At 37.9% G+C, this 144,179-nt stretch overlaps 1 long non-coding RNA gene and 1 pseudogene across 1 annotated transcript; one reads left to right on the top strand and one right to left on the bottom strand.

Moving 5' to 3' along the window:
* Positions 1–28,616: 28,616 nt before the first annotated feature.
* Positions 28,617–99,956, bottom strand: LOC100355216 (armadillo repeat-containing protein 1 pseudogene; annotated as a pseudogene).
* A 6,898-nt stretch (positions 99,957–106,854) lies between these two features.
* On the top strand, positions 106,855–124,904 carry LOC138849479 (uncharacterized). Its single transcript, XR_011388334.1, has 3 exons — positions 106,855–106,967; positions 123,267–123,346; positions 124,627–124,904. It is a non-coding gene; the product is annotated as an uncharacterized lncRNA (long non-coding RNA).
* Positions 124,905–144,179: the final 19,275 nt, after the last annotated feature.

The following is a 144,179-nucleotide window of genomic DNA, read 5'->3' as shown; positions in this document are numbered from 1 at the left end:
CTGGATTTTTCTGTTATATAGAGAGTTGTATTATTTGTTATTCTACATTTTATATTACTATATTATACATAGTGTATGTAGAAATAGTAGTGTTGGAGTGGTGCCCTGGCATAGCAGGTAAAGCCACTGATTGCGATGCCAGCATCCCATATGGGTGCCAGTTCGAGTCACACCTGCTGCATTTCTGATCCAGCTCCTTGCTAATGCACCTGAGAAAGGAGAAGATGGCTCAAGTTATTGGGTCCTTGCATCCACGTGGGAGAACTGGAGGAAGCTCATGGCTCCTGGTCTGGCCTGGCCCAGTGCCTACTTTTGTGGCCAATTGGAAAGTGAACCAGGGGATAGAAGACCTGTCTCTCTCTGCCACTATCTTTCTCTCTCTGTAATTCTGCCTTTCAAATAAACAAATCAATCTTTGAAAAAAAACATAATTTTTTTTTCAAATATTCAATCCTTTGTAGCAATGATGGCTAATAGGTTTCAGATTTAAGAAAAAATGGGAAACAGAACAATTATACCAAAAATATAGCAAATTAGTATAGATATTTTATAAAAGATTTTAAGAATTAAAAGAATTCAGGGATTGGAATGACCAAAATTCATGCTTACAAAATGAAAATTTTTTCTTGTGTTTCTCCTAGACTTGTGCTATTTAGATTTTATATTATGATTCTGTCATTTGGAGATGTGTCTTAAGTTTTACTTAATTAAAATTCCCAGAAAGTTCCATTTTATTCAGATGAATGGTTGATTTCACCTTAGTTTTTACCACTTATAGCTATTTTTAACTCTCTCTCTGTTGAAGAATCCACATATAGTCTCATCATGCATACATCACTGGGATGGGAAATTTAGAATCCTAATGTTGAATATTCAATTTAGAGAGACATGTGGATACAAACAAAATTACTATATGTGTTTCAAATTATTTTGGTTGTTGGAGCCATTGAGAAAATGTTGCTTCCATGAAAATGTTGACGATGTTTGTGTATTTTAACCTAAATGGAAGTAACACTGTATAAACACCAAATGGTCCCGTAGGTTTTCTGAACACAAAATCTTATCAATGTTTAAAGTCAACGCGACGTTTAACTTTAAGCTCTTTTTCAGAGATTTAAAAAAATAAAATAAAATAAAACAGCAAAGCAAGCATGGAATTCCTTCCTGACTACATGAGACTCTCAGTGTGTGACTCATGACCCTGGCAGGGAAAAGAAGCCTCCTCAGAAGTGTTTTATTGCAAAAATAATTCAGTGACTAAAAAAGATGTGGAGATGAGCTAGGGAAACAAGAAGGAAGGCTGACAGAGCCTATCTTCCTTAGACCTAAACTGGTAAGGGGAGGAGCTGATGCTAGGAGCCTAGTGAGAGCAGAAGTCGCTGAGAAAGGCAACCTATCTGATTGTGTAGTCATAGAAAGAAACAATGATAGTCAATGCCTTGTAACCAAGCAAAGGGAGAAAGGGGAATAAATATCCTGTCTTCTTGTCACCTCCTGTCCTTTGATAGTTGGCAAGAATCTTCATTTGGCTGAAATAACCACAAACCAGATTAGGGGAGCTTGGTATAAAAGCCTGCAAGGCCAAGGCTCTCAGGGTACATGATAGACATGATCCCAATGAAAGAAGTCACACAGAGAAAAAAAATACTTTATTATATGTTCTAGCATATGAGTGTATTTGGAATCTGGAAATGTGAACTCATAGGCGCAGAGTTCAATGATATTTGCCAGGAACGACATAAATGGAGAGATGTTTGTCAAAGAGTACAGACATTCAGACCTAAAATGAATATGACCTGTGAATCTAGATTACAGCAGGATCGCTGAATGTTTAATAATCCTGCATTATCTACTTTACTCCAATAAGAGAGCTGGTTTTAAGTGCTTACACCACACAAACACACAGAGTAACTATAATTGGTGATGAGTTATTGCTCACTTTGACTATAGTAATCATTACACAATGTGCACTGCCATGATTTGAATGCCATCACCAAAACCCAATATGAAATTTCTTCCCCAATCTGCTATATTAAGCAGTGGACCAAGTGAAATACTTATGATGTTAATTCAGTCATGTAGGCTGTACTCTCAAGAGTGAATTATTCCTGAATAAATGAGCTAATAGTTTGTTTCACCAGTAGATCTCTTACATAAAGCCAGTTTGTCTCTGGTTCTTATTTTTTTGAAAGATTTATTTATTTTTATTTGAAAGTCAGAGTTACACAGAGAGAGAAGGAGAGGCCGCGAGAGAGTTCTTCCATCTGCTGGTTCACCCCCTAGTTGGCCACAATGGTCTGAGCTGCGCTAATTGAAGCCAGGAGCCAGGAAATTCTTCTGGGTTTCCCATATGGGTGCAGGGGTCCAAGGATTTGGGCCATCTTGTACTGCTTTCCCAGGACATAGTAGAGAGATGGATTGGAAGTGGGGCAGCCAAGACTCAAACTGACGCCCATATGAGATGGCGGCACTGCACGCAGCGGCTTTACCAGCTACGCCACAGCACTGGCCCTGGCTCTGTCTCTTATCTGCAGCCTCTTTGTCACATGATAACCCTATGTTACCTCAGAACTCTATAGCAGGGCCAGTGCCATGGAATAATGGCTAAAGCCACTGCTTGCAGTGCCAGCATCTCATATGGGTGCCAGTTTGAATCTCAGTTACTCCACTTCCCACCCAGCTCTCTGCTATGACCTGGGAAAGCAGTAGAAGGTGGCCCAAGTCTTTGGGCTCCTGCACCCATGTGGGATACCTGGAAGAAACAATTGTCTCCCAGATTTGGATTGGCCCAACTCCAGCTATTGCAGCCATTTGGGAAGTGAACAAACTGATAGAAGATTCTCTCTCTCGCTCTCGCTCTCTTGCTCTCTCTCTGTCTCTGCCTGTCTGTAACTCTGCCTTCCAAATAATAAATAAATAAATCTTAAAAAAGAAACTTTATAAAATCCCCATCAACAAAAATTGCCCCACTAAATGTAGTCCCTGAATTTTCAAGAACTGAATAAATGATTTTTCTTCACTAATTACCTAGTCTATGATATTCTTTTAGACCAATGGAAAATGGACTAAGATATACTTTGGGCTTTGAAGAAATTAATGAAAAACTTTCTTTCTCTTGAATTCCATTTTCTATGAACTTTTTGAAACACCTTCACATGCATGCATCAAATTATTACACTCTAAAAACAGAAAATGTACATGTTTTATTTGACAATTAAATATTAATTTATTTCATTTTTTAAGAACAGGATTGGGCTTTTAGTGCAGCAGTTAAGATGTTCCTTGGATGTTCCCTTCTCATATTGAAACATCTAGGTTGAATCCTGTCTCTCTCTTGAGGCAACAGTGATGAACCAAGGCCCCTGCCTTCATCCTGGCCCCAGCCTTGCTTTTGTATTTTTGCAGTGAACAAGCACAGGGAGGCTCTCTGTCTGGCTGAATCTTTCTTTTTTTTTTTTTCAAGATTCATTTATTTATTTGAAAGTCAGAATTACACACAGAGAGAGGAGAAGCAGAAAGAGGGAGAGAGAGATCTTCCATCCGATGGTTCACTCCCCAATTGGCCTCAACGGCTGGAGCTGCACCAATCTGAAGCCAGGAGTTTCTTCCAGGTCTCCCACACAGGTGCAGGGGCATAAGGACTCGGGCTATTTTCTACTGCTATCCCAGGCCACAGCAGAGAGCTGGATCAGAAGAGGAGCAGTCGGGACTAGAACCAGTGCCCATATGGGATGCCTGTGCCTCAGGCCAGGGCGTTAATCCAGTGCACCACAGCACCGGCCCCTGGCTGAGTCTTTCTGACTGTCAACTAAAGAAAAGAATAAGCAAAACATTTTTCAAAAGTAATATGTCCATTAGAATGTGTCAAGAATACAGAAATTTATTTAAAAGGAGAGGGGCTGGCATTGTGGAATAGAGCATAAAGCTGCCTCTAAGATGTCAGCATGCCGTATGTGCTCCAGTTTGAGTACTTGCTGTTCCACTCTCGATCTAGCTCCCTGCTAATGCATCTGAGAAAGCAGAAGAGGATGGTTCAGCGCTTGGACCTCTGCACCCACGTGCCTTCTTCTGGGGGGCCCAGAAGAAACTCCTGGCTCCTTGCCCAAACCAGGCCCAACCTCGGCTGTTGTGGCCATTTGGGGAGTGAACTTGAGCAAATGGAAGACCTCTCCCTCTGTCTCCCATTCTCTATCTCTGTATGTATGCCTTTCAAATACATTGTTAAAAAAAAAAAAAAAAAGAAAGAAAGAAAGAAATACAAAAAAAAAAAAAAACAGAGAATGAGATCAGTGTGGGTATATACAAATGCAGAATAATCAACTTTCCTTTTAACAAAATTCTCACTCACAAAATGCCTTGAGCTATATTAAAGCTTATTGATGGTTTTCAGTGTCTCTTTTAGAAATTGCATTTATGTTTCACTCCACTCTTCCAACTGATTCGCACTAACTTTATTAGTAAGACATTTAGATTTTTCTGTTCCTGGTGTGCTCCTCATTTTCTTCATATTCTTCACTATCCAAGACGAGCTAAGAGGTTCTGCTATAAGCCATCATTCCAGGATCTACTCTTTAGCACAAACATTGACTTCAGAATTTCTAACACTTCCCTCTCACATCTGTGTTCTGTTGTGAAAAGGGACAGTGATGTAGCATTTTCTGCCACTGAGAACCATTATGTCATCCTCTACATCCACCCCCCAACAACCACGACCACACCACAACCACATACACAGACATAAGAGCATTTACTGTCAATTTAATGTCAAGTAACATTTCCAACTCTTACTTCCTTCCTTAGAGTCAAGTTTGAAAATGAAATGTGAGAAGGGCTTAAGAGATAAAATCATTCAACAGAAATATAAAAGTAGAGCTATTAGGGTAAAATATAATAAACACTTAACTGTGTAAATAATAAAATAAAATAAAATAGAACACAAATAAAAAATATATGCCTGACATATAAAATTGCTAATCAAAAGGACAACCAATGTTTAGTCTTTACTTTTTCTAAAAATTTTACTATTTGGGATTAAATAAGCAAAGAATCCTTATTGCAGCTTTGAGAACGTGATGGGGAAGGAAATAATTACATCAGATTTTTTTCCCAGGAAGCAAACACCTTCTTTAGTGAAGACAATGAAAAGCAGGAACATATTAACTAGCTAAAATAAGTCCAAAGTCTTATTTGTTCTCCTGATGTAATGTAACTATTGTTTTAGATTGTTAATTTGTATCATGTGAACTTCTAGAACAAAACAGAGTCAACTATTTATAATGCCCAAAGACCATGGAAGTTTACTTCCTAATCTCATATCTGAAAGACACTTTTTTTCTGGTTGAGTGTATATTAATTCCATAATGTATGGAAGAAGGTTATAACTCATCTTGTGGTTTTCTACCCCATAAGGCTCTTTTTCCCCCTCATCTGTGCTTTACAGTAAAGGAATCAGAAATGCTTTGCACAGCAATTCTAAACACATCTGTGATGAATATTCTTCTCTGTTTTTTTATTCTTATTATCATTTGACAGGTAGATTTATAGACAGTGAGAGAGAAGCAGAGAGAAAGGTGTCCCTTACATTGGTTCACCCCCCAAATAGCCCCCATGGCTGGCACGCTGTGCCAATTCAAATCCAGGAGCCAGGAGCCTCCTGCCGGGCCACAGCAGAGAGCTGGACTGGAAGAGGAGCAATTGAGACTACAACCCGGGGCCCATATTGGATGCTGGTGCCGCAGGCGGAGGATTAACCTAGTGAGCCATGGCACCCACCGGCCCCTCTGCTTGTTTTTTAAAAACCTTCCATAACAATACTACAAGTGTATTCATTTAACATTTCATTGTCTAGAATTCAGTTGCATGGCCAAACTTAACTAAAAAGGACACTGGAAATTAGAGACTAGCTATAAGCCCAAGAAATGAAAATGTATTTTTATTCAATAGTCTTTATTAGGATATACAAGGAATTTTTGTTTTTAAGGCTTAAACTTGCTCTAGAGGTAAATTCTCTAATATGGAGGATAAGTTCAGCATTTTTCTGTGTGATTTAAAATGTACATATATAATCAATTTAGACTGGATCAAGACACTTGTCTTGCCTGTAAATTTGAGTAGTCCCAAAGGGCCAAATTTTCTAATTTGTCGTATTTTTAAGATGTAATAATCTAATTGTATGTAATAGGGTTAAGAGCTGTAAGTAAAAAACAAAAAAAAGTTTTTTTCTACCTTTCTAGATTATTTGTTTATTTACTCATTCCTTCTCAAAACTTGAATATAAAGTCACTCTGTGAAAACCATTTAAAGCAAATTAACATCCATTAAAGTTTATTTCTTCTGCTCAGCCATTTTTTTTGGCTAAGTGGTTTCTATTTTCACAAATATTATAGTAATATTGGAAATTCCAATTTGCACAAAGTTATTTGTTTATGTTTTAATTTTATTTTGTAATTGACAAGTTAATACCATATATACTTATGGCATACAACATTATGCGTTATGGAATAATTAAATTAATTTAAGGAACATATCTATTTCCTCTAATATGAGTACTTAAATTGTGGAATGAGAACATTAAAATCTAGGATATCAGCACCATGCAAATACACAATTTGTTGCTATTAAATATTATCATGTTGTATAATATCCAAAATTTATTCTTCCCACCTAGATGAAATCTTGTCTCATTTGATCAACATTTTCCTTTCTGTCAACCTTATCATCTGGTGGCTGCTACTCTCTATTTCTTACCATTTGACTTCTTTAGATTCTATATATATGTGACATTTTGTGGTGTTTGTCTTTCTGGGCATGGCTTATTTCATTTGACAAAGAATGTCTCAGTTTTATCCAAACTGTCATAACTGAAAGGATCTGATTATCCCTTTAGGTTGAACACTGTTCCAGTGTGCATATATGTACCACATTTTCTTTATCCATTCATGTGTTGATGCAAAGGTAGGCGGATTTCATAACTTAGCTATAGTGAATAGTGCTACAATAAACATGACAATAAAGAAGTCTCTTTGACATATTGATTCCATTTCCTTTGGATATATGCTGAGTTAGTGTGATTGCTGAACCATATAATAGCTCCGTTTTTTTTCACTTTATGTTTCTGTGTGGGAGCAAACTGTTGAAATCCATACTTAATGTATACTAAGCTGATCTTCTGTATATTAAGATAATCGAAAATGAATCTTGATGTGAATGGAAGGGGAGAGGGAGTGGGAAAGGGGAGGGTTGTGGGTGGGAGGGACGGTATGAGGGGGAAGCCATTGTAATCCATAAGTCGTACTTTGGAAAATTATATGCATTAAATAAAAGTTAAAAAAAAAATAGCTCCGTTTTAAATTTTTTTGAAAAAAAATCTGAACACTATTCTCCATAAAGACTGTACTAATTTAGACCCTTAACAGTTCACAAGGGTTCCTTTTCCCATGTCCTTATCAGAACTTTTGTCTCATATCTTGCTGTATTTTGTTTTGATAATAGGAATTCTAACAGATGTGAGTTGATATTCAAGTGAGTTTTAATTTTAGTTTCTGATAATTTAATTTTCATTGTCGGATAATTTCTATTTTCTGATTGATTTGCATTTTCAGAAATTTACTGTTGTTGGACTTTTTTCTTCATGTGGCTTCCACACATTTGTATGTCTTCTTTTGGAAGAAATGTCTTTGCCTAATGCTTTTTTTGTTTTCTTGCTGTATATTTTTGTGATATTCTTAAGTATTTTACGTATTAGCACATTGAGTAACAATTTTAAGCTTTTAATAAATGTTAGACGTAGTGGTTTGTGTTAATAATATAGCAATAAAAGAGATTATTTTAATTTCACATTGTTGATATTCTAATAAGATAAAACAATAGCTGTAATTTGAATATTGACTATACATTCACTTAATCATCAAGCAGAATAGATATTACCTTTATTTTTCAAATAGCATCTAGATTAAGAGAGAAGTGATTTGTCCACATTTTTATTATTTGTGTAAATAAATATGGAAGACAAAATAAAGTGTGTTTCGATTCATTTCAATTCCTTTTGCATCTCATGTGTATGTGATCTTTTTCATATTTAATGCCATCCTACAGTGATATGTTCCTACAATTTTCAGTGGGATGTAAGTATATTTTGCTGTTTAGTTCTCCATGTTTAATTTTAAAGTATTATCTTTTCTAGTGTTCAAAGAAATTATATTTCAGGCCCTATAGACTTACCTCCATTTTCTAATAAAACTGCATATTCTAAGCAGGTAGCTTTTGAGAATTTCCTTTTTGTTCTAAGAGATGACCTGAGCTATATGTTTAATATATATGAAGAAACAGTGCCATCTTCTGTCTATGTTTTATTCAACAATTAGGGTTAAAGAAAGATCGGGTTAACATAGATCCTCAAAATGCAAAGAATTTGGAGATTTTACGATCTTGGTATAATGTGTTATATCTTTTAACATTTGCAAAAAGACTTAATTATTGAAAGGTCTCATGGGCCAAAGACATGTTTAAAACAGTTGTGTGTGATTAATTATCTGAAACCTTTTATATTTCCAAACAATGAAGAGCAGAGGAAAGAAGCAGGGAGAGACAAGTGACAGTGACAGAAACAGGTGGTGAGTGTTTGTAACAATTTGCTGTTAACAGTGTTGAAGAAATAAAAATAAGTAATTTTCTCTCTTTTATATAATGAAATAGTTAATTTCTCATTCATTAAAACTTTACAAAGAAAAACAAGCTTGATAATTGAAAATTCTTCAATCACTTATTTATTAGAAGGAAAGGATGAAAAGATGGGGATGAAAAATTGTAGTAAGTGTTTAAGTTTCACAACTATATATCTTTATCTGTAGATAGTTCACAGTTTTATTTATTTATTTATTTACCTGTAGATAAATGTTCACAGGTTTCAAACTTAAAGCAAAAATGTAGCTGAAAAATATAAACTCTTTTTAGATTTATCATTTAGCTATGAAAATATATTTCTTAAAAATCAGAACATTTGGAAATTTACATTTTTCAGATCTAAAATTTATACATTATTGCTTTCTCAAAGGAGAAATCAGAAACATCAAGCAAACAAAATTCTTTCAAAAGTAGTATATACTTTGTGAGAACTGTATGAGGACATTAAAGTCATTTTCAGTGCATTTAGACAACATATAAATTTTATGACTAGTAGAATTTTCCAAAACACTACAGAAATCATGTTTAAAAACCCACATGAGGAGTTTTCTTCTGTTGAACTAGCACATATCAAAGGCAAATCCACGAAGATGAAACACCATAAGTTCAAAAGATAACAAGAATAAAAACATCAATTAGCTTCATTCCCTACTTCAATAATCTTGACTTTGGTGAGGCTGTTTGCCATTTAGTACATAAATGGTGACTGGAGAGGCTTAAGTGATCTGAGATATCTTGTAATAGTGCTGCAAAGATGCACCAAAAAATATCACATCGATAATATCCCATTTAGGAATAAATGTGGGAATGTGCTGTATCTCCTTAATCAATAATTAAGTCGGTTGGCTATTACCGGGAGCTCAATTTTAAATGCTCTTTGATTTTCTGTGTGAATGATAACACACATAGATGTGTGTTGTTTTCAACCTGATTCAATGCATCTACTCACCGTGTAAGAAAAGTAAAAAACCTTTAACCAACATTTTGCTTGCAAAGCAGTCAGTTCAGGCAACTGATCACTTGTTTCTTGGTTTAAATCCTCAGTTTGACTTGCCAAATGAACTTCAACTTTGATTTTCCCAACAGATTCTGATTCTTCCAGTTAACATCATTAATGATCATTTTGCATATTCAGAGACAACAAACTGACAGGAACAGGAAAATATGTGCGGGTGAAATTTAGCTTGAGATTGTCATCAGTCATCTTCATAGGCCTCAAAATGCAAACAACTCCCTGCACGTTAGCTAAGTTATTCACCGTTTACTTGTTTGTAATTCTAGTTCTTTAAGACTTGTTCTAATGATTTAAAATGAGATTTTTACCCATCTTTTTCTGGATTAATTCCCTTTCAAGTGAAGAATCTCCTCTAAGGATTCTTAATTCTTTAAACACATTTCAATTTATTTAAATTGTTGATTTTGTCTGACATCAGCATTGCTGGGCAGAGGCTAGAGTTGCATGAATCTGATACAGCAACTGAGTATCATTATTCCAAGAATGCTGATTATCCAGGTCTGAAAGGTGATAGCTTTTGAAGACAAAATTCTTCTTCCCTCCATTTCTGAGTGCTCTAGGTGAGAATTGTCAACATTCTCCTAAAGTGTGCTGATGTACGTGTTAGATTTTGATTGAAAAATATAAAACTTGGCCGGCACTGTGGCTCAATAGGCTAGTCCTCTGCCTTGTGGCACCGGGTTCTAGTCCCGGTCGGGGTGCCGGATTCTTTCCCGGTTGCCCCTCTTCCAGGAGAGCTCTCTGCTGTGGCCAGGGAGTGCAGTGGAGGATGGCCCAAGTGCTTGGGCCCTGCACCCCATGGGAGACCAGGAGAAGCACCTGGCTCCTGGCTTCGGATCAGCGCAGTGCACCGGCCACAGCGCGCTGGCCGCAGTGGCCATTGGAGGGTGAACCAACGGCAAAGGAAGACCTTTCTCTCTGTCTCTCTCTCACACTATCCACTCTGCCTGTCAAAAAAAAAAAAAAAAAAAAAAAGAAAAAGAAAATATAAAACGTATCATAGAATACCCTAAATTTCATATTTACTTAGTCTATTTAAAGGAAGATTTTATATTAATTAATTTCCTGTTTCCAGATTTATTAGTAGCAGCATGTTGTCTTGCAGATCGTTATTATGAATTATGTGTTTATATGATGTGCAAATGTGTGAAGCAATTAAATTGATGTACAAAGGTATCTGTGCTTAAATGCACATTTGAACACCTATGATTGTAATTACATCTTCTATTTAATTCTTTATTTTTAACTCATATAAATTATTCTAAACAGTTCATCATTTTGATCTCTCATAAAACCCAATACCACTTTCCCAGTGTCAGAATATCAGACTCTGACATAGGAGTCAAGACCAGCTCACACAGACCGCAACCACTATATTCTATCAACTCCAATTAATCAATAAGCTATCATTTGGCCTCCCTAATATTTCTATTTTTGTCCTATATTTCTACAAAATACATCTCTCTGAATCACAGTATTACTTTTTTTAAAGGTGTATTTATTTATTGGGAAGTTAGAGTTACAGAGAGAGAAGGAGAGGAGGAAGATACCAAGATGACAGAATGCAGAAAGGGCATACTACTCTTGGCTAGGGGAAAATAATTAAAAAAAAAAAAAAGTGGAGAAAGTGTATTCTCAGAGGATAGTTATAAAAATGCAGTGGAGATTGCATGAAAGGAAGAGGAACGAAGTGGATCTGTGTAGAAGATGCAGATGCACAGTAACAAGCAGGGACATGAGCCTAGCAGCCGAGAGTCACAGAAAGTGCGTGCTTTGGGGAGGAAGGGGAAATCTCACAACAGTGGCCCGTACTACTGGGGATACAGCCAGCAGGCGATGCTGGAAGACTACACCATCTCTGATTCCCTCCTGGAGCCCTGTCAGGGACAGGTTAGGGAAAATAGGGCCAGGTTATAATCAAAACATCCTGGTACTGGCAAAAATATAGACATGTAGACAATTGACCAGTGTAGAAACTCCAGAAATCAATCCACACATCTGCAGCCAGCATATCTTTGACAAAAGAGCTAAAATCAATCCCTGGAGGAAGGGCAGTCTCTTCAATACATGGTGCTGGGAAAACTGGATCTCTGCACGCTGAAGTATGAAATGAGAACGCTACCTTGCACCTTAAAAAATATCCACTCAAAATGGATCAAGGACCCAAATCTTTATCCAATACCACCAAATTGCTAAATAACATTGGGGAAAATCTGCAAGACATTTTCATTGGTAAAGACATCCTAAGAAAGACCCAGACAAATCTAAGCCAAAATTGACAAATAGGATTATATCAAGCTGAGAAGCTTCTGCACTGCAAAAGAAGCACTCAGCAAAGAGGCAACCAACAGAATGGGAGAAAATAATTGCAAACTATGCAACTATTTGCAAACTATGCAACTATTTGCAAACTATGCAACTATTTGCAAATTATGCAACTGATAAAGAATTAATATCCAAATTCTATATGACCTCAAGAAACTCAACATCAACAAAACAAACAATCCAGTTAAGAAGTAGGAAAGTTCTTTTTTTTTTTTTTTTTTTTTTTTTTTTTTTTTTTTTTTTTGGACAGGCAGAGTTAGACAGTGAGAGAGACAGAGAGAGAGTTATAGACTGAGAGAGAGACAGAGAGAAAGGTCTTCCTTTCGTTGCTTCACTCCCCTAATGGCTACTACGGCCGGTGCTGCGCCAATCTGAAGCCAGGAGCCAGGTGCTTCCTCCTGGTCTCCGATGCGGGTGCAGGAACCCAAACCATTGGGCCATCCTCCTCTGCCCTCCCAAGCCACAGCAGAGAGCTAGACTGGAAGAGGAGCAACTGGGACTAGTACCCAGCACCCCAACCGGGACTAGAACCCCAGAGTGCCTGTGCCACAGGCAGAGGATTAGCCTAGTGAGCTATGGTGCTGGCCAAGTAGGAAAGTTCTTGAAAAGTTATTTTTCGCCAGTGCTGTGGCTCACTTGGCTGATCCTTCACCTGCAGCGCCGGCATCCCATATGAGTGCTGGGTTCTAATTCCGGTTGCTCCTCTCCACTGTTGAGGAACAATGTTTTTTTCTTCATACTATTTGTTGATTATTTATTTAGAGTAGGGTTAATCTTATGAATATAAAATGAACTGAAAATTTGTGAAAATTAAGAATGGGAATAGGAGAGGGCAGAAGAAAAAGCATAGGAATATGGGCAGCAGGGAGGGTAGGGTGGGAAGTATCACTATGTTCATAAATCTATAATTATGTAATATATATAACATAATGTATATATGTATAACTTAGCTAAAATTAAAAAAAAAAAAAACAGAGAAAGGAGAGAGAGAGAGAGAGAGAGAGAGAGAGATCTCCCATCTGTTGGTTCAATGCCCAAATGTCTTCACAGCAGGGGCTGGGCCAGCCTGAAGCCAGGAGCCGTGAGCTTCATCTAGTTCACTCTTGTGGATATAGAAGCTCAAGGACTTGGCCCAAATCTCACTGTTTTTCCAGGCAAATTATCAGGGAGCTGGATCAGAAGTGGAGCTACAACAACTCAAACGGGTGCCTATGGGATGCCAGCAACTGCAGGTTGTGACTTAATCCACTGTGCCACAGCACCAGTGCCAGCCCCCAACACAAGGACTTTTGCCAATCTGCAAAAAATTAATATTTTTTACTTTCCATGCATTCCAAAATACTTCATTACTTATATACACTATACATAAGCAAACAGAAAACAAAACACCCTTTTAATTGATCTGTTCAGAATTTAATTCTTCAGAATGTTTGTATTATGTTTAGTAAGAACATCTCATTTGGCATACTGGGAAGCAATAATCTCCCAGGTTAGTACGTCACCCATCTTGTTTTTAAACAGTGCTCCTCTATGGATAATTTAATAAGTTTTTATAGTTATTCTGGATTATGATCTGATATGTTCGTGGTATAGATCAGCAAATACATATTTCCTTGTAGGGGCACAGAGTTATAGGAGAAGATACTATGGAAACAGCAGTAACTGCTAACAATTCAAGAAATATTTTCAGTTTTAGATGTTCATTTTGATGTTCATATTGATGTAAGATGAAGATCACTTGAGATTTCTTTTTGTAGATTGGGAGTATTGAGTACACAAATAGTAAAAGTGTGTGAAAAGTTTCAGTTCTATAATAATGTACAAAATTTTTGTGAATAAAAAGATTAGACGATATGATTGATGAACAGGCATCTGCCATTATATGCATCAAGAGATCAAACTAAATGTATTATATCCAATTTGATGAAAGAGGACATTTTAGCAATCAAAAATATTCAAACATCAATAATATCTAATGATTCAAGAAGTTTAATGGAAGAAGAAATGACTCTTGTCTTCATCCAAAACGGTTGAATGGATGAGTATAATTAGTAGGTTTCAGAGATATTAGTTATATTAATAAAGCATAATCTAATTAATAGGAACATGAGTAACCATTTTTAAAAGAACATCTGAACTGCATTGAGATACTGGTGTAGGTCAGGGTGGAATATACATCTAGAACACTGAGAGGACATTCTAATCATCTTCTACAAACTGTTCAGATATTTGACATCCAGAAGCCAATGTGGGGGCAAAGTTCATTTAGTCCTATGATGACTTGATACATATATACTGCTAAAAATAACCTCATGTATTAGGGAAGAATTCACAAGACAAGATTGAATAGTTTGGTAATAACCTATCAATAGTAAATTTGGAAATAAATAAAGAAAAGATGTCTCATGCCTTTAAAAATATTACAGTTCATAATTTAATTGAAATATTTGATAGAAAACATTTGATACCAGGTTACTTATTTATTACTGAGAATTTTTCTATTTTTGAAAAAAATTAGGCTTTGGTTCATGAGACTAGTTTTTAGAGCTCCTTCTTTGAATCTCAAGAAGAGTGAAATATAGAAGAATATGTAATGGTTTCTCAACAGGGAGAGAAAGGTTTACCTTGGATGAAAGTTTGAAAGTTCACAGTTCAAGACTGGCAGCCTCATTCTTCTCACAGCTGGTAGAGATTGGCAGTGCCAGAGCATGTGCAGGGGAATGATCATGTGATGAGCCAGAACACAGAGAGAGGCTAGGCCAAACTTTATTTACAAACCCCTAAGCACCTAAAGACCTCCCACTGTACCCACCCCCTTGCCACTTTAATTAGATTAGTTTCTACTCTAATTCACCAAATAATCAGCTTGACAGATAAAGTTAGCTCTGAAATAATGGCAATAATCCAGTGAAGAAATTATGAATACTTACAGTGGTATTTTATTGTCCATGGATGGGAGTAAGAAATCCAAGTAGTATGATAGAATATCCTTTTGACTTGTCCATATGCAGCAGTGAAATGCCAGGTATTAGTGTTCAATGACCATGGTAACAAACTACCACACACTTAGTGTCCTTACACAATTTTTAACTTAAAATTTTAAATTTATAAATCTTCAATATACTGGTTTTACTGGTCTATAAGTAAGATGTCAATGTCCTGGAAGCTATACTGAAAAAGCTATTTCCTTATCAATGTCTGGAGTAGGTACATGTGTTCATTAGCCTGTGACACACATTTTCAAAGCCAGTATGGGAGTTGAAGTCTTTCTCACAATGACATCTCTCCAGTTCTGATAGTTGTATGCCCTACCACCCTATTTAAAGACCCAGTGGTTACACTGAGTTAGCCAGGATAATCCAGGTACAATAAGGTGATTAGCAACCTTAATTCCATTTGAATCTGAATCCCCTATTGTCATATAACTTAATATATTCAGAGGATCTCAGAATGAGCATATGGACATCTTGGGAGTCTATTTTTCTGCCCACTTTGGGCAGGTTATAGCACAGTCAGGAAGAGGTAGCAAAATAAACTTTTAAACCCAATGAGTTAAGATTTTGTCTTATATCTGCATATAAATTTCTAGGACATACTAAGAAATATGTATAAACTAAGTATTAGAAATTGTGCCAAACTCTTTAAATAGTTTCATCCTGTCCATGTACAAACATTACTGTGATAGCAAAAAAGCTTACCTCTGGACGTTGGCCATTTTCACTCTCTTATCTATGTAAATCAGTTTTCTACTGCTGTATATAAATTACCACAAATTTAGCACCACAAAACAGTGTCTAGCTTTAGGTTAGAGTCTAGCACCGTTTTTCTTCATTTTATGGTAAGAATATCTCACGACTGAAATCAAAATGTCAGATGGGATGTATTCTCATTTATAAGCAATGATAGTTTGTGCTTTTAAGATCATAGCTAACTGTTGATACTAGAATATAGTTCCCAGGGGCCATCTGTGATGCTGGCATCCTCTATGGGTGCTGGTTAGAATGCCGGCTCTTCCACTTGAAATTAAGCTACCTGCTAACGTACCTGGAAAGGCAGCATAAAATGGCCCAAGTACTTGGCGCCCTGCACTCACATAGGCAACCCATATGAAACTCTTAGCTCCTGTCTTCAACGTGGCCCAGTTCTGGCCATTGCAACCATTTGAGTTGTGAACCAGTGTATAGAAGATCTCTCTCTCTCTCTCTGTCTCTCGTTTTCCGTGTGTGTGTGTGTGTGTGTGTGTGTGTGTCCCTCTTTCTGTTGTGCAGAGCAGGCTAGGTCGAAACTGAGATGTATGCAAAAAGCCTGAAGAACACTTTGGGGAATGGGGGCAAAAATCACCATGGGTCATGTACTAGTCTGAGAATGTTCATGCTACTTGGCCTGATCCAGCAACCTCCCTTTCTCATGCACGTTATATCTGTCCTTGAAGGCAAATATGTTGGCCACCCTCTTAATATGATTGTTCCTTCAGATTATACAAAGCACGAATATTATCTCCTTTGATAGAAAGCGTATTTCCTTAAACTAATCTTGTACTAATCCCTAGGGTGAAGAAGCATGCTGTGATTGGGCAAGTAAAAAACCCTTGTAAAACTAATAAAATTTGACTATTGCTCTGACAGTCGTCCCTGCCCTTCCTTCAACTCATGGTTCCAATCCTGGTTGAAAAACAGCACACTTTGTAACTCTGCCTTTTAACTAAACAAATCTTTAAAAAAACTCATAGTCTTGTACCTTGAAGTTCCTGGGTGATACTCTTTGTGTTCATGCTCTCTGTTGGGCGAGTGTGGCTCTGAGGTCCTACAGGATGCCCCTTTTTCTTCTCATGTGATCTTTCCCAGCTGCAAGCCAACCATGCAGCAAATAGTTTGCCTTCAATCTTTGACTCCATTTCTTCAACCAGAAGGAGAAAATTATATTGTAAAGGGGCTGAGTGATTAAACCAATCTCACCTACGCAATCTTCCTATCTGTTGATCAAAAATACCATATAGGGTCCGGCACCGTGACTCGCTTGGTTAATCCTCTGCCTGCAGCGCCAGCATCCCATGTGGGCACCAGGTTCTAGTCCCGGCTGCCCCTCTTCCAGTCCAACTCTCTGCTGTGGCCTGGGAAGGCAGTGGAGGATGGCCCAAGTGCTTGGGCCCTGCACCCACATAGGAGACCAGAAGGAAGCACCTAGTTCCTGGCTTCGGATCAGCGCAGTGCCAGCCGTGGCGGCCATTTGGGGAGTGAACCAACGGAAGGAAGACTTTTCTCTCTTTCTCTCTCTCTCACTGCCTATAAATCTACCTGTCAAATAAAAAAATACCATATATTATAAATGTAAATAGATCATTCATGAGAGTAAGATTCATCATATTCAACAGTCCTGTAGCTAACAGGATGTGCAAACTTGGGTTGTAGACATCTAATGGATCATCCTTAACTCTGCCAATCTCATCCATTTAATTTGTATTGAGCCATCTCACTGCCTTATAGTTCTCTATAAATTTTGTTCCTGAAAAGTTATTATTTGCCTCCACCATGACCCATGGCTCTGAGACAGTATTGATAATTTCCCTCAAACTCTACAACCACACCTATGAATGAGACATTTTCTTGCCTGTCATCATGCCCCACAACTGGTCACAGAGGAGCGAATAATAGACTCTTTCTTTTCCATAACATAAGAATATCACACATTAGAGATAATCTTGAATTAAAATGCCTAGTTTTTTTTGTTGTCATGTAGATTTAACAGAACAGGTAGTTAAAAACAAGGGGATGAGGGAAGGAGGAAGAAGATAAATAGGAGGAGGACAAATGAGAAGAAGGATCAGGGGTGGGGGAGGAAGAGGCCAGGGAAGTGTAGGTCATGCCTAAGGAAAGAATGTGGAATAATTCCAACACTCACTGGTCAATAGCTGAAGACAGAATAAAGACATGACAATCTCAAAGTACTTTTGCTAAAAGTAAAACATTTTAGAATATTGCTTACAACATTCTCTGAAACTACAAAACAAAAAATAAGAACTTTTAACAAGTATGTGTGTCCTAACAGCTTCATGGAAAACATGTCCTCTTTCTCTCTGCCTCTCCCCTTCTCTGTAACTCTGCCTTTCAAATAAATAAATCAGTCTTTAAAAAGAAAAGAAAGAAAACACATCATCAAGTACCTGAGTAGACCAACTGGAGGCTTACTCATGGAGACTATCTTAACAGGTGACAATGCAGTCTGATGTTATGGTGTAGCAGGTAAAACCATGTGGCTCTTGGATGTTAGCCTGGCCCAGCCTCAGCCATTTTGCCCATTTTGGAAAGAAAACAGTAAAGGAAGAGCTCTCTATGCTTCTCCTTCTGTAATTCTGCCATTTAAACAAACCTTTAAAAGACAATAAATAATATTGCTTCTCGATTTTTTGGGTAAGATCAGGTATTGAAAATCAATGTATAAATAAATACATAGGCGATGAGGGTGAGGGAAAAGGGGAATAGACATTTGTTCTGTGATAGATGACAAAGCAATTGCAAGCGAATTATTTTGAGTTTTATGGAGAAGCATTCAGCTTAAAGACATACTATGGAAATGGAAATAAATATATGAGTGCCAGAAAGTTGAACAGATGAGTTGGAATTAAGAGTCTGCTCTCCATTTCCATGACAGTAACTTGCCAGAACTTGCGGATACTTTTCGTAGGAATTGACACAACCATTTTCCTTCCTTAATGAGAAGGTTCATCACAGTCAGACTGTGTAGCAGTTTTAATTGGATCGCCAAAAACAACAAAAAACAAAAACAAACAACCACCATCACAAACACCTTGGAGAATACAGTCACCTTTAGATACTCTTAAATGAGAGACTTCCAGCTTTGCCCCATGCTATGCACAGTAGGAATATTTCAGGTCAAAACAAATGATAAGTATGAAAATACATTAACAGATTTTAGTGAGAAAAATACAGATCATAGAAATAATAGTATTCAAAACTTTAATAAATATTGCATATTTTTTCTTTTAAGAATTTAATTACATAAACAGGCAAAATGTGATGAATGATTCAGCTGTCCATTTGGTTATATTTGTGAAAAGGTCATAGTTAATTTTGTGCAATATTTTAAACTAAATACAGTAACAAGAAGGAACTTGGGAAGTTACTCTCCTGTTTAAAGAAAAGGGAAGCTTAATTTGACAGTCCAACATTTTTATGTCACGGATGAATAACTCCATTTGCAGTCTTTTGTTTAATAGAATCGAGGGGTGGAGTGTGCAGGATGGGCTTGGATGACTTCAGCCTGGGATAAACAAATAGAAGATGATAGTGACAAAGAGAGATTTGATTATGTGGGTCACAAACGTATTCGTTACCAACCTCTTACATTGCAGGAAATAAGTCTCAGTTTCCACTGGGACAGCCTGAAATTAAACAGTGCCTCTTTAGAAGCCAGGAGAATTTTATTGCTTAAGCAGAAGCTCCATAATGACTGCCCTGATACCCACCCTGGAACTATTAGGATGGAGCCTTCATCGGGGAAGGCCTGTACTGCCCATTGTAAGGGGCCCGAGGGAACCTGAGAAGACAATTCACTCCTTATAGTATCTCTGAAAGGAAGTGTCCAGAATCCTGGGGAAGAAAATGATCTCGTTTAAACAGCTCTTAATTAACTGTAAGGATTCATGCATCCATTGTGGTTGGAGCCAAAATGGGCTATTGGAGCCGCAAAAGTACTTGGCTGCGGTCAGCCTGTCTCTTGAGAAACTGCTTTGTTATCCAATGAGAAATATTTTCCAAGATGAACGGTCACTTTTGTAGAATCCCCATTGGGGTGTTTTTTTTTTTTTTTTACTCACTGAGAAATAGCATTGGTTAGCATTCTAGGAACTTATTTTCTATTATTTATGTACAGTCAACTCAAAAAATACACTTAGATGCCTTGTGGAGTGCTACTGTGACTTAAAGCTACAGGGGTTTTTATATTTGAGGCAGTATTTAGAATAGAAAAAATAAAAGACAAAGTATGACCAGTTATTTTGTCCTATTATATATTATTTCATCGTCCCCTACCCCTCATTAACTTGCTGTCAACTGTATTGAAGGAAAAGACTGTAACTTCTATTTTCAAAAACCAAAATCACATAAACATTAACAAATCAGATAAAGATGAATACAAACCAGTATATGGGATGGAGCTGTGTTGGATAAAGAAAGTCTGTGACTCTAGCTAATATTGAAATAATTTTTCTTTCATCTTTATTTCAGTCAGGCACTATGTCATCAACCAAAGGACACTGAGGTTTTGCGGCAAACTTTGGCATCAGATTGACCTTCAGTTATTTCTACTGCGGTGAACATGTTGTGTGTCAACAAAGCTATGAACAATTTTTGCTTAGGAAATTGATTTTTCCCTGGTACCAAAACCCATGAGAGCAAGACCAAACAACAACAACAAACAAATGTGCATCTCAGCATCTGAGGAAAATCATCAGAACATTTGATGCCCTTGTCTGGTTTTTAAATCTTATCATTAATATTTTAATATGTCTCTAACAGTAAAATTACAGCCTAAGGAGCAATAGCATGTGCTACAAGTTTAAGAGGAGAAGACCTATTTTTTATTTGTGAACTGTAATATTCTTATATAAATGATGATTAAGTACTATGGGTTTTTAATTTTTAAATTTTATATAAATTGTAAAATCGCATTGCTGGCATATCTATGATAAAATCACATTCTGAAATGCTAGCACTAGGTGTAGATGAAATTTTTGCCAACATGGAAGGTGTTGACATTTCTCTAAAATAAAACACATGCATTTATACAGTTTTTAATAAAAGAAATATGTATCCTGACATTCATATTAATAACAAGATAAATTAACCTTCAGGTATTATAGTATAAAAATAATGTATTTTGTTTCAAAATGAGGCCTGAAACAAGATTTATTAAGAGTATTAGATATTAGTGACCACATCATAAAAATCCGGCACACAAATATTTCAATATTCCCAAACTAAATACATGATGAGTTCAATATCCGCATATTTACATAGGATAAAATGACTTTGTGAAAGTAAATAGGGAAAGACTAGAAGAAAGTTAGGGGAACTATCACAACCCAAAGCAATTCTGACTCTAAATGAAGAATAAAAGAAGAGACAATCAATAGAACCATCTAGGATTGCCATGCAATCTGAGGAATATTCAGCAAATATGGCAAATACTTTTAAGTGACAAAAATCATATAATCAAAATACATATCAAAAAGTATTTCCTCTCTGCCTCAACCTGTATTCAATTTTGAAACCTGCTATGATGTTTACCTTTATGTGTCAAATCAAGTGGATGAAGAGGAACCCAGATGGCTAAGAAAATAATATTTCTGGGTGAGTCTGTGAGGGTGCTTCCAGAAGAGATCAGTGATGGAACAGGCAGAATGAATAAAGATCTGTCCTTACTAATGGAAGAGCCTTATCAAATCATTTGCAGTTTATAATAGAACAGCAAAGCCAAGGAAGGGAAAATTTGCTCTTTGGGATATTCATGTTCTATTGGACTCAGACATTAGTTCTTCTGACTCTTGGGCCTGGAGTTTCACATAGTAACGTATACCGTTGGCTTCCCTGGTTTCCAGGCCTTTGCATTTGTACTTGAACTTCGAAACTAACTTTTCTGAGCCTCTATTTCCACATAGCAAAGTATGAGGCTTCTTAGCCTCCATAAGTGCCTGAACCAATCCCTCGTGTCTACATACATGTATATCATAATGGTTCTATTTCTTTGGGAACCTTGACTATTATACCTGCTCTAATATTTCCCTTTAAAAGTAAAGTAATGAAACCTATATTGACATTTCTTTGCATCCAGTTTCCATCCTTTTCTTTACTTGGCTTTCAACATGTTCATCATGTTCCAATCTTTGATGCCAAGAAATGGATATTCACCTTTGCATTACTGGTTAAAGCAGAATATTCTTTAAATTGTGACATAATTTTTGAATAGTAGGAGAAAGATAGGTCAGTTAGATATTTTAGACTCCATTAATCTTTTTAATTATACACATCTTCTTAAATAAATCTTACTTATTGTTTATAATTGAATTTTCTAAAATTGGTTAAGAAAGGATCCTGAACTTTGTATGTGGGGAAACAGTTTCCTATGAGGACTTGACTCTTTATATAATCTCACTTGTTTCACATTTGTAGGAGATCAGTAAATCCAATGTAAGTGAAACATGCAGGAAGCCTTAAGTTGTCATGTGCTTAGAATTTGTTCATCTGTACTTTCACCGCCCATTCTGTTCATTAACACTTTATACAGTAGGTATAACTTTACGTGCTTTACATATAGAAAGTACCTGTGTTGATTAGTGAGAAGTTGTGAAGAGGGATTGAGAAATGTAACTTTCCAGATAGGCCTTTTCAATATTGCTGCAAATTAACTTTTTTCCCCTACCCAATAAAGAAAACTTCTAGAAACCATGATTCTATATACTTACAACTAATGATCCAAAATACAGTTTCTCCCTCTATTTCCAATAAGAAAATTTACAGAATGAATATCATTAGCCTGTCTTGTTCCTGTGTCCATCTCTGAATTAATCATTCTTCCCATGGGAATGAAGTGTGATCACTCACTGGCCTTAAACACTTAATAGAGAATGAAATAAGATAGATGACCATACTGGAAAGACCACAAGGGAGATATTCCAAAGAACCAATTCACAAATTCCAAGAGAAATTGGTGCCTTAATTTGAATTTTTCAAAACAAGGAAATAATATTTTAAAAATTTTATTTATTTGTTAGAATCAAAAGAAATGCTAAACTGGAAACACATATAAAGAACTAGAAATTTAAGAGAAAGGGAAAGAAATAAAATTGGAAAGAAACTCATGCACAGGAAGACATAACTATAATTTGTACTGAAATTATAATCCATTCAATTTTAGTAGAAATTGATAATTGATATTTTACTAAAAACCTTTGTTTATTATGGATGATATGAAGTCCTACCTAGAGTTTCCAACTTAGGCAGTCCTACCTTCCCAATCAAGTGGTATTTTTAACCAAGTTCCATTGCTCTATGGGTGGAGACAAAGAAGGACATATTAAAAAAAATAAATAAATACAGATGTATGCATGTCAAGTCATTTTATAAGCACTTTCCAAAATATTTTCTTCTAGCTTTTCTATTTATGATATTATTTAAAATAATATAGACTGTTTCAATGTCCAGTAATCTTTTATTTTAAAAGATTTATTTATTTATTTGGAAGTTACAGTGAAAGCGGCAGCGAAAGAAAGTGATAGAGACAGAAAGAGTTCTTTCTTCCTCTGGTCCATTCCCAAAATTGCTGCTATGGTCTAAGCTAGTCCAGATGCAAGCAAGAAGTCACGAATTACATCCTAGTCTATCATGTGGGTGGCAGAGGTCATCTTCAGCTACTTTCCAGGTGCATTAGTAGGAAACTGAAACATAAACAGGAGTTAGGACTCTAGTCAGCACTCCGATAGGAGATGCTTGCATTACAAGGAGCATCTTATCCTACTGTTATAGCAATGGTCCCAATGCCCAGTGTTCTTGAAACATGTATACTAATAAAAATAATAACTTAAAGACATAATTGCCTAAAAAAGAGATCAATTTTTAGTACTTTTAAAAATCTGATGGTAGATGAATCTTCTTTCTTAATTTAAACCTTGACATTCTTCCCCCTTTCTCACTACATAGTTCAGAGTTCATTTCTATGGTTATAAATGTGTTATATACCAGAAGGTCATTTCATGCTAGCCAAAGAAGCAATGATCTTAGCAAGAAATTGCAATAAATCTCAAGTAAAGATTGGTTCTTACAGCCTTCTCACACATCTACTTAGAGAACTGACTACTTATTTTGTTGTTCTCCAAATTTGTTGCCTTTAAAGCAGCTAAATTATAGTAATTTTAGACACTCCCTTTCTATAGTACTCATTACCTTAGCAGGAAGTGAAATACTTATGGGCACTAGTATAACAAGAGTCATACATTTCCCATGGAAGTAATTATCAAAGTTTAAAATAGGAATATTTCACCTACTAACCACTTTATTTACTTAGCAATTACTGCAGATTTTACAGCGTGTCATCCTACAGACAAAAGCTGTAATTGCTAAAACAAGAAAAGTTCTTTTCAATTCTTTTTAACCGGGAAGGAAGATTTTATTTAGGACTATTGATGTAGATGAGAGAGTTTTAATTAAACAAATTGAAAGGCGAGGAGTTTTTAAGCACTATGGTGAACCAGTGGCAAAATAACTGGAGGTGGTAGGAAGGAAGTTAGAGATTAGCCTGTGTATGTGAGAGGGGCCTAAGGAAAGCAAAGCATCTGCAGAAGCTCACCTTGGAAGCAGTCCAGCATTCTACACTTCGAAGTCCTGCCCATACCCCGATAACTTTGCAGGTGGTCTCAGCCTGCTCCCCAAGGAAAGCTCCCCAGGAGAATCCTCTGTCTTCAGCTCCAAATGGGTTACTTGGTCTGATAACAGGGAGCAATAAAGCCTGTACATCCTTCCTCCAAGGCAGGCATCCTAGGGGAGGCTCCTGTGCCTGGGTGCTAGTTGGGCTCCTCAGTCTGCTAGCACTGAGGAGCGAAACCTTAGGGAGAATTTCACCTGATTCACAGGCAGCAATGCCTTTGTCCTGGAGGAGGGAAGGGGGAGGGGAAGGAGAAATGGTTGGAAGAAATTGGACACTTTCTCTTATAAGACCCAGTCTGAAAGCACACTGTACTCTCAGCTCTCAACTCTCTGCTGAGCTACCTCCTGGACTGTCTGGTGTGTTCTCTCCATTCTACCACATAAGGTTGCATTGTCCATTCTGAGTGACTGGCACTGTCTCTCAGATTCTGTCTCATCTTTTCTGACTGATGATGCCCTACCCCATTAAACTTTGCTACCTTGCTGACCACTGCTCTCTGTCTCATATCCGAATTCTTTCTTGTGCAAAGAAAAGAACCTACACCACCCATTCCACTAACATAGGAAGTGACAAGGATTGTAATTAATATGAATAAGCCATCAGTATTTGTTAATTTTGACTTGAGGAAGTTAGGCTCATCTCACACCAAGACTGGTTCACTCTTTCTTACTTGCTTGTTTACCTGCCTTGCTTTCTCTTTTCCTTCCTTCCTTCCTCTCCCTCCCTCCCTCCCTCCTTCCCTCCCCCTCTCTCTCTCTCTTTCCTTCCTTCCTTCCTTCCTTCCTTCCTTCCTTCCTTCCTTCCTTCCTTCCTTTCTCTCTCTCTCTCTCTCTCTCTCTCTTTCTCTCTTTTTCTTTCTTTCTTTCTTTCTTTCTTTCTTTCTTTCTTTCTTTCATTCTTCTTTCTTTTCCTTCCTTCCTTCCTTCCTTCCTTCCTTCCTTCCTTCCTTCCTTCCTTCCTTCCTTTTTCTTCCTCTCTCTCTCTCTCTTTCTCTGTGTTTATTTTCTGACATTGTGGATTTCAACATGAAAATGAAACAGTGCCTAATGTAAAGCTAGAATGACACCAGAGTTATTATTTGAATTTCTTTGCTAAAGACAATCTAAAACATTCACAAAAGGGAAAATTCACTCAATGATTTTAGTGAGGTGTACATGGAAGAATCGATGGGTGAAAAACTTCAGTATGCTAAGAAGTTGAATTTTCTGTCTTGCCCCCTCTAGTCCTTTCAGCAGGCCCACACAATGCTATATTTGCCCTCTTCATTAATGGGGGCCTACAAAGATTTGGTCCTTCCACACATTTTATCTATCGACATCAGCTGTGAGCCTTCTCAATAGGTGAACTATGAACATCTCTCCCTGCCCCATCTCAGGAAAATGCAAAAGATGATTGGGACTTTGTCCATAAGCCCTAGTAACATTTACCTAAGGAAGAAGGATAACCCGTTGTGTCAATGATCATCAGAACAAGCTAGTGAATCCTCGTATTGTTTGATGTAATTTCCACAGTAAGAATATAAATCTCAATTATTAATGTGTATATGACAGATGAATATATGATCTGAACAGAGGATAAAATTAAATTCTGAATGTTTTACCATCAGGTTATTTTCTAGAAAATATACATTTAAAAGTCATTCTAGACTAATTGACCACATAGAATCATTCACTTTGACCAGATTTTTAAGTAAATGAGGAAATTGACCAAACTTTGTGTCACCTAATGAGCACAAAATACTCTTTAGCTGCAATTGAATATTTATTCTACCTTGTCATAGCTAAATTAAGGTAGATAGTTTCAACAATTTTCAATAAAATATTACTATAGGATGTTGGAACAGAATATATGATTGTACATAGACTTTGTATAAAAGCCAATCTTTGCTCTCCAAATAAAAAAAATGTAGTTTCTAAATATGCCTGATGTCAGAAGAAGCTTATTTAAGAATTTACTATGGATGATATATAAAATGACAAGCCTAGTTAAGTTGGGAGCCTATAGCTGTACCCTAGGGATCACATCCTTAGCAGCAGCAGCATCAATACATCCCAGTGATTATGCCCCCACTCACTATATACATTACTATATTCCATTTAATATTACCCATAACTCCTGGATTTAGATTTAGTGAATTATATTTTAAACTAAAAAAAAAAAACAGAATTAGAGAGATTAAATAACTTGTTTCAAGATACACAGAAAATTTTGAGCCGATTTTTGAGTAGTTCTGCAGTTTGAGTTGTTCTGCTGTTCTTGTATCAACCACTATCATACATCCCATAATTTATCTTAGGCATTCCCTTGAGAATTATTCTACTAAAATATATCACACAGCCCAGTTTTTTTTTTTTTTTTCTTGCAATGGTGGTCTCCAGAGAAATTCTCTAATTCCTCATCTCTACAATATCTGATTTTTCTGTTGAAAGTGAAATGTAGCTTCTGAATTTTTCAGTCTGCCTACTTATGGCTAAAATTTACAGCATATTCTTGGCACATAAGTTTTACTTTTCCTAGTTTTTCACAGTGTTATTCTCGCCATATCATAAATGTTTTTATTCCTTACCTAATGCAAATTTCCATAACCCAAATCCAAGATATTGGAAATTTTAGAAATAAAATGCTGCTTAGACTTGGAGACATTACAGTGAGTTAAATTTGTTCTTTGTAGAACTCATTCTCTAGGGACCATATTACTTAGATCCTGTTACTAAAATATATGAATTGAAAGAGAGGACAAATCAGGGAAAAGCTGGTTCAAGTCGTGCAAAGGGCAAACCTTTTTAGAAGGATTTACAACCCAATTATATAAGGTCTAAGAGTCTGGGCAAGTTATTGAAACTGTTAATGTTATTTTACTAGAGCAGAAATTAACTGTATTCAATAATGGAATTACTATCTAGACCTTCAAAGGACACTTAGAAATATTTGTTCTTACATGATTTGATTCATTTATAAAGAATTTCCTGAAGCTATTTACAATTATATGATTGTTATAAGAAATTTTTTTCTTTAAATTCAAATACAAACCTAGTTTATAAAATAAATTCAACTGGGGGGGGGCGGCGCCATGGCTCACTTGGTTAATACTCCACCTGCGGCGCCGGCATCCCATATGGGCGCTAGGTTCTAGTCCCAGTGCTTCTCTTCCAGTCCAGCTCCCTGCTGTAGCCCGGGAGGGCAGTGGAGGATGGCCCAAGTGCTTGGGCCCCTGCACCTGCATGGGAGACCTGGAGGAAGCACCTGGCTCCTGGCTTCGGATCGGCACAGTGCTGGCCATGGCAGCCATTTCGGGGGTGAACCAACAGAAGGAAGACCTTTCTCTCTGTCTCTCACTGTCTAACTCTACTTGTCAAATAAAATAAAAAAGAAATAAATAAATTCAACTAGGATTAAAGCTAATGCATTTGTTAATTAATCCTAATTTTCACTATTTTTTATTTCTTTTAATGATTAACAGTCTCTGAAAAGGTACAAGTCTACAGAATATTCCTTTGCAGTTAGAATTGTCTTTCTGAGTCAAGAACTGAATAAAACTCTCAAAAATTTTTTTCAGGGACTACTGTGTTCAAATAATTATATTTTAATTTGCAAAATGTCATTAGGAATGTCCTTTCTATAAACATGGATGGCAAAATAAAAAAGGCTCAAAAGGAGATAAACAAAATATGTTTTCAATTGTCAGTGAAGAGTATGAAAGCACGTATTGTTCATGAAAAGCAGAGGAAATGTTCAGTAATTCATGGATAACTTGAGCTACAGAGAAACTTCTCTTCAGATATGTCTTGAGGCTTGAGGAGAAAATGGGTTTTCCCGATCATGTGCTTCATGTAAAATAAAACATAAAGCTGCACATAAAGGTTTGGTTTCAACAGTGGACCCATGTTTTTTTTTAAAAAAATTAGGCAATGAAACAAAGGAAAATAAAACCAAAATACCTTCAGGAACAAAGCGATTCCACCTGTAGCCTCTGTCCTTTTTATCACCCAGCAGGACAAAATGCCCAATCAATGTAAAATGCAGCATATGCAATCCTGTAGTCTAAATATTTTTGGTGATAACTTATTGCACATTCCACTTGCCAGTTTACCACAGCAATAGAAAACTGGCCGCTTGTTGTTTCACACTGTCCTTGAGCCCCAAAGTGAAATTGAAGTCACCAGTAAAATGATCTGGATAAAAAGTTTGTGGCTGTGCTCAGCCAGCTAGCTCCACCCTCCGGGTGTGAGCCAACCCGGGACACTGCTGTGTCCTGCTCCTTGGTGGCACTCTCATCCTTGAGCAGGTAATCAGGCAACTCTGTGTTCTGCTCTACTTCTACAGGAGTATCCTGGACCGGAACCAGCATCTGTTCTCCACTTTCACTTTTCACAACTTACTGAACTTCCATAACCTTGGTTGATGCTATTGCTGATGTCAAAGTCTCTGCCTTCAAATCTGAATGGATTTGCACCACATATCTTTGAACAGCCATTTGAAAAGTAAAGCCAATAACATCTTTAATTTTTGACAAAGTTTCTTCACATAGATTTCTCTGAGATGTATCATCAAGACCATCTTTATGCAAAACCACAGTTTTAGCACGTTTGTTTGTAGTTCCCAGAAAAAATTGAGCTTTCTTTCAACGTGAATGCATTTCATTGAAGCTATCTCCACCTGCCATATTTGACGATTGCAGAATGTCATAGATTTCAGAGGCCAGGAGTTTTGTTTCTCCTGGAGTTGTGAAACAGACTCTCAAATTCTAATACTTTATTGGAAATCAGGAACCACCTTCGTTCCTTCTTTTCAATGGTGCTCTGATGAAAGCCTTTGTAAGACTGAGAGATGCTTAATTTTTTGAATCAACCTGACTGGTTCATGGAATGCCAGATATGTGGCCAAGCATTCAGGTTATGTTTATGAAGGGGGTTTTATTAAGATTAGCCTTTGATAAGTAAACTGAATATAGCAAATCATCTTCTCTAAAGTGGGTGGTTGTCATATAAGCAGTTGAAGGCTGGAAAAGAATAAAATGTTGAGTGAGAGAGAACTTAAACCTGACAGATTTGAGCTGAGACATCAGGTATTTCCTGCTTTCAAAATGAATCAGAAATGTCTATTATTCCTGGGTCTTGAACTTGGATTTTGGGATTCCAAGTGCTTTATCAGTTCTCCTGGTTTTCAGGTCTCTGGACATGGGGCATAACTCAACTTGCAGCTCTCCAGGATTCCTGGATTACTGATATGTCCTGAAAATCATGGACATGCCAACCTCTATAATAAATGAACTATTTTTATAATAAATCATATATATGTGTGTATAAATATATTTATATTACATTTGAATTATATATACTATGTATATTATGTACCTATATTTTACTTCTGTTTCTCTGGAAAACAATGCCTATAGGATAGAAATAAAATGTAAAATTCTATTAAAATATGGTTGTTTACAAATATTATTTTTTCATTTTACACTTTGGTATCTCTAGCATTTAAACTAGTGATTTCCAGGTACCAAAAATAAAGAGGCTGGAGGAGTCAATGAGAGAGCATATTTAAAGTTTTTAAGAGTCAATATAGACTTGTCCTATGAGAAATTAGAGTATATATATATATATATATATATATGGAAACACTTGACTACTAAATAGAACTGCTGTGCTGTTATTAAATAAAGTCCAGATAAAGTATCTGAGACTCTAGTTTCTATCCTTAGTCTATTTGACTCAGAAAATTTTTTAAAGATTTATTTATTTTATTTGAAAGGCTTAGTTACAGAGAGGCAGAGGCAGAGAGAGAAAGAGAGGTCTTACATCTGCTGTTCACACCCCAAATGGCCACAATGGCTGGAGCCGATCCAAAGCCAGGAGCCAGGAGCTTCTTCCAGGTCTCCTATGTGGTTGCAGGAGCCCAAGGACTTGGTCCATCTTCTACTCCTTTCCCAGGCCATAGAGGAGAACTGGATGGAAGTGGAGCTGTAGGGACTCGAATTACCACCCACATGAGATGCTGGCATTGCAGGTGGCGGCTTTACCCACTACACCACAGTGCCCTCCCCTCAGCATTCAAATTTTGAGATTTTCCTGAAAGCTGTCCTGTGCCTCCATTCTCTCATTTCATGGAAATTGTAGAATTTGCTCTAAAATTATATATTTTATTTCAGTTGTAGTGATGATCAGATTCATAGCCACATTGACTGATGCATTCATTCACAATATCTGTAACTATGTGATCCTGAGCTGCCACTCTTGTTAAATATGAACATACCACAGTGAGCATGATAGTCAAGGTACCCATTTCTAGAGAATATGAAGAGGAGGCAGGTCACAAAGGACAAATGAGTGAAAAAATACATTTATATAAAAATTTCAAAATGGAACAAGATCTGAAAATAAAGTATATTAAGGCTCTGATTTGGAATGAATTGGAGTTATTTTAGATGGATTTTTTAAAAGTTCATTCTGCAAAGTTGATTCTTGAGATATAACATGATTTGCAGAAAAGAACTAGCAATGTACTGATTGGAAGACAAAGGTAAACAGAGATGGAGGGTAAGGGTGAGCTTAAAATGTTCAGGAAGAAGATCTCTGCCATTTCAGGCCTAACAAGCAAAAAATTCTTATGCGTGATCAGCTTTGGTCTTTCTACAGACTAAATACATGTAAGTAATGGCAGCCTTACAAGTTACTTGTGGAAGTCGGCAAAGCCATGTTCTGAAACCACTTGGAGAGCTGCACGATAATCAGAAACATTGGTTATTTACTTTAAGAGTACAAGGCATAAGTGCTTGCTGTTTTCTGCATGACAATTTTGAGATATATCTGTTATATAAGAAGAAATTACATGCACTAATACAGTCAAGAATTTAGATTTTTATAGTGGACATTGTGGTGCAATGAGAAGTTGCTGTAAGTCCTACTTCTGCTTTTGATCCAGCTTCTTGATAGAGCACCTGAGATGCAGCAGATTTTTTGGCCCCAGAACTTGGTTTTCTTCCACCCATACATATGAGAGATGTGGATGTAGTTCCTAACTCTTGGCTTCTGCTTGGCCCAGCACCAGCTATCACAGCCATTTGGGAGTGAGTCAGCAGATGGAAGATTTCTCTTTCTTTCCCTCTATCTCTCTGTCACTCTGCCTTTCAAATAAATAAATACATATTTGAAAAAAAGAACTTAGCTTTTAAATACCAAGAGAACGTGGTGACATTTCAAGTAGGGAAGATGACGTGATTTGGTTTACATTGTCAAGCTATTATTTTGTCTTCCATGCAGAAAATGATTTGTGGAGAAAAAGAGACCAACAGCAAGAGACCAACCTGGAACAGAACAAATAAAAACTGTCAATGTCATCTCTGTTGGTGGCCACGCAAATAGAGTGAAGTGTACGTATGATGACTACATTGAAAGGTAAATCCCAAAGTCCTGGATGATGAAAAGAATGTGGAGGAAATGTACAGAGTGACAACGGATATGTTTGACTTTAAGTTTCATGTCTTGAATAAAGAGATGAATGCTGATATTAATTCAATGAGTATAAAGCAGAATAATACAGTAAAAATGTATTGTTTGAAGAACTTTTGTGAAATCCAAGGGCAGGATGCTAAGGAAAAATCAATGTATCTTTGTGAAGCCTGATTTGGAGATTGAGGAAGTGAAAAAAAAAAATCTTTGCAATAGAAATTAGTGAAAATTAGGTGAATTAACACATAACTTCATTCTTAATTCAGTTTCTATGGTGGAGCTAAAAATATTTGTATGCAATGTCCTCCTCAGAAAGGCTAATATAAAATTAGCAAGTGTATTATTTTATGAACTGGCTGAAGTAAACACTAATTGGGTCTTAAGGTCAAGACTCTGTAAGCTTTGCCTAAAAGCTTCATTAGTTTTCTCACCCGGAATAAGTCATTTATCAACTGTGTTGAAATCCCTACACCTATAAACAGAACAGAACTAATTTTCTCAATAAGTTTGGATTGAGCATGAAAATTGTTACTACTTCTAAAATAAATAGCAAAGTAACTTCCAAACTACACACACACAAACACTGCTAAAATGACATCCTGTCAACATTGTGATCATGAATAACCTGTTTCTTAAATTTATTTATTTATTTTTATTTATTTTAAAAGTAAAGAGAGAGGGATTTTCTATCGGCTGATTAGTCTTCAAAAGCCCTTAATAACTAGTATCGCTTCAGGATGAAGCCAGGAGACAGGAATTCCATGTCTCCCTTATGGGTGGGACTTGCTCCCAAGATACTCTGACATTGAATACAATTGTTCTAAGCAGCAGCTTAAACTTCAGTACAATACTGGATTCCATGAATAAAGGGCTTAACACAGAAAACATGAACAATGTTATAAAACATTAATTTAATTTCTGTGGAAAAGTAACTACCATTACATTTCTAAAATGAATTGCCTTGGAAACAGTAATTTCTAGAGTTAATATAAGATTCCTTTTTAAAATTCTCAATATTAGCAAAGAACAACTTATATCTAATAACTATCATGAAGAATAAGAATGTCTCCAAATGTTCAAGGAAAATAACATTTTTAAATTACATATTCTCAACAAATGTTTAGAAATAACTGTGTGGAGTGACTGGGTTCAGTTACTTCTATTTGACACAAGAATTAGTTAAAGGACAAGACTTAGGGGAAGATCAGCAGAGAAGCAAGGTTTGCTTATAAGCAAAGTGAAAACACACAATGTAGAGAAAGTGTTCTTGTTCAAGAGAGAACTGTGCTCAAAAAAGCTCAGGGTCATTCTTTATGTGATCTGGAGGCACAGGGGTTGGAATCTGGTAGGGGCTTCCTTGAATATTCAAAGAGCATGGAATTTGGGGTGGGACTTCAGCACCACCCATGTCTTGGCCCTTTGGTTTAGTTTGGTTTGGTTTGAATTTAAATCTCAGGAGTTGCATGGCATCAGGAGATACCTGATGGCGAGTGGGAGGGTCTGTTATGGCTATTTCATAATAGTGACCTTATAATTAGTTAAAGTCATCATAGGGATATACCCTGATGCCAAATTGAATATTTTTAGCCAGTGATGGAATCCACAGTTTTGTGCACCTGCAGATGTTAGGAGTGTTATGGGTAGTGCAGGCTGGACTGCAACACAGACATGAAAGGCTACAGGGAGCTGCTGATAACCCAGCTCCTCCTTGCCAGATACCTCCTTGCTTATAGCACTCTTCTTTTTTTTATTAATTTATTTATTTGAAAGGCAGAGTTACAGAGAGGCAGAGACAGAGAGAGAATGAAATCTTCCATTCTCTGCTTCACTCCCCACATGGCCACAACGACTGTTGCTAGGCCTTTCCATGGAAGCCAGGAGCCAGGAGCTTCTTCCAGGTCTCCCGCAGGGTGCAGGGGCCCAAGGACTTGGGCCATTTTCTGCTGCTTTCCCAGGCCTTAGCAGAGAGCTGAATGGGAAGTGGAGCAGCCGAGACTCAAACTGGCATTCATATGAGATGCCGGCAATGCAGGCTGAGGTTTTACCCACTATGCCACAGTGCAGGCACATAAATCTCTTTAAAACTGTTGACATCACCAAGTAGTGTGAACAGTGTCATGTGTTCTGGATATGAACAATGTAAATCCTAACAATGTTCTCCACCTGGTAAAGACATTGTGAAATATTACTTACAGATGATAAGTAAATTAATGTGATTGTTTTGACAGCACAATGATGATTCTGAATCTAAAGAGCATTGAAAAGGATACACTGTCATGATGCAGGAATTATGCTTTTGCAACAAGCATGCTTTTCTCTGAAGAAGGGATAGGATTTCACAGTTTGATTTTGAGGCATATTTTATATATCCCAAAGTTGACAGTGGACAATATACCAACAAGGGAATGAGAAGAAATCAATAAAAAACAAAGGAAACAACTCACCAATGCCATATCTTTGAATGTGACCTTGACCTAGTGACTCTGAGCTAACAAATCAAACACATCCAAAGTGAAGTGTCCTAACTTCCAAGATTAAATTACAAGACACTTGTGGTGTTGATCTTACTTGATCTCTCTGCTTCTCTTAGAGCTCTGATTCTGGGAGAAGTCAGCTGCAGTGTTGTGAGAGGTCCTATGGAGAAGCTCAAGTGGCAGAGGACTGATGTCTTCAGCCGAGCCAATGACCCCTGAAGATCTGAAGCCAGCCACATTCACATAGGTGACCTTGGGGCATATCCTCCCACCAGGTTGTATCTCCACTTCCTGCTTGATAAAAACCTTACTTCTTGAATTAAAGGCACCAGTTTAGCCATAGCTGGGTTCTTGATTCACAGAACACAATGTAATGAATAACAGTTTTAAAATCATTCTATTTTCAGATAATTTATGAGGGGATAAAAATACAGGATATTCTCAAGCAAAATTCATTGATTAGCAACTCAGGAATCCCTAGAGCATAAGCAAACACATGGAGATTGAACAACATGATCCTGAATGAACAATGGGTCATAGAAGAAATTAAAAGAGAAATCAAAAATTTTCTGCAAATATTTAATATCACCTTATCCTATATAAAATCATCTCATTCAATACAAAATTCTGTTTTTGAAATTAGAGGCAGTCCTTCGGTGCTCCAGTTAAGATACCACTTGGTGTGTTCAAGTCCACTAAGAGCCTGAGTCCAAGTCTTAATCTGCTTCTCATTCCAGCTCCTGCTAATCCATACCTTGGGAGGTCACAGGTAATGAGTACACACTTAGTCCTTGCCACTCACATGGGAGACCTGGGTGTAGTCCCAGGCTACTAGCTTTGGCCTTCCCCAGCCCTGGCTGTAGCTGACATTTGGGTGGTGAACCAGCAAATGGGAGATTTTCTGAATTTCTCCCCATCTGTCTCTCCATTCCTCTCTCTTTTGTCTGTTTTCCTGCCTTGTCAATAAATAATTTTTTGAAAAAATCAAAATTATCTTTACAAATTGCTTAAGAATTCAAAAATATGTTTAAAGCCTAGACTTATGCCATTATATTTTTTCTCTCCATCAAGAGAGAAAATTAAAGCAAATATTTTTGTGAGAGGAAAAGAGAGAAAAAAGGATTTTTTGTGAAGAAAAAAATGTTAGGAAACACATGGCAACATCATAGTACTACTGCCATCTATTTAAGAAGTTTTAATCATTTGTTAAACAAGACTTTTAATACACTTTCCAATTTCATTAAGTTCTGAACATAAAAATTTTTCAAAACTAAAATTAAGCACTAACATTTGCATGTTAACAGAGCTTCAAAATATAAAGGGGAACAACTTGAGACTGTAGGATAATGTCAGTAATGTGAGGTACATCTTTGCCAAATTCTAAAACAGCATTCTGATCTAAATTTAGGGATACTGGCTGTGAATCAAACATTAGATGGGGATTTGAGAAAACAGTTGTTTCAGCCATGCATCCCAGCCAGGGTAGTGTTGGCAAGAGTGACTCCTACACCAAACTATCAAAAACAGAGAAGGAAACAAAAAGATCCATGACATTTGGACTATTTGGAGATAATGCGTTACAAACAAGTAACTCCAGATAAATAATTTTAAGCAATTCAGTGATAATTTCTTGATAACCCTGCTCTTAGAAAAACTTTGGTTTTCCTCTGGAATTTCCTCGACATTCATTGAGTAGTGGCCCTTCCATCTGGCTTATGTCCTTGGGCTCTGCCCCAGGAGAGCACTCTCACATAAACCTGGATGGGACAAAAGCTATACAAAGCATTGCTGTACATGATAATTCTAGTGGTACAGCATGCGACATTGGAGGAGTTATCCATGCTATGTTCATTGTTTTCCCTTCCAGAACTATTCTTTCCCTCTAATTTTATATTTATATGCAAGATTTTTGGCTTGTGGAAGGACTGTTTGATCTGTGTCCTCACCAATCAAATACCATCAAATTAGTGTTTATGTTTCAACACATGCATTTTGGAAGGAAACAAACATTCAGAGCATAGAAGTTTCACGTGACTCTTAAAAATTCAAAGTCTGGAGCTAGACAGTCTAAATGTGGCCTTGCAGTGGGGTAGCAATTACCTTCTTTACATTTTTGAGTATTGCTGATTTTCTACAATGAATGCACAGTATTTGCATATGCTTGTAAAGTGGTAATTATGAAAGACAAACCACATATATTTTAGCATATATCTTTGTAAATGAAATTTGAAAAGAAAATATTTTCTTAGAATAATTTTAGCAGTTCCTAAAGTTCAACTAACAGCTTATGAAAACATAAAAAATATGAAATTGTCCTGTTGAGTATTTCTTATTTAGAGATTGAACTTTTAAGTACAAAAAATCTTATAACATCTTTAATTAATTCATTAATTTCTACTTGAAGGGAACAGAGATATATAGGCAGACAGAGAGACAAATATATTTCCACTTATTCATACAACAAATTTCTGCAAAAGCCAGGACTGTATCAGGCTGAAGCTAGGGGCCAAGAGTTCAACCCAGGTTTCTCACACAGGTGTCAGAGATCCAACTAATTGGGCCATTCATTGGTGCCTTCCAGGATGTGCATTGGTAAAAATCTGGAATCAGAGTGGGCCCAATAATTCAATTCACATACTTAGAAAAGGGATGTGGATGTCCCAAGACGCACCTTTAAGTATTATGTCAAATATCTTCTTCTCAATTTAATAAAAGTGTTTCTGAGTATTTTTAGGATTTGTTTTTTTTTTTTTTAGTTTCTTCCTTATTTTACCATATCCTAATTTATCCAGTCGCTGACTACACTCAAATACTCGCTATTATTAGTTTGAATATAAAATTGTATCTTTATCATTATTAGATAATTCATGATGCAATATCTAGGGTTTTTTTTTTAACTTTTAATTAATGAATATAAATTTCCAAAGTACAGCTTAGGGATTACAATGGCTTCCCCCCCATAACATCCCTCCCACCCGCAACCCTCCCCTTTCCCACTCCCTCTCCCCTTCCATTCACATCAAGATTCATTTTCAATTCTCTTTATATACAGAAGATCAGTTTAGCATACATTAAGTAAAGATTTCAACAGTTTGCTCCCACACAGAAACATAAAGTGAAAAATACTGTTTGAGTACTAGTTATAGCATTAAATCTCAATGTACAGCACACTAAGGACAGAGATCCCACATGAGGAGTAAGTGCACAGTGACTCCTGTTGTTGACTTAACAAATTGACATTCTTGTTTATGGCCTCAGTAATCACCCTAGGCTCTTGTCATGAGCTGCCAAGGCTATGGAAGCCCCCTGAGTTCACTGATTCTGATCATATTTAGACAAGGCCATGGTCAAAGTGGAAGTTCTCTCCTCCCTTCAGAGAAAGGTACCTCCTTCTTTGATGACCCGTTCTTTCCACTGGGATCTCACTCGTGGAGATCTTTCATTTAGGTTTTTTTTTTTTTTTCCCCCAGAGTGTCTTGGCTTTCCATGCCTAAAATACTCTCATGGGCTTTTCAGCCAGATCCCCATGCCTTAAGGGCTGATTCTGAGTCCAGAGTGCTGTTTAGGACATCTGCCATTCTATGGGTCTGCTGTGTATCTCACTTCCCATGTTGGATCATTCTCTCCCTTTTTGATTCTATCAGCTAGTATTTGCAGACACTATTCTTGTTTATGTGATCCCTTTGGTTCTTAGTCCTATCATTACGATCAGTTGTGAACAGAAATTGATCACTGGGACTAGTGAGATGGCATTGGTACATGCCCCCTTGATGGGGTTGAATTGGAATCCCCTGGTATGTTTCTAACTCTACCGTTTGAGGCAAGTCAGCTTGAGCATGTCCCGAATTGCACATCTCTTCCCTCTCTTAGAGATTCTGTGCTACTTGTACAATGAAATATATGAAATCTATTCTCTTTATTTAACTTTTTAAAAGAAAGGAAAATAGATTATCAGCCAGTTTTGTTAAAAATCATGAATGAGCTTAAGGGCTTTCTTTATGTTATTGTTCCTCATGTTGTGGAACTCCGTGGGTAGTTTATGAAGCTTTATCTGTATCAAGCAATGAAGACAAATCTGATAGCCATATCTTTGTTCAGGGATCAATAAAGCCAAATGTGATGAAGAAGAATAACACTGGAAGCTTGTAAGAGACAGTGTTGAGTTTGAAAACTTGGTGTTCTCTTTGTGTTGCTTTTAACTTCAACAGGGCTCACTCTAATATAATTTGAAGTGGAAAACTGATTTTGGGCCGGAACGGTGGCTTAGTGGATAAAGCCACCACCTGCAGTGCTGGCATCACATATGGGTGCCAGTTCGAGTCCCAGCCTCTCTACTTCAGATCCAGCTCTCTGCTATGGCCTGGGAAAGCAGTAGAAGATGTCCCAAGTCTTTGAGCCACTGTACCTGTGTGGGAGACCCAGAGGGAGCTCCTGGCCCCTGGCTGCAGGTCAGCACAGCTTTGACTGTTGTGGCCAACTGGGAAGTGAATCAGCGGATGGAAGACCTCTCTCTATCTCTCTCTCTCTCTGCCTCTTCTTTTCTCTCTCTGCGTAACTCTGACTTTAAAATAAATTAAAAAAAGAAAATTAATGTAAGTAAACAACTCATTTATTTTTATGTTTTAATTTTATATCTGAGATTATGCTTTTTTGATGTAATAAAAATTTAGATGTCAACTAAACAAAGCAATGTCAAGCTCCAGAAGGAGAGTGAGTTTTTTCATTTACGTTGTAGACAAGAGTTGGTTGAGTGTGGAGTTTACTTTTCCCCCGATTCATTCAAGGGTCTGAATAGCTATTTTGGAATATAAACCATGGGGAAACTAAGATGTGTCTTCGGTAAAGGGGATGCTTAAACCTGATTGTGTGAACAGAATGATGGGTTGTTTCCTGGCTCCTTAGAGTAAAGGGGAAAGAAAAAACAGTAGTGACATTACAGGAAATGAGCTACATGTTACTCAAGCCAGAAACTGACTTCCCAGTAATTGCATGAGCACAGCCTGACGCTTGGAGAGCTTGATCCAAAGTAGTCATCTGAGCACCTGGGAGACCATAGAGCCAACTGAGTTGATACCAAAATCTGGAGGCAGGAGTTCAGAAAAACCCTGGAGTCTACATTTTCAATGAGATAAGCTGTTCCCTGTGATTTCTGAATCATGAGGGTAAATATCTAAGATTGTGCTTTGCAGGATTTGCAGTTCCCATGTCTGATCTCCAGATTAAACTTTTATCCACTTATCTGCTATAAGTTGAGCACATGTAAGGATTATTTGCATGCCCCATGTATGTTTTCTAAGAAGTGATTATTCTGGATATAGCACATGGGAATGGTTCTCAGTCAAGTATTTGTTAACTGACAGGTTTTACTAGTTCTGTTTGCAGTGGTAATAGTTACCTCCCAGCTCTCCTTCTGTTTCAGTTTCTCTGGAATTTCTCACATTTTAAGAAGAACTGTCATTCTAAGTTTCTCTAGCTGATTTAGATAGAATGTGATAGTCACTCTTCAGGAAATGCGACAATTCTGAAATTTCTCAATTTTAAGTTTGTGACACATTTTGAGATAATGTGTTTCTCTAATTAGTATCAATTCCACTTCTTCTAAAAAGAAAGCAGCTTAAAGTAAATATTTATTCACTGCTAGTAAACTTTTTGTGCCTTATTACAGTTTTCTTCTTTCCTTTTTTCTCCTTTGATCTGTCCAAGAAATTCAAATTTGTGTGAAAGCACTGATGGATTCTTTTAAATTTACTGGTAAAATCACCATAAACTCTATGCCATGGTCTCTTGTTCTGTTTCTTTCTTTCACTCTGCCCTAAGCTGTTTCTCACTTCATTACATGACTTAATCAAGGCCTGAAATGAGTAATTTGTGTTTATTGTTATGGATTTACCTTGATGTCAAGTGTTATTCATTCTGGCAAGAATAGGCCAGCAACTGTGTTCATTTAATCTTGTCCTAACCCATTTTGGCTTCTGGATTCTGTTACTGGCTGGTATCTCACAGTGGGAGAGTTTCCAGTTTGATCCTATACATCATCTGCCAACAAGTCCAACATGATCATCTCTTATCTTTCCAAAATTCTGAAAGTTTAGCCTCCTGATTCTGTTCTATTCTTTCAACATTGTACGATATAGTTTACCTGAGGTAGCCTCTGCTAAGAGCAAAACTAGATTATCCACAGTGCTGCTAACATCATGATTCTGATTGTATCTAAGAGGTACAATCCTGGATAAGTTACTAATTATGTCATGGAGGATCATAGAGTAAGGGAATCTAGAGTTTCCCAAATTCAACATTTTCCTTCCAGGAAACTAGAGATCCTATTTGCTGCCAGTCATGCAACTTATTACAAATAAAAGCATATCTCAAAAACAGGTTGTGTAACTTCAGTCTAAATCTGTTTTTCTAAAATGGTTCTTCTCTGTAATGTATTCACGCTGATAGTCACATTCAATTTCCAAAATGGAGACTTTTAAATTCACATACAAAAGGATTTCATACTTTGGGAGTTGCAAAGGAGAGTTTCCCTCCTGCTCTCCAAATATGGGACTGAATATCAATATGCGTCATTGATTGATATGTCTCAAGTGTTCCAGTTCAGCTACTGACGTAATAGGGCATGACTCTAAGCAAAACAGTAAAATTGACAAAAGTTACCTTTTTTATATTTTACCACTACTGTTGTATGCTCAGGATCTCTTTGTCCTCTGGACATTTCCTTCAACAAAACTGTCAAGAAAGAGTGTGATCAAAATATGCTGATCTTGAGGCCGGCGCTGCAGTTCACTAGGCTAATCCTCATCCTTGTGGCGCCAGAACCCCGGGTTCTAGTCCCAGTCGGGGCGCAGGATTCTGTCCCAGTTGCCCCTCTTCCAGGCCAGCTCTCTGCTATGGCCTGGGAGTGCAGTGGAGGATGTCCCAAGTGCTTGGGCCCTGCACCCCATGGGAGACCAGGAGAAGTACCTGGCTCCTGCCTTCGGATCAGCGCGGTGCACCAGCCGCAGTGCGCCGGCTGTGGCGGCCATTGGAGGGTGAACCAATGGCAAAAGGAAGACCTTTCTCTCTGTCTCACTCTCTCACTGTCCGCTCTGCCTGTCAAAAAAAAAAAAAAAAAAAGAAAGAAAAATAAAGAAAAAATATGCTGATCTTGAACAAGAAAATAAAACAACCCTTAACTTTTGAATGGAGATATTATCAGAGTACCAATGTCAGACCAGGCACTGTTTTGATGACAATCAAATTTTATTTATTTTATTTTATTTTATTTTATTTTATTTGAGAGTTAGAGTTACAGACAATGAGAGGGAGAGACAGAAAGAAAGGTCTTCCTTTGTTGGTTCACTACCCAAATGGCCACAATGGCCGGAGCCAGGAGCCAGGTGCTTCCTCCTGGTCTCCCATGGGGTGCAGGGCCCAAGCACTTGGGCCATCCTCCACTACCCTCCTGGGCCACAGCAGAGAGCTGGACTGGAAGAAGAGCAACCGGGACCAGAACTGGCACCCATATGGGATGTCAGTGCCACAGGCGGAGGATTAACCTACTGCGCCACAGTGCCAGCCCCCTCACAATTATATTTGAACACACACACATGCACACGCACACACACACACACACAGTCTAATCACAGAAAAAAATATCTTCCTCTCCTTTCTTACAATATGAGGAAGTTCTCATAATATACCAATTCCTATTTTAGTACTACCCTTGTTTCTTTCACTGTTTCCTCCTTCAAGATTAAAGAATAATTAAAACACAAAATCATACAATTGCTTTCACTTTCTGCAGCACTGAATAGGTAAAAAAATTATATTTTAAAAACCTGATGGGTCTTGTTCTGTGGTGGGGTACGTTAATCCTCCTCCAGCAGTGCTGCCATCGCATGTGGATGCCAGTTCTAGTCCTGGCTGCTCTTCTTCACATCCAGCTATGTGCTATGGCCTGGGAAGGCAGTGGAAGATGGCCCAAGTGCCTGGGCCTCTACACCCATGTGGGAGACCCTGAAGAAATTCCTGGCTCCTGGCTTTGGATCTGCCCAGCTTTGGCCATTGCGGCCATTTTGGGAGTGAACCAGAGGATGGAAGACCTTTCTCTTTGTCATTCCCTCTTATTGCCTGTAACTCTACTTCTCAAATAAATAAATAATCTTTAAAAACAAAAACGTGACTCTACAGTTTCTCATGATGTGGATTCTCTCTCAGTCAACCTACTTTATCCAACTAAAGTGGTATTCAAAAAGCCTTTGGAATATGACAACAACGATCTAATAGTGAAACTCGAAATGCTAATTCTACATAACGTAGCAATTAGTTTATTTTTAATCTGAAAGAAAATGATCAATTATGGAATAAGATATAATATTTTGAGAAAAATGATATTTTACTTAACTTGATTAATGAAATCCCTGAAAAGGATCATTCTAGGTATTCACTAGACTCAACTACTCCGGGGACAGTGTACTGTCTAATAATTCTTTACATTAACTATGTATAGATCAGACTAGTTTCTCAATGGATACTTATTATCAATAATGATGGCTTATTCTTTCTATTCAACTAATAGTAAGTCCCTATTTAAGGAGATTAAAATATGCCATTCAGGTATATTGGTATTCAGAGTTTAAGGAATTTGAAAAATAGCAGGTGCAAAATATCAATCTGACCTTTATTCTTCTTCCCAAACGAAAGAGTGGCATTCTCATGTGAAAAATATCCTCGGTGTTATACAAGGAAAGTAATATTCTTATATTCAATGATCAGGAGTTGAGACTCAGAATTCTGTATAGATCTGCTTCAAATTTCTATCATCTTGTAAGCCTATCTTTATAAGCTAACTGCTTTTTTAATCTTATCTAATTCAGTATGTTAGTGTTCAACTACAATTTTGTCAGAGTCTTTGTTTCCTTATGAGCACTCTTTTGTCAGGAAAAATGTAAATAATTTTTACTCTTCCTCTGTTAATATCTTCCTTATGCTAGTTTTATTCTCAAGCCCAGTAGGAAATTTAAAAATAAATCCTAAAAGGAAAAAGGTAAAATTTTGCTTCCTTTACACTATTAAGTATGAGACATTTGTAGTAGATAGAATTCTTCAGCAAAAGACAATGAAACAAAATATTTGTTAGGGATCAGCATGTGCTAAAGGAATCTCAAAGAGTATTATTGGCAAGAAGAAATTAACTATGTTTCAGGATTACAAAGTCTTGGCCAGTTAATGGGTAGCTACGGAACATTTGTTTTTCAAAGAGAATCACACAATGGATCCAAATGTTGGGCTCTTATAGTCCCTCAGCCAATGGCTATAGCATGTTCTGGGATGTATATCATCATAGAAAAAGTGGCTAAAGTTGAAGCATACTAGCAAGAGATGAGTACAGTCTCTAGAAAGAATTTGTTGACCATAGTTTCCATAAATGTGCAGTAAGTATTCAGAAGGAGAGGTTGAATGGCCTAACGTGTATAAATTATACATATGCTATTTGCGTATGAGTTGCATGTGTTCAAAATGAACATAGAATCAGATACCCACTAGGAAAATACTGAGAAATAATATAAGAAATGTCAAAAACAACTATTAAGTTTACATAGAAGTAAAATTTTAAATTTAAATTCATTTTTTCTATTTCTTCAAAAAGTACTAATTTCTATTGGAATTTCTTCATCTTTCTTGGCCTGCAAAAGTCTAATAACTAACTTCTTGGTTCTCTACTCACTTTCATTTATTTCAAAACAGCAGTCGTTGACTTGTTAATTCCTTGTGCTGTCACTCTTAATCCCGTTGTGATTAAGCATCTCTCAAACTTATGGGCAATTTTCATTCTGTTTTATTGCCTCAGAATGAAATTGTCCTGGGGATTAAAATCCATGACAAAAATAATCAAAAATAAGAGGATAGGGAGTTCTCAGATGTCACAAACAAGAAAACAAGCAAGTAAATATGTGACAGGATTTTAACATTCACACAAAGCTTTAAGAAACTATATATAAGAATTTGCATAAGTATCTTAATGACCTGTCAATAGGTTTTTTTTTTTTCTCGAGATTGTATTATTTATTTATAGTATTAGGGCAAAGCAAAATATTTTGATCTCTTTTATTTAGAACTACAAAAATCATTCATTATATGCAAATACAAAGACTCCTGCACAATAACAGGCCCTTACATATACCCACATCCATACATACAACTACTGTGTGTATAAGTGGGGGAAGTTTAGAATTATAAAAAAATTCTTTATAAGGAAAGTAAAGAAGAACGAAATGTATGTTGGGGGTTAACTGTTCCAATACAGAACAGAAATGCAAAAGAAACAAGTATGATAGGAAAATACATGTTTATTGAGCCCCAATTAGGGGCTTGACATTTTGCTTGGATTTATATGTACACCATTTCACTCAGTTTTCAAAAATAAATTTGTTAGCTAGATATTATTATTTGTGCTCTGCAGATAAGAAAGCTGAATGTGAAAGATTTTTAGTACCAGAGAGCCACGATACCACAGGCACAGAAGTTCTAATTCAAAAAAACATGCTTTGCCTGCTACCATATTATGACGACTACAGGGGCAAATATTTGGTCTAGCAGCTAAAAGACCAGTAAAAATGCCCTCATCGCACACCACAGTGGCTGGGTTCTCAAGCTGGTTGCATTCCCAGTTCCTAGGAGGTAGCAGTTAGTGCCGCATGCAGTTAAGTACCTGACGAATCAATGGATGACCTGGGTTAGATTTGCAGCATGTGTCTTCAATCAGGCAGAGATGGGGTTGTTGTGGGCATCGGGAGGGAACCACAGGATAGGAACTCATTTTCTCTATCATCTCTCTTTCTCTTTCTCTTTCTCTTTTTCTCTTTCTCTTTCTCTCTCTTTCTCTTTCTCCTCCTCCTCCTCCTCCTCCTGCTTCCTCTTCCTTTTCTCCTCCTCCTCCTCCTCCTCCTTCTTCTTCTCTCTCTCTCTCTCTCCCCCCACCAAGTGAGCGAAAAAAAAATCTATAATTTTTAAAAGTCAATTACAGGAGCTAGGGATGGCGCCGTGGCTCACTAGGCTAATCCTCTGCCTGTGGCGCCGGCACCCTGGGTTCTAGTCCCAGTTGAGGCACCAGTTCTGTCCCGGTTACTCCTCTTCCAGTCCAGCTCTCTGCTGTGGCCCGGGAAGGCAGTGGAGGATGGCCCAAGTGCTTGGGCCTTGCACCCGCATGGTAGACCGGGAGGAAGCACCTGGCTCCTGGCTTCAGATTGGCGCTGTGTGCTGGCTGTAGCAGCCATTTGGGGGTGAACCAACGGAAGGGAGACCTTTGCCTCTGATTCTCTCTCTCACTGTCTAACTTTACCTGTCAAAAAAAATCAATTACAGGAGCTGGTATTGTGGCATAATGGGTTAAGCTGCCACCTGAAATGCAAGCATTCCATATGGGCACCAATTTGAGTCCTGCCTGCTCCATTTCCAATAAAGATCCCTGCTAATGTGCCTGGAAAAGCAGTGGAAGATGACCTGAGTGCTTGGGCCCCTGCATTCATATGGGAATCATAGCTGGATGAAGTTCCAGCTCCTGGCTTCAGCCTGGCCTAGTTCCAGCTGTTGTAACCATTTGAGGAGTGAATAGGAGCATAGAATATTCATTCTCTCTCTCTCTCTCTTTGCTACTTTGCATTTCAAATAAATAAAATAAATCTTAAGGGGAAAAAAAGAGCAACTATAGTGTTACATGTTGCCTCACTGCCACTGTGTGAGCTTCGATTTTAAATTTTCAAATTTGAAATGCATGATATTCTGATAATGTCTAATTATTTCTTTAGCTCAAAATTATCTTCTTATTTGTGGCATCTTTTTCTGACTTTTCCTTAAAATACTTTAAATTTTAAGTATGATCCTTTTCTGTTTACATTTATTTATTCTTCATAAAAGTATTTTTATAACCATGGAAATAATTGTCTCTTAAAACATATCTTCAAGTTCTTTCAATTTCCTTTTTTTTCAGATTCACTGTCTAACTTTGTTCTGACAAAAACTTAAAATCAATGTGTCCCAGCTTTGCACATATACATTCCAACAAATCTATTTTTCCCATTGACTACTACTGCTTCTGGCTATCTTATTATCATTCTTCTATAGATGAAGATTCAGACCCCTAGTTACCTTGATTCTCTACCTTTGCTTCTTTAGGCAATCAGTTGACATTAAAAGACAGACTGAAAATGTCAAAGATTTTCCTTTTGTTTCCATTCCTACTAACATCATCATTGTCAAAACATTGTTTCTCAAGACTTTTCAAGTAAATCTGTTGGTTTATATTCACTCTTTCGCAAAATTCATTTGAAAGATATATATATATATATATACACACACATATATGTGTATGTATATACACATGTAGTGAAAGAGAGAGAGAGTGACAGAGATTTCCAGTCTACTGGTTCACTCCCCAAATGCTTGCAAGACCTCACCAGGCTGATGAGAAGAGCCAGGGACTCAGTAATGGTCTCCTACATGGAGCAAGGTCTCAAATATTTGAGCAGTTTCTGCCGCCTCCCAGAGCATGCAATAGCAGGAAACTGGAATGGAGAGTTGAGCTCAGGCTTGACCTGAGGATTTCAGATATGGAACGTGGACAGCAGTGGGTTAACCACTGTGTAAAACACTCACCCACCCCTCCAGTTACTCTTTAATAAAGTATTCTATTCAACATGTTCAGATTGGTCTAAATACACTGTAGATAAGTAGAGTGTTCCTGTTTGACCCTCTGAAATTTGTTATTGCCTTATGATAATTCCAAATCTCTATAGTGACCTTGAAGACCTTGCAGTATTATTCACAGCATTTCTCCTCTCAGGAATGCTGTGATTCTTTGATGATCAATCAATGCTTCTAATTTGTTGAGGTGCAATGGAAATTCTATCTTCTCCTTCTGTCAGGCAAGAACAAACTGTTTTTCTTCTTTGTTCATATAGAACTTTGTTTATAATTTTTGCATGTTTAGCAAATGTGTCCTTACAGAATAGACATTGACTTACATCTTAGTCTGTTTACACTATTGCAACAGAATGTCATAAATTGATTGGTTTCTAAACAACAGAAATTTATTTCTCATCATTCTGGATGCTGAGAAGTCCAAGATGAAGTAACAATCCATTTAAGTGTCCAGTGAGAATCTGCTTCTTGTAATCTTCATCTGTAGTCTCAGATTGTAGAGACAGGAAGCATAATCTGTCAGTAATGCTTAGAAGAATATTAAAACCATTTGTGGGTTCTTCATTAATGAACTAATCTCATCCTAATTACCTCGCAAAATTTCTTCCTTCTAATTCCATTACTATATGTGTTCAGGTTAAAGTATGTGAATTTGGCAGTGTTGTGAGGGCTGGGGGAGGGGTAGAGAACACAGCCTCATGTCCCCAACAGTTTCCATCTGCTACATGTGAAAGGACAGGGATTTTAACTAATGATTTGATTCCATCTAATCCCATGGGGAACTCAGAGTATAAATCACACTGCAGATTCTTCCTACCTCTGGTAAGGAAGTTAGCCTTTGGTACCCTCTGTTAGTGCAACATTGATTTTTGGCTCTCTGTGACTTTCAAGGGTAGAGGTCTATAATCTCACGAATGGGGCAAATCTTGCTTGGCCATGGGAAATCCACAGAAAAGACGCCAACTGTGAATCACTAGCATTAGCCAGAGTCTGTGTGCATAAACTCGGTAAGGTGATCTGCTCTGGGTACCACCAACATCTATTTTTTTTTTTCCCTTTTGCAGATTCCAATCAAATTGCTTTTCTCAGTAACTTCAACTTACTTATTTCACTAAGTTTATTTCCACATAGACAACTTTGTAAGAATTTTCGTTATTCACAATTTCTAGGAAAACTCACAAGAGAGGAGTTAGTGGACCAAAGTAAGTTCCCTGTTTCCACATGTGACTTGAAGTTTCAAATACTACTCATCATTTCCCTCCTCAATTATCTATTCCAGATCCCTCTCCTCTTGACTGGCATTCCTTCTGATTTTCCAGGCTAGTCTGCCATGTGGTAGTTACAATTTGAGTTTAGTGGCAATCGTACCATGGCCCATGTCAAGCTACAGTCAAGTCCCGAATTTCCTTCACCCACTCCATCTATGCCTTCAGCAAATCCAGTTGGTTTTACATTTACAGCATTTCTGGATTCTGATTTTCTTGCTGCCTTGCTAGCTAACAACATGATCCAAGCCACAGTAATCACTCACTTCTGGGCCACTAAACCGGGTCTTCTTTATTATGTTCATGCTTCACTACCCACATTCCGGATAACAGATTTTCTTTAGAATGATCCTTTCTAAAATACGCCAGTTCATCTCATGCTTTTGCTCATGCCCTGCCAATGACTTTCCATCTTGCTCAGAGGGAGCAAATTTACAAGGCATATTCTGTAGCCAAATGACCTACGTTTAATCAAAGATCTTCCTCTCACTATTTGTGTGAAATAGTCAAGCTAACTGAATGGTTTGTGAGTCTGAATAATATTAAGATGTTCATATGAATTGGTGCATAGTGATACTTATAACTGAATGGTACTGAAACAACACTACATAAATGTTAACTGATAGTTTTGGTTTTTGTTATTATTGTGAGTGCATCACTTGCTTAATTGTACTGATTATTTAAGAAGTAATATTTTTCATATCACATGACAATTCTCAGAAACATGATATTTAATTGTTTTAGTCTTTCTTATATAGTTACCTTTTTAAATTTATTTGTCCAATAGTATTCCTTCAATCAATCTTTCCAGTTTAGGTATTCTGACAGCTGTTTGGAGTCACTTTGATAAAATAAGTGTACACAATGTAGAAAGCGGTTACAGAAAACAGAAACAGGCCGGCGCCGTGGCTCACTTGGTTAATCCTCCACCTGTGGCGCTGGCATCCCATTATGGGTGCAGAGTTCTAGTCCCAGTTACTCCTCCTCCAGGCCAGCTCTCTGCTGTGGCCCGGGAGGGCAGTGGAGGATGGCCCAAGTGCCTGGATCCTGCACCCGTGTGGGAGACCAGGAGGAGGCACCTGGCTCCCGGCTTCAAATCGGCGCAGTGCACCGACCATGGCGGCCATTTGGGAAGCGAACCAATGGAAGGAAGACCTTTCACTCTGTCTCTATCTCACTGTCTATAACTCTACCTGTCAAATAAACAAAAAAGAAAAAAAAAAAAAACAACAGAAACAGGCACTCTTGTATAAAATGTATGACTGAATATGTACATTATTCTCTTTGACAACTATGTCAAACGTTATATATTTTATCTTTCATTTCACGTTTAAATAATTAATATTGTATCAAGAATAACTTCCTAAGAGGCTCAGTAAACACGGAAAATAATGAAGAGTAGGAATTATCCATTTCTTTCTTCTATGGTATGCATTGGGCCTAAAAGGAGAACTGGGTCCTAGTAGAGGCTAAATTTTAGTTCTCTATATAACCTTTACATGTGTCAAGAGTGCTATGTGTGAAAGTAATGCTACCATTTGTAAAGTCCAGTCATTTCTCAACTACCAGTAGTCATGATTAAACAGCCAATTGCATGAACTTCACAAGACATCAGAGACTAATATATATGAAGGATATCAATACCATGTGTTCCTCTGGTCAGTTTATAGCACAGAAACAGAAAGAGTAAGTGTTTCACAGAATGAAACTTTCAGAAAATCACTTTAAAAGAATATATATATTTATTTTTAAATCCAAAAATGCATTATTATTTTAAATAGTTTTATTTTTTCTTTTAAAGCTACTAATTTCCTTTAATATAGGTGAAAAATTAAATTATATATTCTTATTAACACCACCACCTCATTCACACCACATGTTATCCCTTTGATATTTGATTATGATAATAGATGTACTATTTCTCTAAGATGATAGAGAATAAATAAAAAATAAATAAAAAACACTATAACATTCAAAACTTTAATATAAATTACCTTACTTTTTAATTTCATAAAACACATTATCAGCTTTCATTGAGATAAAATGATTTTTGCTGCTATCCCTAACCTACATTGGGAAATTGGGGATAATAGACTTTCTACATTTGTAAGAGTTTTTTTTTTAATTTATATACAATGTTTTCTCATAAATGTTACACATATTTAGAGATTAAAGCTATTTACTCTCAAAAAGAAAAAAAAAGAAAAACCGAGAATTTGCGACTGGGTCACAGACCTTTTGAATTCAAACAGTATTTGAGTTAAAATTCCAGTCCAGATTCTAGGTTCCAGTTAATGTGCACCTGGAAGCAGCAGGTGATGGACCAAGGACTGTTTCTTTGATACTCATGTGGACCAAGGGCTGTGTCTTTGACACTTACATGAGAGAATAAGATTAAGTTCCTACAGCAGATGGAAGATTCTCTCACTCTGTGTTTCTATCTTTAAAAAAATTAAAAGTAAACAAATAAAAAATTTCAAAACAGAAGAAAACCTTTGGATTTCCACCAAGTTCTGACACATACACACATACATACTTTCATCAACATTGGAGACTTGGTCCTGTGAAATCATGCTTCCATGGAATATTTACCATTACGTCTTGAACAGCATGTGTCTCATACATTTTCTTATTGTTTGCTTTCATAATGAGACCAAAATGCTTTATCAATTTTTATTCAGGAAGACAAATTGTTTGAAGCCCCAAATCATACCAAACTGAGTGAAGAATTTCTATCGTATTAAGCCCTAGTCACTCATTGAGGAGATGACTTTAAAAAGTTCAAATCACTGTTTAGAAGAGGAAATCTCTCCCAAATCTGTTTTTTTCTGATATGAAGTAATTGAATTAAGCTAAAGGAAGTGGAATAGTGGGAAGAAAAGCATAAATGAGAAAAATTTAAATTTCATGTGTGTGAAACTTATTTATTTTATTTTTATTAATATAAAGAGGGCATATTTTATGTATTTCATAGGCACATTCTAAGAATATAACCATATTTTAATATTTATCATTTTCCCATTCAATAAGCAGCTTTTAGTGTATTTGAATATCACTTTTCATAGTCATTCCCACTGTTAGGATTCTCACTCTTTAAGAATATTTTTCGGCCGGCGCCGCGGCTCACTAGGCTAATCCTCTGCCTTGCGGCGCCGGCACACCGGGTTCTAGTCCCGGTCGGGGCGCCGGATTCTGTCCGGGTTGCCCCTCTTCCAGGCCAGCTCTCTGCTGTGGCCCGGGAGTGCAGTGGAGGATGGCCCAGGTGCTTGGGTCCTGCACCCCATGGGAGACCAGGAAAAGCACCTGGCTCCTGGCTCCTGCCATCGGATCAGCGCGGTGCACTGGCCGCAGCGCGCTGACCGCGGCAGCCATTGGAGGGTGAACCAACGGCAAAGGAAGACCTTTCTCTCTGTCTCTCTCTCTCTCACTGTCCACTCTGCCTGTCAAAAAAAAAAAAAAAAAAAAAAAAAAAGAATATTTTTCTGAGGTCTTCAAAGAAGGAGGTACCTTTCTCTGAAGGGAGGAGAGAACCCCCACTTTGACTATGACCTTGTCTAAACAAGATAAGAGTCGGAGAACTCAGAGGGCTTCCATAGCCTTGGAAACTCATGACTGGAGCATAGGGAGATTACTGATGCCATAGACAGGAGTGTCAATTTGTAAAGTCAACAACAGGAGTCACTGTGCACTTACTCCTCATGTAGGATCTCTGTCCTTAATGTGCTGTACATTGAGATTTAATGCTATAATGAGTACTCAAACAGTATATTTCACTTTGTGTTTCTATGGGGGTGCAAACTGTTGAAATCTTTACTTAATGCATACTAAACTGATCTTCTGTTAAAAAAAAAAAAAGAAATTATCAATTCCCAACTTGACTCTCACTGGGATTAAACATGACAATAGGTCTGATCTGATTTCATCATCATTTAAGAAATCATCCATCATTTTTCACTTTATGTTTCTGTGTGGGAGCAAACTGTTGAAATCTTTACTTAATGTAAACTAAGCTGATCTTCTGTATATTAAGATAATTGAAAATGAATCTTGATGTGAATGGAAGGGGAGAGGGAGTGGGAAAGGGGAGGGTTGCGGGTGGGAGGGACGTTATGTGGGGGAAGCCATTGTAATCCATAAGTCATACTTTGGAAATTTATATTCATTAAATAAAAGTTTAAAAAACAGAATATTTTTCTGTTATATTACAGGGATTAATTTCAAAGTTTAACTCAAGACTTAGCTGATATTTTGCATGTATTAATTTAACAAAATATGAGCCTCTATTTTTAATCAGCAAAGTGAAGGGACAGCATACAGAATTTGAGAAAATCTGACAAAAGTTTAATAACCACAATATATAAGGAAGTAAAACAACTCAACATCACAAAAAATAACAAAGTTAAAAATGTGTAATAGATATAACTAGTCATTTTTCAAAGGAGGACATAGACACAGCCAACAGGTATATGAAAAATTATTCATTATTAATCATCAGGGAAAAGTGAATCAAAACCACAATGAGACATTATCTCTTCAGATTAGCCTGACTGTTGTCACAGAGGCAAAAGAATACAAATGTTGGCAAAGATGAGGAGAAGAGAACCATCGCACACTATTGGTGGGAATGAGATTAGTACAGTTAGTATGGAAAAGAGTGTGATAGCTTCTCAAAAATTAGAAGAGTATGGTAATTTCTCAAAAATTAGAATAGAACTACCTTATTATCCAGCATTTTCATGACTGTGTGCATTCAATAGCAATAACTTAAGTCTGTTGAAGAGACATCTGCGACTTCCATGTTCATTGTAGCACTATTCACAATAGCCACGAAATGAAACTTGTCTGTTAATTGATGAACAGATCAAGAAAATGTGGTGCATATGCACATTGGAATACTATTTAGCTGTAAAAACAATGAAGTTCTTCCATTTGCAACAGCATGGATGGAACTGGCAGTCATTAAGGTAAGTGAGACAAGCCCAGCATAAAATGAAAACTACCACATGATCATAGAAATTGAGAGTAGAATGTTAATTACCACTGACTGGACAGAGTGTTGGGGTGGTGTTCTGGGGAAAGTTTTATTAAGGGTACTAAGCTTTAGTTAGATAATAGAAAAAAGTTGTGTTCTATTACATTGTAGGGTCATTACTAATGATAATTTACTGTTTATTGTTTCTTTGAAAAGCTAGATGAAGCAATTCTGGATATTTTTACCACGATGCAGTTATACATCCTTGAGGAAATAGATATGTTGATCCTGATTTGAGCATTACATATGAAGCTACTGAAATATTATGTTACCTTATAAACATGAATCAATATTTGTACTTCAATTAAAAGAATAAAAAAATTAAACACAATATTTTCAGGGAAAATAAGAATAGCATATGAGAACTGAAGACACTTTGAATATCAATGAACTCATAGAAATTTCATTTTTTTCATGAAAGCTAAGCAGAAACACCTCCCAGCCAATAAATTATGCATGATTTTAAAATTTGGAGCCATTGTACACCCAAAAAAAAACCATTATTTTTAAAATTTGCAACATATTTAATAGACTCATTTTTCTATTTTAAATTTTAATATTTTAATGGAATTAAGATCATATATATTAAACTATTGTCAGGATATGAATATATGTGCTATAAGGGTATATTACAACTTGGGATGAGAGTAGGGAACTCAGGAAAAAAACTTGTTCTGTAATCCACACTAAAAATTCTCATGACAAGCATGAATTCTCTTATCATTTTGTTAATTTCATGTCAATATTCCTAGATATACAAAACACTATCAAAAAGTTCATGGTGACTTGATCAGCCCTCATGCTGACTATTGATGAGCAGCTGAATATGTTATCCCTCTTAGTATTTTTTTTTTGTTTGTTCTACTTAATACTTTTGGTTGAATACTGTAATCAATACACAATTCTTCTTAAGTGCTGAAACTTAACTGAAAAGTGATCGCTGTTAAATATAAGAGTGGGAATAAGAGAGGGAAGAGATGTGCAATTCGGGACATGCTCAAGCTGACTTGCCTCAAACGGTGGAGTTAGAAACATACCAGGGGATTCCAATTCAACCCCATCAAGGGGGCATGTACCAATGCCATCTCACTAGTACCAGTGATCAATTTCCGTTCACAATTGATCGTAATAATAGGACTAAGAACCAAAGGGATCACATAAACAAGAATAGTGTCTGCAAATACTAGCTGATAGAATCAAAAAGGGAGAGAATGATCCAACATGGGAAGTGAGATACACAGCAGACCCATAGAATGGCAAATGTCCTAACAGCACTCTGGCCTCAGAATAAGCCCTTAAGGCATGCGGATCCGGTTGAAATGCCCATGAGAGTATGTCAGGCATGGAAAGCCAAGACACTCTGGGGGGGGAAAAAAAAAAAAAAAAAAAAAAAAAACTAAATGAAATATCTCTGTGAGTGAGATCCCAGTGGAAAGAACGGGTCATCAAAGAAGGAGGTACCTTTCTCTGAAGGGAGGAGAGAACTTCCACTTTGACCATGGCCTTGTTTAAATATGATCAGAGTCAGTGAACTCAGGGGGCTTCCATAGCCTTGGCAGCTCATGACAAGAGCCTAGGGTGATTACTGATGCCATAAACAAGAATGTCAATTTGTTAAGTCAACAATAGTAGTCACTGTGCACTTACTCCTCATGTGGGATCTCTGTCCTTAGTGTGCTGTACATTGAGATTTAATGCTATAACTAGTACTCAAACAGTATTTTTCACTTTATGTTTCTGTGTGGGAGCAAACTGTTGAAATCTTTACTTAATGTATCCTAACTGATCTTCTGTATATAAAGAGAAACAAAAATGAATCTTGATGTGAATGGAAGGGGAGAGGGAGTGGGAAAAGGGAGGGTTGTGGGTGGGAGGGACGTTATGTGGGGGAAGCCATTGTAATCCATAAGTCGTACTTTGGAAATTTATATTTATTAAATAAAAGTTAAAAAAAAAAGAACCTCAGGAATCAATGAGAAAAAAAAAAAAAAGATTGCACTTTCTTGGCAAACCCCAGTGATGAGTTTATATTGGTTTTATATGGCTTAGTCTCAGGATGGAAACTGCAGTTCACAGGCCAGATGCCTAAATAAAGGTTTTGTTAAAGTAATTAAAAAAAAAAAAAGTTCATGGAAAAACATGACAAAACTATGCCTGGATTTTAAAATAATTTGCACCAACATAAATATATATTTATGTTTTTTCACAGGAATTGTTTATTTGCTCATCCATCCCTTCGTTTTGTTAGTTTTTAACAAACTGAAAAGGGTCATAGAAAAAATTTAATGAATATGATATCCCTTTCCCCATTCCTCCTTCCTTCCTTCCTTTCTTCCTTCATTCCTCTCTTCTTCTCTCTCTTTTGCTCGCTCGCTCTCTTGATTTTGAGATAAAAGTTTTAATTTATATTATAGTCAAGGGTTTCATTGTATGATTTTATTTGCTTTCTGAAATCCCCCATTTACACACGGGATATGCTAAGCTAACTAGACTCTTGACATGCCCTAATGTGCATTCCGCACTTTCCATCTTCCTTTGTTTCTATTTGTCATTCTCAATAATTTTGATCTCAAAACTACACATCATCTTAAATGTTATTAAAGATGTCCATAAATTTTATTAATATGGACTATGTCTACTAAAACCATATAAAATTAAAATTCAAAAATTATTTTATTACTCTTTTAAACACAATAATGGTAGTTCTTGTAAAATTTTGCATAACATTAATTTATGGAAACAACTATATGTTCCAAAACAACAAAAAAGAGTGATCTTTCTTTTACTTTCTGCTTTTGCAGGTCTGCTTAAAAGACAGTTGAATAAGAATATCTGCTTCTAGGGTGATTCTCTTAAAATACATATGTTAGTCTAAGCACACAATAAGAATCATACAGAGAATTAATGGAAAAATAAAAAAAATCAGGTTATGTCAATATTCTTATTTGACAGTATACTGCAAATTACAATTTACAATGTGAAGTAGGAAATATTTTCTTTTATGTATTGCATGAAAATTTATCTTACATTGTGAATGTGACTTTTAGAATTGCGTGATTTTGTCCAACAATCCATCAGTTATTTGGTAAGTATTGATTCAGTAAACTATGCCAATACTACCAAAACTGGCATTATTTATTTTAATATTTTTTAAATGACAGTATTACCTTATACAGTAATCTTTAAGTATTGGAAAGCTTTTAATTTCATGGTAGCAAAAACAAGTTTCTCAAGATTTTACTTTAGATTGAAAGCATTATTTGAGTAAATGACAACAAATACTGTTGGTTTTTTGAAGTGGCAGTAAATATTCAGTGTTACAAAGCTTCAGAATTCACTCTTCAAAATATTTTTTCTTCCATATTTTTCTTCTGCTCTTGGAGTGACAATACCTTCTATAGTTTTAAATACATCTATCTGCTGAAAAGTTTTAAATCTGCATTTTTAGTTCCTGCCTTTAATTTTTGAAAAAAAATGCATGTTCATTATTTAGATGAAAGTTTGTTTGTTGATTAGTTTTTTCTTGAAAATAGTGTCTATGTCACTTTAAACAACTACTCAAATATATTTCTCTGGGCTGGGGGAGGGGAGAAACCAGGAAATGTTGCCTGTTATAGAAACTGAATTCTCATTTTGTCAGACAAACTGTTAAAAAGACATACATTCAATTGTTGAAATTTAATAATAATATTTTTATTTATTTTTATAATGATTGCTCTTAAGTCCTAACTTTTTGCTTCAGTTTTAACCTTATAGCAGGGCAGAGTGACAAGGAGTATATTTCAGTGATGTTTTCTCCATTCAGGCTATTCCATGAGCTAATTTACCCAACATTGCTTTTGCATAATCACATCACTCATCAACACAGTGGAAAGACAAAAAAACAGCTTTGTATTATTATGTAAACAATCCCTGGTTTGGAAAGTCCCTAAAAGTATCATATGGACCACACTGGGGTCCAAGGAACACACTATGAGAACCACTGGCTTGAACCATTTTCTCTGCCTGGAATGTTTTTGCACTTGACTTTCCTACCAAATTCCGCACATACTTAAATTTTAAGAACAACTGAAATGCCACTTCCACCCGGGGAAATCGTCCTTTTTTGCCCACATGTAATTTCTATTGTATACAAGTATATAGACACTTATATGCTTCTCCAAAAGTGTGAAGATAAAATAAAAAGACATCATCCCTACCCTTGATGACATCAACTCCTGTTATGGGATTTTTATTTATAAAAGAGTTCACAACACAGTATGATATCTACAAGCGTAGACATAAAAACACACTAATGAATTAAAAAAAAAAATAGAGCAAGGAAATTATTGGGAAGGTGCCGATCTGAAGTCAAAATTTTCTGTATTCCAGCGTGGAGATCTTTATACACTAGCGAAAATAAACAAACCTGTTGAGGCAAAATTATCAGCACTAGAGTTAGATTAATTTTGTGGGATTTGCATAAGATTTTCAGAGTTAAGTAGTTCAGGGCCAGTTGTTAGTGAAACATAAGTATTTAAGAATGAGTTAAAATTACAAAGGAAGAGACAGGTGAATTTAATAATCTAAAGTGAATGATATTTATACAAGCATCTCAAATACGAAGGTAAATTGTTTCATATTCACCAAACATTAAAATTAAAAAAAAATCACTATTTGATAATGGGCTACAAGCCATAAAATCTACTACTCAATTTTTGTGTTGCCAGAGAGAGTATGGGAGACACAATTTGGTTTTAAACTTTGTAGGACACAGGATTTCAACATTGCAACTAATCGCAAACTACATTTGTATCAAATCTAAAAAAAGAATTAATTTTCCACCTCTCGTCCTAAGATACCAATAAAGAATTTTTTTTTGTTCTGTTGGTTGGATTTTTGGCTCTAGGTTTTAGATTTCCCAAAACTCTCAGCAAGAATAGGTATCTTGAAAAAGAGGTGCTACATTCTTAGCTTTCTTTCTATATAGATGGCTTACAGTTTGATTCTTGCACAACATGCCAGAAAATGTGGCATATTTACAGCATTTGTATAATATTAGATACTATATACACTATCATACATAGAGAATAAAATGGATATTAATTATTTCAAATTGCTTTCTATTATAGAATTTAAAGTTAGAGCTTTATCTTTGTGTATCCTTTTTGAAATGATTTATTTATGTGAAAGGTAGAGTTACAGAAAGAGGAGGAGGAGAAACAGAGAGAGTGAAAATCTTCCATCCACTGGTTCACTCCCAAGACAGCTGCATTGGGCAGTGCTGCACAAGTCTGAACCCAGGAGCTTCATTTGAGTTTCCCATATTGGAGGCAGGGGCGCAAACACTTGGGCCATCTCTTGTTATTTTTCCAAGGCCATTGGCAGGGAATTGAATCAGAATTGGAGCAGCTGGGACACACGCCATTGCCCATAAGGGATGCTGTGTTACAGATGTCAGTTTAACCCGCTACAGAACAATACAGCCCCCAGCTTTGTCTATCTTGTAAGCACTTCTTATTCAGAAGAAACTATGTTATCTAATATCTTTGTATAAAATGATATTTTACGATTGATAATTAATATATTATGCAGATCACAGGTAGAAATACTTCATGATTAGAAATCTAAGAAAATATAATTTCTTAAATGCATTATTTTAATTGATCCTTTTACAATTATTCAGAAAATGGTAGTCAGGAATGACTTTTAAGTATTTTATCAAAGTAGCAGTCGACTTGAATAACTTTAAATGTTTGCAAACAGATTAACATATTCTCTATGCAATACAATTTTTGATGAGAAAAAGTGTCTCACTTAATTTTGTGAATCTAGAGCATGTATTTTAGTAAATCTTTTGGTTAATTCTTTTTGAACCTCTTATTGGAAAAAAAGAATTTTGACTTTGTGTTTTTCTAATGATTTCAAATGTATCCTTTTTAGGGATGGGGCATTGCCACAAAATGGAATTGATAACAGGTCATGTGAAGATATGATCAGCAAAGCCTTGTGACTTCTTGTCTTATTTTTAATTCAATTTTCACATCAAATTTCTACTTGTAATATTTGAACTTCATTAAAAATTGACATGGAGAATATCATATAATTCTCTTTTTAAAATATTTATTTTATTTATTTGAAAGACAGAGTTACATACAGAGGTAGAAACAGAAACTGATGTCTTCCATCTATTGGTTCAATCCCCAAATGCCACAACAGCAAGAGCTGCGCTGATCCGAAGCCCAAAGACAGGCGGAGAATTAACCAAGTGAATCACGGCGCCGGTCCCCTAAGATAATCTTTCAGTTCCAATGTTTCTATTCAACAGAGCTGACTTCTTATTCTCAGGCTAAAGGATATCCTATTGGTATCTAGTTGGCTATCTAGAATATGCTGAGAATACATATCCTAGGACATTCAGTTTATTTTGACAATTAGGAAAATAATAGTGAGACCATATTGTGTAATATGAAAAATTGTGTCATATATGTTTAAGTAGTTCTATGTTTGGACATTAAATTTAGTTAATTGAATTCCGACAGCATGGATATGCATGGAGATATGGGGACAGGCATTCAGTGCAGCAGTATGGATGCTGCTTGGGAAACTTACATCTCATGATAGAGTGCCTGAGTTCAAGCCCTGGCCCTGCTACTGATTCATCTTCCTGCTAATGCATACCTTTCGTCTCAGCGGATAATGGCCAAAGTACTTAGGTCCCTCCACCCTTATGGTAGACGTCCTGGCTTCTGGCTTTAGCATGACCTGACCCAGGCCCAGCTATTGCAGACATCTGGGAGGTGAGCTAGCAGATAGAAGATATCTCTCCCTCTCGTTTTCTCCTTCTCTTTTTTCTTTGTCTTTCTATTTATCCTTCTCCTTCTCTCCCTCTCTCTTTCTCTTTCTCCCTCCCCATATTTTTTTACATAAGATTTATTTATTTGAGAGGCAGTTACAGAGAGAGAGGGAGAGACAAGAGAGAGGTCTTCCATCCTCTGGATCACTCCCCGAATGGTCACAATAGCTTGAGCTGGGCTATTCTGAAACCGAGATTTAGGAGCTTCTTCCAGGTCTCCCACGAGGGTACAGGGGCCCAAGTACTTGGGCCATCTTCTGCTTCTTTCCCAGGCCATCAGCAAGGAGCTGGACAGGACACGGAGCAACTGGGACTCAAATTAGTGCCCATATGGGACGCTGTGGCCATAGATGGAGGCTTAATCTACTACACCACAGAGCCAGCCCCTCTCTCTGCTTTTAAAATATATAAAAACACACATAAACATAAAATAATAGCTTGATAGATTATATCATTACTGCTTGATAGAAACAGATTAGGCCTGTTAAAGGGAGCTCATTTTTCCTAATGCTAAATAATAACAGCAATATATCACTCTAATATATATTACAATATTCAAATGAGTTATTAAAATACATTATCATGGTTTTGAGGGGAACAAAAACTAATCTATGAATTAAGGCCATGCCACATTGGATTAGTTACTAACTGCTTATCCAACTTGAGACATACAAGCAGAGTTTATGATTTAAGAAAATTGATTTTGCAAGTGGATATTTCATAAAAGTCAGTGAATATATTCAATATTGGGAAAATAGATGCATGGAGTAGCCTCCTTCATGAGTGAAATATAAATTCTACAAAACAAAACTTGTTCTTTCATCTTTTTGGATAAATTACAATCTTTAATTGACTAAACCTTCACCATTTTGTTCATAATTTAATTCTGGAAATATTTATAAGTAGTAACTAGAATCATCAGACATTTTGCTAGGAGCTCTTGACACAGAGTGTATTCACTGTTCATATTTTTCTGAGTTAGGAAGCTGGTCTTCAGTTGTTCCTTGTGGTGACATTCCCACTTCAGTGAATCTGTCATCAAAATGTTGTCAACAAACAAAAACAGTTTTTATTGAAAGACTCACTGTGCAGCATAATAGCCAAGCCCAGGATTTAAAAATACATTTCACTTACCAGGAAAGTACTGAGTGTATTCAACATAGGTAGACACAATGTAGCAGACAGCACTATCATATATGTTGTTTCTTTTTAATTTTATTTCCAGGTAAGAAGCATATTCATGAAAATGCCAATTTAACAGTTCTAATGTGACATTTATTACAGCCTTCACTGAGTTTTTCTCTTTTCTGCCTGGTTCCATTTTATATGAGATCTATCAGAAAGAACATTTCCAAACCCAGAATATAGTATCATCAGTATTTTCCCTGTGCTCAGGAGCTTAGTTTGATATATTTCTGGTTACACTGTCTCAGGAATCACTTTCCCTAGCATGGTTGCTTCAGTGTGTCAACACTGGTTTCCTTAATCCTCTGAAGAGAACAGGGGGAAGAAAGAAATAAAATCAAGGCTTGAATCCTTCTTTCTTTCATATCTCTATTTTGAGAGTAAGGAAATCATTTGATACCACATGTTCTACTTGTAATGCCACAGAGTAGATGTAGCACAAAAATATGTTTCTGATGTGTAAAGATTAAAGCTGAACCCATCTTTCCATGAATTTCCTGTCACAACACTGTGTTTTCTTCATCATGCAATTTATTCTAACTCTCTTTTAGCACAGTTGTTAAGAGTATGCATATGTCGTTGGGAGCTAAGCAACATGTAGATCACCACCGTTTTGGGCAATTGAATCTTGGTAACATAGCTGCATTTCCTGTACTGGATGCCAATAAATTATCTTTAAATGACTTTAAAGTGGCTTGTTGGCTTCAGATCACTTAGAAGTATTTTTTTCTGCTATAATTGAGTGCTACCCTGAAGCTTCAAATTGGCAGTGTAAGCACATAGATTTGGAAGAGATAATGTACTTGGTCTCTTGAGTTGAGTTTTGAAAATATTCAAGCATTTTGCCTAGATATAAGCAGAATAGCCTTTGATAGAGTGATTATTTTTTTAAAAAATTCTGTATATTCTTTGATAGGCAAACAAAGAAATCCTCCCCCAACACACACACACACACACACACACACGAGGTGAATGAAAGTTTAGACAAACATAATTAAGATATTAGCTTATTTGGGGCAAAATATCTCTAATATATATGAGAGCTCTTCAAAAAGTTAATCAGAAACTGGTGGCTATTTTAGTGGTATTAACCCTGTATAATAAATCTCTGTGGTTTCATATACAAAACATGTATATATTATGAACAAAAATTATGTATGTATTTCAAAAATTAGGCACCAAAATAAAATGTGTACTTTTACATCTTCATGAACTTTTTGAACCTTTTTGAAACACACATATATATATATGTATGAATATGAGGATACATACATATGACATATATTTTAATATATACTCATATGTAGACATACATATGGATACAGTTAGTTCTTACTTGATATCCCCAAAATAAGATTCCATTGAATGCTACCATTTAACATAATTATTTTGATTTGAATTATATGGTTCTAGACGTCTACTACATCAGTTCTTTTAACTGTCAAAACATTTTCAAAAAGGAGAGTTTCCTTTATCTTCATCAACTAAGAACAAAATCTCTTGAATTATTGCAATTTATATATGCGTAGCAAAACATTTGTGAGTTATTGCAGTATGTCAGGACTGTGCTTCTTAACTTATGTATATTCAAAAAGAATTAAGTAAGTCCCCTGCTACATGGTTCAAAAGGTTATTGGATGAGATTGAAATATGTCAACACACTAAAGGAATACCTCTACAACAGAGGTATGCATTAGAGGAAGGGGAAGTCCTTGAGCCCTTGAGAGAAAGTGGATTTGCAGTTTATAAGACTCAATGGGCCGGGGCTGCAGGTCACTAGGCTAATCCTCCACCTGCGGCACTGGCACCCCGAGTTCTAGTCCCGATAGGGGCACCAGATTCTGTCCCAGTTGCCCCTCTTCCAGTCCAGCTCTCTGCTGTGGCCTGGAAGTGCAGTGGAGGTTGGCCCAAGTGCTCGGGCCCTGTACCCGCTTGGGAGACCAGGAGGAAGCAACTGGCTCCTGGCTTCGGATCAGTGCAATGCGCTGGCCGCAGAGCGCCTGCCGCAGCAGCTGTTGGAGGGTGAACCAACGGAAAAGGAAGACCTTTCTCTCTCTCTCTCACAGACCACACTGCCTGTAAAAAAAAAAAAAAATAAATAAATAAAAGACTCAACAGCCTTTCGAGAGGGGTGACTTGAGCGTTAGAACCGATTATTCTTCATCCATTCAGTGGTAGTGGAATTTATGCAGTGCCCCTTCACTTTCTTCCCTAATTGCATTATCTTTCAATGTCCTATTTCCAAGATTGAGCTTTTAGTTTTATTTCTCTCCAGAAGAGGAAGAGTCTAACTATTACTTCTTAGATTTTGAGTTTCAAACCTTTTGTATTTTTAGCAATATTTCAGCATTAAAAATCAAGTCTTACTGGTACATTGAGTTTATTGAAATCAATAAATAAGCTTAAAACACTAAATAATATCATTACATGTCCAGGGTAGAAATGGGAAAAAGGTGAAACATTTCCTCAACTCCTCTGGGGTTGAGCTCAGAGAGAAGCCAAAATATCTAGATAGCTGTGTATAGGGTCTTAGGTCAATGGTATTAGGGCCAGAGTAACTGAAGTCATGCCTCATGTGAATTGAAAGAAGGAAGCTGTCAGACAAATGTATAATCGAGACGCAACAGAATGGCAGAATAGAAGCTGTTGCAAGCAGATAGATAGATAAGCATCAAGAAGAGCTCTGATTTCTGTAGGGTTGTCTGCTGACCTAGATCTAACTGAATATCAAATGAAGGCACAGAGGTTTCCAAGAAGGTTGGCTGATTCTCAATGACCTACAGTCAGGATAAAGAGGATACCATCAACAAGACCTCTTTGTCAAGTAAGAACAAAGATGTACTTCCACAGGCTGGAGCTATGGTTTCGAGCACATAAATTCCCTTAGCCAGGCAGAACAAACCCAAGGTCAGGCAGAAAAAGAAATATATCAGATCAGTCACTTCATTGAGGCCAATGGCACCCCTAACACCATATTTTCCCAATTTTAATAAGGATTCAAACTTTATATTCCTAACCACCAATATAGGGAAGGGATTGTATAATATAAAGTGTGGTATTAAGATGAGACATTTGAAAGAATATATCCAAAAAAGGTTTGATAAAAGCAATGGATTATACAGAGACTGGGGAATTATATTTTAAAATATTGAGGATTTTTTTTACATAGAAGCTTAAATCTGGCTGTTATTGAGTGAAAAGATATCTCTCAAAGAAGATCACACCAGTCATAAAGAATAAGGAGATGCATAACTTTTTATTGATCTGAAGGCAAGAAGGGATCTGCTTTATCGATTATGTTGAACATGTACAAGCATCGTTTTTTCAACAGAAGGTGTAACCTGTGAATAAGATAAAGTCTTGGGGCCAGTGTTATGCTGTAGCAGGCTAGGCTTCTGCCTGTGTTGCCAGCGTCCCAAGTGGGCACCAGTTCATGTCCCAGCTGCTCCTCTTCTGATCCAGTGCTCTACTGTGCCTGAGGAGGCATTAGAGGATGGTCCAGGTGCAAGGGCCCCTGCACCCATGTGGTAAGTCCAGAAGAAAATCCAGGCTCCTAGCTGCAGCTTAGCCAAGCTCCTCTTGCTGTTGTGGCCATTTGGGGAGTGAACCAGTAGATGGGAGATTCTCCCTCCCTTCCTCCCTCCCTTCCTCCCTCCCTTCCTATCTCTCTCTCTCTCTTTCTCTCTCTCTCCCTTTCAAATAAATAAATAAATCTTTTAAAAATAAAATAAAAAGGGGCTGGCACTGTGGCATAATGGGTAAAGCCACCGCTTCCAGTACTGCCATCACACAGGGGAACTGGTTCGAGTCTCACCTGCTCTGCTTCTGATCCAGCTCTCTGCTATGGCCTGGAGAAGCAGAAGATGGCGCAAGTCCTTGGGCCCCTGAACCTGCATGGGAGACCCAGAAAAAGCTCCTGGCTCTTGGCTCTGGATCCTTCTAGATCTGGCTATTGTGGCCATTTGGGGAGTGAACCAGTGGGTGGAAGTCTTTCTCTCTCTGCCTCTGCCTCTCTGTAACTCTGCCTTTCAAATAAATAAATAAATCTTTTTAAAAATGAAATAAAAATAAAATTTAAAAAATAGATCATGTCCAGGCTCCAGGTAACCATCAATATCTCAAATGACTATACCCTCCGGCGCCGCGGCTCAAGAGGCTAATCCTCCAGCTGCAGCACCAGCACCCCAGGTTCTAGCCCCGGTCAGGGCGCCGGATTCTGTCCCGGTTGCTCCTCTTCCAGTCCAGCTCTCTGCTGTGGCCCGGGAGTGCAGTGGAGGATGGCCCAAGTGCTTGGGCCCTGCACCCACATGGGAGACCATGAGAAGCACCTGGCTCCTGGCTTCAGATCAGCGTGGTGCGCCTGCTGCAGCGTGCCGGCCGCAGCTGCCATTGCAGGGTGAACCAACGGAAAAGTAACGCCTTTCTCTCTGTCTCTCTCTCTCTCACAGTCAACTCTGCCTGTCAAAAAAAAAAAAAAACAAAACAAAAAAAAAAAAAAAAAAAAAAAAACTATACCATGCTATGCACCAAATAAGAGCTATACAAAATAGAATAAAGAGTATTCATTATTCATTCTATCTAAATGCTTTTGGGAACTATGCAAAAATTTGAGAGGTTTTACAGACAATTATAAGAAGGAAAAGCATTTGGAGAGCAGCAGAGAACATGTGTACAACATTGTCTTCACCCAGAATCAATACCACATTTTTCAGAATCTCATCAAAGGGACTTTACATTCATTTCTAGTGAACAAATATATGTTTAATTATTCTCAGTTATGATGTACTCTTCTAGGAATAAAAATAAACAGGTTCACAATTTTTATTATTTTTATTGTCAATTATTATTATCTAGTCTTTTTCTAGGTGTTTGACTTGAATAGATTAGTAACGGAGACATTACGTGGAGCATACAATCTAATGATGGAAGGAAGATATATAGCCTATAATTCAATTCTACATAGTCAAGTGAAATGAAGGATGAGCACACAGGATAATACTATTAAAATGTCAAGGACAGGAAGTGTACCCAGTCTCAGATGGGAAGCTAGGAGATTAGGATATAAGAAAGTTTTCATGCTAACATTTTTTTTTAAATAAAGGAGATGGTATCTATTTTCTGTTCAATGACAAGCAAAATAGTGGATCAAATCCAATAGCAATAGTAAGGTGAAAGTCAAAGAAAAACCTTTCTAGACAATAACATAATGCCACAAACATACAGTACAGAAACACATTTAAAGCCACATCTCTAACATATGATGAAACGAACCTGTCAAGTTGTCTTGAGAAAGAAAGATATTTTTAATTTTATAACTGGATCACAACTTCTGAAATCAATGTTTTCATAACCACGGATTCAAGCACTTTTAATTACTCAAGGAGAAATTGTTGCTCATGATATACTAAGCTCTGCCTCCTTTTTATACATGGTCTGTTATGCATTATGTCATTTTGCCTTGAACCCAGTACTACAACGTGTCATTCAATGTGAAGTTATTTAGAAATTTGCTATAGTGAGATTCTGCAAAGAGATAGATTTATTATTTCAGAGTTGGGTAACTGGCTATGGAGGACAAGAACTGGCTATGGAGGCCCAAGATTTGTAATAGGCAAAATTTATTCCTATCCAATGGTGTAGATTTGGCCCAGGTATGATAGCATATGAACCGAGAGAATGGATGGTATGTCCCCGTATCAAAGTCAATAGTTTCAAGGTCCAAGAATCGTTAAGGTTTCAGTTTAAGTCTGAAGCCAGAAAAAGATGGGGATGACCCAGTTCAAGGCAATAACTCAAGAAATATTCTTTTTCACTCAGACCCTTTGCTTTGCTCAAGTCTTTCCTCAAGTGATGTGTGAGTCCCACCCATTTATTATTCCACTGACTCAATGATTAATCTCACTCAGAAATATCCTCACAACAGAATAATGTTTGAACAAGTATCTGGATACTCTATGACCCAAACTGAAACAAAGTTAATCATCATAGGGCTTAATAAATTTGTTCTTGATTATTCAATGGTGGAATATTATACAATAATAGATAAAAATTACCTTGATAGGGGCAGGCAGTCAGCCTAGCAGTTAAGACACTAATGAAGATGCTTCTGTCCCATATCAGAGTAACTGAGTTTGATACCTATCTTGAACTCTGACTCTGGTTCTCTGGCTCTCGTAATTAGGTTCATGTTGCTCTCTGGGGAGAGCTGAACTGAGTTTTTATCTCGCAGCAACAGGCCTACCTGCCTACACAGTCCCCATTGTTGAAGGCATTTGGGGAATGAACCAGTGGATGGAAGATTCTCTCTCTCTCTCTCAATCTCTCTCTCTCTCTCTCTCCCCTCTTTCTCTCTGTTTTTGTTTCTCTTTCAGATCAGTACATTTATATTAAAACTGAATTAGATAAGAATGGAATAGTGATTTTTCTCTCATGTTTATCATTAAATTGCCCTCCAATTTCCAGAGACTGAGAAAGATTAGACCAGATTTCCTGGTCCTGCTCTGTTCACAGACACAAGGAAGTGTTTTAGGTTGTCTAAGAAAGCAGGTACATTGACTCTTAATGCATTGTCCTAAATAGCACACTAAGGCTTGTTCTTGTGAGCTAATAATAAATGTTTCTTCTGAAAGCCTAATTTATTTCATCTATATTGGTTTAGGGTTAGAATGCAAGACCACTTACATAAGAATTTTATGATTTATCCTATTTTATCATTTCCACTAAAATTAGTTATTTGAAATGAAGCCCTAGTTATATTTGCTATTGTGATGACCTGTTTTTTCATGAATTAAAATAATAGATAATTTGATAGACCTTTCTTCCAAAATAATAAATCAATTAGCTTAGTTAGCTGTAAATAGGTCAACATTGTAGTCATTAAGATTAATAGCTTTATACAATCAGAGAAGACACTACTTGCTTTGATTCTTTGAGTCAACACAATGGATATTAACAAGATTTTTTGTTTTGTTCTGTTGTTTATTGAAACCATATCTCCATTAGAATTATTAGCTTGTCTCTATGGAGATAACAAAGATAAACTTTCGGACAAAACAAAAGTACGTACAAAAATGCCTAAAATTTTTGAAATTCAAATTAAAAGCTCTGAAGGAGAAGGAAGATAGCATGGTGTTCATCCATCAATTTCCCTAGCCTGTGTTTAGGAGCCAAATGGCTGGAGGTCATAAGCTAAGGAGTAACTTCAAATTCTGCCAGCATCCTCTGCTCTTCCCATCTCTTTTCTGAATCAGCAGAGCATTTTGTCAACCATGAATTTACTCTTTCAGCAACTGTTCTGAAGTTTCTATATTGTGGTAATATTTTCCTAGTTAGTGGTTTTAAAAGATGAATAAAATGGTCCTTACTTTGAATATTTCACAGGTTAGTATTTAGGTAAGCAAACAGAGTACAAATTCCATAGTATAAGGGTGGGGGTTCATGAGGGTAAGAAAAAATTTAAGGACACCTAATTCTGACTGAAGAATGATTTTGGACCATTTCCTGTAGGATATGATTTAACTTGAATATTGAAGTGTAAGATGTAACTCCTATCCAGGAACAATGGGTAGAGGGAGTCCCTATTAAAAAAGAACAGAAACTGAGTTTATCCAGATGCAGATGAGGTGGCTGAAGGAGTATGTCTCAGAATGAGGCCTCTGGGCTCACCAGGTTTACTTCAATCAAATCAGGCTGCTATTTAGAGACCAAAATTTGGCTGAGGCTACATATGGAAAGCAGCTGGCAGAGGTGTAAAGGAAGCACAGATTCAGTTATTGGAAACCAGACAAGAATGAAAGTTGTCAGTACTACAATCACTGGTGTTTGATGTTTGATTTTTGTTTTTTTGTGCATTTGTATACAAATTTAATAGTCCAGAATGTGGGGAGCAAACCGGACTAGACTGTTACTGGAATTAAGACTTATTCTATGCATCTGCTCTCCCACAATATGGCGCTGGGAGAGAAGTAAACAGCTTCCGCACAGCTGCCTCCAGTTCAACCAATTAACTGTAGGACTTGCTCCTGATTGGAGAGCAGCGTACTCGGCGTGTGGGCAGCCGAGTTGGGATTGGCGGAGGAGGACTATAAAGGAGGAGAGAGACGGCATGCACGAGGAACATCTATGGGGAACATCTAGCTGAAGGAACACCCGTGCAGCCCCCGAGAAAGCCGGCCGGCGGTGTGCCGCTCCCCTGCGGAAGTGGGGAATGCGGCCAGGGGGAACTGCCCTTCCACGGAGGTGGAAGGGATAGTAGCCAACCCGGGAAGAACCAGCAGCAAACCCGGGGAGGGCCGAGCAGACGAAAGAACAGCGCAGGGTCCTGTGTCGTTCCTCCACGAAGAGGGGGAGCGACATAATGGTGCCGTGACTCGGATATGAAGCCTAGGCAGGGCTTAGTGTCGTTCCTCCACGAAGAGGGGGAGCGACATAATGGTGCCGTGACTCGGATAGGAAACGCAGGACGGATAGGAAACCTAGCTTGGATAGGAAACCTAGGACGGATAAAAAACTTAGGAGGGAAGAAACGGGAAGAAGTGGGAAATTACCGGAGAGAGAGACTAGCAAACAGCCTAGGGAAAAGCCGGACGAAAAGGGTGCCGGAAGAAGCTATTGAAAGCCTAGGCATAGATTCGGATACGGACTACGGGGGGGAAGCTGGGAGAAATCTCTAAGGTCGAAAGCGAAAGTGAAAGCTAGAACAAACAGACTCGGACGCGGACTGTGGGGAGAGGCCAGGAGAAATGAGGGAGGAATATCGTTGGAGGAAAGCTTGGGGAAACATACCGGGTAGAGAAAAATGTTAGGGAAATTGAAGCCGCGGGGGGCAGGCCAAGGCGGAAACGAAAGCCACTTTGGGGTTCTCAAGTTAGCCCGGGAATAGGGGGCGAAAAGTTGAAACTAGAAGCTGAAACGTGAGCCTGGTTGGGATCCGTCTGATTAGCCCGGGGAGCAAAGGACGGGAAGCCAAACCGTGGGGCGGAGACGTACGCTGGGTTGAATTCGCCAGGCTAGCCCGGGGAACTTGGATTGAATGCTAGTGGTGGAGACGCAAGCTACGCTGTGTTACTCGCGGAAGCCGCCGCGTGCAGAGAGAGCACGGGGCGTGAATAGATAGGGAACGCTGGCGTAGGCCGTGGTTTAGACGCGAAAGGGTTAAGCGTGGAGAGCGCGCGAAGCCGAGCCGCGCAAAGCCGGGAAGCTGCGCAGATGAGAGAGGCGCGCGGGCTGAAGCGGTGCAGAGCCGGGAACCCACCGGCGGGGCGAGGTGCCGGGAAGCTGCGGGGATAAGAGAAACAGAAGTTTTAGAAGTAAAGTGAGAGAAATAGGAATGCTGGAAGATAGAAGTAAAATGGGAGAAATAGGAATGCCCGGAGATAGAGAAATAGAGAGAAATAAGGCCTCCCCTCAACATGCCAATTAGAAGGCTTGGATTCGGTCTGCCCGATTAGTGAGGCGATGAGCACCTGGGCGGCTAGCCGCAGGTCACCGAAGACAGGCACGAATTAACATCAGTAAAGCTTCCCCACAATGCAACAATTAGGAGGCTTGGATTCGGTCTGCCTGATTTAAGGCGGTAAGCGCCAGCAAAGCTCGACCAGAGTATGAGCTGCAGGTCACCGAAGATAGGCACAAACCAACACTAATAAGTCTCCCCCACAATACGGCAATGAGAAGGCTTGGATTCGGTTTGCCTGATAGGTTTTGTAAGCCCCTGCAGGCTCGACCAGAGCATGCGCTGTAGGGCACCGAACACAGGCACGCATCAGCGCCTAAAAACCTCCTCACAATGGCGAAGAGAGGACCCGGATTCGGTTTTCCTGATTGATAGGACTTGTAAGAGCCTGTGGCAACTCTAGCAAGTAGAGCAGAGTGTGTGCCGCGGGACACCGAAGACAGGCGCGTATCAACGCCAAAAATAAAAAGAAAGGGGGATCTGTGGGGAGCAAACCGGACTAGACTGTTACTGGAATTAAGACTTATTCTATGCATCTGCTCTCCCACAATATGGCGCTGGGAGAGAAGTAAACAGCTTCCGCACAGCTGCCTCCAGTTCAACCAATTAACTGTAGGACTTGCTCCTGATTGGAGAGTAGCGTACTCGGCGTGTGGGCAGCCGAGTTGGGATTGGCGGAGGAGGACTATAAAGGAGGAGAGAGACGGCATGCACGAGGAACATCTATGGGGAACATCTAGCTGAAGGAACACCCGTGCAGCCCCCGAGAAAGCCGGCCGGCGGTGTGCCGCTCCCCTGCGGAAGTGGGGAATGCGGCCAGGGGGAACTGCCCTTCCACGGAGGTGGAAGGGATAGTAGCCAACCCGGGAAGAACCAGCAGCAAACCCGGGGAGGGCCGAGCAGACGAAAGAACAGCGCAGGGTCCTGTGTCGTTCCTCCACGAAGAGGGGGAGCGACATAATGGTGCCGTGACTCGGATATGAAGCCTAGGCAGGGCTTAGTGTCGTTCCTCCACGAAGAGGGGGAGCGACACCAGAACAGACTTTCAGAATGGCAGTCAATTGTGAGTCAAGGATGATCTATATACTCTTCGCATAACTAGCTAAACATTGCCATAATGCAAGATAATGGGAAAAACTGTGGGAAATTACTCCCATATAAAATAGCAGTATTGCCCTTACCAATACCTCATTTTCCAACTACAAGGGTTGTTTCTGTCTTTTCTCATTTATTTATGTAAAAACAAATGCAGAGACTGCAGAAGTGGGGTAAGAAACCTTGTTAAATATTTTCAGCAGTCCCTGTTTTAATGTTCAAAGCAATTACTTTTTCTGTCAGTGTGAAAAAAATTTACTACCATCAGAGAGTACATAGAATCAGATATACTGCTAAGAATTACAAGCTAAGCTGCATGCAAATAAACCCACATGTTCTAAGGCTTTTTCTTCTTGTTTGTACAGCTGAGGCTTCAGTCATATGTTATTGAAGATTTTATTTTTATTATTCCTAGAAGCAGGAATAGAATTTGTCCATAGATCTCAACAAAAAATAAAAGTGCGCTAATGCAGTCTATCTAGAGGAAAACTATTATGTGTTTTCACACACAAAAAATATTGCTTACTAAACAAAACATATAATGTTCACATTACACTATCAAAAATAATGGGAATTGCATAAACAGTATTATTTCAGACAAATATTTGAACTTGGCCCTTGTAGGCAGACTTTAGTGTTATAATAACTCTACTGCTCTCAAAGGACCTTTCAACTCTCTTAACATTATGCACATTTGCTTTCCATATGAGGATATTACATAATAGTGAAACATAGCCTTAGCTTTCTGATAAGACAGTGTCTTCAATTGAATCAATTTATCCCAGAATGCCAAAGTCTTAGACAAATCACAGCTCAACCATTCTATTAATGAGTAGCCCCAAAATAACACCTCTTTGACATGGAAGTAAGCAGTCTTCAAGAGGTCTCCTAAAGGGGCCAACATTGTGGCACAGAGGGTAAAACTGTTGAATGCAATGCATAGAGGAGGCCAGTTTGAGACCTGGTTGCTCCACTTCTGATCCAACTCCCTGCTAATGTGACTGGGAAATCAGTGGAAGATGGCTCAAGTGTGTGGACCCCTGTAACCATGTGGGAGATCTGAAAGAAGTTCTTGACTCCTTGACTTAGGCCTGTTACAGCCCTGGCCATTACAGCTGTGTGAGAAGTGAACCAGCAGATGGAAGATCTTTATTTATCTATTTCTTCATTATTTTCTTATTCTCTATTTTCATTAAATACATGATCCAGGCCATATCAACTTTTTTGATTGTTTAAAGAGTAAATCATTTATAATAGCCAAGATATGAAAACAGCATAAATATCTATCAACAAACAAATGGTTAAAAAAATGTGGTGTGTACACACAATGGGATACTATGCAGCTTTAGAAAGGACGGAAATCCAGCAATATGGGGCAATATGAAAGAAACTGGAACATACTATGTTAAGTAAAATGAGTGGGTTAACAGTAGGGGAAAATGCTTGTTTCCACTCACACGAAGTATGTAAAATAGATAAATTAATAAAGACAGAGAAGGAAATGGTTGCTACTGGAAACTGAGGAGATGGAAAATAGGAAGCTGTTGTTCAGTGGGTATTAAGTTTCTGGTTTTTTTAAAGATATATTTTATTTATTCGAATGGCAGGGTTACACAGAGAGATAGGGAAACAGAGTGAGGTTGTCCATCCATGGTTCACTCCTAAAATTGCAGCAGTGGCCAGGGTTTGACTAGGTTAAAGCCAGGAGTCTGGAACTTCTTTCAGGTGTCCTACATGGGAGCAGAAGCCCAAGCACTTGGGCCATCTACTGCTATTTTCCCAGGCACGTTAGCAGGGAGCTGAAATGGAAGCAGAGCAATCAGAATTTGAACTAGAACCCACAAGAGATGCTGGCATTGTGGGTGGAAAGTTAACTTGCTCTGTCACAATGTCGACTCCCTAGAATTCACTTCTTTATAGTATTTAAACAGTTCACATTAGTTTTAATCTATCACCAGGAATTAAATAAAATCAATGGACATTATTATATAATAATCTATCAACTCTGATTACAGCATATAAATTTATTTCATAAAATATAATTATCTCTAATACTTAGCAATGCATTTTATATATTTTTTCTTACCATTGCTAGATTACAGAAAACTTGTCAAGTTATTTTGCACTTTTTTAAAAATTCTTGACAGTTAATTTTCATTTTACTTGAAAGACAGGCAGAGGGAGATTAAAGGAGATATCCCATTCTCTGATTTGCTCCCAAAAATGTTTCAATAATCAAAGCTGAGCCAAGCAAAAACCAGAAAGTCAATTCAGGTATCACAAATGAGTTAGAAGGATCCAACTACTAGAGCTATTACCAACTATCAACCAGAGTGTACATGAGCTGGAAGCTGGATTAGAACCAAAGGAGCCATTATTCTAATCAGGCACTCATATATGGCATTCAGGTGTCCCAAACAGAGACTTGAATATGTACCAAATTCTTATTCCTCACATTTTTTTTATAAACAAATTATTATTTCTGATTGTTCATTATTTTTCCTTTCTTTTTTTTAAAAAATTTTATTTCAGTTGTACGAGTTTCATATATTTCAAACATACAGATTTAGGAACATAATGACACTTCCCCCCTCACCCTCCCTCCCACCCATTCACCAGATTCTCACTCTTAATTTTTACAATGATCTCTTTTCAGTATACTTAATGATTGTATAATTAACCCTACTCTAAGTAAAAGAGTTCACCAGAGAGTATGAAGAGAAAAGGAAAAAAAGCAAAACACTGTTCCTAGAGGAAGAAACATTGGCTATAAGCAATCATTGATTCTCAGAATGTTTATTTCACTCCAATACATTACATTTCAGGTACTCTTTAGTTGTCTTTTGAGGACTTATAATTTCACTAAGTATAATGGTTTCCAGTTGCAACAATCTTGCTGTAAAAGACAAGGTTTCATTTCTTTTTACAGCTGAGTAGTACTCCAATGTGTATATATACCATAAATGTTTATCTAGTCAACAGCTGAAAAACATCTGAATTAATTCCATATCTTAGATATTATGAATTGTGCTGCAATGAACATGGGGGTAACAATAACTCATATATTGATTTCTCTTGTTTGAGTAAATTCTCAGGATTGGGTTGGCTGGATCGTATTCAAGTCTGAGGTATCTCATATTGTCTTCCACAGTGGCTGCAACATTTAAATTTCCATTAACATTGGACCAGTGTACCTTTTTCCCCATATCCTTACCAGAATTTTTCATTTTCTGGTTTCTGTATGAGATCCATTCTAACTGGAATGAAGTGAAACCTCATTGTGGTTTTGATTTGCATTTCCCGTATAGCTGCCGATCTGGAGCATTTTCTCAAGTGTCTGCGAGCCATTTGAATTTCTTGTCTTGAAAAATGCCTTCTCAAGTTCTTTGGCCATTTCTTAACTTGATTGTCCATTTTGTTGTTGTTCAATCTCTCAAACAACACAAATTCTGGATGTTAACCCTTTATCAGTTATGTAGTTTGCAAGTATTTTCTCCATTCTGTCAGTCGCCCCTTCACTTTGCTGAGTGTTTCTTTTGCAGTGCAGAGGCTTCTCAGCTTGATGTAATCCCATTTGTCAATTTTGACTTTGATTGCCTGTGCTTCTGGAGTCTTTTTGAAGAAGTCTTTGCTTATACCAACCAATGTCTTGCAGAATTTCCCCAGTATTATATAATGATTTGATAGTATCCAGTCATAGATTTATCTCTTTGATCCATTTTAAATGGATTTTTGTGTAAGGTACAAGGTGTTAAGTAGGGGCCTAATCTGATAATTCTGAACATGGAGATCTAGTTTTCACAGCACCATTTATTAAAAAGACTGCCTGCAGTCTGGGCATTGATTTTCACAACATTGTCTAAGATAAGTTGATTGTGTATAAATGGATTGATTTCTGGAGTTTCTATTCTTTTCCATAGGTCTATCCTTCCGTTTTTGTGCCAGTACCAGGCTATTTTGATCATAACTGCCAAGTATTATGTCTTGAAATCTGTTATTGTGATGCCTCTAGCTTTGCATTGATTGTATAAGATTGCTTTAGCTTTTCAGAATCTCCTGTGTTTCCATATGAATTCCAATATCATTTTTTCTAGATCTGTGAAGAATGCCATTGGTATTTTGATTGGGATTGTACTGCATCTGTAAACTGCTTTTGTTCATTTGGACACTTTAATGATGCTGATTATTTTAATCCATGAACATGGAAAATGTTTCCATTTTTTAATGTCTTCAATTACTTTCCTTAGAGTTCTGTAGTGTTCTATAGAGATCTCTGCCATCCTTGGTTAAATTTATTCCAAAGTATTTGATTCTTTTTGGAGCTATTGTGACTGGTACTGGTCTTAAATGTTCTTTCTCTGCCATGGCATCGTCTGTGTGTGCAAACACTATTGATTTTTCAATGCTGCTTTTATATACTGTCAGTTTACCAAACTCTTCTATGAGTCCCAGTAGTCTCAGTGGAGTCTTTTTGATCCCTTATACATATTTTTATATCATCTGCAAATAGGGATACTTTGATTTCCTCCTTTCCAATTTGTATTCATTTGAATTCTTTTTCTTGCCAAATGACTTTGGTTAAAAATTCCAAGACTATATTAAATAGCAATGGTGAGAGTGGGTATCCTTGTCTGGTCCTAGATCTTAGGGGAATTCTTCCAGCTTTTCCCCCATTCAATAGGGTGCTAGCTCTGGATTTGTCATAATTGCTTTAATTGTGTTGAGGAATGTTCTTTGTGTACCCAATTTTCTTAAGGTTTTCATCATGAAAGGATGTTGTATTTTAACAAATTGTTCCTTTGCATCTATTTAGATAACCATGCATTTTTTTCTTCAGTTTGTTATTGTGATGTATCATTAACATTTACCCCTGCATATCAAGAGAAAATCCCACTTGTTCCAGATGAATGATCGCTCTGATATGTTGTTGGATTTGATTAGCTAATATATTGTTGAGGATTTTTGCATCTATGTTCTTTAAGGATATTTGTCTGTAGTTCTCTTTCTCTGTTGCATGTTTTTCTGGCTTAGGGATTAAGGTGATGTATGCTTCATAGAAGGAGTTTAGGAAGTTTCCTTCCCTTTCAATTCTTTTGAATAACTTTTTTTTTTAACAGGCAGAGTGGACAGTGAGAGAGAGAGACAGAGAGAGAAAGGTCTTCCTTTTGCCATTGGTTCACCCTCCAGTGGCTGCCGTGGCTGGCATGTTACAGCCAGTGCACCGCGCTGATCTGATGGCAGGAGCCAGGTACTTATCCTGGTCTCCCATGGGGTGCAGGGCCCAAGCACTTGGGCCATCCTCCACTGCACTCCCTGGCCACATCAGAGAGCTTTCCTGGAAGAGGGGCAACCAGGACAGAATCCGGCTCCCCGACTGGGACTAGAACCCGGAGTGCCAGCGCCGCAAGGCGGAGGATTAGCCTAGTGAGCCGTGGCGCCGACCTCTTTTGAATAACTTGAAAAGAATTGGAATTAATTCTTCTTTAAATGTCTGGTAGCATTCACCAAGGAAGCCTTCTGGTCCTTAGCTTTTCATTGCTAGAAATAGATTCTTACTTCCATCTCAATTTCTTGGCTCTTGGTCTGTTTAAGTTTTCTATTTCTTCATGACTCAATTTTGTAGGTTGTATGGATCTAGGGCTCTCTCTATTTCCTCTAGGTTTCCCAATTTTTTGAGCGTACAGCTCTTTGTAATAATTCTTGATTGTTCTTTTTATTTTTGTGGTAACTGATGTTACATTTCCTTTTTCATCTCTGATTTTATTGATTTGGGTCTTGTCTCTTTTATTTTTTTAGTTAATTTTGCCAGTGGTGTATCAATTTTGTTTATTTAAAAAAAAACAGCTCTCCATTTCGTTGATTTTTTCATAATTTTTGTAGCAATTTTTCTTATTCTCTAATTTTAATTATTTTATCACTCCTACTAATTTTAGTCTTAGTTTGTTGTTACTTTTCTAGGTACTTGAGAGGCATTGTTAGCTCATTTACTTAGTGCCTTTCCAATTTCTTTATGTAAGCACCAGTTGCTATAAACTTCCCTCTTAGCACTGCTTTTGTTGTACCCCACATGTTTTTTTTTTTTTATGATGTAATGCTGTCTTCATTCATTTTCAGAATTTTTTTGCTTTCTCTTTTGATTTCTTCTATGACCCACTGTTAATTCATGAACATGTTGTTCAGTATGCATGTGTTTCCATATAATCTAAAGATTCTTGAGTGGCTCAATAGGCTAATCCTCCGCCTTGCGGCGCCGGCACACCGGGTTCTAGTCCCGGTCGGGGCGCCGGATTCTGTCCCGGTTGCCCCTCTTCCAGGCCAGCTCTCTGCTATGGCCAGGGAGTGCAGTGGAGGATGGCCCAGGTGCTTGGGCCCTGCACCCCATGGGAGACCAGGAAAAGCACCTGGATCCTGGCTCCTGCCATCGGATCAGCGCGGTGCGCCGGCTGCAGCGCCGGCCATTGGAGGGTGAACCAATGGCAAAGGAAGATGTTTCTCTCTCTGTCTCTCTCTCTCACTGTCCACTCTGCCTGTCAAAAATAAAAAAAAAAAATAAAAAAAAGATAATATTAAAAAAAAAAAGATTCTTGAGTTGTTGTTTCCCAGCTTTATGCCACTGTGGTCAGAGAAGATGCACAGTAAAATTTCAATTTTTTTGAAGTTACTGAGACTTGCTTTATGGCATAGCATGTGGTCTATCCTAGAGAAAGTTCCATGCACTGATGAGAAGAATACAAATTCTGCCACTGTTGAGTGAAAATTTAGATATCCATTAGATCCACTTGTTCTATATTGTAGATTAACTCTGTCATTTTCTTGATGATTTTCTGTCTGGTTGATCTTTTCATTGCTAAAAGTGGGGTACTGAAATGCCCCACTGCAGGGTCTTAGTCCTCCCATACGAGGATGGACTGGGCCCAAGGAAAGTTAAGTGCACTGCTCGCCCGTTCCCCAGCCTCCTGATCCCAGAGACAATCAGATGCAGCAGGGAGCCAAGTCTAGCAAGAACTCATTTATTTCGCACATAACAGAGCCTTTTAAAGCACAAAACTGCAGAGTCATTGGGGTTGGACATAAAGACCAACCAATCACTTAAAAGATCATTTTACGGGGCGATTTCTATAGGATTAGCCATATGTCTATACACTTGCTATCAGTTGTCGTCACTTCCCCTGATGTTGCATTGCCAATTAGCTTTGGTGGTAAACAACTTTGAGTTTCACCCATCTTACTTCCTCTCAGCGCCATCTTTGAATTGCCTCATGTAACTAATTTCCCCACACCCCACTACTATTGTATTGGAGTCTATGTCTCCCTTTAGATCTTTTAAAATGTCTTTTAAGTAGCCAATCACCCTTTAATTGGGTACATATACATCTATTATAGTCACATCTTTCTGCTGAATTGTTCTCTTAATCATTACATAGTGCCCTTCTTTGCCTCTTTTAACAGTTTTATGTTAAAGTCTATTTTGTCTGATATTAGGATGGCAACACTAGCTCTTTCTGGTTTCTGTTAGCATGGAATATCTTTCTATCCTTTCACATTCGTTCTGTGGTTATCTTGTTGGTGATGCATGTTTCTTGTAGGCAGTAAATAGATGAGTGTTTTTTTCAATCCACTCATCCAGTCTGTATCTTTTAACTAGATAATGAGGCCATTTATATTCAAAGTGACTATTGGTAAGTAACAAGTTGGCCCTGCCAGTTTTCCAGAAATATTCCTACTATTTACTTTGGGTTTCTTTTGTGCTTCTATTGGGTATTTTCTACCTTCTCATTCTTTCATAATGATGGCTATCTTTGTGTGTTTCTGTGTGTAGCACATCATTTTGCACATTGTTTGTAAGGTTGACATGTGGCAACAAATTCTTTCAATTTATATTTGTAATGTACAATATTTATTTCACCTTTATTCATAAATGAGAGCTTTGCATGGTACAATATTCTGGGTTGACTTTTTTTTTCTACAACTTCGACTATATCTTGCCATTCTCTTCTAGCCTATAGAGTTTCTAATAAGAATTCAGCTGTGAGTCTATTTGGAGATCCTCTGAAAGTTTCTGGTGTTTCTCTCATGCACATTTTAGAATCTTTTCTTTATACTTTACTGTGGAAATTGTGACTACAATGTGTCATGGTGAAGATCTATTCTGGTCATGTCTATTAGGAGTTCTATGTGCTTCCTCTACTTGGATTCTCTCTCCAAATTTGGAAAGTTTTCTGTAGCTATATCATTAAATAGGAGTTCTAGTCCATTCTCTTTTTCCATACCTTCAGGAAATCCTAAGACCTGTATGTTGTGTCATTTGGTATTTTCCCATATATATCCAATGCAGTTTTTAAGTAGTTTTTTATTTTACTCTTTTTTATCTATTGTATTCTTCATTTCTAATATTTCAATTTGATTGCTCTTTAAAATCTCAATTTAATTGGAAAATTTTCACGTCATGTATGGTTTTCTTTAGTTCATGGATTTGCTTCTGATTGCTTTTGGAATATCCTATGAGTAATATTTTCAATCCTGTTTCTGGCATTTCATCAATCTCTTCATCTTTGCATTTCACCATTGAAATGTTGTGTTTCTTTGTTCGAGATAGTCATGGTGTATTCCTTATTCTTGTTTCTTGAATTTCTGCATTTGTTTTTAGGCATTTGTGGAGTTGATTTTTGTTTTATTTCTCGGATGGCTTTTATCTTTGAGCTATGCCTCTGTGACTTAGTGGACTGTCTACACTTTCAGTGAGTACCAAGTGGTGTATGGTGGGTAAGGCCAGGGAGCTTTGGTCAGTGCTCCAGGATGGGGTAAATATCCAGAGTAACACCCAAGTTAGGCATGGTAGATCTTAATATCCAGGTACACCATGCACTTTCTCATGTAAACACTGAGCTCCCATGGTCTCATCACACAAGGCTCCCACAGTTGCCAGATCCAGAGTTTTCTTTCCACCTTGCCAAGTTGTCCAGTCAACAGAGAGGCTGATGTTCCCTGAGACAGCTCCCTAGGGATCTTGACCGTGGGAGCCTGCAGAATTCCCACTGTCACACGTGGCTGCCCAGCCAATTCCTAGCCAAGCTCAAAGTCCGTGGGAACCGTGGACTGTTCCCTCCACCAGAATCTCTGGATCACACACACAAATAAGAGCTACTGGCAGAATGTTGCTGCCTGCCTGCCACCGCCAGCAGCATTGCCTATTAGGCACCCAGTCTCAGTCAGATGCTGTGCAAACACACAAAATCTTCCGTAGCTGCCACCCTAACCCAAATCAGAACCTGCCAAGCCAGGCAGTAGGCTCTGTTGTGAGGAAGCTGGGGCAAGAGAAACGTGCCCCCTCCACTTCCACTGGTCCACAGGCAACTGCCAGCAATCTCCAACTCTCAGTGCTGCAGTCCGGACCGATGCCATGCTCTCCCTCTGGCCATATCACCACAGGTTACAGCAGTCCAGTCTCACCTCCATTTCCACACCGCCACCTGCTCTGTTTTTTGGCTGCTGCTGCACTGTGCTCCTGCTGAACATTGGCACTCTCCATGCAGGTCCACAGCATTCCTCCTCCTCTAACAGGACTTCCAGTGCAGTGTTCTCTCCAATTGTCCCGTGATAGTGCAGTTTCTACACTTTTCTCTTCACTGTTTATCTTTAGTCCAACACAGCATGTCGCTCCTTAATATGCCATCTTAGAGTCAGATAATTGTGTGTTATTATTTGTAGATTTCGCTGTTTGATTTTCATGGGTGCAGTAACTTCCATTTTTTTAATGGAGGACATTCCATGTGATTTTTTCATTATTTTGAGAAGTTTCCTGCTTCCTGAATTATCTTGAATTTTTGCAATTTTTGAAATATATCTGTGTGTGCCTTAAATTCTTTTTCAGCTTTTTAAATTATTGACCAAATATTGGAAAAATCAGGCTGTCCATGCATGGAGACTGAGCTGACTGGATAACCAATGACATGGACAGATGGACTTCAATGAATGGTAATCTGAGTTAAATGTAATTCACTTTTGACCACTCAAATGCTTGTATAATGTCTATATTATTGTTTAGAAGATTTTCTCTGTCAAAGTAATAATCTAATTTCCTTCCAGATGTAATGAAGTGGGAATAGTGGATAAATACTTTAGCTGAATGAACTCTGGGAATAAATTAAGTTAGGAGGCAAGATGATTTCTCAACATCATATAGAATTTATCAGTTGAATGTCCTGTTTTCAGTCCTTAGTCACATCCTGTCCTTTTATGAACCTAAATTCCCTCTATACATACAGGCACTTGTCCAGTTAACTCGAAGAAGAGTGCTCTCTGTTCTAAAGTTTAAGGGAAGAGTATGTGAGAAAGAACAGTGAAGCCCTATTTAGCTCAGTAGTTAATATGCTTGGTTTCTCCATTATCCGCATGGAAGGAAGGCCTACACTTCCGGGAATGGAGAGGCCTACTTCCGGGGAAGAAAGTCCTTGTCAAAGTCACTGCAGGTGCCTAAAGGTCAACCAATGAGGATCAGACCCGGCTCCACCTTTAACTCCCATGCCCTGAATCTATAAAAGAAGCTCTCCCAATCTCTGACGCGCGACTTCCCCGGCCCCCGCTCAGTTGCTCTGTTGGGACCAGGGGAACCTCGCCCGGGAGCGGAACCCCAACAAAGGCCTGTGATTTAATTGAGTCGTCTGCCTGGGAAGATCTATTATGTGCTGGATACCTTGCAGCCTTCTTCAGTTCAGCGCTTGCCTTTAGCTCCTGACTCTAGCTTCCTGCCAATGCAGACACTGGGAGACAACAGTGATTGATCACAGCATTGGGTTCCTACCCTTCCCGTGGAAGAACTGGATTAAAATAGTGGCATCCTGTTTTGGCTCCAGGCCAGCCCTGGTCTCTGTGTATAGTTGGGGAATGAACCAGCTGATGGAAATTCAGTCTCTCATGTCTCAAATAAATTAAAAACAACAATTATTTTAAGATGAAGGAACAGCGGCACAGCTCAATGCCTCATATCCAACTCCAGTGTCTTACTACCTTAGTCTTGAGATTGCTCTTTGTCTTGTAAAAACTCAAATTTTTCTCATGCATTTTTGTTGGTTTTAGTTTCTGTCAGCCTGTATATAGAATTTTTCTCTGTTGAGCTGGTTAGCAATTTCTTTTTTTTTCTTTTTTTTTTCTTTTTCTTTTTTGACAGGCAGAGTGGACAGTGAGAGAGAGACAGAGAGAAAGGTCTTCCGTTACCATTGGATCACCCTCAAATGGCCACTGTGGACAGCATGCTGCAGCCGGCGCACCGCGCTGATCCGAAGCCAGGAGCCAGGTGCTTCTCCTGGTCTTCCATGCGGGTGCAGGGCCCAAGCACTTGGGCCATCCTCCACTGCACTTCCGGGCCACAGCAGAGAGCTGGACTGGAAGAGGGGCAACCGGGACAGAATCTGGTGCCCTGACCGGGACCAGAACCCGGTGTGCAGGGGCCGCAAGATGGAGGATGAGCCTATTGAGAGGCAACGCCGGCTTGGTTGGCAATTTCTTAACTCATTTGATTCAACTGGAATTAGTATTCCTAAATTGAAATATCTGGTCAGATTCAAGAAAGATAGCTTAGTTTGATACTGTATTTATTCAGGTTTAAGGAACATGTGGAAGAAGCAAAACAAGATAATTTTTAAGGCTTTATGACACCCAGGTATAACTGCTCTAAATTATAATACATAATGAGCCTGGATGGACTGGAATAACTCAGCTTAGCGAAACTATCAATTCTTGGGTCACTTCAACTTGTATTATATATTTTATATCACATGCTCATATATCCCCTTCTGTATCATTCCACTTGGTACACTTTTTGGTGCAGTTGAATCAATAAGTTATTCATTAATTCTATAGAAAATTTGATTAATTTTCAGTGGTTAAGATGCCACTTGGAATGCCAAAGTCACATATTAGAGTGCCAAGGTATAAGTTCTGGCTCAGCTACTGATTCTATCTTCCTGTTATTACATACCTCAGGAGACAGAAGTGGATGGTTCAAGTATTTGGGTTCCTCACATCCTCATGGGAGATTTGGATTGAGTTCTTTGTTCCTGGCAGCTGGCCCAGCCCTGCCTCTTTTGAACACTTGGGAATAACCCAGAAGATGGAGCATTTTTCTCACTTTATCCATCTGTGTCCCTTTCTCTATCTTTCTCATTGTCTCTCTGTCTTTCAAATACATATAACAGGTACTGATAATTTGTCTGGAGCACAGTGAATTCAGCAAAACTCTCATTTACCTTGTTCTGCTACTCCTATAATTCTTTAAAGTGGAGCTTCTAATACAAGAAACCAAGCATCAGGCATTTTTATAAGGCCAGAGAAAATAATATATGTTTTCATTTGACTAGTCATTCATCCACTTTTTTATCATACAAAAAAATAGATGATATTTTGTTTTCCATTTTTTATAGTAAACTCTTTTTTTAAAATTTATTTATTTATTTGAAAGTCAGAGTTACACAGAGAGAGAAGGAGAGGCAGAGAGAGATGGGGGACTTCCCTTCCATCCGCTGGTTCACTCCCTAATTGGCCGCAATGGCCAGAGCTGCGCAGATGGAAGCCAGGAGCCAGGAGCTTCTTCTGGGTCTCTGCCATGGGCACAGGGGCCCAAGGGCTTGGGCCATTTCCTACTGCTTTCCCAGGCCAGAGCAGAGAGCTGGATCAGAAATGGAGCAGCTGGGATTATAACTGGCACCCATATGGGATGTTGGCATTGCAAGTGCAGGCTGTACCCACTACACCACAGTGCCGGGCCCCATATAGTAAATTCTTTGAACTTCTAGTTTACAGTTTTCTTTTTTTGTCTTTGTTTATTACCATTTGAGAATAATTATTGAGGGTTATTGCATACCTTTTAAATTTCCCCCCATGTAACCAGATATTCCTAAAACTCAAAAACTTTTGATCACAGATAACATTTCAATAAAAAGTTTCTTCTAAGAAAACTTGTAAAGATTATAGGAGAAAAAAGATATCAAAAATGTTTATGAATTAAAATCTGCTTAAATCTGCTAAATAAAGCAAATAAGCCTGGTGTAAACCACTCTAAATCTGGCAAATACACCAGTGTCAGCAAACCATGGAGTTAACAATATGTACCACAGAATTTCTCTTACTTAATATGATTGTTCCTTTGAAGGTATCTTAAAAAATGATGAGACGACAGTATGTGTTTTTGTTTAAAGATTAATGATAACCATGTAACACAGATAACCAATTTTAACTTAGTTCAGGATGTTATCAGAAATTAATTATTATCCTGGACTATTTTCCTACAACAACAGGTCGATATCCATGTACATGCTTCATGGATATTTAGGGAATTAATTAAGCTACTATTTGCTAGAAATCATTATCTCAAAACACAGTTGTTTTGGAAAAAAATAAAGAAGATTGTGCAAAGATGTATTTCTGTCATGGTGCATTTGGTAAAATCATTCAAAAGTATTGGAAAAAATCCATTATTTCACAATTGACATGATTTACAAAAATAATATAAGTATAGAGAATAAATGTTGTTTGCTCTTTATAATTGGGTAAATAAATAAAGCTCATGGGTTGAAAAATCTGTACTCTCAAAACTTCCTCTTAATGAAAAATAAATTTCACAGTCAAATATCCAAATTGGCAAGTTTTTGAGTATAGAATACAAATGACCAATTAGCAGTCTTCAAATGTGATTTAAATAGTCAAATTCTATAGGTAAACTTTTATCTCAAAGCAAAATACATTCCCACAAAATGTTATATTTGGAGAGTCTGTATTTATAAATAACTTTAAGTGTCCTTTATGATGATTCAAATCATTAACTTTTAGAAAATTCTAAGCCCTGTTATTGCAAATTTATCAAGGCAATTTAGCAAAATGCACCAGAAACCTTCTAAATAGATCATTTTGTTGTGCCAATGCTTTATTAGCTTAGCAGATCTATTTATTTAACAAGACCCTGCAGCATTATAAAATACATTTCATTTGGTACATATGATGCAGCTATTTAACAAAATTTGCATATTAGAATCAGCTTCTATTTCTTAGGAATTCTCATTTTATTCCACTATTCAATTTCTATGAATAATTTAATACAGTGCTATAAAGTCAGGTAAAATTGAATTTTCTCTGTGGACCATTACCTGAAATTAGACTATGAGGTAAAAGACCTTGTCTTACATACTGCCAAATATGACAAAGACTTATGATACCAACAATAACTTCAGGATTTAACAAAACCCATTCTCAAAAACAAAAAATCCAGTTTAAATACTCACAGAAATCATAAAGATGTAAAAATCTCACAGCCATGTGAGAGGATGCCAATTAGAACCTGCCAAAAATAAAAAAGAAATGTGGAAGGCAAAGTGTAAGAGGAATATAAAACAGGGAGCTCCCTGACTTTACCAACTCTGAACCACAGTATATGAAAATATACCTGGAATAGTTATCCATGGAAGTTCACCCAAGTTTCAGCATCCAGAGGTCTCATTATGTATGCAAGACAGATTGGCAGTTCAAATGGTTAATGTCTATCAGATCAGTTGATCCCATATGACCCAAATCTTCCATAGATTAAGCAAGTTTGGTCTTTCTGGTATGTTTTGAAGCTGTCAAATGACCACTGACTGTGGTTGGATGCATCCTAAGCTATCTCCTTAGAATAATCTATCAGATGTGGCCCAAGGTGCCCACCAGGAATAATAAAGATAGACTCCTATCACTATTGATATCCAAGGTGCTCAGGGTGTACGTCCTAAAGCCAAGACAAAGGTAGAGGTGCTCTTTGAAAAGTCCAAATTCCTTGCAATACAATTGTTTACTCTCCTTGCTTTTATACAAGGAAACAATACCAATACCAATACCAATACCAATACCAATATAACAAGTGAGTATAATAAAATAATAATATAATAAAATAATATAATAAAATCACAACCATACAATGATACTTAGTGATACTCACTTGAGCCTGCACATTTTAAGTTTTGAGTTTTCTAAGAATATTTCTTGTTACTATATGATACATATCTGTATATAAGACATAACAAAGCATATAGCATCATAGCCAATAAGAAGTGAATACTCATTTTTGTCAAGCACTGATTACATATAATATAGGGAATAAACATAAAATTGGAATTATTATAAAGAAAGTTTGAAAATCCAGTAGAGCAGTTAAATAAACAAGATAAAATTGACAAGTTCTACTTCCTCTGCTATAGATTATGAGTGCTGATAAATAAAATATGGAATTCTACCAATGGTGCAGTTAATAATATGATTGCTAAATGATGTACATACTATATACATGTTAAAATTGTATTAAAGGTTGCACCTACTTATAATATTTACCCCATGAAAAAAGTAGGTGAGAAAGTTTAACATATTTCAAAACACAAAGGACAGAAAGTAATTAAGACAAATTGCAAAGGAACACTTAATAACATTTGCTGAATACTTTCTAAGCACAAAACAGTTTATTCTGAGATACTCATTTTATTTCATTTCATAAGAGGCAAACTGTATGGTGGTTAGAATATGGATTTACAAAGCAAATTACCAGCATTCTAATCTCTATTCTCCATTGACTAGTGATGTAACCTGGAGCAAGCTGTTAATAAATTTGTTGTACCATTTCCTCCTCTTGTCAAATGAAGATAAAACCAATGTACACCTTACAGGGTATTATGGATTGAATTGTGACCCCATAAAATGATTTCTTGGTGTCTTAATCCCTAGTTCCTATGTGTGTCACCTTATTTGGAAATGGTCTTTGCAGATGTAATTGATTTAAGATGAAGTTACTGGGGTGGGCTCTAATCCTATATGAGTGATGTTTTTTAAGAAGGAAATGCCCTCTGAAGAGAGACACACACAGCTAGAATGCTGTGTGGCAAGTAAGGCAGAGATTGGGGTGATGCATGTGCAAGTCGAAGAATACCAAGGATTGATTATCACCAGCAGGAGCGAAGAAGAGACAAGGGAGTGTTTCACTTAGAGTCTCGAAAAGTGCATGGCCTTGCTGACACCGTAGTTTCGATCTTCCAGCCTCTAGAACCCTGTGAAAATAAATTTCTGCTGTGTGAATCCATCTAGTTTGTGGCCCTTTGTTAAAGTAGCACTAGGAAATTTAAACATGGGTAAATACCATAGAGCCTATTAAATGAATATACATTTTAAATAACTAAATGTCTTGTAATACTAAGCACATTGTAATTGTTTGCTTCATTTAATCCCCACAAATAATAATTTCCAGAAAATAGAAAATAAATTCAAACCTGTTGAGAGTTAATTTAGAAATTTTATTCTTGGCTATAACCTCAAATATTGCAGTTTATAGGCATGAAGTACAATGTCATTTTTCTAACCATAGATGTGTATATTAAGGACACATGAAGAGAACTCTATATATTATTCTTTATTGAGGCTTGCAGTATTAATCTTTCCAAAACTCACGTATTCTACTACCTATAAAATAGTTTGATAAAACAAGCTGAAGCTTATAAATAAAAATTATACTAAAAATACTGGGAAAGAAAACACACAAGTTTATATATAAATTTACTTTTAAGATATTATGTTTGGAAAGTAAACAATTAAAATAGTCATTAAGATGCCTCTTTCCCACAATACTGGACCTGGGTTCAAATCACAACTCTAGTTCCTTAATCTAGCTTGATGCCAAAGGAGTCCCTGAGAGGCAGCAAATGATAACTCACACAAGTAGATCACTCACTCACCCACATGGGGGACACACCTTGCCTTTTCTGCTCCTAGCTCTGGCCCCTGCCAGCTACCACTAACCACAGGCTTAGAAGGAGTGAGCCAACAGATGGGAGCTCCCTTTCTCTGTCCCTGGAATAATTTTATATACAGTCAAATCTATGTGCATCATTGTACATTTATTAAAACAAATGCCATCTTTAACAGGATAAACATATTTTATACAGCGTACTTTTCCTTTCACCCCATGCTATGGAGTAAGGTGCTCAGTCTCTCCCTAAGCACCCCTTCCCACTCCCCTTATAGTCTGCGCTAGTAGAGTATTCTAGGAAACTTCTTTTTTTTAAATATTTAATTTATTTATATGAAAGTCAGAGTTACTTGCACAGAGAGAGAAGGAGAGGCAGAGAGAGAGGTTTTCCATCTGCTGGTTCACTCCCCAATTGGCTGCAATGGCCAGAGCTGCCCCAATCCAAAGCCAGGTCCCAGGAACTTCTGGGTCTCCCAGGCAAGTGTGGGCCCAAGGACTTGGGTCATCTGCCATTGCTTTCTCAGGCCATAGAAGAGAGCTGGATTGGAAGTGGAGCAGCTGGGACTCAAACCAGCACCGATATGGGATGCCAGCACTGCAAGTGGTGGTTTTACCCACTAGGCCACAGCGCCAGCCCCTCAAGAACACTCTTGGTTCTAGTAGCTAATCATTTCATGTTTGTCAAGAATATTTAAATTTTAAAGTTGTAGTAAATTCAGAATTTTTTTATTTTTTTTATTTTTTTTTGACAGGTAAATTCAGAATTTTTTAAATGATTTATTTATCTGTTTGAAAGGCAGAGTTACAGGGAGAGAGACACAGAGAGAGAGAGAGAGAGAATGAGAGAGAATGAAATGGACAGAGAGATCCTCCATATACTGGTTCACTCCCCAAATGGTCAACATGGTAGAGACTAAAACTAACAGCTTGGAACACTCTCTGAGTCCCCCACATGGGTACCGGGGCCCAACCACCCGTGCCTTCTTCCACTGTTTTCCCAGACTCATTAGCAGGCATCTTGGTTGGAAGTGGAGCAGTGAGTACTCAAACCAGTACTCTTATGGTTTGCTGGCATTGCACACAATAGCTTAATCCACTGTGCTACAATTCTAACCCTCACAAAAATTTTTAATGTTTTTTTTAAATCTTTGCCAAGTGTTTTAATCTTTGAAGGAGAATTGTAACTTTTCACTCATGCTCTCTTTTCTCCATGTTCCATAAGTTAGAATTAGCCTCTGCGATTTAACTCAGAGCCTCTGCTACTTTATTACTGCAGTGCAAAGAAACACATCAAACTTAACTATTGTGGTTAATTGTGGGAGTAAATAGAATTGTTGACATTGATCAAAAAGAATTTAGCTTAATGTAATGTCATAATACAGGCAAGACAATGTATTACTTTATCAATGTTGATAGTTAAATTATCCAAGTCAGGTGGCTGACATTGTGATGTAACAGTTTAAGCTGCCCCTAAAGCACTGGCATCCTGTATGGGCCCCAGTTCAAGTCCAGGTTGCTCCACTTCTTATCCAGCTCCCAGCTAATGGTCTGGGAAAAGCAGTGGAGGATGGTTCAAGTCCTTGGGCCCCTGCACCAGCTGGGAAACCTGGAAGATGCTCCTGGTTCCTGGATTCAGTCCAGCCCAGCACTGGCCCTTATGGCCATTTGAGGAGTGGGCAATAGATGGAAGAATTCTCTCTGTCTCTCCCTGGCTCAACTTCTCTCTCAGTAACACTTTCAACTAAATAAAATATATCTTTTTTTTAATCATTTTTTTTTAATTTTTTGAAAGGCAGAGTAAGTGAGAGAGAGAGAGACAGAGAGAAAGGTCTTCCTTTTTCCATTGGTTCACCCCCACAAGTGGCTGCTATGGCCAGTGCCCTCTGGCTGGTACACTGCGCAGATCTGAAACCAGGAGCCAGGTGCTTCCCCCTGGTCTCCCATCGGGTGCAGGGCCCAAGCACTTGGGCCATCCTCCACTGCACTCCCGGGCCACAGCAGAGAGCTGGCCTGGAAAAGGAGCAACCAGGACAGACCCCGGCACCCCAACCAGGACTACAACCAGGTGTGCAGGCGCTGCTGGAGGAGGATTAGCCTAGTGAGCCGCGGTGCCGGCTTAAATAAAATATATCTTAAAAATATTTTTTTCAAGTGAGATAAACTTGTCAACTTGGTGTAACCCTGAGCAGAAACATGACTTAAAGTAGGTGTCATGTGTTAAATAGCATTTGTCTCCCCAAATATCATACTTTCTGATTTGCTCTGATGTCTGAATGTTGAAGTTGATGGACAGGGCCTGTGCTGCTGCCTGTAGTGCTAGCATCCCATATGGGTGCTGGTTCAAGGCCTGGTTGGTCCACTTCTGATCCAGCTCTCTGCTATGGCCTAGGAAAGCAGCAGAAGATGGCCCAAGTCCTTGGGTCCCTGCACCCACATAGGAGACCTGGAAGAAGCTTCTGGCTCCTCGCTTTGGATAAACTCAGCTCCAGCCATTGGGGCCATTTTGGGAGTGAACCAGTGGATGAAAAACCTCTCTCTCTCACACACACTGTCTCTGTCTCTCTGTAACTCTGCCTTTCAAATAAATAAATAAATATTTTTTTTTAAAAAAAGGAAAAGAATAAATAAATAAATGAAATCCATGGATTAAGGCAGATAAATGATGGCATCTGAAAGGTGGGGCAGGTGGGAGGTTTTGAGTCACTGATTTACCATGTAATTTTATTTTAAGATTTATTTTATTTATTTGAAAGACAGTTACAGAGAAAGGTAGAACCAGAGAAAGAGAGTGAGAGACAGAGAGAGAGAGAGAGAGAGAGAGAGAGATATCTTCCATCCACTCTATCACTCTCCAAATGACCACAATGGCCAGAACTGAGCTGACCCGAAGCCTGGAGCCAGGAGATTCCTCAGGGTCTCCTATGTGGGTCCAGGGGCCCAAGGACTTGGGCCATCTTCCACTGCTTTCCCAGGCTATAGCAGAGAGATGAATTGCAAGTGGAGTAGGCGGAACTCGAACCAGTGCCCATATGGGAGGCTGACACTGCAGGCTCCAGCCCCATACCATGTGATTATTGTGACTACTCATCTGCCATAAGAAGCCTTCACCAGACACTGACCTATGGGCCACCTAGTCATGAACCGTAATTTCTAAACTATAACCTGAAATAAACACTTTCTTTCACAAAGAAGTTCCCTTCATGTATTTTAGTTAAAAAATGAAAAGCAAAAATGACCTAAATGAAAGATCTCTGCGAGTGAGATCCCAGCAGAAAGAACGGGCCATCAAAGAAGGAGGTACCTTTCTCTGAAGGGAGGAGAGAACTTCCACTTTGACTACAACCTTGTCTATATAAGGTTGGACTTAGTGAACTCAAGAGGCTTCCATAGCCTTGGCAGCTCATGACAAGAGCCTTGAGTGATTACTGATGTCATAAATAAGAGTATCAATTGTTAAACAACAATGTGAGTCACTGTGCACCTACTCCCCATGTAGGACCTCTGTACTTAATGTGTTGTACATGTGAATTAATGGTAAAATTAGTATATATAATTTATATATATATATATTTTTTAATTTGAGGTATCACTTTAGTCATTAATATAGGTTTTTATGATATCACAAATATGTTACAAATTTTATATGCAATTAGAGATTATTGAAAATCAAATTATTGGAAATTTGCACTACTTATAAGTAAATGGGTCTTAATTCTCACCAATTAGTTCACTTTCACATAGCTGTCACTCACTGTTTGCAAGAGTCATGCTTCAGCACCAAATATCTCCTTTATTCCAGTTTATGTGTATTAAGATGACATTGAGAAATTTTGTCTCAAATAAAAAGGTGAATATGAATGCAAGGAAATTTAAAATCCAATGTCATTCAACAATATACCTAATTTCATACCACAGTCTACAATGAATAATTTTTATACATAATAGTTATTCAACTGATAAATCAAATGAGTCTTCTAATAGGTTGAAAGCAATGAAATGGAAATACCTGATATACAAAATAATTTAATTTCCAGTACATTCCAACAAACTCAAAAGACAATATTGTTAGGGAATAAAAATTATAATGAAATTAGAAAAAAATGAATAGTTATAAGATCAGGGGCTAGCGCTGTGGCAAAGTAGGTAAATCCTCCACCTGCAGTGCAGGCATCCCCTATAGGTACCGATTCTAGTCCTGGCTGCTCCTCTTCCAATCCAGCTCTCTGTTATGGCCTGGGAAAGGAGTAGAAGATGGCCCAAGTGCTTGGGCCCCTGCACCTGTGTGGGAGACCTAGAGGAAGCTCCTGGCTCCTGGCATCAGATTGGCCCAGCTCCAGCTGTTGCAGCCAGTTGGGGAGTGAATCAGTGGATAGAAGGTATTTCTCTCTCTGCCTCTCTGTAACTCTGCCTTTAAAATAAATAAATAAATCCTAAAAAAATATGCTCACACATTGTATACAGCATGATATTCTATGCATATAGATAGATGTGTATATATGTATATAGAATAAAATTACAATATTTTAAAGATCAATAAAACAGTATAAAATTAGTAATAAAATAGTTTAGATAATGTAATAAATTTAGAGATGGAAGGGTGCAAGTGATAATAAATGTGAAACCTATTTGGTCTTTAAAGATTAGATGTTTTACTGATTTTGCCACGTTGAGCATTTAGGGATATTTTAAAAATCCAATAATACAATCAGAGCTCAAAATAATGCTTTCTAACTAACATCCAAATATAGCAAAATATCTACTGAAGAAACTTGCTTATTTTTCTGCAAATTGAGGGCATGGCATCAAATAAATTATATGTTATGAAAGAAACTGTTACAAAAATGTGTTTTATGTATCAGAGAAATGTGCTTCCATAAAGATCATATCCAAAGAACATGTAAAATTCCCTATCACAGAGCCATCAGATTTTTTTTTCTTCTAAATTAAGAAAATCATGTCACATAGCAGAGCAGTCTGCAAAAAAGGTCTTTCTGTCACCAACCCCACGGGAAATGCTGTATAGCTTTTTTTTTTTTTTTTTTAATTTGAGACAAGTCATTTAATGTGAATGTGACATGGAAAATTGAAAAGAATGCACCTTTCATTTTGCAATACATTTTCAAAATAGGAGTCTTCTGGAGCAGAGAGAAAGAAGAACTATCAGGAAACTGTGTTAGGAGGGAAAGTAGGATGAGTCAGAGGATGAGTCAGAGGATGCAGAAAATCCCATTTTTGAGTTGAGTGAAATCTTTGTCCAAGATCTGACTCCAGCACAAACAAGTCGTGACACATGGAGAAAGAGAGATCATTTTCCTAAGCCTCAGGCTTTATCTGCAAGATGGCTGGTAGGATTTGAGAGACTGTTGATCACTAGAAGCTGCAAGAGATGGGAGATTTAGTAAGAGCTTGAATAAGAAAAAGAGAAGAAACAATATGGTTCCTTAAAGGCGACAAATGTTTCATACTATTATGAGATGTTAATAATAAGGGGCACACAGTGTGCAGTACATGGGGAATTTTTGTACAACTACTTCACAATTTTTTGGTAATGTATAACTATGCTAAAAATAAATAACATGCTAAAAACAAAGAGGTAAATAACATGCAAAGTACTTGGGAAAATATTGTCAGTAAATGTTAGGCCCAGAATTTATTTTGGAGTCCTAGAACATGTAGAGCTTAAAAGATTGTGTTCGGGGAAGATGGAGTCTATCTATATATATTGATTCATAATGAACACTAATATTTTGAAACATTTCATAAAGTGCAGTATACATGGATGCAAATATTTTAACAATCAATGAAAATTTATAAAATAAACACATCCATACCATCATCAACCATATCAAAATATTGATGATAATAGACACTAAATATATTGCTCATGTGTTGGAAATTTGTGCTGGAGGTTAAGATATCACTTTGAACACCCACAGTCTGTATCAAAGCTCCTGGATTTGGATCCAAATCCTGCTTCTGATTCCAACTTCTTGCTAATGTGCATCCTGGGAGATGGCAGATGATGGCTCAAGTAATTGAATCTGTGACACAAACATGGGAAACACAGATTGAATTCTGGGCTCCAGATTCAATCTGGCCCAGCCCTGGCCATTTCAGGCATTTGACCATGAGTGGCAGATAGGTCACTCTGTCTGTCTCTGTTTATCTTTCTTTTTTTTTTTTTTTTTTTTTTTTTTTTTTGACAGGCAGAGTGGACAGTGAGAGAGAGAGACAGAGAGAAAGGTCTTCCTTTGCCGTTGGTTCACCCTCCAATGGCCGCCGCGGCCGGCGCGTTGCGGCCGGCGCACCGCGCTGATCCGATGGCAGGAGCCAGGAGCCAGGTGCTTTTCCTGGTCTCCCATGGGGTGCAGGGCCCAAGCACCTGGGCCATCCTCCACTGCACTCCCTGGCCACAGCAGAGGGCTGGCCTGGAAGAGGGGCAACCGGGACAGAATCCGGCGCCCCGACCGGGACTAGAACCCGGTGTGCCGGCGCCGCTAGGCGGAGGATTAGCCTAGTGAGCTGCGGCGCCGGCCAATCTGTTTATCTTTCTTTATGTCTTCCAGCTTCTCTTAAATTATTTTAAATTTTATTTAAATAATGTTTTTCATTATTCCTTTCAGAAATAATAATCACCATTATGAATTCTGTCACCACAGTATTCTCTTGTTTTAAGTTGTATCTACATAAAATCATTGAGTAAATTTTACATAGATAGATAGATAGATGATAGATAGATAGATTGATATCATCTTTGTTTTGATCTTATTGTATGAAATTCCCTATATTGTAGAAAGGGCAAGAAATTTGTTTTTCATAATAGCATACCATCATGATGGTACAGCACCATTATTTTGATGACAAATCTTCAAAAGCTTTATGAAAACACATTTTATGCAAAATATACATGATTTCAAAATTTTTGCAGCAAAATATACTATGTTGTTATGTCTGAACAAGAAAAGTTTTGAGACAGTATCAAGGATGAAGCATAATTTTAGATCCCCATTTAGAGTAATATCAATCATGCAAACATCGAAGCAAGAGCAAACAAGATATTTATGAGAAAAGTTTGGGTAGAATAATGGTAAGATAATTGATGTTTTATGAAACTTTTATGTGGATAATGCCCCCCAATAAGCAATTTATAAGAGTTGACTAGATAATTTCACAAATGAACACTAGAGTAGCAGAGCATACACATCAATTTGTAGGAAACAAATAACCTTGTCTGTGTGCTAACTGAAGAGGACCAATGATAAACAGCAGAAACTTAGCTAAGGTCACAAGCATATCAACAGTTGACTGAAATTGTGGAGCGATCTTTCAGCTTGATAGCCACCTGAACTGTTGCTCTGAGATCAGCTGCAATAAAGAACAGAACTTTGAATAGAAATTTTAAGCAACTGAGGGGGCTGGCACTGTGGCACAGTGGGTTAACGCCCTGGCCTGAAGCGCCGACATCCCATATGGGCGTCAGTTCAAGACCCGGCTGCTCACTTCCTGTCCAGCTCTCTGCTATGGCCTGAGAAAGCAGTAGAGGACAGTCCAGGTCCTTGGGCCCCTGCACCTACGTGGGAGACTGGGAAGAGATCCTGACTCTCGGCTTCGGATCAGCGCAGCCCCAGCCATTGCAGCCATCTGGGGAGTGAACCATCGGATGGAAGCCCTCTGTCTCTCTCTCTCTCTCTCTCTCTCTCTCTGCCTCTCCTCTCTCTGTGTAACTCTGACTTTCAAATAAATAAATAAATCTTTTAAAAAAAAGAACTTTTAAACAACTGAGATTTATTTGTGTGTGTGTGTGTGTGTATGTGTAACAGAAAGAGAGAGAGAGAGAAAGAACTAGCAAGCGTAGGGAATAGGACAGCCTGAAACCAGAAGTCAGAAACTATCTGGATCTTGCATATGGGTGACAGGGCCCCAGTTGGTTGAATGATTACCAGCTGCCTCACAAGTACATATTAACAGCAAGCTTGAATGGAGAGCAGAGGTGGAATTTGATGACAGTTATTTTTATGAGACACAGGCATCCTAAGTGGCAGCGTAACCATTGTACCAAATGTCTTCTTCAAACACCTAAATAGTTTCTTCAAAGAACTGTAGTAGGAGATTCAATATGGCATCTCCAATATGATCCTGAAGAAAAAGTACAGTCATAACAACGGCTAGCTACCAAGAGGATAACATGGTCTGAGCAGAGCAAAAGCTGACTGCTAAAGAGCAAAGGGCATGATAAGCATTTTTTGAGATGTTCAAGGTATTTTGCTTGTTGACTTCCTGAAGGATCAAATAATGATAACATCTTCTTACTAGGAAAGTGTTTTGAGAAAGTTTGCCAAAGCTTTATTAAAAAAAATCCAGTATTACCAGAGAGTCCTTCCCCACTATTACAGTGATCCAGATGATTCCTCCCACCAAATCAGGGCAATCTTGTAAGAGTTTCTACAGAGAATCATTATGCATTGTTGAGGAGATGAAATTGGGGGGAAGTGAAGATGTCAAGTTCCTATGCTTTTTGCCCTTGCCCTTTGTGTGTCTGTGCTTCCGTATCTCCATCTATGTATGGTAACAGGTGTCATGGTAACCAACAGGTCCACCAGCTTAGCTAGCTGCCAATAAGTCTGTTAAGCAACAGTTTGGCTCTGGGTCACTTTTGTCTGTAGACCCATAGAAGCAGCTCAGGGGCATGGCTAGTTGCAGTTGCCTGTATATAGATGTGTGGGTGTATGTGACTACGTGTGGGTGTCTGTAGATGCCTGTGTGTGTGTCTGGCAGCCACCATGGACACAAATACAGGTGCCATCTGTGGTCCCACAGTGATAGGGGCAAGTGGCTGTCTCTTGTGCATTGATTATTGCCACTGTGAGGAAAGTAGATATAAAACCACCCATGGCTCCAAGTTATTCTCTAACCTGTTCAAATCTGGATTTGCTTGTCCTGGGCCCTAAGTCCTGGGCATACACTTTGATGCTATGAACAGGATTCCTTCTAAGCCAATAAAGAGTCAGATAGCCACAAGTATGTGTTTTTTGGTGGCTATGGCCTTGTGGGCTGGAAAACCCCACAACCACTTCAGGAGTGGGCTGGAGAAGATGATTCACTGATAGAGTGGAGAAGGCATTTCATGGAATCATAAAGATGTCCAAGCAGTGAGACATCCAGATAGCAGCAGGGTCGCAGGTGGGTCTCTCTAACTGCCTTGTGAACAGGAAGCAATGTCTAATTGTCACAGACTGAGACATGACAATGTCTTAGAGGAGGCAAAGGAGAATCCAAAGGATGCCCAGACAATGAGTGATGCCCTGGTGTGGGAACTTCTCACTGGATTGTGAGAAGAGGATAATATTGTTTCCAACAAATATCTAAAAAAGTGGGGCTTGCAGCATATCCCAGAAAAAAATGGGCAAAGGCAGCAACTTTGAGTGCAGCTCTGAGGAGCTCCAACCCAAGCCCATGCATTCTACCTCCGCTCTTCTGGACAAGAGGTGGAAGGAATTGTGTGATGGCTAAAGCAGCTGTAGGAGCAATGAGGAGAGAGCTTGACTCAGATGGCGCTAATGAAAAAACAACTAAAGAAACTCTAAAACCTGGAGTAGAAGCCAAAAACATGATAAAGGTAAAAATGACTATGTTGCAAGAAAATCTGGTGGCAGCTTGTAGGGGTGGACGAGGCTCCAAGCTGGTGCACCTGTTAGGGGCTGATCCTACCACCCTGGGCTGTAAGTAGAGGGCCCTGGAGAGCAAATGAGAGCATCAGGGAGGGACATTCCATCCTCTGCCCTTTCCAGTTGGCTCTGGCTCTGTGATGGGATCCAGGGCATAGGCTCTTTAAAGACTTCTGGGATCAAGCACCTAGGCTTGCGGCGTGTTTTCTTCCCAGTCGGGCGATGCCTCTCAGTTATGCAGGTGCTGTGGGCCAGCCTCTCCCTGGCACAGGGCTCGGGGGTGGATATGGCTACAGGGGCTGCAGCAGTGGTGGCAGATGGGAACCCGCTGTTACAGAAAATGTGAGCATCAGCCAGCATCACACTCTCTCCCCGTGATGGGGAATAGACTGTGGCTGCAATGGCAAAAGCATGCATGGACCCAGGCAAAAGCTGAGGGTTGCAGAGAAATGAGAACTCTCCTAGGAAAAGCATCAGGGTGCTCAACCAGAACACCTGAGGTGAGGCGTGCCCAGGTCTTCTGTTCTTTATGAGGCAGTGAGCCAGGACCTGTGAGGGACGAGATCCAAAGCCCAGGCAAAGCTCAGCTGAGGCAGAGGGTGTTGTTGCAACTGCTGGAGCCTGAGAACAGTCTCTACGAGATGGAGAAAGAGAACACAGCTGTTGAGCCGGTGCCGTGGCTCAGTAGGCTAATCCTCCGCCTAGCGGCGCCGGCACACTGGGTTCTAGTCCCGGTCAGGGCGCGGGATTCTGTCCCGGTTGCCCCTCTTCCAGGCCAGCTCTCTGCTGTGGCCAGGGAGTGCAGTGGAGGATGGCCCAAGTCCTTGGGCCCTGCACCGCATGGGAGACCAGGAGAAGCACCTGGCTCCTGCCATCAGATCAGCGCGGTGCACCGGCTGCAGCACACCAGCCGCGGCGGCCATTGGAGGGTGAACCAACCAACAGCAAAGGAAGACCTTTCTGTCTGTCTCTCTCTCACTGTCCACTCTGCCTGTCAAAAAAAAATTATTAAAAAAAAAAAAAAAGAGAACACAGCTGTCAGAGACAGAGACAAAGGAAAGCGTCATCCGCTCCCTGAAAGGAGGGTTGGCCACTGCTTGGGCTATGTATCCTGTGCTAGAGACCACCCGGCCATTGTAATGATTGAGTCCTCTGGTGGTGAAAACAATCCTGAGCCTCCGGTGTAGTTCAGGCTTCTGAGTCCACCTGATTATGGGATATAGGGTAGATGGGGTTTGTGGGGAAATGAGTTACACGAAGCAATTCAAAGATGGTGCCCAGAGGAAGTAAGGTGGGCAGAATCCAAAGTTGTTTACCACCAAAGCTAATTGGCCATCAGAGAAGGTAACAAAACTAGTAACAAGTGTATAGACACATGGTTAGTCCTATATAAATCATCCCGTAAAGTGACTCTTTAAGTGATTGGTTGGTCCTTATGCCCTGCACAAATGACTCTGCAGTTTTGTGCGTTAAAATGCTTTGTTACGCGCGAAATAAACAGGTTCTTGCTTGCCTTGAGTCCCCGCTGCGTCTGACTGTCTCCGGGAACAAGGGAAGCTGGGGAACGGGTGAGCGGAACATTTACTTTTCCTTGGGCCCAGTTCATCCTCGTACGGGTGGACTAAGACCCTGCAGGGGTTCTACTCTTGGGGCTAAACCCAAGATAATTATTGTCTTTGTGCACTCATTCTTGTAGCCATGGCATTGTGCCACATTATGTCATGTATAATTAATATGATATGACATTAACTTGTGACTCTCAGATTTGGAAGCAGCTATTCCTACTTTGTTGAACCATCTGAAGTCTTGTGGCTGGACGATCAACTTGTCAAAATTCAGGGACTTGGAATCTCTGTCAAATGCTTGGAAGTTATTTGGTCTGGGTTAGACTAAGTTGATTCCTGACACAACTATGAGATAATTACAAGAGTTGGTGGGATTGCTAAGATATTGGAGAGTGTTTATTGCCCCTTTGGCACAAATTCTGAGGCACTTGTACCATCTAGTGAAAAAAGAGTTAGGTGGGAATGGAGTGAGCATGAGCAAACAGCCTCATAGTAGCAAGCAGACTGTGCGAGCTGCCCGGGTTCTCAGTATGTTTGATCCAACTTGCCAGTGTAAGCTTGACACATATGTCAATACAGAAGAGTTTGGTTGGGGCCTTTGGCAATGACATAAAGGACTGAGACAGCCTGTGGGTTTTGGCCCAGTTACAGAATGGAGCAGAGACTTGGGTCTCCTTAAAAGAAAAACAGCTCACTGCAATGTACTCTGCATTGATAGCTACTGAAAGCATAACAGGCATGACTCCTGCCACTGTGCATACTGTGTACCCTATTACTGGCTGGGAAGGAGACTGGGCAGTGAAACCGTATAGTGGGACATCACAAATGCCCAGCTTGGCAAAGTGGGATGCCTATTTGCTGCAACGAGGAGTTCTAGATGCAAGCCCTTTGTGGGCTGAACTGCGAGGGATTTGGGGGCCTGTGATTTATGTGGCTAACAGTATGCTTCCTGAGGCCCCATGTGCTAGGGAAGTGGTATCTAGTCAGTTCCAGGATAGGAATGCCAATGCCTGTGGAGGCCTAGTGTACAGATGGATCCAGCAGAAGAAGACATTCCATACAGTAGACTTCAGTGGACTTCCAGCCTTCCACTGAAATGATTTGGTGAAATCAGGTAGTCAACAAAGCAGCCAGTGAGTTATGAGCTGTTCGGTTGGTCACTGTTCATGGAGCTTTGCCTATTGTTTTTTGCACAGAAAGCTGGCATGTCTACTGGGGCCTAAATGTCTGGATATGGATAGTGACATGCCATGTAGAGAATATGATGGTTATGCAACAGCCCCTGTGGGGCCAAACCTTTGGCCAGACTTGTGGGAAATGGGATAACAGAAGGAAATCACTGTTTGCCATGTGACAGGTCACACACCTCTTGCCTATCTAAGGAATGATGAGTTTGACATCCTTGCTAAAGTGTGTTGGTTGGAATGGCCCACTCAAAATGCTGTTGCTAAGTGCAGGACATAACATGATGTGGGCAAGGGCCGGCTCCCTGGAGCTTGGAAGTTAAGCTTCCGCTTGTATTGCTGGCATCCCATATGAGCTTGGTTCATGTCATGGCTGCTCTTCTTCCCATCCAGCTCTCTGCTATAACCTGGGAAAGCAGTAGGAGATGCCCCCAAGCACTTTCTAAATTATAGCATTTATCAGTTCTAACTAGCCCAGATTTGAAGTGGTCAGTAAGCAATAGCATCTGTACTAACACCATACAAAAATAAATTGCTTAGATATAAATCTAACAAAATGCATAAAATATTCATGCGAAGAAAATGGCAAAACTCTGTTAGAAATAATTTAAAAAAAAACACTATGAAGAAATGATTAGGAATATTTAATATTGTTAATATGTAACTTGATATATAGATTTAATGGAATTTCAATCAAAACCATAGCAAGCTATTTTGTAGATTAACAAATTCTCAAGTTTATATACTAGGTATAATTCCTAGAATAGCAAACTGATTAATTTTTCATTCTCATTTTAATTAATTTTTAATTCCTATAATTTGCTGTACAAGTCTAAGGACATAATGATATTATCTTCCTCCTCCCATCCTCCTTCTTTCTTTATAGTTGAGTAGTATTTCATAGTGTACATATACTACATTTTCTTTATCCAGTCATCTGCTGATGGACATCTGGGTTGATTCTATATGTCTTAGTCATTGATAACACATACAATATTAACTGAGAATAAAGTTGGAAAATTGACACTATGAGAGTCAAAGATTTAGTATCAAGCTATGGTAACCAAGACAGCATGATATTGAAAAAATAATAGGCAAATAGAGCAAATATTTAGTAGTCATGTGTGGCTAGTTGCTACAGTATTGGGTGGTATAAGCTGTTTAGCATTCCCTGATATTAACATTCAAGATTTAATTATCATGTGGGTTATTTCTACATTGGTACTCTTATAATTAATGCTGCTAAGGACATTCTAGTGCATGTTTTTAGCGTTCATATGCATGCATCTCTATTGTGCATGTATGTGTAAATGAGTAGAATTTTTGGCTTATATACTATGCATACATTGAACTTTTTAAGTTACTGGTAAATTCTTTCCTGAAGTGGTTGTATTTGTTTATTCTCCTCTCACCAGAGTGAAAATATATCTATACAAAACTTTGCACACAAACTCAGTTTTACTTTTAGTTATCAAGACATACATGTAAATAAGCAACATTGAATGGATATATAAAATATTCTACACTCACAAAGTGCTATATTCAGCCTTGAAAATAACTGAGCTTTGAATTTAAGACAAGACATGGTGGAAATTTAGATGTATATTGCTTAGTGAAAAAAGCAAATCTAAGAAGTCTAATTTCTTTATGATTACAACTGAATAACATTCTGGAAAAGCCAGTACTGTGGGGGAGTAAAATGATTAGTGCTTGCCAAGGGTTAGGGAAGACAGAGATGAAAAGGTAGAGCTTAAATGGATATTTAAAAATCATCTAATTACTTAGGCGTTTTGAGAGGCACAAACACACGCACACAGACACACATACACACACATACATACATAAGCGAGAGAGAGAGAGAGGGAGAAGAGGGAGAATAAAGGACTTTGCATCTGCTGTTTATACTTCCGAGAAGACCACAATGGCCAGGCCACGTCGAAACCAAAACCAGGATCCAGGGACTCAATCCAGGTCACCCATGTGAGGGACAGGTGCTCATCTACTTGATTTGATTACCAGCTATATCCTGCATTAACAAGAAGCTGGAATCAGAAACAGATCTGGAACATAAACCCAAGCCCTTCAGGATGGGAACCAGGAACCTCAAGTAACACTCCTCACTCCAATGTTCATGAACTTGTTGAAATACGTTGTACATTCTATAGAAGTGAAAAAAATAAGAGGAAGAGAAAAGTTAGCTGAGTTTTGATCAAAAGATTTTCAGAACAGAGACATGTTGCTTGGATCTAGAATAAGAATTTCGTTAGCTGAAGGTTAGGACAAGCTAATGAGATGTATTAATCCCAAAGAGAGGCTGCTTCTCTTATTTACCCATTCATATTTTTCAATCAATCACATACTGGTCAATGACTGTATGGTAGCAATTGTATCAGACATTTAAGATGACAAAGTAAGTGGTTACATAGAAGAGTAGTTTATAGGGAGAGAGCAGAAAATAAAAACAATAGATTTTGATTAGTTTAGTTGCTGAACAAATGAAGAGATTTTCATTAAATATTATTGGTACTAAAATGTGACTAGTGGCAAATATATATACTCTCAGATGTTTTTTTCTATTATCTGGACTATTGGTGATATGGGCCTGAGTACCTTAATTTTTAATTCAGGATCTTGCCCCTCACAGAGATAAGAATGTTAAGCAGAGACAAATAATGTACAGACATAGGAACAGTATTTCTTTAAGGTGATAGAGGAAATCTATCGTCATCATGAGTGTGGGATGTCCTACATGGAGAAATATCCATCATGAATGTGCCAGAAGGTTGCTCAAAGAAGGAGAGAGGAAAAAGCCTGTATTGTAGCCCCAAGGTCAGTAGCAAAAGGAGAGCGGTCCCATATTCTCAGTCTCTTTCATGAGATAGAGTTGGTATCTTAGCACACATGATGTCCTCTGGGAATTTAATGGTACCACCATGTGGAGTTTAATATTCATATGGTCATCATTGCCTCATGACACACAGGTGCACCTTGGAAGATGGCTTTTTTGATTGACAGGTAAAGAGATAACATTACATTGCAGGGCTGTGAGGATTCCAAATCACACAGTATGTACAAGCTGTCTATTCACTCCATATCAATGGGACAAAAATTAGGATGAAGCGTCATATTTTATAGATAACAAGGAGACTGATTTTGTAGTAATTGACTTAGGAAAAAATTCCAAAGTGCCAAATTTACTCCTGAGATTCAGCTTAAGTATTGGAATCATTTCATTCAAGGTAAAAACATGTTTATATTTGAATCAAAGCTCTAAAGCAATATCTCAGAAAACTAAAATTTGATAGCTAGCTCCTTCCACTGGAAAAGATCAAATATATGTGGAAACTCACATGTCCTTGTAATTGAGTAACCTTCAATTTGATTGAAAATTTAACACTGTAAATAAAAGGTTAGTTTTAATCTGCCACCTCAGTATGGGTTGTTGGAAAATTAAATCATTTTGGGTAGTCCACATTTGCATAACAAAATTTATTATCTGTAATTAACTAACCTTTAGAAAATTCTATTTTTAATTTCCTCCTGTCAAGATATCTAGAAAAGGCAAAGTTAACAAGCAATGCATGTATGGGACTGCATTAGTACAGAAGCAATTGCAAGCATTAGATGGATGGAGCTGTCAAGTTCTAAATTAATTAATGAGTTGCCAACCTATCACACTGTTCACTTGAAAACATATGGGAAAATGTTTTGTATCATTTCAAAGTAACATAAAACACATAAGTCATCATTTTAAAGGTTAATAGGGTAAAGTAACCAATTAATCAGAATTGTTTGATCTGAAGTGTTTTTTACTGAGTCCTTCCTAATTTGAGAGCCTCCAAATTCCATGGTTTAATAAAGCCTAAATTAAATTCAAATTATTCTATGTAGTGTATAGATATAAAATATAATTTTTATATTCTTTTATATATGCATATTTGGGGACATAATCTCTTTAGAATAGAAACCAATTGAACTCCACTATGCAAAATTTAATTTTGGATTACTATAACTTATATTCTTATCTTAGAGTTACAAAGAATTCTAGGCTAATGAAAGTGAACAGAGGTTGTGCATAAATATAGAGTTCATAACACCTGAACTTCCTATAGTCAGTGCTGGCACTCTATCTACATATACTCAGAAATCTTTGTTACCTATTTCCAAGTCTAGAAATAGTAAGAACTCAAAAGAATTAAAGTTTACACATAAACAGTTATTTTACCTCTTTTTAGAGTGCTGGTTAATAGGATCTATGCTTCCTTGAATTTTATGGCTTTATTTTAATAAGAAAAAATGACAAAAACAATTACAAAGAAAATATCTGTTTTTCCCTTAGAGTGCTGTTAAGCTTTGCTAAATGTCATATCTAGACATTACAGTGCACAACAACAAAAGAAGTAGTAGCAGGTTGTACTAGGAATTTTAATTAGATCAGTGTTCTACGGGACTGCAAGAGGTCTTCAGCATCAGTTTCTCGAGCACACGTATAAAACACTTGCAAGAATGAGTTCAGCAAACTAGTCTAGCTATTTGTCTATTGTACTAGAGTGCTCACTTTCCCTCAACATATTTATCTCTTTACTCATCAAAGTGGTTTTTTTTTTTATAAAATTGGCTAAATAAATCCAGGATCATTGCTATGAAAGATGACAAACACACACTCAGACACATACACACAAGCACAGACACTTATTTCCTGATACTAGGAAGACTGGCATTCACTACCATTTGTGCATGCACACACATGCCTACTCATTTTCGTAACTTAATTTGACTTCACAACGTTACTTGTTTAAAAAGATGTACCATCACACACAATTTCCTTAAAATGATATCAAGTAGAAACCTGATACTACTGACTAGATCTTTGAGAGTGGACACTTGCTTTCTTGATACCATGTTTTATAAAATTTAAAAGGATCAAACCACTCTTTCTCTCTCTCTTTCTCTTGGCATTTAAGTCCTTGGAAATATAATAAAACTCCAAGATAACAGTGGAGAAAGCCTAAAAAGAATACAATGTGAAAGGAAAGTCAGTACAAAGGCGCTTATGGAGTTGAGCAACACCATGGACAGTTGTACTTGATCTCACTGAGATATTAGGAGGAGCTGTATGAGAAGGAGTTGTGGAATTGTCTGTTCGACAAGAACAGGAGAGTAGCATGTAGTAACTGACTCCTAGTTCGTTTTGTTTGAGGTTGGACACATGTTTCCCCACATCTCTAAATTACTATGCAACACTGCTTGGAGAGCAGATGCCTCAGGAGACAGCCTCAGATGAAGAAAAATCCAGGATCAAGGAAGGAGAGTTTAACATAGCAATATACAGTGACAGTCTCAACAATGCTCACTCAAGTGTTCATTCCCTCCAGGAACCACTTCTATAATCAAACATGCATTGATTGCAATCTTTATTCTACCAAACAAGAACTGGTTCCCTCAAGTCAACTTTTGGACTTCTCACTATAGGGGCCAAACTCAAACTTTTCTCCCCCAACCTGAATCTCTTCAATTATTTCCTAACACATGATTGTCACCGGTACCCATCTAGTAATTTAGAAAAGAAATTTGGAAGTTCATCTCTGTGTATAACTATGTTCCATAGATTTTACTTCTTGAAAATAGCTTGTCTTCCAGCTGTTGAGTAAACATGAGAAAGCAGCTTATCAAGACCTCATGCTTTTTGCTACCATGTCTCTATCCTCCATATCTCTGCGCCTCTGTGGTTATGGATGCCATGGCAACCAGCAGGCTCAGAACTACCATAGCCCTGTTATGCTACAGTTTGACTTGGCCATATAAGCAACTGGAGAGTATGGCTAGAGGCAGATGAGGCTGTTGGCAGATGCAGATATGTGGATACAGGTAAATGTATGTGAATGTCTCTGTATGACTCCAACTGCCCTTACAGATACGAAAGTTGGTACATTGTGTGGCCTGTCTGCCATCACTGGCTAGTAGTTCTTTTGTTGTGTAATCTTCATCACCACTGTGAGTAAAGTAGATATAAACCTACATAAAGTCCCGAGTTTTTCTCTTACCTGTCAGAATCCAAACCTGCTTGTCTTAGAACCGAGTTCAGACTCACACCACCAAATTTCCCTGTAGCCATCAAGTTTACCTCTGCTCATAACATCTCTGGTCAAATCAATTACTTTTGTAACGAAAAATTTTATGAATCTAAAGTGATTATGAGTTAAATTGCTGAGTCTGGCATTATAGTACAGTGAGTTAAGCTGTCATTTGGTACTTCAACCCCCAAAACAGAGTGCCAATTCAAGTCCCAGGTACTCCATTTCTTAATCAGCTCCCTGCTAATAGGCCTGAGAAGCAACCGATGATGGTCCAAGTACTAGAGTGCCCATTACCCATGTAGAAAACCCTGTTGGAGTTCATGGCTCCTTGCTTTGTTCTGGCTAAGCCCTGGCTACTGCAGCCATTTGGGAGTTAACTAGCAGAAGGAAGAAAACTCTGTGTCTACCTCTATCTGTGTGTATCACTATTTCTGTCATTCTGCCTTTCTTCAAATTTACAAATTTGTCATACTATAAGAGATAAATAATTGAATCAGAGGTTATTTACTTAAGATGATAATTTAGGGGCCAGTGTTGTGGCATAGCAAGTAAAACTGCCACCTGAGATACCAGCATCCCATGTGGGTGCTGGTTCATGTTCCAGCTGCTCTTTTTCCAATCCAGCTCTAAAGTTTTTAAAGTCCTCTTCTGAACTCAATAGCATAGATCACTATTTCTTGAAACAAAAAGCTTACATAAAATTATTTTACTTTATAATTCATGTCTTGCATTAATAAGCTGTATAATAGCTTTTTAATTTTTGTTTCTAGTATTTTATTCATGAGGCTGCTAGACAGGGAGACAGAGAAAGACAGAGCTTCTGAATACCTACAATAGTCAGAGCTGGGCCAGGCTGAAGCAAGTAATCAAAAACTCAATCCAGGTCTCTTGTGGAAACCAGAAACCTACTAAATGAAACATCACCTGCAGAGACCATATGAGCAAGAAGCTGAAATTTAGAGTTAAAGGCCAGAATGGAATCAAGATGATCTAATGGGAGAAAAATGTCTTCATGAGCATCTTAATTGGTGTCTTAAATTCTAGAATAATCATTCATATTAGCTTTATTAAAGTCAACATTTGGGGCTACCATTGTAGTACAGTGGGTTAAGTTGTCTCATGTGATGCTGGAGTCCTAAGCACTTGGGCCATCATCTGATGCTTTCCCAGTCTCATTAGCAGGGAGCTGGATCAGAAGTGTAACATCCAGTCCTCAAATCAGTGCTCATAGCAAACAGGATGTAATTGTGCCAAACTTTTTACAAGGCCAACATCATTGTGATACCAAAGTCACAGATATGATAAAAAATGAAAACTACAGTTGTGTATCCTTGATAAACATAGATTCAAAAATTATCAGCAAAATACTAGCAAATTAAATCAAAAAGAACATCAGAAAACTCACATACCAAAATCAAATGAGGTTTACCTCAGACATACAAAGTATTTCAACATTCACAAATCATTAAATGTCATAACTTGCACCATGAGAATGAAGAAAAAAAAAAAACAATTGATCACCTCGATAGATGCAGAGAAATTATTTGTCTTTTTCCACATCTCTTCACGATAGAAAACCCTCCTCGAATTAGGCCTAGACAGAACATACCTCAAAATTTTCAAGGCTATATAAGATAAATCATAGCCAATGTCACATTGAGCAGGGAAAATCTCTGAATAAAGACAAGGATGTTCACCACCTCTTATTTAATATACTGAGAGAAGCTAGGGAGGAGAAAGAATTGGAGGTCACCAAAATTGGAAAGCAGAAGCCAAAATACCCATGCTTGCTGATGATATCTGTACATGGAAAAACCTACTAACTTCAGCAAAAAACTGCTAGAACTGATAAACCAATTCAATAAAGTATAGGTGATAATATGAACATACAATAAACAAAACAAAACAAAAAAGCAATGCTTTTGTAACATGCCAATAATGAACTTACTGAAAGAGATATCAAGGAAAAAAATCCCATTCACAGTAGCCACAGGAAAAAAATCAAATATTTAGGAATAAATTTAATCAAAGAAGTGAAACATCACTACAACGAAAATTGTAGAACACTAATGGAAGAAATCATCAAAGAAGCAAAAAATTAGGGATATTCCTTGCTCATGGATTGCAAGAATCCATATTTAAAAATGTCTGTACTGTTAAAAAAGAATCTACAGATTAAATGCAATCCTCACCAAAATACCAGTGACATCCTGCAAAGAATTAGAAAAAATCATAAAATACATACAGAATCACAAAACATCCAAATCAAATAGAACCTAAAGGAGAAAAAAGAAGAAAGAAAAGAAAACTAAAGGCATCATTATTCCCGTCTCAAAGCAAACTACATAGCTATAGGAATTATAAAACATGGTATTGACATAAAAACAGAGAGATCAGTGGAACAGAGTAGAGAGCCAAGAAATTAACCTGCATAATTATAGTCTACTATTTTTTTTGACAAAATGCTCATACCACATTGGAGAAATGATCATCTCTTCGACAAATGGTATTGGAAAACTGTGTGTGTGTATATATATATATATATATATATACACATGTGTGTATATTTATATATAAGTGAAATTAGATCCCTACATCTTAGCATATATAAATATCAACACAAGTTGGATCAAAGACCTAAATTTAAGACTTCCATAGCCTTGGCAGCTCATGACAAGAGCCTAGGGTGATTACTGATGCCATAAACAAGAGTGTCAATTTGTTAAGTCAACAACAGGAGTCACTGTGCACTTACTCCTCATGTAGGATCTCTGTCCTTAGTGTGCTGTACATTGAGATTTAATGCTATAACTAGTACTCAAACAGTATTTTTCACTTTATGTTTCTGTGTGGGAGCAAACTGTTGAAATCTTTACTTAATGTATGCTAAACTGATCTTCTGTATATAAAGAGAATCGAAAATGAATCTGGATGTGAATGGAAGGGGAGAGGGAGTGGGAAAGGGGAGGGTTGCGGGTGGGAGGGATGTTATGGGGGGAAGCCATTGTAATCCATAAGCTGTGTTTTGGAAATTTATATTCATTAAATAAAAGTTAAAAAAAAAATAAAAAAATTTAAGACTTGAGACAAATACTTGAAGAAAATTTAGGGGAAACAGTTCATGATATTGATGTAGATGATGAATTCTTGGATAAGACCCCCAAAGTACAGGCAACAAAAGCAAAAATACACAAACGACATTATATCAAACTTAGAAGATTTTGTTCAGCAAAGAAATCACTAGAGTGAAGAGCTATCCATCAGAATAGGAGAAAATGTTTGCAAGCTACTTATCTGACAAAGCATTAATATCCAGAATATATCATTAATTCAAAAAACACTTGATGCAGTTAAGAAATGGGCAAAAGAACTCAATAAAAAGTTCCCCAAATAAGAAATATAAATGATCAATAAATACCTTTTTTAAAAATGTTCAACATTAGCCATCAGAGAAATAGAAATCAAAATCATGTGATATCAACTCATCCCTGTAAGAATAACTATTAACCAAAAGAAAGAAAGTAACAAATGATGGTAAGGATGTAGACAAAGGGAGAATTTTTTGTAAAGATTTATTTGTTTGCTTTGAAAGTCAGAATGACAGAATGAGAGACAGAGAGAGAAATATCCTATCTGCTGGTTCATTTCTCAGATGGCAGCAACAGCCAGTGCTGGGCCAGGCTGAAGCCAGGAGCCAAGATGGTCATCTGGGTCTCCCACATGTGTGACAGGGATCCAAATACATGTGCCTGCTGTTCCCAGGCCATTAGCAGGGAACTGGATAAGCAGATAAGACATGAGCTGGTGCCCACATGGGAATACTAGCACCACAGGAGGTAGCTTTAACCACTAAGCAAATGCCAGCTCCAAAAGGGGAACTCTAATGCATTGTTGGCAGGAATGTAAATTAGTGCAGCCACAACTGAAAACAGTATGCAGAGTTCTCAAAAATGCTGGAAATAGACTTGCCATATGCCAATCCCGCTTCTTGATATGTACCCAAATTACATGAACAGATTTTATCAAAAATAAATCTGGACAACCATGTTTATAGCAGCACTATTCATACTAGCCAAAATATAGAATCAAGCAAGCTGTGTACCACCAGATGAATGGACAAGAAACATATGAAATATGTATATATAGAATATATTTATACATATATATAGTAGGATTTTATACAGCTATAAAAAGAAAGAAAGTCTATAGTTTTCATCAAAATTATTGGAACCAGAGAGTTACAGGGAAATGGCAATGAAGGAAGGAGACTTTTATTCTTGTCTCATGTAGAAGAATTATTTCCAAATGGACAGAAACCTCCTGCCACAGCATCAGGAGGGGGGCACCAAGAGAGGAAAAGCTGAGAGACTTGTCAAAATGGGGTCTTTTAAGTAGAATTCAGGGGGAGCAGAATAACAGCTAACAATCCATCAGAGGGCAGGGAAAAAATCCATCAGATGACTGGAATTGTAATCCTGTCTAGCCTGCTCATGATAGAACAAAAACCATCTGAAGGATGGGATAGGTAATTTAGTCTTTGTATTCTCATGGTACAAGTAGAAACCCAGAGCTGTGAGACTGTGTTTTGTCTTGGTAAAGGCAGCTTTTGAACAGAAGCAAGCATCTTAAAGGGAGTTCCGCTTTTCTCATTACAACAGGGGCTTAACCTAACTGCTTATAAGCACATCTACCTCCTCACATGAGGACATCATGTTGAATGGCGTTTGCTGGGTGCAGAAAGATAAAAATCGCTAAATTTTAAAAATCAAAAACCAAAACAAACATACAATAAAGTAATGCCTGAGTGTGTGAGTTTTGCTGCAAATACAATGCTTTGTCAAGCTTTGTTATAAATCGTGGTCAAATTGTTCAGGATTATGTATTATTGCAGTTTAATGATCTTTTGAGTATTTAAAACTCTGTGAGTTAAGTTGAACATCTTTTCATTTGGTTATTGTTTATAACCCTTGCCTATTTTCCTACTCAGGATCATTTTTACTTTATTTGATTTGTTTTATTTAGTGGAGCATTCATTCCTTGACTATAGATTTTCACATGTCCATCCATTATTTGAAAGTATTCCTCACTGTGATGTTTTGAGGGGACATTTGCCATTTGTACTTCTAGAACCTAATCAAGGGCTTTCTCTTGCTCTGGTAACCTTGTCTGCCCTATCATTCCACTGCTCCTACATCCACTCACCAATCCTGGGGGTCTGGCCTCACGTCAGCTCTTGACTGACCGACCAGCAAGGATGATTTTTACATTCGAGCACAGTTGGTTTTATATATATATATATATATATATATATATATATATATATATAAAGAACTAAAGGCTGAAAGAATCTCTTGCTGCTGGAATGAACAGATTTTATATTTCTTCCTCTAATTTTGACAAATGACATCTTCAAGAGACGTCATGTTCCTTCCTCCTTCTTCTCAGATGAGAAGCACAACAGGACCCAAAGAAGAGGAGATTTTCTACGACCAGTGCAATGGTTAGTGAGGCTGTCCTTCAACTGCTCACTGCTACCATCAAAATCTGGTTTTCTAAAATGCTTCCAGTATAGAATAAAAAGATACATTTCCTTTAACCTGAGACTCAGTCTTAGGATTCCAATCTCTACTTGGTTTCTTGTCCTCTGCTGCCTGCCAGGGTGGCCCAGAAGCCTGTTCAGAAAGGCATAATGTGGAGTCTAAGATGTCTTCCTCCCCCAGGACTGTGACATGAACCAGTGTGTACAATCGCCGTGTATTCTGAAGACAAAACTTGTTATCTGCAACTTAGGAGCTGGGCCTCTCCTGCTTGAAACGAATGTTATTTTGTTGTTGTTGTCTGTTTTTTTTGTTGTTGTTGTTGTAAAAAACTCAACAATCTGATATCTGATGTAGTTTTTTGTTTTTGATTAACCTGGGCTCACGGTGGAGCTCCAGCACTCTTCCTTCCATGCCAGTTTTCCTTCAGAGGTAAACTTGGAGGGTTGAGAGTTTGTGTTTCCTGCTGAGTGTAGCAGTGCTCATATGACTGTCATAAGCCCTTTTCTTTTATGACTGTGAAACAGCACTGTTGAAGCTGAATTGTGAAGTGTGAAGTGGATATCTGAGTGGGCTTGGTTGACTCCATGGGATGCTGTCTAGATTCTGCCCCTGGGGGCAATCACTCCCCCATGGTATGCAGTTCTGTAGTGGACTTCTTGAGTCCACATCTGACTTCTGTAGTAGAAGTCACACTGCTGCACTTGAGCTCAGTGTTTCCAAGTAATATCAAACCAGTGCTTTGAGCAAACACCTACATTTTCATGCACTCCCCAAGAAGTTCCTCAGTTTGATGGCAAATTGCTGATCTGGCTTTTTAGTGTTGGAATCGTTCCAACGTTTTAGTGTTGGAATCACCCATGGATGTTGTATAAAAGATCTCATAAAGAAGCAGGACAGACAGTGTGCTCAGTGCATCTTGGGGTCTAGCCCACTCTGAGCAGGGTATTGTGTTATTCATTGCTCTTGGGCATCTCACTTTGAATAACATAGGAAATCATATCTTCTGGAGTTCGTTGGAGATCACGAGATGACAACTGAAGATAAGCCTCTTAACTTGAGCACAGAGATATGTCTAAGTAGGAATTCTCTCTGCACATATGCCCAACTTGTTATTTTCCAAAAGATCTTATTTTGTTTATAGGACACATGTTTTTGTGTTAAACCAAAAAGGGGGCTGGCGCTGTGGCATAGTAAGCTAAGCCTCAGCCTGCAGCACCAGAATTCCATATGGGTGCCAGTTCGTGCCCTGGCTACATTTTCTGTGATCCAGCTCTCTGCTATGGCCTGAGAAAGCAGTGGAAGATGTTTGGTCCAAGTGCTTGGGCCACTGCACCTGCTTTTGAGACCCAGAAGAAATGCCTCACACCTGGCTTCAGATTGGCTCAGCACTGGCTGTTGCAGCCATTTGGATTGTGATCCAGAGGACAGAAGACCTTTTTCTCTGTCTCTCCCTCTCTCTGTAACTCTACCTCTCAGATAAATAATCTTTTAAAAAAAGAGATCTAAGAGAATACTCCTAAAATGAAACTAGGAATTAATAACAAAAAGAAATAAACTGTCGCTCCCCCTCTTCGTGGAGGAGCAACACAGGACCCTGCGCTGTTCTTTCATCTGCTCGGCCCTCCCCGGGTTTGCTGCTGGTTCTTCCCGGGTTGGCTACTATCCCTTCCACCTCCGTGGAAGGGCAGTTCCCCCTGGCCGCATTCCCCACTTCCGCAGGGGAGCGGCACACCGCCGGCCGGCTCTCTGGGGGGCTGCACGGGTTCCCTTAGATGTTCCCCATAGATGTTCCTGGTGCATGCCGTCTCTCTCCTCCTTTATAGTCCTTCTCCGCCAATCCCAACTCGGCTGCCCACACGCCGAGTACGCTGCTCTCCTCCAATCAGGAGCAAGTCCTACAGTCTATCAGTTGAACTGGAGGCAGCTGTGCGGAAGCTGTTTACTTCTCTCCCAACGCCACATTGTGGGAGAGCAGATGCATAGAATAAGTCTTAATTCGAGTAACTTAGTCTAGTTCGGATTGCTCCCCACAGATCCCCCTTTCTTTTTATTTTTTGGCGTTGATACGCGCCTGTCTTCGGTGTCCCACGGCACACACTCTGCTCTACTTGCTAGAGCCGCCACAGGCTCTTACAAGTCCTATCAATCAGGAAAACCGAATCCGGGTCCTCTCTTCGCCATGTTGTGAGGAGGTTTCTAGGCGCTGATGCGTGCCTGTGCTCGGTGCCCTGCAGCGCATGCTTTGCTCTGCCTGCAGGGGCTTACAAGCTCTATCGGGCAAACCGAATCCAAGCCTTCTCATTGCCTTATTGTGGGGGAGACTTATTAGTGTTGGTTCGTGCCTATCTTCGGTGACCTGCAGCTCATACTCTGGTCGAGCTTTGCTGGCGCTTACCGCCTTAAATCAGGCAGACCGAATCCAAACCTCCTAATTGTTGCATTGTGGGGAAGCTTTACTGATGTTAATTCGTGCCTGTCTTCGGTGACCTGCGGCTAGCCGCCCAGGTGCTCATCGCCTCACTAATCGGGCAGACCGAATCCAAGCCTTCTAATTGTGGTATTGTAGGGAGGCCTTTCTATTCCTCTATTTCTCTATCTCCGGGCATTCCTATTTCTCCCATTTTACTTCTGTCTGCCAGCATTCCCATTTCTCTCACTCCACTTCTAAAACTTCTGTTTCTCTTATCCCCCGCAGCTTCCCGCTCTCATTCCATTTCTAAACTTCTGTTTTCTCTTATCCCCGCGGCTTCCCGGCGCCTCGCCCTGCCGGCAGCTTCACGGCTCCGAGGCTGCTTCTCCGCGCCTCGCCGGCTCTGAGCCGCTTCAGCCCGCGCCTTATCTGCGCGGCTTCCCGGCTTTGCGCGGCTTGGCTTCGCGCACTCCGCGGTCTCCACGCCCTTCGCGTCTGCACCACGGCCTACGCCAGCCCCGTTCCCTATCTATTCACGCCCCGTGCTCTCTCTGCACGCGGCGGCTTCCGCGAGTAACACAGCGTAGCTCACGTGTCCGCCACTAGGATTCAATCTAAGTTCCCCGGGCTAGCCTGGCGAATTCAACCCAGCGTACGTCTCCGCCCCACGATTTGGCTTCCCGTCCTTTGCTCCCCGGGCTAATCAGACGGATCCCAATCTGGCTTACGTCTCAGCTTCTAGTTTCAACTTTTCGCCCCCTATTCCCGGGCTAACTTGGGAACCCCAAAGTGGCTTTCGTTTCCGCCTTGGCCTGCCCCCCGCGGCTTCAATTTCCCTAACACTTTTCTCTACCCGGTATGTTTCCCCAAGCTTTCCTCCAACGATATTCCTCCCTCATTTCTCCTGGCCTCTCCCCACAGTCCACGTCCGAGTCTGTTTGTTCTAGCTTTCACTTTCGCTTTCGACCTTAGAGATTTCTCCCAGCTTCCCCCCGTAGTCCGTATCCGAGTCTATGCCTAGGCTTTCAATAGCTTCTTCCGGCTCCTTTTTCGTCCGGCTTTTCCCTAGGCTGTTTGCTAGTCTCTCTCTCCGGCATTCCCCCAGTTCTTCCCGTTTCTTCCCTCCTAAGTTTGCTATCCGTTCTAGGTTTCCTATCCGAGCTAGGTTTCCTATCCGAGTCAGGTTTCCCATCCGAGTCACGGCACCACTATGTCGCTCCCCCTCTTCGTGGAGGAGCAACACAGGACCCTGCGCTGTTCTTTCATCTGCTCGGCCCTCCCCGGGTTTGCTGCTGGTTCTTCCCGGGTTGGCTACTATCCCTTCCACCTCCGTGGAAGGGCAGTTCCCCCTGGCCGCATTCCCCACTTCCGCAGGGGAGCGGCACACCGCCGGCCGGCTCTCTGGGGGGCTGCACGGGTTCCCTTAGATGTTCCCCATAGATGTTCCTGGTGCATGCCGTCTCTCTCCTCCTTTATAGTCCTTCTCCGCCAATCCCAACTCGGCTGCCCACACGCCGAGTACGCTGCTCTCCTCCAATCAGGAGCAAGTCCTACAGTCTATCAGTTGAACTGGAGGCAGCTGTGCGGAAGCTGTTTACTTCTCTCCCAACGCCACATTGTGGGAGAGCAGATGCATAGAATAAGTCTTAATTCGAGTAACTTAGTCTAGTTCGGATTGCTCCCCACATAAACAAAGTTGAGACCAAAAAAAAAAGTAGATCATTTGTCAATTAGTGAATTGAAGAGTTGGTTATTTTTGTAGATAAGCAAAACTGATATCCACCAGTGACTCAACTAACAAAAAAAAAATGAGAGGGAAAAGTAGACCCAAATTATAATGCTTTACAACAGATACTACAGAAATATAAAGAATCATCACAAATTACTACAGCTATATGCCAACAATTGGAAAATCTGGAATAATTGGATAGATTCCTGGATGCATCCAACCTACCAAAATAGAGTCATGAACACAAAGAAAAACCTAAATAGGCCAATAACCATGATGGAGACTGAATTAGTAATAATGATCCTCCCAACAAACAGAAGTCCAGAAACAGACAGATTCACGGCTGAATTCTACTAAACTGTCAAAGAAGAACTAATTCCAATACTTAAACTATTCAAAACAATTGGAAGGGAAGGAATTTTCCAAAATACTATTATGGTACCAGCATCACTTTAATTCCAAATCCAGAAAAAGATACAACAGAGAAAGAGAACTATCGACCAATATCCCTGATGAACATAGATGCAAAAATCCTCAACAACATATTAGATAACTGAATCCAACAAAACGTCAGAAAGATCATTCACCCAGATCAAGTGGGATTTATCTCTGGTATGCAAGGATGTTTCAACATATGCAAATCAATACATCTGATACATCACATTAACAAATTGAATAATAAATCCATATGATTATATCAATAGATGCAAAGTATTATTCAATAAAATACAACATTGTTTCAGAGTGAAAAGTTGAGAATAGAGTGAACATTTCTCACTACAATAAAGGCAATATAAAATTGATGAAGTGAAGAGAACATAGTGGAAATATACCCCAAGTTTGTGGATTGAGAAAATCAATATTATTAAAATATCCATAGAATTCAAACTAGTTAACAGATTTGAAAGAATCCCTATCAACACACCAGATATTGTTCACAGAAATAGAAAAAAACATTGCTAAAATATCTGGAATCACTGAAAACTAACTAAAAGAAACCCTATGCAATAGGAACAAAGCAAGAGGTACATTATCTTCTTTTAATTTTTGTGTTCTTTTTGCCTTTTTATTTATTAATGTTTTAAAACATTGTTTTTTTGATTAGGAATATTTGAATGTATGTTACATTTCAATGCCTATATACATGAACAAATCAAATTAGGGTAATTAGTGTCACTCTGTCTTTGTCATTGCTTTATAATTGAAGCCTTAGAGCTCTGATATTGTTTTTTCAGAAATTATAGAATAGTTATTGTGAACTACAGTCACCTCACTATGCTGAGTAACACCAGAACTTATCTTACAACACTCATTTGATACTATTATCTAATCTCAGACTATCTTCCATTACCCTCATCTTCTAGTGATTAGCATTCTATATTCACATAGATCATTTTAACCTACCACTTAAGAGGAAGAATATGTTGTATTTGTCTTTCTGTGTCTGATTTATTTCACTCAGCACAACGAATTCCTGTTTCATTCATTTTGCTGCAAATGACATGATTTCATTCTTGCTTATGGCTGAATAATATTCCATTATTTCTCCATCCATCTTAGGATGGAAACCTTTGCTGATTGCATATCATAGTTATTGTGAACACCACTGCAATAAACATAGTGGTGCAGGTATATCTTGATAAAATGATTTTATGTATTGTGGATATATGACCAGAAGTTGGATTAGTGGATTATGTGACAGCTCTATTTCTGATTCTTTAAGAAATCTCCATATTTTGTGCCGTCGTGAGTCTAATTTAGATTCTCACCATCAGTGTGTAAGATTTTCTCATTCTCTGTATCCTTGCCAGTATTTGTTACTTTCCATGTATTTTAATATTTTGATAATAATAATAATTGAGAAAATACCTCACTGTGCTTTTGATTTGCATCTATTATCTAACTAATATTAAATATTTTTGTCATTTATTTATTAGTTATTTGAATTTTTTTTTGCAAAACATATGTTTAGATCATCAGCCCTTTGTTTAGTTTTTAGTTTTTGTTGCTGAGTTTTATGAGTTCCTTATATGTGCTGGCTGTTAAACCTTTATTGGGTAAGTAGGTTACAAATATCGTTCCCAGTCCTGTAAGTTTTATTTTCATTCTGTTTGCTGTAGTAGCTGCTGTGCAGGAAGTTTTTAGTTTACTTAAATTCCATTTTTCTAGTTTTGCTTTTGTTGCTTGTACTTGTAAGGAGTTTTTTTCAAAAAAGATGGTTGCTGATACCAATGTCTTAAAGTATTTCTTCCTGTTTCCGTCTAATGTTTTCATAACTTCAAATTTTTAGATTTCTTAGTACACTTGATTTAACTTTTGTATACGATGGAAAGGAGGGATCTAGTTACATTTTTCTACATATCAATATATGGTATTTCCAGCACCATTAATATATATGATAATGTAAAAGTGATTAAAAGAACACTATATTAATGAAAGTTCTATGAACATGAATTGTGAAAGGGACTATCTTTGATAAATAGTACCAGTAAGACTTGACACACAAATGCAGAATAATAAAACTAGACTTGTATACCTCATTGTGTACAAAAATGAACTAAAAAAGGATTAATACATGATCTGAATATATTGGAAGAAAGCAGAGATGTTTCAGAACATTGGAATGAGGAAGAATTTTGGGGGATCAGACTTTAAAATCACAGGAAACAAAATAGACAAATAGGATCTCATGAAATTAAAGACTTCATACAGCAAAGTAAACAATCAATAAAATGATGAGACAATCTACAGAACTGGATAAAATATTTTCAGGCTATACATGTCATAAGGGTTAATATCCAGAATATACAAGAAATTCAAATAGCTCAATAGGAAAAAATAATTCAATTTAAATTAACAGTAGGTATAAAAAAGACATTTCGCAGATAAGGATATACAAATGATCAACAAATATATGAAAAAATACTCAGTATCAGTAATCTTTGGAAAATGAAAATCAAACCATAATAAGATATCACCTCATTCCAGTCAGATTAACACAAAGATGAAACAAATGCTGGCTAGAAGGGAAGAAATGGCAAAATTTGCACTTTTTTGGTGAGAAAGTAAATTAATATATCCCTTGTGGAAAACGGTTTGCATATTTTTTAGAAAACTAGAAATATCCTTTTCATGTGATCCAGCAATCCCACCACAGTCTGTATATCCAAGGATAATGAAATCCCACTGCCCAAGACATATCTGCACTTGCAGGTTTGCTGTAGCACTATTCGCTATAGACAAGTAATTAGAACAACCTATGTGCCCATCAACTGAGCAGTGATAAAAAATGTGGTACCCATGTAAAATGGATTAATATTTAGCCATAGGAGTGTGGAATATTTCATTTGCAACAAAACGATGTCATAATATTAAGTAAAATAACCCAAGCATGGAAAGAAAAGTGCTGCACGATCTCATTCACATGCGGAATCTAAAAATGTGATCTTAGAGAAGTGAAGAGTTCAATAATGATTACTAGAGGCTGAGTGTGTATGTGTGTGGGGTTTATTAATGAGTACTGAGTTATAGACAAGGGTGAGAAGTTCTGCTGTTCTCTTGAAAAGTAGTGTGACTATAGATAATAATGTGCTGTATATTTATTTTAAATTAAAAAATCAGAATAAAGGATTTTGAATGGTTTTAACTTAGAGAAATGGTAAATATTTGAAGAGACATGTTTACCCAGGCTAGGTATTATGCAGTGCACCCAAGTATAGAAACATCACTTAACATCCCATAAATATGTATAAGTTTAGGTCAGTCAAAAATTTGTAAATGCTTATCTCATCTGTAAATATTCTCACAGGCGTAATCAGAAATAATATTTTTTTTTCATGAAACTAGAGGCTAGGTTTATTTTCATATTAGACACACTTAGTAAACAATGTGTTTCCCATACTTCAAATAGCATAAACATATTATAACAGAAATAGCTGTTGTTTCATGTTATTTCAAGAAATAGAATTAATTCCTCACTTAGACTTTGGTTACTACATTGATTTTTGTCTGTATTTACATCAATTGCTTTAGTTACACAGCCCCTCATATGCAAAAAAAAATATACACCTGGCAATAAAGGAGAATTGAATGCTATTTAAAGATGTGTTTTTTCCCAGAATTTTTTAAAGATTTATTTATTTGGGGCTGAGCACATTGTGGCCTAGTCATGTTGACACATAAAATTAAATATCTCATTCTCTGTCACAGAATTAAGAAATATGAATTAAAATATGTAAAGTGTTCAGGATTATATCTCACATATAGCGCAATGCAACAGTTTAAATTGTCATTAACACTACTATTCATTATTAGTAGTAATAATATTAACACTTTGATCCCCTATGTTCCTATATATCTAAGTTGTTTATTCTTGGCATCTTTGTACAGAGTGCTTCTCATCAACTACTATCACCATCAAGGTGAAGAAATTCCTCCAAAGGGTGTATCTTAGGAATCCATACTTGTTATCTTTCAGAATCCAGCAAGTCGTCTTCTTAACCACCTCTGCATGACATACAATGTGTGAAATGCATTAAAAGCATATTTCTGGCAATGCCAAACTACGGTGACCCAAATGCAATTTGAAAAATGCACTGTGATAGTTATTCATTCTATGGCGAATGAGTATTATTTTTTCCTTTTGAGAAAATATATAGTTATACAATTATCAATTTTAAGGGGAAAATTAAGAAAGTAAAAAATATGTTATATTTTCTTTGGGAGTTTAGATTACAAATATTATTTCTTTCTATATATTTTAAATAGTTTTTTTAATTTATTCAAAACAAGGTTGTTTTGTGGAAGGAAACAGAGAGGCAGAGAATGAGAGAGAGAAAGGATGGAAGGAAAATAGGAGAGAAAGAGGAGAGGGAGAGAGGAGAGAAGAAGAGAGAGGAAGGGAGGGAAGGAGGAAGAAGGGGGAGGGAAGGAAGGAGGGAGGGGGACAGATGAGGAGAGGGAGAGAATATGAGGGAGGAAAGGAAATCATTTTCGTGCTGAATAAAACACTTTCTCTTCTCTATTTATGTTTATCAGTATTCTTGAATTGAAAAGAAAAACTATTTATAATATTACTATCAGGATTCTAGAAATATCTAGCTGTGACAGTGACTAAAGCCATACTTAGAGTTGCCTTTTTGAACTTAATCATAAAATTCATGTGCTCTTTAGATTCTTGCATTTATTCTGTAAAAGTTCCCTGAGAGGGCCGGCACCACAGCTCAATAGGCTAACCCTCTGCCTGCGGCACCGGCACACCGGGCTCTAGTCCCGGTCGGGGCGCTGGATTCTGTCCCTGTTGCCCCTCTTCCAGGCCAGCTCTCTGATGTGGCCAGGGAGTGCAGTGGAGGATGGCCCAGGTGCTTGGGCCCTGCACCCCATGGGAGACCAGGAGAAGCACCTGGCTCCTGCCTTCGGATCAGTGCAGTTCGCCAGCCACAGTGCTGTGGCCGCGGTGGCCATTGGAGGGTGAACCAATGGAAAAGGAAGACCTTTCTCTCTGTCTCTATCTCTCACTATCCACTCTACCTGTCAAAAAAATTAAAAAAAAAAAAGTTCCCTGAGAGTATTATAAAACTGCTGTATCTTTCAAATCAGAAAAGAAGCTCAAGCATATTGTGAAAGGAAAAGAGCATATAAGCCCAAATTAGTTTTCTCTGAAAATTATAATACAGAATATATAACAATATGGAAAAATATATTTTTCTATGTAAAAGACACATTTTTTCTAAAACACTTAATTTCTTCCATAACTATTATCAGGGTCTTATTTTATGAGACAGATAAATGATAGAGATATTTACAGAAAGATCCACATTTATATATTGTATATGAAAGGCCAATACATATAGAAGAGTAACTAAAATCTTCTGAAAATTATGTTTTCTTGATTTCTGCAAATGACAGATATATTTATTATGTCAATTAAATATTTATACATTTATTTGAAAATGTTGTGTGAAAATATAAATATTCTGTTTTAACTGTAGGAGTAAGTGACAAACTTTATATCAAACCCAATTATGATTTTATTGTTGTATGATAACCAAAGGCAGAATAACGTTTAGAAGATCTTCATTCACCTAAACATATTAGTTCTGTTGATAATGGACAAGAAAGTATGATGCCACCTAGTTAATGTATTGGTGATCCTCTCTAGCTCATGACATATCTTCTGGTTGTTCTTGCCAAAATATTGGGTACTAATGACATTATCACTCTTCTATAAATCTGAATAATTTAGAGAATTATGTCAGTGACAGCTAAATTATAAGTATCATATTTCATTAATATGGGACACTTCATGAGTGTCTAAAGTTTTGCACTTACTAATCTTTGTATTTATTTAGCAGGTATTTATTTAGTTGATTTACAGTACTTTTCTCATCACTAAAATGAATCTTCCTACAGGAGAAATAATCACCAAGAACAGCTACAACTAATGAACAGCTAATGTTGTCTACTGTGTAATTACCTTTCCTGAAATAACGGTAATTAAATGTAGCCCTTGATTAGATCATTTATAGGATGGTATCTTAACTTTTTAAGAATTTTATATTAAAATGTTCAAGGTACATGTTGACAGGAACTTCAGTTCCAGATTATCTTACAAGGAATTTATCTCTACATGTGTCAACCTTAATTTTTTTTTTATTTTTCCATTCACTGTTGGTATATACACACACATATATATAATATACATATACTTATATATAAATGTTTATATATATGTCATACAAATAATTTTTTAATTTGGACAAAATATAACAGCATTAAATTTAATTTTGCAAAAATTACAAGCTTAAAGAGAATGTGGGGTAGATGTTTGCCAAGTGCCATTCTAGGTTGCCCACCTCCCCTAAGTTCCAGTTCCATCTGCTCTCCTGACTCTAGATCCCTACTAATGTGAACTGCAGGAGGCAACTGGTTATGATTCAAGTACTTGGGTCCCTTCCATCATTCTGGAAGACCAAAATTAAGTTTCCAGCTCCCAGCTTCCGCCTTACTCAGTCCTCACTATTTCAGGCATTAAGAGAGTGTACCAGTGAATGGGAGAGCTCATTCTTTCTGTCTGTCCATCTCTCTCTTCTTTCTCTTTGACTTTCAAATAAGTAAAATAAATAGAAAACTATAAGAAAATGAAAATGTGATCATGTGTAAGTGAATAGGTCTAAATAATTATGTCACAGTTTACAAATTCCCTTGCAATATGGCTCATTTGCATACATAGACAAAATAGTTACCTAATAATAACAATAATAGGGGAGGCCATTGAGGCACAGCAATTTAAGCCACCATTTGAGGCACTGGTATCACATATGAGGGTGCCAGGTTCAGTATCAGCTACTCTGCTTCTGATCCAGCTTCCTGCTAATGCACCAGGGAAACAGCTAGTGATGATTCAAGTATTTGTTTTCCTGCCACCCATGTTGGGCACCCGGATGGAGTTCCTGTCTCCTGGCTCTTGCCTAATCCAGACCCAGCAATGGCTATTGGGGTAGTGAACTAGTAGATAGATATCTATCTTTCTGTCTGTTTCTCTTTCTGTGTATGTGTCTCTCTGCCTCTCTGATTCTCTGTCACTCTTTAGTTCAATTAAATAAAGAAATATTTGATAATAATAATAGCAATGGTATATTTATTAAACTTATTACATAGTAGACATTGTTCTCAGTATGTTAAGTGTGCAAATTTATTAAAACAACCATCTAGCAATGAAATGAATATAAGGAAGTTCAAACCAAATTAATCCATCTCTTCTCTATTATAGGAGAGTGCTTATTCAAGCGGATGAAATTATTCTTTCGGCATGAATATTTATACTTTAACAACATCACCTTAAAAAATTTCTGGGTCAGTTACATGGCACAATTTGATGATCCACTTTAAGTTAAGGAGTAGCATATTATTTCTTATACTTTCAAGATTTGTTTTTCTATTAATACTTGCTTCAGTGTTATTTTGAGTTGAGCCTGAAAATATTAATCCCGTGGTCACCAATGATTTTAGGTAAGTGGATGAGTAAGATTCCTATCTTTTCCCATCTGTGGATTTCATGCATTCCCTACATGTACAAAGTAATAGATATGCAAAGCAAGCTTCAGGATTTGTTCTGAGCCCTGTGGAGCAAGTGTGCTTATCTAGCAAGCACTCTCTTGTCAATTTTGTTACCAGCATTTAAGATTTTGTTAACTCCTTAAGCTAATTCAAATATTGATATTTTCCTAGCACTGTTCATTTTGTAAGCAAGGAAAAATAGCAGAAAGAGAAGATAACACATCATCAAATCACAGAATTTCAAAAGAATTATTTGTATCTCACACAAATAATAGCACTGAAATGAAAGAGAATATTTCAGGGGAAAATCTGAAAATGTTGGTTTATCAAACCTCCAAGGAGTGCATTTTAGTTTTTTCTTTTCCAGGAAAAAAAGTAAAATCTATCATTGATAATAAAGATAATAATATCATGCTAAATAAAATTCCATTATCATGATATATCTATGTATTAAATTTTAAAAAATATGTTTTCATTATTTTTAATTACTCAGTTATATTTATTCCCATAGACTTTATTATTATAATATTCTTTTTTAAATCAAAATTGTGGGTAAAATTATCCTTCACAGCTGGTATTCATTTATCACAAGAAGAGAAATAATTTGTGAAATCATGCAGAACAATATTGCCTTGCTTATTTTAATTCAATAGGTGATTTGAAGTGAAATCCACTTGGTAGAGACAAGGGGTGGTCCATGACGTTCCTTTTTGTTCTCTCTGCATTATCAGTGTCCTCTTATTCAATCTTATCTATTGTTCATGGAAAGAAAAATATTTTTTCTGCTTGTGACTTCATAGAATTGAAAGTCTGCATCCCTTAAAATTTCTTAGGATCACATTTTTCTTTTTAGAAAGAAACATCATAATTTATTCATTCAGTATTTGTGCATACCTAAATGCATACAGATACTAACCATAGGTAGCTCTTTCAGCTAGGGTCTATGTTACCATGGAGACAAATGATCTCTTTAATATTTGAGGGGACTGGCCACTTTTGTTACACACTGAAGTTTGATTTAGTTGATAATATTTAGCTAAATCGTTCAGATAGCAATGAAATTTATTATATTATTCTTGAGTTTGGCAAGTAATATTTTTAGTTTATAATGTGTGTATTGTACAAGACAGCCCTTAAACATGTCTCAGTCTGTTACTCAACGGTACATGTTTCTCCAATTAGACATAAGAAAGTATATGTCACAGGCCTTTGTTGAAGCAGCTAAAAGTCCTCCTAGGACACTCACATTCCATATTGGCTGGAGTCTCTGGGTTCAAATAGTACCTCTACTTTCAGCCCAGCTTCCTGCTAATGCACAACCTGGCATGTAGCAAGTACTGGCTCAGGTAGTTGGTTCCCTGAAACTCATTTGGGAGATGTGGCCCAGCACTAGGAATGCAAGTAATTGGGGAGTGACAAGCACATGGAAGTGGTCTTCGTGTCACTCTCTGCCTTTCAAATAAAGTGAAAATAAATAAAGAGGATTTGACAGAAATATAAAAAATAAAATAAAATATAAACATTTTAATATGTAATACATATTCTCAATGATATTTGGTTTATTTGCCCTATTTCTAAAAATATTTACTTATCAAAGAGGTAGAGATACAAGGAGAGAGAACTCTTGTCTGCTGGTTCATCCCTCAAATGCCCATAATGGCATGGACTGGATTGGGCCAATGACAAGAGCTGGGAACTCAATCAGTTATTCCATGTAGTTAGCATGAACCCAATTAGTTGTGCTATTATTCCTAGGGTCTACATTAATTAGAACCTGGAACTAGGAGCAAGGCTGAGACTCTGGTTATACAATGTGGGTGTCTTAGCTAGGATTTTAACTACTAGGCCAAATGTCATTTGTTCCTAATTTTAAATGCATTCCTGAAGCATACAAAAAATTGAAAAAAATTTTCTCCATTTTCTCACCTCAAGATCATTTGTTTACAGTCTTCTGAAATCAAGGCAGTTGGTGTTATATCTATTCTACATTCATTTCAATGAAAAAATCTAATTCAAATCAATAGATTAATAATGATGAATTTGATGTGCAGAGAAATTTGTATTTTAAAAAGTGATTCTTTGCAGAGTATATTTAGCCTGAGGCAGATCTGTAATCAAAATATGTCTGATTTTTTTTCGTTGGAGATTATTCTTAGGTGTTTAAATTTTAATTGAAAAGTGATCCCTGTTAGGAATTTGGAAAACATTATGTTGAGTGAAATAAGCCAATCCCAAAGGGACAAATACCACTTGTTCTCCTTGATAGGTGACAACTAACTGAGCACCAAAAAGTAAACCTGTTAAAGTGAAATGAACACTATGAGAAACGGTGACTTGATCAGCCCTCACCCTGACTGTTGATGAGCAGCTTAATATGTTATCCCTCTTAGTATTTTTTTTGTTCTACTTAATACTTTTGGTTGAATACTGTAATCAATACACAATTCTTCTTAAGTGCTGAAACTTAACTGAAAAGTGATCACTGTTAAATATAAGGGTGGGAATAAGAGAGGGAAGAGATGTGCAATTCGGGACATGCTCAAGCTGACTTACCTCAAATGGTAGAGTTAGAAACATACCAGGGGATTCCAATTCAATCCCATCAAGGTGGCATGTACTAATGCCATCTCACTAGTCCCAGTGATCAACTTCTGTTCACAATTGATTGTAATGATAGGACTAAGTACCAAAGGGATCACATAAACAAGAATAGTGTCTGCAAATACTAGCTAATAGAATCAAAAATGGAGAGAATGATCCAACATGGGAAGTGAGAACACAGCAGACCTATAGAATGGCAAATGTCCTAACAGCACTCTGGCCTCAGAATCAGCCCTTAAGGCATGCGGATCTGGCTGAAAATCCCATGAGACTATTTCAGGCATGGAAAGCCAAGACACTCTGGGGAAAAAAAAAAAACCTAAATGAAAGATCTCTGCGAGTGAGATCCCAGTGGAAAGAACCGGTCATCAAAGAAGGAGGTACCTTTCTCTGAAGGGAGGAGAGAACTTCCACTTTGACCATGGCCTTGTCTAAATATGATCACAGTCAGTGAACTCAGGGGGCTTCCATAGCCTTGGCAGCTCATGACAAGAGCCTAGGGTGATTACTGAAGCCATAAACAAGAGTGTCAATTTGTTAAGTCAACAACAGGAGTCACTGTGCACTTACTCCTCATGTAGGATCTTTGTCCTTAGTGTGCTGTACATTGAGATTTAATGCGATAACTAGTACTCAAATAGTATTTTTCACTTTATGTTACTGTGTGGGAGCAAACTGTTGAAATCTTTACTTAATATATGCTAAACTGATCTTCTGTGTATAAAGAGATTCGAAAATGAATCTTGATGTGAGTGGAAGGGGAGAGGGAGTGGATAAGGGGAGGGTTGCGGGTTGGAGGGACGTTATGGGGGGGAGCCATTGTAATTCATATTCTGTACTTTGGAAATTTATATTCATTAAATAAAAGTTAAAAAAATAGCCTGACCTTCAATACATCTTAAGAAAGTGTTCCACCAAGCTAAGCCAATCACTGTTAAAGGATATTTGTGTAAAGTCAAGTGACATACAATGTGATATGCAAGTATCCAAAGCTGCTCTGTAGGACGCAGTAGAGACTCTGTTTCTTTTACTGCTCCCTATTGTCTATATTAGCAAATTGAAATAAATGTATTTTTAAGAAATAACTGAAAATAATCATGTGCTTTTTCCTGGCATGAACATAGGCCTTTGAAATTGTCCATTAATGTCTCAGGTTACAACCACTTCCACTAGATCTACTCCACTCTCCTGCTCACCTGCTCACCTGACTCAGTTTGTATCATAATGCTTCTTCATTAATAAAGAGTTGCCTTTCTCACACATGTGATTGGAAACTTGTTCAGGTGTCCATCTTTTCGTGTTTGTTTACATTGCCAGTTTCTATATATGTTTATATTCAAAGTACAGTAGATCTCTGAATGTGAGCCATTCTAACCAGGGTGAGGTGAAACCTCATTGTGGTGTTGATTTGCATTTCCCTGTTTAAATTTTAACTGAAAAGTGATCCCTGTTAAGTATAAGAGTGGGAATAAGAGAGTGAGGAGATGTACAGTTTGGGATATGCTCAATCGGAATTGCCTCAAATGGTGGAGTTAGGAACGTGCCAGGGGATTTCAATACAATCCCATCAAGGTGGCATGTACTAATGCCATCTCACTAGTCCCAAGTGATCATTTTCAGTTCACAATTGATCACACTGATAGGTCCAATAGTCAAAGGGATCACACAAACAAGACTAGTGTCTGCTAATACTAACTGATATAATCAAAAATGGAGAGAACGATCCATCAAGGGAAGCAGGATACACAGCAGACTCATAGAATGGTAGATGTCCAAAATAGCACTCTGGCCTCAGAATCAGCCCCTAAGGCATTCACATCTTGCTGAAGAGCCCATGAGAGTATTTCAGGCATGGAAATCCAAGACACTCTGGGGAAAAAAAAAAAATCTCTGCGAGTGAGATCCCAGTGGAAAGAATGGGGCCATCAAAGAAGGAGGTACCTTTCTCTGAAGGGAGGAGAGAACCTCCACTTTGACTATGACCTTGTCTAAACAAGATAAGAGTCGGAGAACTCAAGGGGCTTCCATAGCCTTGGAAACTCATGACTGGTGCATAGGGAGATTACTGATGCCATAAACAGGAGTGTCAAATTGTTAATTCAACAACAGGAGTCACTGTGTACTTACTTCTCATGTGGGATCTGTCCTTAATGTGTTGTCCAATGTGAAGTAATGCTATAACTAGTACTGAAACAGTATTTTACACTTTGTGTTTCTGTGTGGGTGCAAACTGATGAAATCCTTACTTAATGTATACTAAATAAAAAAAAAAAAGTACAGTAGATCATGGTTTATATCCTTGAGGTCTCTCAAAACTTTGAGACCTGCATAGAAATTTGCTAATAAAACACATCTATCCATGTTATGACCGTAAGATATAATGAAGAATGAGAGCTACTACAGCATCCTAACGAATATGATCCTCCCAACACTTTGGAAGAGAAATGATTGTTTAGGCTATCTCCTATGTTCATGCTCAATGAAATAAATCTACATATTATTGTATTTAATGAGCTTCTTAGGATAAAATTAAGCCATTCTTAGGGAGGAGAGAAAGACAGAGTGATGCTCTCATTTAGCCCTTTTATACCACATAGGTGATTTAGTATAAAAGAAATATGAGTGCATAATTCGGAAATATAAATGAAGGTGGACACAAGCCAAGGCCAATTTGTCCCTAGATGCCTCCAACTTAAGGAAGCAAACCAGCAAATCGGCATCATTCTAATATTTCTAGTATATATAAACACCTTGATGAAAAAACAAATTATTAAATGCTTAGGAATGAAATGACTCAGATTTCATTCTTTTTGTAATGTACAGCTCTTGTTAAGGAGAGGTACCTTACAGCATATTTCCTTCAAAGAAATCATTTGTGTTACGATATTCAAAGTAATTGCACTTTAAAAAGTCTTCAAGATCCATTATCAAAAGTTAAAAGGACCACATAGTAATTGTGAAGGGATTGTACATCAAGAATAAGTTAGGATTGCAGATTTAATTCTGAACCTAGTGTCTGGAATAAGATTGAAATTCTTTCTCCAGTTTTTTTTTTTTTTCACTGAAAATATGCAGAGCCTTGATTAAAACAACTGTGCCTGATTCAGAAGCATCACCCAACTCTGAATTACAGATTGCACCATTGGGTTTGTTTGCAAATAAAAAGTAAAGATAAAAACAAAGACATGTTAATAACACACTAGAATTTGAAAAAGAGATTTAGCATTATTAAAATATCATTTGTAAGAGTCATAAATGATTTCATGATTAATAATCTAATAGTCCACTGTATGAAGAGCCACATAGAAATTAAATTTTCATTTATTCAAAGAATAGTTAGATAACACAAAAATGTTCAGGCTTGTGTTTTTCTGTCACTGAACACTAATAATTGCCTAAGGTCTATAATCAGAATTAAGACATAATTGGTTGTGGAAAAAGACAATTCCTCAGATGGGCAAGCATTCTTTAAACATGAGCTGTAATCATGACATGGTGGGATGCAATTTCCATTTCAGCATCATTGGTGTCAAGTTATCCCTACAATTTCCTATTGCATTATGTGTGCTACAGAAGAGTAAGTGTATTACATTCAGAAAAAAATATACAACGTAAAAAATGGCACACGAAAAAGTAGTTGTGTCAATAGGCTTGTTTGATATATGTTTTCAAGTTTGCTGTTACCATCAACATCTAAAAGACATCTTATTCAACTTAATATTTTGCTTAGTATTTTTGAGATAACATATTTAAATTTACTTCATGGTCAAAGGCTTATTGGTCCACTAAATAAAGAGTTTTACAAATAAAAAGTAAAAAGACCATAGATAAGCAGAAATTAGTCAAGAGATATAAACACTGATAAAATGAAAAGATGTTCAACTTCAGCTATATATAATGAATTTATAAAATAATAACATATCATTAAAACTATAGTAGTGTATAATTCTTTTTTTTAACTTTTATTTAATGAATATAAATTTCCAAAGTACGGCTTATGGATTACAATGGCTTCCCCCCATAACATCCCTCCCACCCACAACCCTCCCCTTTCCCATTCCCTCTCCCCTTCCATTCACATCAAGATTCATTTTCAATTCTCTTTATATACAGAAGATCAGTTTAGGATACATTAAGTAAAGATTTCAACAGTTTGCTCCCACACAGAAACATAAAGTGAAAAATAATAGATGATTTTTTAAATGATGATGAAATCAGATCAGACCTATTGTCATGTTTAATCCCAGTGACAGTCAAGTTGGGAGTTGATAATTTCTTCTCCTTTTTTTTTTAACAGAAGATCAGTTTAGTATACATTAAGTAAAGATTTCAACAGTTTGCACCCCCATAGGAACACAAAGTGAAATATACTGTTTGAGTACTCATTATAGCATTAAGTCTCAATGTACAGCACATTAAGGACAGAGATCCTACATGAGGAGTAAGTGCACAGTGACTCCTGTTGTTGACTTTACAAATTGACACTCCTGTTTATGGCATCAGTAATCTCCCTATGCACCAGTCATGAGTTTCCAAGGCTATGGAAGCCCCTTGAGTTCTCCGACTCTTATCTTGTTTAGACAAGGTCATAGTCAAAGTGGAGGTTCTCTCCTCCCTTCAGAGAAAGGTACCTCCTTCTTTGAAGACCTGTTCTTTCCACTGGGATCTCACTCACAGAGATCTTTCATTTAGGTTTGTTGTTTTTTTTTTTTTTTTTTTTTTTCCAGAGTGTCTTGGCTTTCCATGCCTGAAATACTCTCATGGGCTTTTCAGCCAGATAGGAATGCCTTTAGGGCTGATTCTGAGGCCAGAGTGCTGTTTAAAACATCCGCCATTCTATGAGTCTGCTCAGTATCTCGCTTCCCATGTTGGATCACTCTCCCACTCTACCGTTTGGGGCAAGACAGCTTAGCATGTCCCAAATTATACATCTCTTCCCTCTGTTATTCCCACTCTTATGTTTAACAGGGATCACATTTCAGTTAATTTTCAACACTTAAGAATAACTGTGTGATAATTACAGAATTAAACCAGTCATATTAAGTAGAGCGACAAAAAAACTACTAAGAGGGATAATGTATTAAGTTGTTCATTAACAGTCAGGGCTATGCTGATCAAGTCACCGTTTCTCATAGTGTCCATTTCACTTCAACAGGTTTCCTTTTTGGTGTTGAGTCAGTTGTCACCGATTAGGGAGAACATATGGTATTTTTCCCTTTGGGACTGGCTTACTTCACTCAGCATGATGTGTTCCAGATTCCCCCATTATGTTGCAAATGACTGGATTTTGTTGTTTCTTACTGTGGTATAGTATTCTAAAGAGTACATATCCCATAATTTCTTTATCCAGTCTACCGTTGATGGGCATTTAGGTTGGTTCCAGGTCTTGGCTATTGTGAATTGTGCTGCAATAAACATTAGGGTGCAGACTGCTTTTTTGTTTGCTAATTTAAATTCCTTTGGGTAAATTCCAAGGAGTGGGATGGCTGGGTTGAACGGTAGGGTTATATTCAGGTTTCTGAGGAATCTCCAGACTGACTTCCATAGTGGCTTGACCAGTTTGCATTCCCACCAGCAGTGGGTTAGTGTCCCTTTTTCCACACATCCTCGCCAGCATCTGTTGTTGGTAGATTTCTGTATGTGAGCCATACAGAGGTGAAACCTCATTGTGGTTTTCATTTGCATTTCCCTGATTGCTAGTGACCTTGAACATTTTTTCATGTGCCTGTTGGCCATTTGGATTTCCTCTTTTGAAAAATGTCTATTGAAGTCCTTGGCCCATCTCTTAAGTGGGTTGTTGGTTTTGTTTTTGTGGAGTTTCTTGATCTCTTTGTAGATTCTGGTTATTAACCATATATCTGTTGCATAGTTTGCAAATATTTTTTCCCATTCTGTCGGTTGCCTCTTCACTCTCCTGACTGTTTCTTTTGCAGTACAGAAACTTCTCAATTTGATGCAATCCCAATAGTTGATTTTGCTTTGACTGCCTGTGCCTCCCGGGTCTTTTCCAGAAATTCTTTGCCTGTGCCAATATCTTGAAGGGTTTCTCCAATGTTCTCTAATAACTTGATGGTGTCAGGTCTTAGATTTAGTTCTTTAATCCATGTTGAGTGGGTTTTTGTGTAAGGTGTAAGGTAGGGGTTTTTGCTTCATGCTTCTGCACGTGGAAATCCAGTTTTCCCAACACCATTTATTGAATAGACTGTCCTTGCTCCAGGAATTAATTTTAGATCCTTGATCAAATATAAGTTGGCTGTAGATGTTTGGGTTGATTTCTGGTGTTTCAATTCTGTTCCATTGGTCTATCCATCTGTTTCTGTACCAATACAATGCTGTTTTGATTACAACTGCCCTGTAGTATGTCCTGAAATCTGGTATTGTGATGCCTCCGGCTTTGTTTTTGTTGTACAAGAGTGCTTTAGCTATTCGAGGTCTCTTGTGCCTCCATACAAATTTCAGCACCATTTATTCCAGATCTGAGAAGAAGGTCTTCAGTATCTTGATTGGTATTGCATTGAATCTATAAATTGCTTTTGGGAGAATGGACATTTTGATGATATTGATTCTTCCAATCCATGAGCATGGAAAATTTTTCCATTTCTTGGTATCCTCTTCTATTTCTTTAAGGTTTTATAATTCTCATCGTAGAGATCTTTAACGTCCTTGGTTAAGTTTATTCCAAGGTATTTGATTGTTTGTGTAGCTATTGTGAATGGGATTGATCTTAGAAGTTCTTCCTCAGCCATGGCATTGTCTGTGTATACAAAGGCTGTTGATTTTTGTGCATTGATTTTATACCCTGTTACTTTGCCAAAATCTTCTATGAGTTCCAATAGTCTCTTAGTAGAGTTCTTTGGGTCCCCTAAATAAAGAATCATATCATCTGCAAAGAGGGATAGTTTGAGTTCTTCCTTCTTGATTTGTATCCCTTTAAGTTCTTTTTTTTTGCCTAATAGCTCTGGCTAGAACTTCCAGAACTATATTGAATAGCAGTGGTGAGAGTGGGCATCCCTGTCTGGTACCAGATCTCAGTGGAAATGCTTCCAACTTTTCCCCATTCAATAGGATGTTGGCTGTGGGTTTTTCATAGATTGCTTTGATTGTATTGAGGAATAATCCTTCCAAACCCAGCTTGCTTAGAGTTTTCATCATGAATGGGTGTTGTATTTTATCAAATGCTTTCTCGGCATCTATTGAGATAATCATATGGTTTTTCTTCTGCAGTCTGTTAATGTGGTGTATCACATTGATTGTCTTGCGCACATTAAACCATCCCTGCATACCAGGGATAAATCCCACTTGGTCTGGGTGGATGATCTTTCTGATGTGTTGTTGCATTCTATTGGCCAGAATTTTATTGAGGATTTTTGCATCTATGTTCATCAGGGATATTGGCCTGTAATTTTCTTTCAGTGCTGCATCTTTTTCCGGCTTAGGAATTAAGGTGATGCTGGCTTCATAGAAAGAATTTGGGAGGATTCCCTCTTTTTTGATTGTTCTGAATAGTTTGAGAAGAATTGGAGTCAGTTCTTCTTTAAATGTCTGGTAGAATTCAGCAGTGAATCCATCTGGTCCTGGGCTTTTCTTTGTTGGGAGGGCCTTTATTACTGTTTCAATTTCTGTCTCAGTTATGGGTCTGTTTAGGTTTTCTATGTGTTCCTGGTTCAATCTAGGTAGGTTGCATGTGTCCAGGAATCTATCCATTTCTGATAGGTTTCCCTGTTTGCTGGCATACAAGTCCTTGTAGTAATTTCTGATGATTCTTTTTATTTCTGTGGTGTCTGTTGTTACGTTTCCTTTTTCATCTCTGATTTTATTGATTTGGGTCTTTTATTTTTTTTTTTTTAGTTAGTTGGGCCAATGGGGTGTCAATTTTGTTTATTTTTTCAAAAAACCAGCTCCTCGTTTGGCTGATTTTTTGTAATTTTTTTTTTATTCAATCCTGTTGATTTCTTCTCTGATTTTAATTATTTCTCTTCTCCTACTAGATTTGGGTCTAGTTTGCTGTAGGTTTTCTAGATCCTTGAGGTGAATTGAAAGCTCATCTATTTGGTGCCTTTCCAATTTCGTGATGTAGGCACCTATTGACATAAACTTTCCTCTTAGCACTGCTTTTGCTGCATCCCATAAGTTTTGGTATATTGTGCTGTTATCCTCATTTACTTCCATATAATTTTTGATTTCTCTTTTAATTTCTTCTATGACCCATTGTTCATTCAGGAGCATGTTGTTCTGTCTCCATGTGTTTGCATACTTTCTGGGGTTTCCTGAGTTGCTAATTTCCAGCTTCATCCCGCTGTGGTCTGAGAAGCTGCATGGTATGATTCTAATTCTTTTAAATTTGCTGAGACTTGCTTTATGGCCTAGTATGTGATCAATCCTAGAGAACGTTCCATGTACTACTGAGAAGAATGTAAAATCTTTAGCTGTAGGATTAAGAGTTCTGTAGATATCTGTTAGATCCATTTGGGCTATAGTGTCATTTAAATCTACTGTCTCCTTGTTGATCTTCTGTCCTGTTGATCTGTCTATTTCTGAGAGTGGAGTATTGAAGTCCCCCAGTACTATTGTATTGGGGTCTAAGTCTCCCTTTAAGTCCGTTAACAAATCATTTAGATAAACCGGTGCCCTGTAGTTAGGTGCATATACATTGATAATTATTATATCTTCTTGTTGTTTTGATCCCTTTATCATTATATAGTGACCCTCTTTGTCACTCTTAACAGTTTTTGTGGTAAATTTATGTTGTCCGATATTAAGATGGCTATACCCGCTCTTTTTTCATTTCTGTTGGCATGGTATATCTTTTTCCAGCCTTTCACTTTCAGTCTGTATGGATCTTTGTTGGAAAGATGCGTTTCTTGTAAGCAGCAAATAGATGGGTTTTGTTCCTTAACCCAGTCAGCCAATCGGTGTCTTTTAACTGGACAGTTCAGGCCATTCACGTTCAATGTGACTAATGATAAGTGGTAACTTTGCCCTGCCATTTGCCAAAGATAAATTCTAATATATGCGAAGATGGCGGAATAGTGAGGGCGCGCACCGATAGTCCGGGAAAATTTAGTTTAATAAAAGGGGAGTTACGGTAGCCGCAGAAAAAAGAACCAGGAAAATACTGCAGGGGAAACTCTTCTGGATCCAGTGGCCATGAATCAGAGGACCTACTGGGAGAACAAGGTCGCCCACCTTGCTGAAGCCAAGTCGCGGGACCGAGCCGCGGAAGCCCCAGGGTCTGCACGCCAGTGCTCGAAGGGGAGTGCACGCCACACAGACAACAGCGGGGAGACTTGGGACGCTCAGGGCTCCGAGTCCACACATCGGCGCTGGAAGGGGAGGTGAGCTCAATAACCCGAGACATTGGTGGGGAAACGGGGGTCAGAATGTAGAGGGGGGCCGGAAAGTGCAGCAAACTCACTACCGGAAAGAAGGAAAAAAAAGCTTCGGGGTTTCTCTTCCCCCTAACCTTACAAAGGTTACAAGGCTGCAAGGCTTGAAGAATTCCCAAGAGACAAAGAGCGGGCCCCCTCTCTGGATTTACATATCAATGGGGGAGAGCTAAGGAACTGAGTCACTACAATTCAGTAGCCTAGGCAACCCAGTGGGAGTCCAGAGGAGCCTAAAGGGACTCTGGGACTCTGCGGGTAGAAGCCAAAGACTGAAAGCGAAATACCATCAATTCTGCACAGCCGTGCCGTGCGGTGTTACTTACCCCCTGAATAAATAAAATACATAAATAAATAAAAAGAGAGAGATTTACCACGCATAACCTGAGGGTGTCACCTTTGCACACCCTTAACCAGGAAGAACCAGGCAGAGCTCTCAGGCCGCACCCATCTCAAGCCTCCAAGGCTCCTCCAACAGCAGGCAGTCCACTTAACACGGACACAGTATAAAAAAAAAAAAAAAAAAAAAAAAACGCAAGAAGAATTAACTATGCCGAGTAACAAACACAGAAATAGAGGGAACAAGATCAACGATGACACTATGATGCCTCCAAATAAGCAAAACACCCAAGCCAAGTTTATGAAGATGATGAGATAGAAGAAATGCAAGATACGGATTTCAAAAAATTTATGATAAGAACATTTAGAAGTTTTCAAAAGCAAATGCTTGAACTACAGAAATCCTTAATGGACAAGATAGAAAATCTTTCTTGTGAAAATGAAATATTAAGGAGGAATCAAAATGAAATGAAACAACTAGTACAACAGGAAACTGTGATAGTGATGAGAAATCATAATGAAGTGAAGAATTCAAGATCAAATGACAAACACATTAGAGAGCCTTACAAACAGAATGGGTGAAGCAGAAGAGAGAATATCAGACTTAGAAGACAGAGAACAGGAAAGGATACAGTCAGACCAAAGAAAAGAAGAGGAAATTAGAAATCTAAAAAATATTGTTGGGAATCTACAGGATACTATTAAAAAAAAAAAAAAAAAACAACAACATTCGAGTTCTAGGAGTTCCTGAAGGCATGGAGAGAGAGAAAGGATTAGAAGGCCTTTTTAGTGAGATACTAGCAGAGAACTTTCCAGGTTTGGAGAAGGACAGAGACATCCTAGTACAGGAAGCTCATAGAACCCCCAATAAACATGACCAAAAGAGATCCTCACCACGACACGTGGTAATTAAACTTACCACAGTGAAACATAAAGAAAAGATCCTAAAATGTGCAAGAGAGAAACGTCAGATTACTCTCAGAGGATCTCCAATCAGACTCACAGCTGACTTCTCATCAGAAACACTACAGGCTAGGAGGGAATGGCGAGACATAGCACAGGTGCTAAGAGAGAAAAATTGCCAGCCCAGAATATTATATCCTGCCAAGCTCTCATTTGTGAATGAAGGTGAAATAAAGACCTTTCATAACAAACAGAAATTGAAAGACTTTGTGGCCACTCGTCCGGCCCTGCAAAAGATACTTAAAGATGTGCTACACTCAGAAACACAGAAACACGGCCATCAATATGAAAGAAGGGAAAGGAAGAACACCTACCAGTAAAAGAGCATGGGAAGCTCAAAGCATATACTAGAAAATATTTCCGGGAAAATGGCAGGGCAAAGTCACTACGTATCAATAGTCACATTGAACATTAATGGTCTGAATTCTCCAGTTAAAAGACACCGTTTGGCTGACTGGCTCACAGAACACAACCCAACTATTTGTTGCCTACAAGAAACACATCTCTCTAACAAAGAGGCATGCAGACTGAAAGTGAAAGGTTGGAAAAAGATATTCCATGCCAACAGAAACCAAAAAAAAGCAGGTGTAGCCATATTAATATCAGACAAAATAAAGTTTAATACAAAAACTGTTAAGAGAGACAAAGAGGGACACTATATAATGATTAAGGGTTCAATTCAACAGGAAGATGTAACTATTATAAATGTATATGCACCTAATTACAGGGCACCGGTCTATTTAAAAGATATGTTAAGGGACTTAAAGGGAGATTTAGATTCCAATACAATAGTACTGGGGGACTTCAATACTCCACTCTCAGAAATAGACAGATCATCCGGACAGAAGATCAACAAGGAAACAGCAGATTTAATCGACACTATTGCCCAAATGGATCTAACAGATATCTACAGAACTTTCAACCCTACATCTACAGACTTCACATTCTTCTCAGCAGTGCATGGAACCTTCTCTAGGATTGATCACATACTAGGCCATAAAGCAAGTCTCAGCAAATTTAAAAGAATTAGAATCATACCATGCAGCTTCTCAGACCACAGCGGGATGAAGCTGGAAATTAGCAACTCAGGAAACCCCAGAAAGTATGCAAACACATGGAGACAGAACAACATGCTCCTGAATGAACACTGGGTCATAGAAGAAATTAAAAGAGAAATAAAAAATTTTATGGAAGTAAATGAAGACAACAACACAACATATCAAAACTTATGGGATACAGGAAAAGCAGTATTGAGAGGCAAATTTATAGCAATAGGTGCCTATATCAAGAAATTGGAAAGGTACCAAATAGATGAGCTTTCAGCGCACCTCAAGGACCTAGAAAAACTGCAGCAAACCAAACCCAAATCTAGTAGGAGAAGAGAAATAATTAAAACCAGAGAAGAAATTAACAGGATTGAATCCAAAAAAACACTACAAAAAATCAGCCAAGCGAGAAGCTGGTTTTTTGAAAAAATAAACAAAATTGACACCCCATTGGCCCAACTAACTAAAAAAAGAAAATAAAAGACCCAAATCAAGAAAATCAGAGATGAAAAAGGAAACGTAACAACAGACACCACAGAAATAAAAAGAATCATCAGAAATTACTAAAAGGACCTGTATGCCAGCAAACAGGAAAACCTATCAGAAATGGATAGATTCCTGGACACATGCAATCTACCAAATTGAACCATGAAGACATAGAAAACCTAAATAGACCCATAACTGAAACAGAAATTGAAACAGTAATAAAGGCCCTCCCAACAAAGAAAAGCCCAGGACCAGATGGATTCACTGCTGAATTCTACCAGACATTTAAAGAAGAACTAATCCCATTTCTTCTCAAACTATTCAGAACAATCGAAAAAGAGGGAATCCTACCAAATTCTTTCTATGAAGCCAGCATCACCTTAATCCCTAAGCCAGAGAAAGATGCAGCACTGAAAGAAAATTACAGACCAATATCCCTGATGAACATAGACGCAAAAATCCTCAATAAAATTCTGGCCAATAGAGTACAACAACACATCAGGAAAATCATCCACCCAGACCAAGTGGGATTCATCCCTGGTATGCAGGGATGGTTCAACATTCGCAAATCAATCAATGTGATTCACCACATTAACAGACTGCAAAAGAAAAACCATATGATTATCTCAATTGATGCAGAGAAAGCATTTGATGAAATTCAACACCCTTTCATGATGAAAACTCTAATCAAATTGGGTATAGAAGGAACATTCCTCAATATAATCAAAGCAATTTATAAAAAACCCACGACCAGCATCCTATTGAATGGGGAAAAGTTGGAAGCATTTCCACTGAAATCTGGCACCAGGCAGGGATGCCCACTCTCACCACTGCTATTTAACATAGTTCTGGAAGTTTTAGCCAGAGCCATCAGACAAGAAAAAGAAATCAAAGGAATACAAATCAAGAAGGAAGAAGTCAAACTATCCCTCTTTGCAGACGATATGATTCTGTACTTAGAGGATCCAAAGAACTCTACTAAGACACTATTGGAACTCATAGAGGAGTTTGGCAAAGTAGCAGGAATTAACTGAAATGTGATCCCTGTTAAACATAAGAGTGGGAATAAGAGAGGGAAGAGATGTATAACTTGGGGCATGCTCGGGCTGACTTGCCCCAATTGGTAGAGTTGGAAACATACCAGGGGATTCCAATTCAATCCCATCAAGGTGGCATGTGCCAATGCCATCTCACTAGTCCAAGTGATCAATTTCAGTTCACAATTGATCATAATGAAAGGACTAAGAGTAAAAGGGAGCACATAAACAAGTCTAGTACCTGCTAACACTAACCGATAGAATAAATAAAGGGGAGAGTGATCCAACATGGGAAGTGAGATACTCAGCAGACTCATAGAATGGCGGATGTCCTAAATAGCACTCTGGCCTCAGAATCAGCCCTAAAGGCAGTCGGATCTGGCTGAAAAGCCCATGAGAGTATTTCAGGCATGGAAAGCCAAGACACTCTGGCAAAAAGATCTCTGTGAGTGAGATCCCAGTGGAAAGAACAGGTCTTCAAAGAGGGAGGTGCCTTTCTCTGAAGGGAGGAGAGAACCTCCACTTTGACTATGACTGTGTCTAAACAAGATAAGAGTCGGAGAACTCAAGGGGCTTCCATAGCCTTGGAAACTCATGACTGGTGCATAGGGAGATTACTGATGCCATAAACAGGAGTGTCAATTTGTAAAGTCAACAACAGGAGTCACTGTGCACTTACTCCTCATGTAGGATCTCTGTCCTTAATGTGCTGTACATTGAGACTTAATGCTATAACGAGTACTCAAACAGTATATTTCACTTTGTGTTCCTATGGGGGTGCAAACTGTTGAAATCTTTACTTAATGTACACTAAACTGATCTTCTGTAAAAAAAAAAAAAAAAAAAGAAATTATCAATTCCCAACTTGACTCTCACTGGGATTAAACATGACAATAGGTCAAAAAAAAATTCTAATATATGCTTTGAATTCCCTGTGATCTTTTGCTGTGAGGTTTCCTTCCTTTACCTTCTTTCATATTGATGACCGTGTTTCTGTGTTTCTGTGTGTAACACATCTTTAAGCATCTTTTGCAGGGCTGGACGAGTGGCAACAAATTCTTTCAATTTCTGTTTGCTATGAAATTCTTAACAATTTGACAAAACTTTAAAACAATGGTGTTCTAAACATTGCTGAAAAACACGGACTAGTGTGGAACCATATTTAGTACTGTGAAATCAATGTAATAATTTATTAAAATCTCAGTTTTTCAAGACTTTAAAAACTTATCCTGATTTCACTAATTGTAAATATTGCAAATTATAGATGCTTATTTCCGAACAAGAATTTAGAAGCTTTACATTTATAATTATATGTGATATGACTGTAAATTATTAACGCACTAATGACTAGAAAATAATGGGAAATTTAAATTCATTTGAGTACCAAGAACATACAAATGCATTCTATGGTATATCCCCAAATATTTCAAATTGAGGCTATAACATAACATTTTCTACCCATAATTATAGATGAAGTAACCAAATCTAACATAAATACATCAATTTAACCAATAAACTTTGAGTCCAAGTCTATTTGAATCCACAGTCTTTAAATTGGTGCATTTTGCCTTCATGTCCCTGAGTAGTCAGGATGTAATTTCTGTAATATCACCATTTTTATGGTTTACTGAGTTAAATATATGTCCTATCACTTAAACAAGGATAGTAGGAAAATTATGATAAAAATATTTCTTGGTGTTATTTTGTTTTTATTAGAATTTAGAAGCTTTATACAAGCAAGGAAATTATATCCTAACAATTTTTGGTTCTTGTGACTCATTTCTTTATTTGGAGTGGAAGCAGGGAACTCACACCAGAATCAGTGCACTCAGGTAAGGATTTCAGTCCTGCTTTCTAAAAGTAGAAAACATGTGCATTAGAAGATATTTCAGAGGTCTAAGATTGCCTTACAATATACATTTTAAAAAGTATCCACTTGTCAGAATACAGTTTGCAAATATTTTCTCCCATTGTGAGGCAGCTTTTTCACTCTGCTGATATTTCCTGTGCTCTGCAGCAATTTTATTGTCTGATATAATACAATTCGCCTATTTTTGCATTTGTTACTTGTGCTTTGGAGGTCAAATCTAATAAATCAATGTCATGAAAATTGACAAAGACGTTTTTTCCTTTGTGTTTTTTTCTCTAAGAGTTTTACTGCTATATGTTTTACTTTTAATTCTTTCATCTATTTTGAGTATACTTTTGTGTATGATATGAGGTAGGAGTCACATTTTATCTTTTTGCATGTGGATATATAGTTTCCCAAAACCATCATTGTATATTTTTGGCACCTTTCAAAGTTCAGCTGACCATAAGTATATGCATGGATTTATTTCTCAGCTGTTCTGTGCCATTGTTCTCTATGTCATTGTTATGCTATTTATACTTGATACCTTTGTAATACACTAGGAAATGAGAAAGCATGATGTGATATGATTGTAAATTATTAATACACCAATAACTGGAAAATGATGGGAAATTTAAATTCATTTGAGTACCAAGAACATACCAAATACATTCTACGGAATATCCCCAAATATTTCAAATTAAGGCTATAACATAACATTTTCTACCCATAATTACAGATGAAGTAACTAAATCTAACATAGATAAATCAATTTAACCAATAAATATGCCTCCAGCTCTGTTCTTTGTTAAAGGTTGTTATGGCTAGTCTGATTACTTTGTGCTTCCATGTGAATCTGGGCTTTTTTTTCTCTATATTTATATAAAGTATCACTGGGATTTTGATAAAGATAGTATTGAATCTGTAGATCACTTTGGTTAGTCTGGAGATTTTAAAAACCTGAAGTATTTTAATCCAAGATCATGGTGTGTTTTTCTGTTTATTTGGGTCATTATTTTTTTTTTTAATTTTATTTTTGACAGGCAGAGTGGACAGTGAGAGAGAGAGACAGAGAGAAAGGTCTTCTTTTATTGTTGGTTCACCCCCCAATGGCCGCTGTGGACGGCACCCTTTGGCCGGCGCACCGCGCTGATCCGAAGGCAGGAGCCAGATACTTATCCTGGTTTCCCATGGGGTGCAGGGCCCAAGCACTTGGGCCATCTTCCACTGCACTCCCTGGCCACAGCAGAGAGCTGGCCTGGAAGAGGGGCAACCGGGACAGAATCCAGCGCCCCGACCGGGACTAGAACCCGGTGTGCCAGCACTGCAAGGTGGAGGATTAGCCTAGTGAGCCACAGCGCTGACCGGATCATTAAATTCTTTCTTCGTATTTTTTGATTTTTCAGTGTACAAATGTTTTATTTCTTTTGTAACATTTATTTTTATGTATGTCATTCTTATTGATGTTATTTTAAATTGTATTGTTCATAATTTCTATTTAGATAGTTTTAGTATGTAGAAATGCAATTTTGTGTGTGAAAAATTTATCTTGTAACTTTATT

The sequence above is a fragment of the Oryctolagus cuniculus genome, chromosome 4 (genome assembly GCF_964237555.1).
Source record: "Oryctolagus cuniculus chromosome 4, mOryCun1.1, whole genome shotgun sequence".
In the NCBI taxonomy this organism is placed as follows: domain Eukaryota; kingdom Metazoa; phylum Chordata; class Mammalia; order Lagomorpha; family Leporidae; genus Oryctolagus; species Oryctolagus cuniculus.
The sequence above is the reverse complement of the archived record's forward strand: the minus strand, read 5'-3'. Positions and strand labels throughout refer to the sequence as shown.